Raw genomic sequence first — 144,179 nt, 5'->3', positions numbered from 1 at the left:
GAAGAAGTAAAAGTTTGAGACAAATAGATTTTTTGACGTTCCGTTAAGTTGTTGATAATAATTGGTGGACTAACCCTTACATTTTTTTAATCATCAGGGTATCTTGGAAAAAAGTCCTCCATATTCAGACTGAGAATCGCTCTTCGAACGGATGAAAGAATTCGCCTGATGAATGAAATCATAAATGGTATTCAAGTAATAAAGATGTATACGTGGGAAAAGCCATTTTCTTATCTCGTAGAGATCGCAAGACGGTAAGGGTAATTCATTGTTGTGAAAAGAATCATTGAGCGAGATAAATTGCAGCGAAGTAAATCTATGTATATCACGGAATCATACATAATGATTTTTAACTTTCAGGAAAGAGGTTAACGCCATAAAGAAAAATTCAATCGTCTTAGGAATATCATCATCGTTTGACATGTATACACCGAGACTCTGCGTCTTCGTCACGATACTGGCTTACGTTCTTATGGGTTACAAAATTACCACGGAACAAGTATTCATGATGACAGCCTTTTACAACGTCCTTCGCACAGCAATGACAATTGCCTTCCCAATCAGTAAGAGCAGAAACCATTCCAAACGTCCTTGTATCCTTTTAATCGGTGACTCAATTGTACTTTTTTCATTTTTTTAGGTATGACCCAAATTGCCGAAGCGTTGGTGTCCGTCAGGCGTTTGCAAAAATTCATGCTACACGAGGAGAGAGAAAAACCAGCAATTAAAGCTAATGGACAAGCCAATTCAGAGAAAATCAGCAACAGCCAGTACTCCGTTATGTTGAAAAATGCTACGGCAAAATGGGTGCCAGATAACAAAGAGGACACCCTTTCACAGTTGAACATCGAGATAAAACCTGGTCAACTTGTGGCAGTTATCGGTCACGTGGGATCCGGAAAAACAAGTCTTCATCACCTAATATTACGTGAACTTCCCATCGTTAGTGGCAGTATTGAAGTGAACGGTAAAGTCGCTTACGCGAGTCAAGAACCGTGGCTTTTCGCCTCTTCTATTAGACAAAACATCCTTTTTGGTCGACCTATGGATAAGGCGCGCTACGAGAGTGTCGTCAGTGTTTGTCAATTAAAGAGGGATTTCACCCTATTTCCCTATGGCGATAAAACGATTGTTGGCGAACGGGGAATCAGTTTGAGCGGAGGACAGCGTGCGAGAATAAATTTAGCGAGGGCCGTTTACTCGGAGGCGGATATTTACCTCTTCGACGATCCTCTGTCGGCGGTAGACGCTCACGTGGGAAGACACTTGTTCGACGAATGCATCAAGGGTTACCTCCAGGGTAAAACCAGGATAGTCGCGACACACCAGCACCAGTATCTTAAGTATGTCGATCGGATAATCGTGATGAACAATGGCGAAGTGGAAGCTGAGGGTACTTTCGAAGAACTTGAAACTGCTGGACTCGATTTTGTCAAGCTCCTGCAGGAGCAAGCTAACGTGCCAGACGATAACGAAAGCACGCGGAAAAGCTTGAGTCGAAAATCTTCAATTCAGAGCATGAGATCCGAAGAGATAAACGACGTGGATCCCGTCGAGGAAGCGGAACTGAGATCAACTGGTCGAATATCGGCCAAAATCTATCTGTCCTACTTCAAAGCAGCTGGCAGCGTTTGTTTCGTCGTCTGTATGTTCTTGGTGTGCATCCTAAACCAAGTTTTCGCTAGTGGCGGCGACTACTTCATCACATACTGGGTAAACACGGAGGAGACCTCAGTAAACATAATCAACGACACATTGGTATTTAATTGGACGGCGCCATTGACCAGAGACATGTGTATTTACACATACAGCGGAATTACGGTTGCCACCGTCATCTTCACTTTCCTGCGGACGTATATGTTTGTCAGCGTTTGCATGCGGGCGTCGAAAACCTTGCACGGCAACATGTTCAGATGCATAACTAGGACCACAATGCGTTTCTTTAATACGAATACATCCGGACGTATTTTGAACAGGTACGAAATATACGTTACCAGTTTGTTACACTCAGTGATCAATAATGACAACCAATCTTAGGGTGATAACCGGTGTCTTTGTATACATTCTACGTCAGGTTCTCGAAAGACATGGGTGCCATTGATGAGCTTCTGCCGATGAGTATGTCTGACGTTGTGCAGATTGGTCTTTCGCTACTTGGTGTGATTGTGCTAGTTACAATGATCAGACCTTTGCTCCTGATACCGACCGTGATTATCCTCATCCTGCTGTATCTTATGCGAGTTATCTACATCAGTACCAGCCGTAGTGTCAAACGATTAGAAGGAATAAGTAAGCATAACTTTTGTTCTTATTTCGTCTAGCATACAAAATTCAAAATTAATACGAATAGAAGTACTTTTCATTTCCGACTTAACTGTAATATCCATACTATTGACCTGAAAAACGGGATAACACTAGCATACGATTCCCTCTTATACTTTTTGCCGAAATTGCGAGAGAAAAGTTCTTATTTCCCGCTATTGGGATAACCACTTTTTTAGTCAATAGAGAGCAACAGTCATGTCGGGACTAAGATCCTGTATACAATACGAGAATAAAACCAATTATTCTCTTATTACATAATGTACAATTTCCCAACATCTGCAAGGAAAGTTCGATTTTTGAAACCCGTGGAGTGTGCGTAAAGTATCCCATTTCTGGACGGTGGGGAAAAACGATGTTGGTGCATGCGCAGAGCTGAAATAATAAATTTTACACACTAGGGCTTTCTTTAGCGTATGTGCATTTCAGAATAACTCAATCTTACACTGTGTGTCATTCAGCATTACTCAACAGTTACTTAACCTCGATTTCACGCACTGTAAGTCGCACTTTCGTTGCATCTCAAATCAAACTTTCCTTTACAGGTGTAGGAAAAAATAGCCTGCGTCACACATGCGGATGCGCAATATCTGACTCGTGTGATTATAGTTTATAGCTCTCGCCTTGGCAGCATACAGTGCAAAACTTCACACGCATCGGAAATAGCCTACTTTCCGCACTTTTAATACAATATTACCTATATTGTTTCAGTCATAATATAGTTAATGCCGAAAACAAGTTGACTCTCAACGTTGTCTTTCAACGTTTCAACTTTCAATCATCTTGGTTCTTACCCATCAGGAATATAATTAGAAAAAAAAAAAAAGAAAGCAGAAAGATAAGACCGCTTTGGATTAATACAAGCCAATGCCTAGACGAATTGGAGCTCACGAAATGTAGCAGTGACATTTCAATTTTTCATAATCTGCATTGTGTTTCCTCAGCTCGTTCTCCGGTATTCGGACATCTAAGTGCAACTTTGAACGGATTGACTACGATTCGAGCATTCGACGCCGAAGCGAATCTCGCGAAAGAATTTGATAACCACCAAGACTTACACTCTTCAGCCTGGTACATATTCATATCGTGTTCGCGAACGTTTGGATATTACCTGGACTTCACTTGCGTGATCTACACTGGTCTCGTGACATTTAGTTTCCTTGTTCTGAGCCAAGAGACTTTCGGAGGAAACGTGGGTCTGGCAATTACTCAGTGCATCGGACTGACCGGGATGCTCCAATGGGGCGTCCGGCAGACTGCGGAAATGGAGAACCATATGACATCCGTCGAGAGGGTTCTTGAGTACAGCAATCTTGAACAGGAACCGCCGCTTGAGAGTAAACCGGAACATAAACCGCCACAAGAATGGCCAACAGAAGGTAGAATACAATTCTGGAACATGTTTCTGAGGTACGATAGATCCGAACCCCCGGTTCTGAAGAACCTCAACTTCGTAATCATGCCAAGGGAGAAAATTGGCATCGTCGGACGAACCGGTGCCGGAAAGTCTTCGTTGATATCTGCATTGTTCCGACTTGCGTACATTGACGGTGAAATATACATTGACGACGTACCATCGAGTAGCTTGGGGGTGCATGATCTGCGGTCCAAGGTCAGCATAATTCCGCAGGAACCGGTTCTGTTCTCTGGACGTCTGCGTGAAAATCTTGATCCGTTTGACGAGTATTCGGACGATGTGCTTTGGCAAGCGCTGGAGGAAGTGGAGCTTAAGGAAGCCGTAAACGAGTTGGCGGGTGGCTTAAATTCCAAAATGTCCGAGGGTGGCACTAACTTCAGTGTCGGGCAACGACAATTGGTCTGTCTTGCTCGTGCCATTGTTAGAAACAATCAAATATTGGTGCTTGATGAAGCTACAGCCAATGTAGACCCTCATACTGATGTCTTGATTCAAAAAACTATTAGAAAGAAGTTTGCTGGCTGCACCGTTCTCACCATAGCGCACCGACTCAACACCGTTATGGACAGCAGCAAAGTGCTTGTTATGGATGCCGGTACCATGGTGGTGAGTTACATTTGCATTCAAACATTTTCTTTAATATGTCGGTTTGGCCCGTCGCGTTTTATCCGCGAAGAACAAACATCGTCGTGAAACAAAATTCCGAGTGCTTTCACTGAATTTTATAGCACAATTCATTCTAATGCAGAGCGGCATTAGTGTTGGGAATTTATACCTCGATAACCAATCATTTTATTTAATTGAGGTTCATTTTATTCAAAACTATGTAGATCAAGCTTCATTTATATATCTTTCATTAGTATCAGTAGGAAACTTGTTTGAACAGGCATTTTCAAATTTAACTATCTCTGCATGTAGGGCAGTCTGAATTAGGATTATTTGCATAGATAGACGTGGAAATAAATCAGTAATTCTAAATTGTATTTTTTAGTCAACGCTGATGCATATACTCAGGCAGGTATGATTTCGCTAGGCTTTGATCATGGTTATAAATTTTAACATTTTTTTAGCGAAATCATTATGTTGCCTCTCCCTGAATAATCGACACACAAAACAATTCATACCGTTTTTGTATCATTGATTTTATTGAATTTTTTTCGCAAAAACTTGCGAATTTTTCTTTTCTGGTTTAATGAAAAATTTTTACATCCACTTAAAGTAAATGAGGTCAATAAATTTCAATGGCATCCATTTGTGTTTTCCACAGACGTAAACTCCTACATACACATACATGTAGGTATATTATACATATAAATGTATATATAGATCAGTGAATTCGAATTGTAGCAAAGAATATTGACTGTATAAGCATACTGTCTCCAGATTTGAAGTAACTCGGTTAAGCTGTTTTTGCCATATCGCGGACACAGCCAAACATCACGTCACCCAAGGAAACGGTTGACGTGATTGTTAATAACAATGCGTAATATTAATTAGTCCCGATTTGGAAAAAAATTAAATGAAGCTCCATCTTTTACAAAGTTTTGAATTAATTGAACCCCGATCGAACTGAATAATTTGTTTTCGGGCTATAAATTCTCAAACTTCACCCATTTCTACAGTCGTCTACTCGTTTACACCCCTTTGGGCAATATGTCCCTGGCGGTTGGCTACTACGGACTGAATCTGCGTTACCAACGTAATCAACTCTGCCGAAAAACTAGCAATTTATGAATTATTGTCCACATGTGAACACCTGAAATAACAACGATTATACGATTGTGCTTCCAGGAGTTTGATCATCCTCATTTATTGCTTCAAAATCGACAAGGGTACTTGTACGACATGGTGCAGCAGACCGGACATTCAATGGCGGATAATCTCACAAAAATAGCAGAAAAGGTAAAGTGTTATTTTTGCACATGTTATAACTGTGGGTTTTCCATCCTATATCTATCCTCCATTTTCTCTAGCAGACAACACGAATACTATTAGCTTGGTAAAAGCTAGAGAACGTAATGAAAATCAGGATAAATGTGAATAAGATTAACGGTGTTGTTTCAGAATTACACTAGCCAAACATCAACTTGAAGAAATACATGAAGGAAACTAGGATTCTAAACTTGCCAAGAACGTACGAGTATGAATCATCAATCATCCATTAACAAGTCTGCACATAATACGTTAATCAAAATCTCTTTCACGAAGCCTTCCATCTCTCATTCTTAACATGTCGTACATTATATTTAAAAGTAATTCATGCGAAAATCAAATATTTTTATATAGTCTTTTTTAATGTGTCTTAAAACATAGTTATTATCTACCATTTTCAAACTTTGTATACTTTTCCATTAATTTTTAAGGACCTTATAGGTGCGAATACTGATATCGAATCAGAGCGGACCATAGCTGACCTTAATCTTATAGGTACTTATTATACTGGCAAGTTTTATTCACAGCCAGAACAAGTTTATAAGCTTTATATAAGTATACAACATACAAGCTCAGTATATGGGCTTACACTAGGTTTCAATTACTAGATTTAATAGAATAATAATCAATATTGCAGTATTCGTTTGTTGTGGCAAATCGCATATAAAAACGATCTCAGTAATCAATGTGCCTAAAACAATTAAGATAGAAAGATGTTGTTGTTATTATTATTATTATTATTATTATTATTATTATTATTCAATATTATTACTATGATTATATTGATTAAAGAACAATTATTATACGTTATTATAGGATATTTATTTAAAAAAAAAAAGTTTTCCAAATAGCTGTATAAGAATATCACATTACTTGAAACTCTCCTAGCTTAAACTATCGATATAAAATGGAGGAAGAACAGAAACTCCGACTGTACGCATTAAGTGATGGACACGGGAATGTATTTTTAATTTCCTTTTTCCAATTAAATGGCAATGTAATTTATAAAAATTTCTGTAGATATAAGATAGGCACAAGAATACACGTTGCGATTGCATCGCGACTACCGGAGCCTTACCAAATTATGCATCATGAGCCTATTGTAGTAGTTTCGCGCATAGTGTGCCAGACTATGAAACGAGACCACTTGAATTCAAATCCAACGTTCGTCGTTGAGGACATAAACTGCCACTCGTAAAGAAATTTTAAAACGTGTTACGTCGTTTGAGCGCCAAATCGGGAAGTGAGATTTCAACTCTTTCTGTTGAACATTGGATACCTAATCCCATAAGCCATAAACAGAATGCAGAAGCTGTAACAAAGTGGGACTACAATCTCTGCAATCTGGTTACGCCATCTAAGAATTCAATGTACACAAAATTCATAGGCATAACTCCCTACTGAAAGTCAAAGAAAGTTTAGCCTTAAGATAGCGATTGTGACATTTTAGTCAATTCATTGCATCCCTCTCCCATTCCGCACAAGCTATCCGCTTATGGGGCATACCCGAAAAGGTATGGTGGGACTGGTAGTGATCATTATTATGAGTGTTAATTATTCGTGGATTGACAAATCGCAAAATTGATTATAAAGTTCATAAAAACTATCCTCACAAAGGATATCCCTGGTTAAGAGGGGCCAAATGCCTCTGTTTCGTGATTTTCAAACGATCCGTTCAGAAATGTTTCTTAGGTCAGGAGAACATGTGCCCGGCAGTTCATAGCTTAATAACCCTGTCCACCATCTGCGGGGGGTGAAAAATGGCGTATTATGCATTCGAGTTGTTATCGACTCGAAATAGAACGATTTTTCATTTATGTAAATTTTTTTTGGAACCTTGGGATTGGCTCCTCCTACTTAAATTGATTCACGTATGAGGTCTTTTGGTAATGGTTACCCATAATTTTTTTCATAAGGATCCGTCAATCGAGTTTTGAGAAAAAAAATCGAGTGCATAAAATGTCATTTTTAACCCCCGGAGAGGGTGGACAGGGTTATTGAGCTACGAATAGCTGGGCACATGTTCTTCTGACCTAAGAAATGTTTTTACACGGATAGTTTGAAAATCACGAGACAAAGGCATTTGGCCTCTCTTAACCAGGATACCCAATGCAACCGAATGTTATCCAAACAAATAAGCTCCTCAATTGTTGCTTGATAAGAGCTTTGTAATATTAAATAAGACGAACTGAAGCCAATTTAATGGGAACTTGGTTGCACGTGTGTGAGGGTAGTTCACCCCCTATGTGACATTATTTCGAAAAACGCAAAAACGTATATCTCCTACTTTTCCTGCTCTTTCAAATGCCATTGAGCGCATTCAAATAGGAGCAATAGTTTTTCAGTTATACCTAATTCAATTGTGATTTTCAACCCCTATAATTTTTCAGAATTTAACCCCAGTGTAATCGAACAAAATGGATTTTCAATGATTCGCCATGAAAATTATCCTCCAATTGGTTTCATTCAGATATCTCAACTGGTAGCCTGCGAAACAGCGAAACTACCGCTGGAGTGCTCAACTTTGAAGGTTGATTTCACATCTTCAAACCGTTTTTCTACCGATAAAAAAAATACTCTTCGCTTAGATTTCGATCTAGAATAACATATCTCAAGATGAACGAAATCGGGGGGTACACCTCGGGGCCTTTCCTTGTAAGTCTATTGTTTTTCGTCCCCACTACTCTACTTTTCACTCGAGTGATAACCTTAAATCTGGGTCTATTGTACTTTATACGGATAATATACAGATTATACACATACATATACAGGGTGTAACAAAATTGCCAATTACGGGAAATAGTTTTAAGTTCGTGTCAATGAGGAAAACCCGGAGAATGCAATAAAAAGTTTGTGGAAGGTCCGTTTTCGCAAAAAACGGAGTAACATTCGAGCCGAGAACCCGGTCATGTCGCACGAACTTCGAAGGGCGAGTTGCGCGCGCAAGATTCGAGAAACAGTGGATCAGGCGGTTGCCAGCGCCCGCGCTGCGCATGCGCGGCGGCGAGTGAGTGCGCAGCGCCAGGCTAGTTGGACGGGCGAAAATCGAGCGGAGAGGCAGTCCGCGACTAAATTCGGAGAGAGCGAGACAAAGAGAAAACGAGTCCTTCGATACAGAGACAAGGCTTTCCTTCAAATTGGTTACAGTGTTTGAAACATCGACGATGATAATGGTTGACGCTAATTAAAATACTTACCATTTAATCAGCTTTGAACATTTATTTGTCAAGTAACACAGCATAGCTGAAGCTCAGGTCAATCGTTCTCCATTTTGACGTGAAAATTTATCTCTCACGGTTTTTTACAAACATAATCAATTCGATTTTTAGATAGTTATATGAGCAAACTTCAGACGACCAGATCCTTCCAGTCGCGTATTTAATATCAAAGGAAATTAATTGCTAGATTTAATCGTAAAACAAGTGATGAATTTGGCTAACCTTAATGGAGGATGAGTTTTGAGCCTGTACAATATTAATAAATACAATTTATTAAATTTTTCTCCCGCCTTAGTACTCAAATAACTCAAAACCTACGTCACTGATATTACCGACAATTTCGTAGGTTTTAAGTTAAAAAAAAAGCTACGTCGATGCGACCAAAATCATCAAAACCTGTTGATTCAGTCTCCAGAAGTCATTTTATCTTTTCCTTTTTTTCGATGATAATAATAGAACAACTCGTAAACTACTTAACCCATCATATTCAAAATCTAATCAGTTCTAAAATAAGAAACGACCCGTCGATTTTTTTGCTATAAAGAAATACTTTAATCTCAGTGAAAGACACAAAATTATGGGGGGGGGGGGGGGGGGATAATTTTTAAATAAATTTTTAAATATAAGGCTTATAGCGGAAATTTATTTTATCTTTACATATATCTGGTATTTACTTTATTATTTATAATGTTACAGACCTATATTATAATACTGTACAAACTATATTATTCAGTTAACGTACAGAGCTTCAACGATAAGTGACAGAGAGGGTAAGAGAGAGAGTGCATAATTCAGTAGTAGTTTAATTCTAGTGATGCATTTTTCCTTTTTTCCCTGATCGATGATTAACGAGCCGACTGATTGTAAGCAATATTATTTCTACATTGAAAGCTATCACTTATGACTTTTCCAAATTTACATAAATTAATTTTTCTTTTTTTTTCGATACACACTTTACTCAAAATCTATTCGATATATATTTGAAGTATATTGTGAAAATATTGCCTAATCACAATATGTTCCTGCAACCTCGCCAGAACCTCGGTCTGCGGGGTGGGGGTCAAAATCCCGAGAGATCAAAAATTTGACTGATCGAAATACCGAAATTTTCGAGATACGAATTTTAAAACAACGAATGATCAGCGATCTGAAGTTAGGATTTACGATAAATCACTCCGTAAAATAACTGTTCCCCAAAGTTTATTTAACCGAACGCTCTCTTATCCAAAAAAGTATTTTCAGAACAGTCGGCATTCCGAATAACCAAAGCATAGAATGTGGAGATAGGGGAAAATGCAAGTCCCAAAATAAAAAAATTGAAAGTGGCTAATACTTCAAACAGCTGCAAAACCGAAAAAATTACTTTTCAAACGGTCAAGTTCAGAAAAGGCAAAATGACGTAGATTTTTGACAATGGCACGAGTCTGATATGTGAAAGTTGACTTTTTGACTGTCCGATATTTTCGAAATTCAATATTTTGCCATTCGTAATCTTAGCCATTCTCAAAAAAAAAAATTAAAAAAAAAATAATAATGTAGATATAGATTTATTTCTACATTTTTACGTTCTCAATCGTCTTTCTACGTTTTTAATTGTCGGTAATTTGATTTTCGGGATTTCGTCCCGTCGACTTTTTGGTATTTCGTATTTTTGTACCCCACCCCGGTTTGAGATTTCTAAGGGGACGTAACAATCTCAACATTGCCACAATATTGCTGCAACATAATTGCAGTATTGTTGATTTTACAGAAAAATGTTTCTGCATTCCTGACGGAATATTTGTCGTAAAACAATTTACTAAGAGAAAGTCAGCCTGCAGGGTTGAACATTTGTTTCTCCATGTCTTCCGAGAGATTTTTTTGTGGAATCGTAAAATTCTTCATATTTTTTTCTGGGAGATCGATCAGATGTTTTGGTAAATATATTCCAAGGATTCCACCACCTGACAAACATTGTTAATAATTAATATTTGAAAAATTGTATAAATTACTGTTTATAAGTAATTATTATTCAATTAATTTGGATATTGTTTTTGTGGGTCAGCTAAAACAAGCTCCTCTACAAAGTGAGACCGTTTGTTTGTACACGTATGAATACTATACGTAAGTGAATTTCTGGCAAAATGATACTCACATGTAACGAGACTTCCTATCAGAAAAATAGGAACTTCACAGCTAGTCTTAAATAGCAAGCCGAACAACAAATTGCTGATAATTGCGCCAAATCGTCCGGCTAATGTTGCAGCGCACATAGCCATTGAACTGCAGAAAAAATGTACATACCATGTCCAAAAAGATCTTTACTTGTACATTTACATGTAGAACTCGATAATCGAACACTTACTTTACATTCGTTGGAAAGACGTCAACTATGACGCTACAAATGACAACATTTGCCGTTGATATCAGAGAAGAAAATAAACAGGCAACAATCAGATTCTGTGTTGAAGATCGAAGAAAGTAGATCAGGAATCCAGCTATTCCAGAAATCACTCCCGTGGCAACTAAAACCAGGAGTTAAGATGGGTTTACTATCAAAAGTACATGCTTTTTTCTGGCTGATCACTCGCTCTTCGAGAAGAGAAAAAAAAAATTATATGACGATAATATGTATTATTGCATTATTGCATTATAGGTGGATAGTAATAGCTATTTATGTGGCATGCCCGTAAACCGCCTGTTTTTTTTTTGGCAAGGATAAAGATTTCAGAACGAGCTGAAGGCGAGCCGGAAGCGAGTACTGAAATTATCCGAGCCAAAAAACGGTTTACGGGCATGCCACGTGCAATATTTTTTCGGTATGAGCATTGAAAAGCAAAACGAAGAGTGAGGTTATGTCGCGATCTGTTCGACGAAGCTACTTTATTCGGCAGTTTGGGATGCGCACTTCGAACTGCGCATCAAAACTGCGGAATAAAGACTTTATTCCCCAACTTTGTTCGCTGCCGTATAAAGCGTCACTTTACGGAACGAAAACTGCCACAAAAAGTGGACTTTTCAATGCCCATGCCGTAAAAAATAGATTTTCATTACCCGGCATCACTCTGCGCTCCAAACGTCCAGCTAAGAGAATAGAAGCGAAATTTCCAAGTAGACAGCTAAGTCCCATTATAATCGTGTTAATGAAAACTTTATTATCGACGAAACTGTCGCATTCTGCAAACGTATCATCATCGGATATTGTTGTCAAATTCGAGGCAATGGAAATAATTTTAGACGTGAAGTTTGAACCCATGTGAACGTGTCCCAAATTTTCTTCTCGGAGATATGCCAGCTCGCATACCGTTATGGTTTGGTTAGGATGCGACTTGTAGTAAGCTTCGAATCGATTAAATAATTCCGGAAACCACAAACCCAGCCCGAGGCCTCTGTAAAGTTAGTTTCTGCTATTATCTTTGTCATAAAGGTACCAGGAGTTTTCGGAAAAATCTCACGCTCAACGTCAGCAGATAGATAATCAAAGTTACAAGTTAGGTCTGTACAGTTGGCTGCAGAATGTAACGTCAGTTAGAATAAATTCTTCTTTGAAATCATTGGATTTACTACTAATTATTGGAGAATTAACCGAATGGACACTGGGGTGGTCCTTACAAAGTTCGTTTTTGAATTGCGACTGTCCTACCCCCCAAATCTTCTCCAAATAATGCAAAAATAATCCCCTACTTTTCTGAAAATCTGAAAAAATGAGGTCACTATTTTTGTATTATTTTGAGCCGATTTAAGGGGTAAGACAGTTGAAATTCAAAAATGACCTTTTTAACGACCACCCTAATGGACACAATGTACTTCCATTTTCGAACAGATACCCTATCCGACGAACCCCTAGCATTCCAATCAAATATCTTCAGAAATGGGAATGTGAACCTCAATCCTAATGTAGTTTCAGTTGCCTATTTGCTACCACCCAGCAACGAGATTCGCCGAAAACTCCTAACATAGGTATACATATATTGTTGACTTGCACTTAAATAAGGCCTTTATGGAAGAAAGAAAATGAAAACTGCATTACTGCAAGTGGTAATTCTAACCATTTTTATATTTTGTATTTTTTTGCAATGCGTGTTTACATGATGAATAAAATTTTTCTTCAAATGGAGTAAATTTAACTTCATAATTATTGAATGGCCCGATTCACTTGATATCAATTTGTCTCAAATATTTGGGCGAGTGAGTCAATAATACTCATTACAAAAACCGAAATATATGCCATCTGAATGGAACGTTGGAAATGTAAATACTAGGACGTCCTAATACTTGAACACCCGTGTAGACTAATTGTAAGTCATTTTTAATAATAACTGCGCAAAAACCGGGGCGAATAAATCCTGATGCGGATATTGTCATGTCAAATAATATGTTTGTGTTCAAAGTGATGGTGAGGAGAATCGAAATGAGGCAAAAACTTACCCTTTAGATTTTCATGATTTTGATATGCAGTTTGGTATAGAATTTTTTTTTCGTATAGATAATAAGTTTTTTACCTACCCGAACATATTCGTGAACATGATAAACGCAATCAAAGCTGTGTACTTCAGTAACGGAGGAGCAAACACGTAATGCAGCTGCTCCAACATTTTGCTTGCAGTCGCTTTTATAGAATTACATTCATCATTAGATTTATGATGATCGTAAGTAAGTACTGCAACCTTAAAAATGAAAACCGACTATTAATAACTGATAAAACTTAATACAGGTTAGATGATATTTTACCACGCTTCGATTTTCGACTAAATTTCAGTAAATCTAATAATAAAATATTCAATAACTGGACGCAAATTTTTAAACTTGATCAATTATAGCAAAGAAAGCAAAAAGCTAAAATAGTGCCAATTTTTTCGGATAACAAATAATTCTGACAGTCACGGGTTGAAGACTACAAATATAGGTATACAAAGTTTATGATAATACTAACCGGATATTGATGTGCTTGCATTCGAGTATTTGAAACGAAAACCTCCCGCAAGATCTGCAAAGCTTTTTTGTGCTTCCCTTGGGAAATTAAGAACTTTGGACTTTCGGGATACTTTGATATGAGAAATGCGGAGACCAAACTGGGAATGGCGAAAATCCCAACAAATAATCGCCACGAGTTAAACACGAATCCGTACACGATAACGTTAAATTCAAGGGGAATAATAATCCACGCCAAACCTGTAATATAATATTCAATTTAAAAAAAAATATTCACTATGTCCAGAAATAATAGAATAATTTTGATATTTTTTATTTTTATACTCACCAGGTAAAAGTATACTTGAAATAGTCCAGAACATACCGAGGTAACAAATAGCCGTAGCTCTCGTTTTTTCAGGATGAAATTCTCCAAGGAATGAAACTGTTACTGTTGAAGGTCCCCCGATCCTATATTGTTATTTCATGTATACGATCGTGTTAGTATATGTTATTAAAATTATAATGATTTTTTTTTTTAAGTAACTCTGCAAAAGAGCAAACCATGTATAATTAATACAAATTTTAATTTTAAATGATCGTATAAAGATTCACGTATTTATTAAAACTTTCTTTAGGTGCTGAGCAAAATTTGCGGCATCTGTATGCGACAGTTCAAATAAAAATGAACAAGGTTCTGTAAATCTCTTGTAATTACATTATCGGTTGCAATTTTTTTTTTCCTGTTCGTGACGAAAAATAACTAGTCATAATTTTTTAGATAGCAAAAATAAAAAAAAAATAACAAATGGTATCCAGTAACTTGAAAAAGTTTATACGTTTCTACATTACGTTACAGTCTGCAAATTTTTTTTTCAAAAAGTCACGATTTTTGCATTATTCTAGTTCAAAACAACTAAGCAAAAGTTACCAAAGTATGATTCAACATAATTTTATCTTCAGATGAAGAGAAGAAAATTTTTTTTTTTCGTGGTGACCAACTTTGTCTTCGAATGTAAAGCTTGATATCTCGAGTTACGACAGTTCAAAATATTTGATCCGAAAAACTGGCAGGGTAGAATTTTCAGATATTTACTTTCGATTGGATTGTCCTATGACATTTCTAGAGCAGAGTACTTCATATAGTAAAACGATAAGTATAAATTGCTTACATACACGAATCCATTGATAAACCGAAGTATAAAGAGTATAGAAAAATTTTGGGATAAGCTGGAGAATAACGTGACGATGCCGTCGATCAAGAGGCACCATATCATGATATGCCTCCGACCGGTTGCATCCGCGAGGACGCCCCATAACATCGCACTTAATGTACCCCCTGAAAATTAAAGTGAAACGTAAAGTGAAAATTCGACCATAAATCTCTGTTGAATCGGTACAAGTATGTATGTCTGATTTTTGTAATTGAATGAAAGTACACAAAAGATTTCTCGATGAAGTATAAGGATTACCAAAAAATTTATATTTATTAGAAAAAAAGTACGAGTTCTTTGTACGACGTTAATAGCTCAAGAGTAGATATATAAATGGAAGAAAAAAAATTGCTTCTTGCAATAAATGACGTTTACTTGACTTCTCTGATTTTTTTCATTGGATTAATCATTTTTTGGATTCAAATAAAACGTACAAAATTTAATGAATTTAATAAGATCAATGCAATAATTGTTTGTTTCAATTATTCTTTTCTGACAAAAGGTAATTATTAACTAAGGATCATTTAAATAGTTAAGGCGTTTTGAATTTCTAGAATTTCCCAAGTTGCGTATATAGCCAAACCTAACTTGGACAATTACTCCGAGTTCATGTGTTTTAAATATTATAATATATACTTCGATAAAAAAATATATTGCTTAATCATCACTAACCAATTGGAATTGCAGCGTTGAGTAATCCCATTTCAGTAGGTGTTAGATTAAGATCACACTGCGCAGCTGGTAATATATACGCGCTTAAACTATTTTGAAAACCAGTTGCTATCGAAATTAGCCCACATACAAGCATAAGTGACAGGTGATATCGACCATGGCCTAAAATTACATAGGATAATTGACTTCATTGCGAATTATTAATTATATATAAATATTTTCAGCTACCTTGTGTACATGCAAGTTATAATAGAAATTTTGCTACCTGCCAAATGCATAGCCCGTTCAAAGCTAGCCGATTCATCCGAACCAGACTTTTCAATGGTCTCTGAAAAGACAACAGCAGATTTGTTTCACATCATGGGTACAAGTTTACCAGTAATTAAGGATCGATGTATCACCCGGATCGCCTGAATCCAAAAACTAGGAAAAGTAATAACAACGTTTAAAAAAAGTCTCTAGCAATGTCATAATTTCGCCAACGATAGTGAACACGAATGAAACAACATCCCTATTTTGTAATAGATACGAAATAGGTAGATGCAAAATTCAAATTACTCAAGCCAAGATTTCAACAATTTGAGGAAAGGTTGCATAATTAGAAATGTTCAAAATGATTAGATTGTAGTATTATTGAACCAATTCTAATCGGTCGGGGATTATTTTCTTCTCTATAGAGATTTCCCGAGAATGCCTGAAAAAATGTATCAAAAATTCATCTTCGGAGTGAATGAAAAAAGATTTTTGTAAGTATTGTACAACAGATGTTTGTCAGCAGTTACATTTGCGCGTTACAACTTCACTGCGTGTAAAAACTCATGAATATTTTTCATGAAGATAAAAATTTATGGGCATCTAGTCAGCGGGATAAAGGAGTTGAAAATATTTTTCTCATATCGATGAAAACTTACAGGTTTAACGTTATTCATGCAAATGACCTCACTGGAAATTTTTTTAGGCAGTTTATCCTTTCTTCCTAACTTCAGATTCTGACGGTCCGGCCGATTCCTCTTTAGTTTCCAGAAGATCATAATGTTGCATTATTTGATTATGAATGTCACAAGAATTATGAGGAATCGGTGAAAATAGTCATTTTTACGTTGTCACAAAAATTTATTCTATCGTGCCTTAATTAACTACCAACAATTAATTTACGCATACGGCACGATACTGCACTCACGTAATTGCTGTTCTTCTTCCTGCAGCTTTTTCATTATTCTGAAGCTCTTTTGTTATTTATGGAGCAAAGCACGCACTCTTTCCGGCAGCTACTTTATTAATTAATGCTGTAAGCATGTTATACTCTCACCTTATATCAGGAAGATACAGTCGAATGAGTTACTACGCAGACTTTCCATAAAGCATGCAATAAATCTGTTCGTTATCGCAGTGCAAGAAAAGAATGAAAATATTACGGACAATATAATCGTAATGTATGTATATATTTCATGCAAAGACAATGATCGGAGTGGAGGGGGGTTCAAATATCACGCTGGCATATTTTTAGTCCCATTGTCAATACGACGCGTCCTTGTTTTTCGCTTCATGTCAACATGTAAACGTGTCATTCGATGTCTTATGATGAATTCTCAAAAATTGCATCTGCGGATAACGCCGGTAAATTAGATACCGAATTGAATTCATTCCCATTATATCGATTGAGAAGGAGGCGTTAACGTTTTGAGTACGATTTTTTGTGACTGTAATTTTGTTGCCAAATTAAAATGTAATTCTATAACCGCTAGGTGATGTCAGTAAAAGTGAGGACCAGAATATGAGAGATTTGAAGACTTCTTTTCCAATCACCCAGGCAAGTCTACACCAAAAATGCAAATTACTACAAATGGTACTTGACCATGCCATTTTTTGGGCTTAATTTAAAGGACCCCAAGAGAGTAACGACTACTGAAATTAGGTATACACCGTAAAAAAATTCTGCGAACTCTGAACCTAAAGTCTTGTAAAGTCAGTCAAAGCTATGAAGTTTTTCAAAGTATTAAAGTCTAAGAGATCTCTTCTGCGGGGAGACCCGTTTGCGGTAAAAACTTCGCAAAAAAGCATGTATCACGAGTAGGTACACGAAAAAGGTACATTGAAGAACTTTGCTAAGCGAATGATGCAAACGAGGTAATAGAAGCTTAGACTTATCATGGCACTCGGAGCAACTAACAAAACTAGTCGATATAAAATTTCTCATAATTATGTTAAGAAAAAAAATATAGAACTACGCAAACTGGCGTGTTCCTTAAACTTTTGCCTGCAAAATATCCATTAGGTCTCTATTGAAAATCAAATTTGTATCGTTTTGCAGCTAAAAGTATTATTATCATGACAGTTGCGTAGTGTTTTTTTTTTGTTTTTTTTTCTTATTTGTTCAACATAAATATGCAGAGTTTTAAGTGGAATAGTAGTCCACCAATAAACAATTTCAAATAGCAGTTTTCAATAGTTTTACATAGAAGTTTTTACACCAGGGATGGCAAGCTCTTCGGACTAAATGGATTGCCGGCAGAACTATAATCAGACACGAAAAAATATAAAGAAAAGAAGACATACCTAAGAACTGGAAGGGAAGAGTCATATTACATAGATATGACCCATTTTCAAAAAAGGCCAGAAGCTAGACTGAATAGAAATTGGAATCATCTCGTTCCTCAGCATATCTTGCAAGGGGCTATACGTATGCAATAGATTGGTATATTGCAGCATATGCCGAAGAGATCATCGGAAAGTATCAGTATGAATTTACTATTTAGTAACCATAATACTATCCTTTAAGTAATTAATATTTTGTAATTCAAATGTAATTTACATTTATTTTCATTTCACTCTATCCACAAAATAGTAGTGCAATTTATAATTAAAATTAGGCGGTTTCCAATAATTATAAATATAAACAATTACCTAAACAGGAAGTCCATCCAACTGTGCGCAAGCAAAAAGTGAAAAAAAAAAGTTTACGACCCAGTTAAATGCCGGTAGGTATCTACACTGGGACCTTACTCTGAAATTCATACCAGTAAGGTAATAGAACTCATTGTCGGTATCATAACCTCGATATATAATGAAAAAGCGAAACGAACAAATAATGAAACATGTGTCAAACTGATTTATCAGTGTATACTATGGACTGATAAAAAAATTGTCGATAGGCTATTATTATTGCTGAAATCTGACGTAATGATACATTCGATCGTAGAATGAAAAATATCGAGTGTCTACCAAGGAATATTCTACATGGATTGCTAAAAAAAATTAGTTCGTTTTTGCAGGGCCACTGGGGCCTTATACGCAAGTTTAATAGTCACGTTACCGTGAAACAATAATATATAAGTAATACGAGCTCAATGTTTTCGGGTTATGTAGTATTTTCACTTTCCATTGTGACATCTGGTGGAAAAAAATCAAACTAATACAACCAGGCTGTCAGCATCTGACCCTTGACCGTTTCTTTCGCGTTTGAATAACAGAACAGGTATATTATTGATTATGATTAATTAATTTACGTGACATAATTGATTTGAAAGCTCAAGAATTACGATTTGCCTCCATTAAAATTGAAAACTTAGGTTATGGATGGTAAAACGGCGCCGACAAACAGTCTCTGACGTCATGAAGACATTTTCCAATAGGAGACGACATAATTTCGAAATTAAGTTTTAACCCTTTCAAAGACAAAAACTCAACAGTCATTATTTTTGGAGTGCGAAAATGGATCCTCAAACATGTAAGAGCTTTTTTTGGTAATTTCTATAAAATAATCCGTCGTTGCCACTTGGAACTCGTGTGACCCTATGAATGTTTTGTTTAGTCAATTTTCAGCAATCACTTTGTGGTATGGAAGATTATACATCAGTCCACAAAACAGACGGATTTTATTATTTGGTTATGCCATAATTGCGCTTTTTGATTCTCAGCGTTACGTCACGCCGAAAATTAATCCAAAAATATTATCTGACCCAAAAACACGGAGTTGTAGGTATTATACTATATCACCATTATATGAAAACAAAGGTGATCGAATTTCAAAATAAGGGCTATAACGTAGGTGCTTACGTGAAACACGCAAGAAATAGGAATTCGGAAGAAATATTGGGTGTTGGAAATTACGATTCCCAGAGCGTATCTAATACAATTCGCTTATCTTGGGTCGCGATGATAAACAGGAACAACGGTGCATAAGCTGGGAGATAGAAGGTCGATTAATTGTAGAGGAAATCTGTGCTGTTATGAATGCAGCAACCTGATAAAGAGCAGTGTCCTCAAAGTTATCAAACTAAAAATTTACAGAACACCGATAAGACCTTGTGACGTATTACTCTGAGGCATAAACTCTAAACGCCTCTGCAGCACCGATGAGACTGCAACTCTTTCCAATCTTTGAACAGAGAATGGGAGGAAATTAAGAGGGAGTACTGAGAATTAAAATAAATCAGCAACTGCACAATCTCACAAAGTGTGATGACATTTTCGGTTAAAAGATTCGATAAAAAATAAGAAAGGACAGCGCGGAATGGATAAAAACCGTAAATGATAGGCAACCCCCCACGCAGGGTTTTAAGGCCAATGATGGAAAAAAAGCATTCTACGTGGAAATTTTCTGTGCGAATGAGCATCTTAAAAGGGGTTACGAATTTCTCAAAATCATACATTTTCGTTATCATTTTGTAGCTTATTTTCTGCTGTAAATTATTTACTTTATGATAAGGTGTGTGTACGAGGAAACGGTAAGAAGTAATGCATTTTTAAACTGAGATTTACACGTATTTACCTAAACGTAAATAACCCAACTTGTCGGTAATCAACATTTCAGTTATAAATAAGCTGGAAAAACTGTTTTTCGCAAAACTTTCCATCATTATTAAAAGGGAAGAGTCTGTTGGTGGTCTGTCCGATAAACGTCCGCGATGATCTCGAAAGCGGCCGAGTGAAAAATGTGAAACCGATAGAACTTGGCCGTCAAACGAAAAAGTATCAAAAGAAATATTAGAAAAAAAATTTCTGACTGACAAAAAAATTTATAAATTAAAGATTCGTTGGAAAAGTGATTTTCGACCGAAACTAATACTTTTCTTATATCAAAGGTGATGAAAAATAAAAAATGTTTCATTTCATCATTTGAATTATCTGAAGAAAACTAGATCCAAAAATATTCGAGACATATTTTACTTGTATTAAAATCTTAACGCCATTAAAGCTCATACTTTTTTTTCCACAGCTGCAAAAAATTTTAGTCAATTTTAGGTACGGATTCAGCTCGTCACAAATTGATTTCATGAGTTTCGTGCATTCCCATCACGCCGTTCAAGTTTCATTAACACGCTATATAATTGCAAGTTTTCAATTGCGACAAGGCAAAGTTTTATAGAAATATCCGCGAAAACGTTAAGTAAACTTGACAGAACTTTCCAAAATTTTTGGCTGAAACTAAGAACTGGAATTAAGGTTTACACCTGAGTTGTAAGATTTTTAAAGGAAGTAAAATATGTCAGTATTCTTGAATTTAGTGTCATGTTGTTCGATGTAGTATTCATCACGGTTTAATTGAGATACTGACTATTCAAAATAATTATAATTACTATTAATTTATAATTCAAAATAGTACATTGTGTTACGAATGTAGAAAAACAATTGGGAATCTGAAAACACAACAAGTGTCATTTAATTACAAAATGGAATTCAGATTGCTGACAGTCATTAAACGCTGCAATTAAGCCAATTTACAATATTTGATTCGGTTGAATCCCCTTTATGATTGTTTGCAATACTTATAATGGGGTAGGCCAATAGATGACATTGTCGTTACGTTCCATGTTCTGCGCGATATAATGGACTGACGTCTGTATATATATACACACACACACACATATATATATATATATATATGTATATTGAACGTCTACATTTCGTATACACCAGATTCCAAAATTACACGCGATCTCAAAAGATTTCACATGATCTCAAACATTTCAGAGTATTCAAATGATTTCATCATATTTCAAAGAGGTTTAAAAGATTTCAGAAATTTCAGAGATTTCATATAAAAGTCGAAACAGTAAACGGTAAGAAGGAACGCTTGGTGAGACTGATTTTGAAAGCGTTGATAGATACCGGTGTGGTTTGGAAAACAATTAAATGTCCGCAACCCTGTTATCAGTCACATTTCGGTCAACAAGCTTTATTATTACCTTCGAATTTGATCGTGCAATCATATCTGTACATTTTACATGCAATAACTGTCGGTCATACCGATTTTCAAGTGGAACATCAGAATACATGAATAGTTGAATACCCTGGTGAAAATGATTTCTACGATTTTTAAAGAATTTTTACGGCAATTGGGACATTTCTTACAGTTTATCACAAATAATTGTTATCGCCTGAAATCGTAAACATACATAGTTTCTCATAAAAACTTGTAGATTTTCATGAAAATTTTTTTTTTTTTTTCACCAACAATTTAAAAATCTGATACTATTTTTAAAGCGAATTAACAGTTCTTTACGAAAAACACGAAATGTTCTAATTTCTGTAAAAATTCGTTGTAGTAGAAATTTTCACTAGGGTATAGCACATACGCCCTTGCATACGTGGCGATCCGCGTGATCGTTGATAGAACTACTAATTGGGCTTCAAAATGGGGGTCTCAGTACCATCGAAAAATTAAGATGTTTTCAGGCCTGTATGCAAGGCCTTGCCTTCGGTCCCAAGGGGCTTCCACTCGAATAATCATGGTGTTAATATCATTGGAAATGATTCCGTAATCTTCGAAATCACATTGAAACCAGTAATATTAAAATAAAATTCTGCGTTAGTAACCATTGGTAGTCATAATGAGGAGATTATTTAGAAATACAGAAATCTTTTTGTGATCCTAAGCATTTACTGAAGATATAACGATCTAAGAAATCATATGAAGTCTTAAGAAATCACGTAATCCAAGTAAAGTTTATTTGTCGAGTTATCTCTCGTAATCACTCTATAAAATATAAGTAATCGTGAAGTATTGTAATCATAATGTCTTTTTTTCTCACAACGAGTGAAACACCCCTTGTTCGGTTTCGTCTTCGCAACTGTATGCGTTGACTGAAGATTTCATTGGATCCTACCTGATTCGAGGCCACAGGTGGCGTCTGCTGTCCTCTATTACATCATGGTAATAATCACGGCCATTGTTGTCTACAATTCTCATTAGAGTATATTCGTACATACATTTCTTTGAACAGAAGAGGGTAGCCGGAAAGGCAGACGAAAAAATTTTTATTGTAAATTTTTGAATACAAATATTTTTGGCGCGAGTTTTTAAAAATGTTGGTATTCAACGTTGCATTTGGATTGACTCAATATTTGGACAAATTCACGAACCTTCGATCAGCTCTTTGGGGTAGAAATTTCGATTTGGCTGAAATTTATATATTCTCCCACACAGTACATTCATGTGACAAAAAGATTTAGAAATATTACTCAGTCTGTAATTTATTACTTTTCGGTAACTATTTTAGTCAGGTTTATTGTAACGTTATAAAAATATCATAATTTCGACATAGAACATTTATGTTTTCTTGCAACTTAACAAATACTTTTGTTGATTTAAGTGTATGTATCAGTCAAAACAACAACAGAATTGTTTCCATACAAATAGTCCAATGAATCTATCTACATTTTAATGTCTAATTTCGACATCGAACATTTATGTTTTCTTGCAACTTAACAAATACTTATTGTTGATTTAGGTGTATGTATCAGTCAAAACAACAACAGAATTGATTCCATACAAATGGTTCGATGAATCTATCTACAATTACAAATAGGCTAATAAATTTAGGTACTTTTGAATATCTTGTTGGTAGAAAAAAACCAAAAAAGTTCAACATGTAAACTAGCTGGGAAAACTTAAAGGTAATAAATTCCAAGTTTTCAGTGTGTTGGACCAATGGCATATACGAAATATTTGTGTCGAATAAATATTTTCTTGATTGGGAGAATTTCATTCGTTAACTGAACTATTTTAACGGTTTTTTCACTGGTTTCAGATTGTTGAAATACCGATTCAATCCTTGCAGTTTTGTACAAAATCTCTCCATGTCACCCGGGAAAAACTTTGTGGAAAAACTTTGTGTCACTGAAATAAATATATCTCGTGATCTAAGTAAGCAAAAGTTAATCCGAAGTATGTGCGATAGTTTGGCTTTGTGAATTAATCGCAGAACTTCCTTTCGTTCCATTCGGTCTCGTCAATCGGAATTTTCAGTAGTTCTAATAAAACATTACCTTACTTTATAACCTAAGCATTTGTTTATTCGAACGATATAAGACTATAATCTACAAATAAGTCGTTTCTATTGTTGATTGAAACGCTGCACTGAACTTCGTGTTTAGTTTCTTATGTGAACTACGATTTTTTCAACTAGATATTCAGTTCCATTAACTGAGATTTTTTTTATCAAACAAAACATTATCTTGCATTCATCAAACATTTGTTAGATCATAAAGTAGAATATTCGGATTAACAAAATAATTTTCATATTAAATAGGTCGTTAAACTTAGTATTTCGTTGACTGTACGTGCTCATCATATTTGTGTTAAATAATAATTTAGTCAAAAGAAGTATTTTTCATTTATTTCGTGCAACTTATAAATTGTTGTAATAACCAAATGTTCGTTTCGCCACCCGTGATCGCCGCATTTTGTTGATCGAAACAATTTTTTTTAATAATAATTATTTAGTAATAGATTCGAAAAGATGAAACTTTTTTGTACCAAATAAATACATTAGCTGTAATAACCATTTTACGACGACAGGAAGTGCTAAAAATTCGTAAGGAAAGATCCCATACATACTGTACACATCCAATAATGGAAAATGTCCTCATGACGTCAGAGCCTCGTTCTCGGCGCCATTTTATCACCACATAACCTAAGTTCTTAAATTTAATCGCAGCAAATCGTAATTATTAGGGTTTCAAATTACTCACCTCACACAAATTAATTACAAATAATCTATAAATTCTATAATTTCTATAATATATCTGTTCTACCATCCCCACTCTGAAAAAATACGGTCAACGTTCACATGTCAGCCTGGTTGCATTAGTTACATTTTTTTCCACCAGGTGACGATATGATCCGTTCCCCATTTTGTCCAGAGTATTTTGACGATTGTTATACACATACGACACATACTTATGAACACTTGATCTTCCTACCACAGTCGTCGCCACCGTCACAACCACAAGTGCATACAAACGTAAACGGTAAAAAATGTTTTGCTTGGGTTTAGTTCGGTAGCATCCTAATTTTGAACGCCTAATATTAGAATTAGCAGTTAGTTTGTAAAATATCTTCATCGTTTTCGGTGTGTTCTCCGAAATTTAACAAATGGAGGCTCTACTGCCATCGGAAATTGCAAGACTGGTTTTCGGTAAGAATTTATTTGGCTTCTTAGTCGTCGTTAACCTTTATTTGTGGCGGGAATATCAACAGCCTTTGTTGTGAACAATACTTTGTGCACGTATAATATAATATAATTTCTTTTTATTCTGCGACTTTCATTTCTACTGATATCATTCAACTTTCCGTTGTCAATAGGTTTTCCAAAAAATGAAGTGGCCAGTTTAAAACATATATGATGTTTGTGCTGTTTACATTCAACTATACTACCCACTTCACTCACTTTAAGTGCATAATCGTAGTTTATTGTGTATCTGCGTTTTATGATTCTGTACTAAGTAGCTTGTGGTAACCAAAATTCTTACTCCGCATACTTTACCTGCGTACCTGATGTTGCAAGCGATTAAGCATTATCGAAAAGCTAAATCTTTGTTAATTCTGAATTGAAAATCTTAGACTTGAATAAAAATATTGTCATTTTTTGTTCTATTTTGACTGATCGAAACCTTAGCTACATCGGGCTTTGACGCTGGAAAGTACAGCATGGAAAAAATCAAGCCACACTTACTGAATTGGCATGCTTTTTAAGACTCGATGAGTCTATTTTACCGACACTTGTTGCTTTTTTCCATACATAAGATTAGAAAAATTAATTATGAATAATAAGTGCTCAATTTGATCAGCAAGCATAGGATTCAAATAATATACCAGTTCGGTAGTAATTGTGGGACATCTAATTAACAATCCAGCGTATAGTGTAAAATAAATAACATCATAGACTGCTCTAATTTCTTTGAACTGGTTATCAATTCTGTTAAGCATGTTTCATTTGATAGTCTTCAAAAACAGAAAGCTTGAAAGATAAAGTACCTCAGATGATTTGAAACAACTTCAATTTTATTAAAACTGAGCTTGTTATATTACGAAACCTACAGATATTACAAAACAATGTACACAGCAGCCTAGCATTAAATTTAATTACTAAACTCAAGTCTTGACGACAAAACTCGCAAGAAGTGACTATTCAAGTCGTTATATTCATGAAGTAATTACGAACGATAATGGATTCACATTTAAAATAAAGAAAATATATAGCTGTAGTAACAAACTTTCACAGCTATTCAACTTTGAAAAACTAAAATAGATACTGCAGTTTAGACAGCAACAATATAAAACTTGTTAACATTAGAATTTAAAGTTACGTTTTCTTCAACGTCATCTCATAAGGCACTCGACTTGAAACGCATTGTACATAAGTAAAGTACCAAATTAAATGATCTTTTAAGGTATCAGAGATTATGGGTACCTAAAAAGAATGCATGTTTCTTTTTCTACAGGCAGTAACTACACTTCAATGCGGCTCTCCTCTTATCTGATGTGCTTTCTAAATTTAAAATAGTTTTTTTACGTTAGCTACCAAGCGCTGAACACAAGTTACTATATATGTACATATGTATGCAATTAAAAATGAAAGGGTCACAATATCTGAAGAAAACGTTAGGAAAAGGGAAAAACTGTTTAGTAAAGCTCTAGCAGTGTTATTTGTGTGTACTGTGTAACAGAAATGGATCTGAACAAATTCGAATAACACAGGCTAAGGTGTGAAGAATTTGCCTCAAAGTTTTATAATTTATTTATTTATTTATATTATACGGGATGAGAAGGTTCAGTATTATTAAACTCTGGTATCTTTGATCCAATTCTAAAGTTTTTGATCTCATTTTGTACGCTGAACAGATCCCCACAAATTGTATTGAAAACATTCAAAAAATTCTACATTCCATTGCAGCCACCACATGCAAGTGTAATTGTTGACGAATACCTGTTGTGCCATGCACAAGTAAATTTTCATCAACTCTAGAAATAACCACTTGAAAACAAAATTTCAGGTGTTTATGAAGATCTCTGTGGTGAACAAAATAAGCCTGAAATGTTAGAATCGAATGAAAAATATCTGAGCTTGTGTTATTCGAATTTGCTTAGACTCCGTTTTGTTAAGTTAAGTAGTCGGCATGTTGTTTTATTTGTGTTTACTGTTATTTATACAAATAACACCTCTGAAAATTTTTTAAATAATTTTTTCCTCTTCCTCGCTTTAGATTAACGTATTCCTATTTGATACTTACGTTTTTTCTTTAACATGAAGTTTTCTTTCGAATTTCAGGATACCTTGAAGACCAAAAATGCAATGAGGCTGCCAGATCGTTTTTGGAAGCCTCGCCACACCTGCATGAATGTCGCACTGCTGTATTAAATGGCAGGCGTTTCAACACCCGTGTCAACGGATATACACTTATTGATATATTTGATAAATTTTCGGCCGCTCACTTACTAGGTAGACATTTTAATCTCCTAAACTCGTTATATTAATAACCCACATTAATTTTCATAGACAAACCGATAGCTTGAGTAAAATTCGTTTAAAACAATGTATTTGTGTAATCAATATTTATTACTGCAGGGATTAAAAATAAAAATCGTTGCTTTCTATACTAGTAGTCACGTAACGATGAGGCATCAGAGTACAAAAAAAAGTATTGTTTACATTTTTTTTTAATCCACAATACGAAATGGTTTTGAAAATCACCAGCAATTATCATTATTTTTCAAAAGTCTTTTTTTACTAAGTAGTATTGTTACATGAGAGTGATTTTTGGTTTCTAAAAGATCTGAAATATGTGTATGTAATATATATGGATGAATCTAGAAAAATAAGCTTCTATGTTCGTTTCGATTCTTTCAAATCAAACTAGTTTGTTTTCTATTGAAGTACTGGCAGTAGCAAGTTATTTGGTCTTGTTGCATAGTTTTTGATTTAATCCAAAACATTGATTTTCTTATTTTCCATAAAGCATCACCTTTTTCAATAATAACTTTGAAGTGGTGGATTACCCCTTAAGTTTAGCTTCAATCCATATTTTAAAGTACACCTACTTTTGTCCCTAAAATTTCAATGATCAAGCTTGATTGCAAATTCAAATTTTCAATAATACTGGGTTACGCTTATACATGAACATAGATCAATATGATATTTGTTTAAAATAGCAGTTCACTGCGCTCTTTATATTTTTCTTCTCTAAATTTCATGTTAGTAATAAGATGAATTTTTTGAGATTGTACAGCTACGTAATCAGATACGTGATATCGTCTGACTTTTATATCAGAACCTCCTAAATTAACTAAATTAAAAGTTATAAGCCAGCTGTTCTTGAGGTTGTATATTTTGATTGCAGTGCAGGAGAGATTGACTAAAGTTGCGGATTGTGAGCAGGTTAAACAATGTGGTGATTTGTTGGACCAGTTGCGATTTCTGATTGGAGGATCTCGAGGACAACGTTTTGTAGTAAACATCAATGTTCCATCACAAGTATTAGCTCCTTTCTTTCAAGTTATTGCAACCTTAAAAAAATTTATATTTCATGCGAATATAAATAAATTAGAAATGAGTATCTACCTATTACTTTGTTTTTAAAATCAAAATTATCACTTATATCGTTTTCGCTAATACCGCGCTATAATATTCTGCTTTAAAACATAACACAAAAAAAAATTTCAAATATATTGTTAACACAAATATTCAAGCCACCATATTTGCCTGCACAAACGTAGATATATCTACGTATTTTTTATATTATTCAACATTATTTTGTTCTTCGTAACGTTTATCAAAATTGGATGGGTCAAGATTAAAGTATTGTAGAAGCACATGTAGAAGCAAACTTGAAATGGTACAAATATATCATATTCAAGATTACAGAGCACAAAAGATTTTCTAAATATTTTCATAGCATGATCTTACTTGCCTCAAAATCATATTACACATCTAATTTATAACTTGGCGCACTTTTGGCAATTCTAAAGTTTTCTGAAAAACTGTTCCGTTGTATCATACAAAGTTCATCCTTGTTAATTTCATGTAGTTAAAAATTACTTAGGATGTTTTACTGAGAATTAGTCGATTCCTCATGTACTATAACCAAATTTTTATCTCCATTCCTTATCTCTGAAAAATGAGGCATGTCGATTCAAACACAAATTATTTGCAGGCGAGTTCTCCAACGTGTGGCGCATCTCCATTAATAACTAGTAGTGTACGTAAAAGGTATCACAGTGCCAGTGATAGAGACCGTTCAAGGCGTTATCCAAAACCGCTGCACCAACTAAGTGAAAAACAGACTGAGCCAGTGACCAGTCAGTGTGAGTAGCATCTTTGTAATTGATTAACCACAAGTTGTTGATGTAATAAAATGCGACTTAATTCAATATTGTCATCACTTCAAGTAAATCGTACAATAAATTAATTCAATAGGTTTCGAAACAGTAGAAGCTACTCCACTGGAAAGCTTACCTGGTCACACATATTTGAGCAGCATACCCCATCAGCCTGAGCCATCTACTAGCCATGACAGTGATGGTGTTTACTGCACCTCAACAAAAAATGATTACACTGATCGCTCCCCTTTGGGCGATTTTTCATCTCTTACCAAACAGATATGTCACGATACGAGATTATCTGACCAGGGAATGGAGCAGGAAAATTCGAGTATGGTGTTTACATGTCAAACAATAATATTTACAAATATTGTACCTTAAATAAATTCATGGTGAAATTTTGTACAAACTACAGGTGGAAAATCGGAGAAATGCAATACAGTTCTGGTAGACGCGACAGATAAAACGGAGTTAAAGCAGACAGACAATGAGGAAAACAAGAACTTAATGCTCGGAGGAAAAACAATGGCTACTAGTACTGATGAATTGACCACATACTCCAGCATCGAAGTACAAACCACTCCGTACGCACTCTCCGAATCAGAGTCGAATGAGCTGGATGATGAGCCAATTGAAAATTTAAGCGTAAGTTTTTAGTGGTTCTGATTGCGCACAGATATGTAGCATGCAATAATCTCACTATATCAAATCAAATACGACACATTGATTAAGGGGATGTATGCAAATGGACGGCTGAAAAAACGGATGAATTTTGAGATTTTTCAAGTCCTTAAAATTCGTTCATTTTTTCAGCTGCCTACTCGTATGGCAATACCTCGTTAAGGTCGATAACTCACTTGTGTAGCATGTCCAATTTGAATCTATCCGTACAAATGTACGAAAGAACGATCAAAAAACTTCAGTAACTTTACTTATTCCAAATGCTGTGTGTTCATAAAAAATTAGTTTGACATTGTCTTCTGTATGGTATTATTTGGGAATTGGGAAGGATATTCTCATCCAACGCGCATACTGGCTGTAGACCATAGGACGAAGTCTGAATGCAGAACTCGATGCAATAGAAAATAAGGCCAAAAAGCATGGCTATTCGGAAAGAATTATTTGGACAAACGAAAAAAATTAAGAAGCAATAGACGTAGAATTGATCATCCTCACCCAGCACTCCCCAACTCCTAAACACTACCATGCATGATACATTACTACAAAATTTCAGCCAAACTTTCCTTTTGTTCAAACTAAATGCCGTGCACATTTTACACAAATCGAACTCATGACCTTTTTGTCTGTTCACGTTCTCACACGGACTAGTCTCCTGTTATTACGTATCAAAGAAAATAATTTTTCATAATAGAATCTCTTTTACGTTAGACAAAATGAATATTTTTTGGTAGTAGTGCTCAACCTTTGAACACTTAAGTGAATGAATGAATCTTTCAGAATGTACAATCCCTTGAAAACTACGCATTAGCTTGGTAGGAAGTCATTTTTCACTATCAATGACATGAGTCATTTTTACAGAGAGATTCAAACTATGTATCATACTTACAAGTATATATTATTTATTCTTTTAATTATTAAATCTTGTGAACTCATAGTTACTGACCAAAGAACTACTTAATCGGACGGAATTGCAAGAAAGAATAGCTGAAAATATAAACAAAGCAATACTTCCCATAGAAATGCCTTCTAAGGATGAAAGCATTTGTGAGTCTATGGGCGGCGAGCTGAACACCTCGATCATGGCTGAGCTGAATAATGCAATTAAATCCATAGTCGCAGCGACAGAAACGGATCCAGTATTTGAAAATTTTTTGGACGAGATCATAGGACCAAATATGGATACCGATACCAGTCCAGACGAAGAGCACGACGTCAGAGTTAGTTTGGAACCTGCCACAAATTCTAGGTGATTGAATTTTCCGTGCATTGCCACTTATTATATACATAAAATTCACTTTCATTTTTGAATTGGGAATGGATTTATCTAATTTTTTTTTGTTCTCAGAATTCAAACAGAACCATCTAATACCGCTGTAGTTGATATGGAACTGGAAGAAGTCACTTCAGTAGTATCCACTAAAAGTATGAGTTCAAATGGCACAACAGACTTACCACTGAAGCACAGGTTACGTAGTTCATCTCGACAACAGAATAGTAAACTGGAGGATGAAAGAGACAGACCAAAAGATGTTGAAAGAGTTGATAATGCTCTTGAAGATCATAATGCTGAAGCTATTTGGAGTATTATTAATGCAAACATTGTTGGAAATAAACAGATATTGGACAAAAGTCCTGCGATCGGAAATGCTGCAGCAGCAAAGCCTGCTGTGGCTATCCAATCCACTGAATTGTCGCAAGCTGTATCAATTCCTCCTGCAAATCAGATCGCAGACAGTACTGAAGTAATGGAAAATGATGTTACCAGCGACAAAAGTAGTGAGAAACCAGCTGTTGAAAAGCTCGTTTGTCTAAATTCTAATTCTGAGCCAAAAAGCAATCAGAGTGATCTCATTAGTGAACAAGAAATGATGGCTATGCCTACATTAATCGTTTGTTCTGCAGAAGAAATGCGCGATAGTATCAAAGCAGATAATCTGTGTAAGTTTCAAATATTAGAGAAAACATCTTTAAACGAGTTACTTACCTTTATTGGATAGACGCAACACTCGTGACCTAGTTCATTTTCTTTCTCATTTATTCGTGTAACAAATATTAATTTGTAAAAAAAATATTTTTCATGACTCATTTTACTTGCAGTCTTTAGATAATCGCAAGCTTTTGAGCTCTGTGATATAGGTGGTTTTGTGCCACAAATAGGATTGATTTATTTAATACGAATTTTTTACTGCTGAGACATACCTAACTCAAGGAGTTGACCACCTTTCACATCTGGTGTACATCGCTCATGAAATTTTATAAAATGATCTCTAAAATACTCTGAAATTTGACGTAATCTATTGAAATCCTGTGAAGTTTTGTAAAACCTCATGTGACGAAATGTATAATCTTTAAACTCCCATGAAATATCGAAATTTTTCTAAATCCTCTGGATGCTTTGAAATCTACTGAAATAAATTGAAATCTCTACAACCACATAATACGTGATATCTTTCGGAATCATGTAATCTTGAAATCTGGTGTACACAAACTGATGAGTGGTTAACCTAACTGTAAAGTAAAGAGTTATGGGATGTGTACAACTAATATCGAAAACTGAGAACCTGAGTTTGAATAAATGAAATCTTTAACATTTCAGCCTCATCTCGATCAAGTGTGTCTTACCCTGAACCTCGATTTGTTCCCATTGCCCCAAAAGGTAAGCAAGTAAATTATGATTTTTGAATCAATTAAATTAAACCATTAAATTGTATTCATGTCCAAATATTATTAAATTAGGTGTCAAAGTTCGATTAAAAAATAGGCATATTTTATCTAGGACCTGATTGTTTGGCGCCAATGCAGCCATTGTATCTCAGAGCTGTACAAGTTCCAGTAAAAGTTCAATCAAAAATTCAACCGCAAGTCGCTACCAAAGTAGAGAAAATGAAAACGAAATCTCCATCATCACCACAGGTATCAAGAGCCAATACAAAGTTCAATCGCAAGATGATGAAAAAAAGGAAAAATCCTAAGTCCGCTATTGTACCGACAAATACCGCTGTAGAGTCTGAAACTTCGTCAGTTACAAACACAGAACAGGCTGGTCCTGCAGAAGTTGAATCTATAACACTTTATGCAAATGACAATAGCTTTGGTACGCTAATCGAAAATGCAGGGAATATGCCAATCATAAATCTTGATGATACGGCTTTAACCAGTACCGGTTTCTCGCCTTATCTGAAATTTCATGATAGCAAAAATATCGCACCAAAGTCCAACATATCATCCGTAAAACTGTCCAGTGATATTCCGATTGAACAATTAGATGCAGATACCAAGGTTGACGAATCCAAAGTATTGCCTCATACAGAGAATATTTTATTCGCTCGAAGAACTCCAAAGTCGTTGTTAAGAAGTAGGTCCAAAAATAACAGATTAAGCATGTCGACCCCTCGAAGGCGAAGCAATCACATCAGAGCACTGGATTTTAACACCCCAACGAAATCATCAAATTCAGAGCAGAAGATAGGCAGCAGCAAGAGTGTACAATTTTCTCCAAAATCGTCTAAACGCATAAAATCAGCTTGTAGAACAAGTCTCTTCAAGTCTCCACCTTTTTCTGGTTCGGTAACGATGTCACAGAAAATAAGAACACCAGCGAAAGATCGACAGTTATACAAAGTACCAATTGCTACCAGAAGCCCAGCTCCAAAGTTACTCGGAGGCTGGGATAAGTACACTGGCGTCGGAATGATCCTTGGTGGCACATCACCACATCCCAGTTCCTCATCGACATCCCTCGAACATGATGAACCACCGCCCTGTTCTCAAGCAAAATCCTCTTCATGCACCGTGAAAAAAAGTTGGGATGCCGATCTCAGACAAGCTTTACAAGAATATCAACAACCTTCGTGTTCAACATCGGTAGTGAAAAAGGCACCTACAAAAGTGAAAAGTAGAGTTGGAAAAAGCTGTAGCACAGATAGAGTAGAAAATGCTTCAAAATCTGAAGGAAGTGAAAATGACGAACAGTCGAAGTATGGCAAAATAATAGACCAGAATAAATCTAAGTTGATTATAAAACAGGGTGAAAAATGTTTTGACAAAGTTATATCTGATGAAGTTGCGGGTGTTATTCCTACAGTAGGAAACAACTTAGAGATATCACTGCAAGAAAATAACTCTGCTTTGAATATCAATGTCGAATTAGTGATGCAAAACGATGCGCAGATCGTTACCTCGGAATCGCGGGATAAACACGCTCAAAAAGATCAGACGGAATCCTGTGAAGGCCAAATTAAAGTCAAAGAAACAGTAAAATCTGCAACTGATCTAAGTAAAACGAAAGAAAAGCCAAGTGTTAAAAAATATGCTAAATTAAAAACATTGGAAACAAAAATTTCAAAACACAAGTATGATCATCAAATCGAAAGCACAACTGTATGCCCTGTTGATTCCAGCCAAAGGAAAAGTGAATGTTTAAAAGTTTCTCCTGAAACTCGTAGTCAAACAGCTCGCATATCGCAAATGGTTGATTTAGAAACTCCAAGAAAAGTTATTATTTCTTCTGATATCCCTCCCACTCCAAGAATGCTCAGTCCAAGTAGCGCTACTATAACTCCATTTACGAAAATGACCCTGGAATTAAGTAAAGTTCCAGGTTTCATAAGTACGCCGGATTTTCCGCCGACTCCGAACATAGCGTTAACGCCAAAAACAATGGAAGAAAATACGATTGATGCGATCAAAAAAGGAGAATTTGGAACATGTTCGCCGTATTATCAACCAAGTACAGAACAGCCGAATATTTTAGAAAATGTGTTCAGTAGACCAAATAACTCGAAAGAAAGTGAACCCGAACTTGTACCCGTTGCATCATCCATGATAACGGACCCTGATGTTATGCTCAATAGTAGAGTGGACAATGATTTTATAAGAAGTACGTCAACGCGTAAACCAGAGATAGAAATAACACAGTTTGAAGTAATAAAGGAAAATTTATCAAAAGAAGAAGCTGACAAGGAATTAAAGATATCAACAAATTCTATTATGAGTACTGAAGTACTATTACCTGAATTGATAAATATGAGGCCTACGGATATTCAAGAACAGATTGGAGTGGAAAATGTTTTTGAACGATCCCCACAAAATCAGAGTAATAATTCCACAAGTGAAAATGAATCAAGCGACTCGTCATCATCTGACACTAGTTCATCTTCATCATCTTCGTCATCATGTAGCTGCTCCAGTTTTGCAACTACATCTACGCCGTTCAAGTCGGTAACAAAATGTAAAACGAAATCTAATGTGTGCGATACCAGCATTGACTCTAGCGCCAAAACTCAATTGCATGTACCAAATACTCACGATTTAATAAGTAAACTTTCTCCCATAACTGCAAATGACGGCATTGGTGCAGTAGAAAGTAACAAAAATCTCATTCAAATGCAAAAAACTTCGTCATTAGAAAGAGGAGAAACATCACCTCTAAAAGTACTTCCACTGATTAAGACTCAGGAGGAGGTGGACGCTTCAACAAAGGAAACACCAGCTAAAGATGAGGCACTACTGTCAGAGGCTAATATTTCGGAAACCCCTAGTAGCTCTAAATCTGGAGTAGAAAGTTTAACGAATTTAAATTCGAAACTTTCTGCATTGGACAACTCTGGCTGTGAAGATAGTTCAAGACAGAATCAAGTAGTTAATAAGACTCATATTCATCCTTCGACAAGACTGAAACCGAAGATTATAAGCGTGCAACACTTTTTGCCAGATGTATCGCTTGCTCTCAAGCCACCATTGTTATCTGAAATCGTAAGCAGTACAACACAACCTTCGAATAGCCAAGTCTCCTTAACATCCGTTACATTAGATGGTAAGCTTGGTATGCATTTAGAAGAAAAAAGATTGCGTCTTATGGCCAAGCTAAAAAGTAATCCTCAGACAAAGATAGCTCCACATAAAGTTAAAATCAAACAAGTAAATTTAAATGCGAAAATCAATGCTAAAGAAAAACTTAATACAGCAAAATTTTCCACCCATGGACAGAGAAAGCGTTTGACTCAAACCAAATCAAAAAACCAAGTTATTCAGAGTTCACCAAAAAAAAATCTCAATGCGAAAAACAGTAGCAAAGCACCTAACAAACGGATTTCGGAAAATGAAAGTGTTGAGGGAGTTCAGCTTACGCAATCCAAAGATGCCTCGGTGAAATTCAATTCTAAAGACTGCAAACAGGAGAAATGTGACGCAGCTAAAAGCGGAATAAAGAATTCATCTAATATTAATATACAGAAAAGTTCTACGATAAAAAAGAAAGATGGTAATGCACCTCTGAAAAGTAAAAAATCGGTCACGAGCGTACGAAATCGGCAAGTGCTTCAAGAGACTGCCAAAGTTGAGTGTCCTTCCAAAATTCATGATGCGATGAGGAGTGAAGATCCGTTAACAGTGGGTTTGACTACATTAGATTGCGACACCTCACAACCAACAAATTACACGGAATTGAACGAAGACCTTAGAGCTACTAGCAGAATGATTGATCCAGGACATTCAACCAAACTTGTAGCAATTGCATCTCAAAATTGTGAAACGATCTTTGAAAAAGATTCCAATGAGAAAGATAACATAATCGGAGTTAGAACAACAAAATTTTCATCCAGCTCCAAAGAAGATGAGGAAGGTGCTGTAGAAAATATCACTATTCCAGTGAAAAAAAGTCAGACAGTTCAGTTGTCTAAGGTGGATCAGATCAAAAGGGATCTTTTTAGTGACGAGGAAAATAGCGATCAGAGAACTACTCGTTCGAAAACCCGTCAATTATCAGATGCGCAAAAAAGTGAACATTTACCTTCTATGCCTGTTTCTAGCGCTCAATCCGAACCAAAGACTTGTGAGATTGTGGCAAAGAAACCAAAAGAAGAATTAACAAATGTTTTAGAATGTTTGAAATTAGTTCCAGCGAATAAAACTGAAACAATTGAGAAAACAAGCAACAGTTCTCAATTACATATTAACGAGTTAGGTGAATATCAGTTTTTCCATACTGATTCCGTATCAATAAAGAAAAAGAGAACAAAGTTTGGTAGCAGTAGTTTAGAGTATGTAATATCTCAGAATCTTGACAATGGAGCAATATGTCGGCAGGCAATGACACCCACCGCCTATGAAGAAATTTTTAATCATTCTCCAAGACCCAAGAAAAGAGTAATGGCTAAGAAGCTGAAGATGAAAAGTTCGAAATCCATAAAAGAAGAGACTCTGAATCCCACGAGTACATTTGGAACAAAATTTGAAAACGACATAATGGAGCCATCACTTACTTCGTCTTTGAGCGTAAAATTAAAAACTGCATCATCCAATGTTAATAAGAATGATACAAAAACACAAACCAAGGGCCTCAAGTTAATTAAAAAAGATGATGAAACAAAGCATGAAGGTAAGACTCACAATACATTAAATAAATTGCCTTTACTGATCTTCACCAAATTTTGCAGTACAATATTACCCGGAAAATAATTCACCTCGTACATTTTATTTTTCAATAGGATTGATAATAGTTTTTCGTAATATTTGAAATTCAATTCTTTCCAAGTAAATTGACACAATATCAACATTCACGAAAAAGTTGAATTCAAATGTCAGAATTATTTCGGAATTGCTCTTGATCACACATATTTTGGAGGAATCATCAGCGATAAGGAGATAAAAACTAAGTAGATGCTAATTTGATGTTGTAGATGGCAATCCAGTTTCGGAGAAACGGACAACCTTAGACTCAGTAGAAGATCAACCGGTAGGGTGCAAACATTTATTACAATTTATTCGCTTAGCATAGAATGAATCGAAGGAAAAATGAAAAATGAGAAATATAAAATGTAGGAATACGTTCATCTCCTTTGTAGTACAGAACTTTGTTACAAAAATTCATGGTTTAACAAAAATTATTATCTCTACCCCAGATATGTTGCAGGTACACCTTATATTAGGATGAGAAATAGGATTGACTATTCGTATTTTATAACAACTATTTGTTCATTTTTCCTTACTACTTAAAATTATTTACAGTTTAGTGTTTTCATACTAACAGAAATATCAATAATATAATTATATCTAAGCGTATGAGATACTGGATTGATTTTATACTTTTTAGGTTGAAAAGAAACGACGTATTGCTGACCCGCAATCATTATTGAAGAAATTAGACCTGGACCTCTTTCTAACGTCTGTTCATGGACCTGTCGGACAATAATACATTTTGTTTGAACATATAACTAAGTGTACATAGGAAGATGATATTGTTCAATTTTGTACATATATTTATACGTGGATATTGTTATTTATTTTTAACTACTATTATTACTATTAATGACATTATTTTTATTCAAAAACTTTCGCTCAGAATTTAACTTGTTAAACTACATAAACGGCATTACCGAAAAACTTCCTACATATTTCCAAGACTAGAAAAAGCGATAATGTTAAGTATTTCTACTAGTATATAAAAAACCCTAACTTGGGTGTAAATTTGCACCCCCAACTCATAGATAATGCTAAATTCACAAAGAAAAAAACTGAAGGATTTTTCCGTGAGGATTAACTTACCACTTTTGTCACTGGAGAGACTGTTCATTGTCATCAATTATATAGATTAATGACTTCGTTGGGCAAAGTTAGAAAATAATTAAATACCCTGCCATATCAAGTGTTCATCTTGATCATGAAATCATTCTCGGAAAACATAAAATCGGTGTTATTAGCTACATAATTTGTTTTTATTCAGAAGATAGAGCTGTTTGAATATCCTTTTTAGCTGTTTCTCTTTCTTCTTTTTTTGTATAGAAGGTAAATATGGTACTTATTCTAAGCTTTGGATTATGATAGACAAGTTCAGTAATATTTATTACTTGAGTAATAAACGTATCCAAACCAGTATAAAGCCTTTGACTGTTCGAAATAATGTCCGATTTTTCGGACAACTAAACGGACATTTAAACTATACAGTGTGGTCTTAACTTTGCATTCGAAATTGATTATCCAATAAGTTCAGTAATTGTATGTTCTCTATGTTAAATGATATGTGTCTTTTGAATACTAATAGACGAGACTTATATGAATGGATTAGTGACCTTAATGTGATAATCAAGTATCTACAATATCAACACATATTTATTTAATAATCGAGTTTAACTTACAATATGAGGTAATACAAATTTTTTTTCCCAGAAGTAAAACATATGTTATTAATATTAGATATCACTGGTTATTTCAACACCCAGATTTAACAGCTTCATCAACGTCTGCAACTACATCCACAAATTTTCGCCACTGGGTCGTGTTCAAACTGATTCCTGTAAAATAAAAGTCCAGAGTAGAGTAATTAATACGTACCATAATAACAACCCAAAAAATATAGATCTACACATGTCATTAAAAAATGAACTTTCAAAATAAGCAAATAACTTATAGCAATTTTACCTTTTTTACCGGGCCTCAATTCTCCTTCTTTATCGTAATACATTTCTCGTATATCAATCAATATCTTTCCTTTGAATTCTCTAACCGTAACTTGCCGGTTATTTCCTAAATCCCATACATTGTCTTCTTCCTTTTTGTTTTCTTTCTTTGGCTTTTTGCTCTGGGTTGCCTCCGCATCTGAAGTTTTTCTTTTTGAGTTGTTCGATACTTTTTTCTCTGATTTTGGCTACAAGGTAACAAAATTACATTTCAAATTAAGATATTTTTGTACTATTTTCGTACCCAAATTTAGATAATTATCGAATATTTTTACCTAATTGTTGAGGTCTGAAATCGAATAGAAATGTGAAAAATGAAATTTTATATACCTCCGAGTCGCTGCTGTCATCACTTGACTCCACAAACTTTTTTGACTTCGGCATTATCGGAGTACTGAAGGATAGATCTGTGTATACTTGGACAAGTATTAACTGTAACAATAAAAATATACTCTTCAGTTGATTAATTCGATGTGAGCATGGAAGAACGTGACATCTCAAATTGTAAAAGAAAAATATAAAATCTCTAACAAGGACTAATTTTCTACTGATGCGGTACTAGAATTTTGGGTGCATGAATTATACATACACAGCATTTTTTCCAACAGACTTATTAGATTCAATAATTGTGTGAATCATTTTCTCATTCATTTAGCCTTCATAATGGGGAACCAGAAACTTTCACATAAAATCCAGGATGGACGCTCAATTTTGATTTGAAAAATTCCTGATTTTTCCCTGATTCCCTGATCCAATTTTAAGTTTTTCCCTTTTTCAAATCGAAATTGAATGGCCATTCTGGATTTTATGTGAAAGTTTCTGATTGCTTACTATGAACGCTAAATAAATGAGAAAATGATTGACTCAATTATTGAATCTATTGGAAACAAATGCTTTGTATAATTCATGCAACCAAAATGCCAGTGCCGTCTCAATAAAAAATTTGTCCTCGGTTGAGATGTCACGTGTGTCCTTCACAATTTGAGATTTCACGTTCTTCCACACTGCCATCAAATTGATGAGAAAGTCTTGCAATTACCGGTTAAAAAAGAATTTTATTAGTCATGGCCCTGAACCAACAATAGTATGACAATTTAAAAAACAGTGAAATATTTTTTTTCAGATTACTAGGCAAAGAAAAGTTGTAGGTTGTAAATAGTTATACATGTGCTTTCGCTAGAACTGGAATAATACTCCTTGTTAAACGCTGTTAATTTCAGAAAACGCTAAGTGGCCATACATTTTTTATTCAGTGCATATAAAGATATATATATAATTGATTCTGGATAAAATTCGGAAGATACGTGGGGTGGTTAGTAAATTTTTCAAAAGGTAAAGACCGGTTAGGGAAAAGTCTGATATTACATATGAGTAGTCAAAAATATATCTGCATTTTGAAGATCATATAAACGGCGATATGTATCAACTGATTATTTTATTTATCGATAATTTGTTAGGTATACGTACCGAGTTGAAAATGCGGCAATTCCTGGAGTTAAGCAGGTGTACAAACATTCCAGTGTTCTGCACATGGAGGGTACTTCCACGGAGCATATTATTCCTCCATGGTACTTCTGCAGATTGCCCCAACAAGTAGACCATTAACTATGGATTGCTAAATATAGTAACTTTTTGAATCTGTTCAGTTCCCCAAGACACGAAGCAAAAAACGGAGCTCCATATACTTAGCCCCTCGTGAACAACCGAATGAGTTGATTCTATTTTTAATCGTTTGTAAGAGTTTTTCAAGTGATTTCCCGTCGTTTGTAATACAATTGTTCAGTTGTTATTAATAAAACAAATTCGTCTAGGGAGTTCGAGTAACATCAGCCCCTGCCAACACCTGCAATTCGTGATCGAATTGAGTTCTGCTTGCGTGGAATCGTTTGTAGTATTAATAATGTATGAATACGATAACTATCAAGTCTTCAAGATGAACAGAACTTATACCAGCTTTAAAAGGTAGAACTCAAAAGAACATATCCCTAGCTCTTTCACCTATTCCAACATCTACAAACCTTGCTACAAACTATCCAATTCATAAATGTTTCAACTCTGTTAAAATAGTTACAATATGAACACCTAAGAATATCTACAGTATGGCAATCTAAATATTAATGTTAATATTAAACAAATAATAATTATATCCCGTAAAAAACACTATTTTATTCCAAGTTAATATTGATAGTATTTACATTAATAACATGTGCGTATACCTATACATAAAAATTTCAAAATTAAACAAATATATAACTGATATTGTATTTCCAATATATCGACCTTGACAATGAATAGGTAGATAACCTCGAGGGTGCATACAGCACTTATACGTTCGCGACATGTGATACCGTCGTGAAACACCGGTCACCTCGAGCACACGTACTGCGATCGCCATATTAGGAAATAGCTGATGAAGCACCCGACACCAAAGCTCACACGGATAGGAAGTTAATGCGCACATCTCGACATTTACCTACCACACCAACATGGTGTTATACCAAATATAAAAAGCTCGCAATATAGTAAAAGAGCAAAGATCACGGGTGAACATGTACCGAGGGTGTCGTGCCTTAGCTTTAATTCTTAGAATAAGGGCGAACGCGCGCTGATGTTGAGAGTAAATTAAAGAAGGGGATTGTTTTGGGCAGCTACTGATTCCCACAAAAACAGCAACCGAGCAACAGATTGTCTTCTTGGTTTTTGCGTCTAGATTTGTTATCTTGTTTTCGATACAATCTTGCGGTAAAATCCTTTTACCTTTTGCATTTAAACCCCTTCTACGAAGTTACTACAGCGAGCTTCCCTGCTCCATTTTATTCTATTAACTTAAAATCTAACGCTAGAACACTGTTGTTCGTGACTTAAAATCTGAACTATATAATAAATCCAAGTTAATCAAAATATCAAAATGTATTCAAATCAGTTATTCCATTAAATCCTCTCTCCAATCTACGCAGCACTCATCAGATCGACTCATCCACCACAAAGGTGAGCCAATTTAAATATTATCGAATAATTACTCCTTTCCGGGTTCTATCTGATTAGGGCAATCAAACAAACATTGTATGTACAGTGTAATTCAATACTTTAGATGCATTCCAAAATTACCTAGTAGCACTAAAAATTCCATAAGACAGAGGCAGAGCTACTCGCGAACTTGATGTAGCAAAAGAGATAAAAGGTTGTTGTCAGCACTGGAAGTTAATATCGGAATGTAGCCTTTATCGGTATTGGTAACCCAAAGTACTGATGTGCGTCCAACTGTACCTTCGAGATCAATTCCAGTCTTAATATCTGGAAATCTTCATGAAGTGCCTTACTGACGTCACAGTTGTTTCCCTTTTACATCAATTTTCTGATACAACTTCATTCTGCTCGATTTCATTGGCCGGGTCTAACAGAATAGGCCAATGAAATCACAGTATCGTGTGATATCAGAAAATTGACGTAAAAGGATCATTATGGGTGCGTTCCGAAACTAGCTGGCAGCGCAAAAAATTCCCTAGGGCAGAGACAGAACTAGTCACAAAGTCAGCAGCGTAAAAGAGATAAAAGATTATTAACAGCTCTGGGAACTAATTTCGGAATGCACTCTATATCTCTATGTAAAGGATAGCGACCGTTACGAAAATGCAAGTACGATTTGTAGAGAGCCAGCCTTTGGGATTTGTCTGCCCCAAAAATTGAATGGTAACTTACCGACATCAACGATCATAGTAGATTAGTACGCGATCTGTAGTCCCCGTGTGGCTAACTCTCATACCAACATTAATGCTCTTCTCTTTTCCTTCTGAACGTTCTGAACTAGCAGTAATGAGGAGTTTGGTGCGTTGGTGGTCAAGAATAGGTTATATGAGTTGAACACTAGTTCGGCGCCAAGATGTTTGTACTTGCCGAATTTGAAGACAATGTTCGAATTCGTCCGTGGATGTTCAAGCGAAAATTAAACGATGCTATTGCTGACGAGCTGAACAGAAAACTAGCTAATAAGGTAGGTGAATGTTTAGAAAATTACAATTCTAATCGATCTTCCATTGGAGTTAAATTCGTAAAGTAGGTGAACAAATTCCCGATATTTTCTAGGCTTTATATTCTCCTCTTACCACGATCATTTTACTGAATTATTTTACACTGAATAGTGAACAGACTATTAGGTTAATAAAACTGAAAGAACCAAACTGACTGTAGATTCCACAGCCTAATAACTGCAAAATAATATGGTATCGTCAATTTCAGGTATATCACAACGTGGGGCTGTGTATTGCCTTACACGATATGACTCATATTGAAGATTCTTACATTTTTCCTGGAGATGGTTCTTCTCACACAAAAGTAACCTTTCGCTTTATCGTGTTCAGACCATTCGTTGAAGAGATTCTTGTTGGAAAGATTCGGAGCTGCAGTGCTGATGGTGTACATGGTAAATATTTTCATTTATCTTAGCGTAGGAAATGTCCCGAAATTCCTTAGTTTCCAATAATTGCATATTTTGGCTTATAGTGTGATAGTTTTGTGAAAATATAAGTGACTAAATCTTGACAAAAATGAACTGAGTATAGTATACGATGTTAGTCATAATTGAAGACAAAGCCTCGTACTTGGAAATTAAGATGTCAATTAAGTAAAATCATTTAAATGAAATGAACAAAGTCATTAGTACATTTGTAATTACAATAGCTGTGCTGAGGTTGCTTAGAATGAAATTTATCTGTAGAATTAGAAAATGTAAAGAGTCCTTTTATAAGTCCCAGAAGTATTTTAAACCGTATCTCTAGACAGAAACAGTATTCCTTTTGATACTTGTTCTTGAACGTTTCGATGATTTTTAGAGGCTATATCAATGAAAAATCAGTCACTCTGAAGCTACATTGAAATCAATAGTTCTAGTTGTAAAATATCACAGAAAACTGCACCAGTTTTTTTCACTTGTTTCGAAATGAATTTTATTAATATATTGTTAAATAAATATTTTTATCATCTAGTCACTTTGGGATTTTTTGAAGACATAATTATCCCCCCTCATAAGCTACAACATCCTTCAAGATTTGACCAAACTGAGCAAGCATGGGTTTGGGAATACGATACCGGAGATGGAGAGAAGCATGACCTATTTATGGATGCTGGTAAGGTTTATGTCAATCTATATAACATCTAGTATAGTCTAAATAGTATTGAAACTTGCACAGCAAAATTTTATGAATCAGTTTCACCTTTTTGATATCGATCTTCCTCTCTAACCCTAGGTCTGAAGAAAAAAAATATGTTCCAACAAAACTGGAATATTGGTAGTGTTGTAAAGTACCTAAAAAGAGTACCATGTACTTGAACCTGGGTACATTTTAGGAGTACATATACCTATTTATAGGTACAATTTAACGCTCTTGATTTGCGTAACAATTTCCCAGTAGAGCGTGCGTTCAGGGTTGGAGGATGAATATAAACTCCACCAGGAAATAAACTATATGATGACATTTTCGACTGCTTTTTCTTGAATATGATAAATTTCAGAATTGACAACTCGCATGAGAGCTATAAGTGCGGTACTTTAGTAGTGTGTATAACCTCTTCATATCACTCTTACACACAAAGAGAATAAAAGAGCAGATTCGACTCGAAACTGCAGGAAAAGAGGGACACGTAAAGTTTTTTAGTACGATACACTTCGTAAAATACAGAATTTACATTAAAAGCACCAAACACCACTATGTGTGGATTTCAATTTGTTATTTTTTATCACAAACCGTCATGTGTCCCTTATTTCGTGCGGTTTTAAGTAAAACCTATTATTGTATTCTCACCCTGCTCTCAACATGAATGAAGTATCTGAGTACCTATGTATGAATACGTTTTGAGTTTCTGGACCTGAATCTGGCTAGGAACTAGTTTTAAAGTACCTTTTACAACACTGAATATGGATGTTGTGGAATCAGTAGTATCAAAAAAAAATTGCAACTAAAAACACTACTAGATAGAAACTGAAGGAGCTGAAAACAAGGAATGTTTCGATTGATGGGTGTCAAACATTCCGGCATCCGTTTCATTCAAATGCATTAAACGCTTATATCTGAAACTGAGAACCACCCCTTTGAGGCCCCTCTTTAGGTGTCATTTTCAACCCTTTGATCGTTTGTGTTCCCGTAGAAAAAATAAATGTTACTTGTTTTTCGAAGCACTGACACATACATTAACTACATCAGAATCGACGAAGTTGACCTGACTAGGGTTCCGTGTTGAGTGAATGGTACAAGTCACTTCTAAGAAACAGAACATTGCCTCAAAGAAGTAAAATGAAACAAAAGCCCACCCTTTCGTATTTTTTTCTGTAAAGATACGGTGGATAGTTGAAAATTGTGAGGTATTGCTTCGACGCGCTATGTCAACGTGATTTTGTAAAAGAAATCGATTGCAGGCAATCTGGAGTGGCTGTGAGCAACGGTTCAAAAGTTACAGTCAAAAAACTGCAGATTTTCATCGTCATTTCTGTGCTGTTGGTCCTACGCTTTTTTGAATGTGTTTTTTGAGTTCCTTGGGTTCCACTTAGCCAAGAAACGGTCATACAAATCGATTCGAAGACCAGAAATTTTCGGCTCCAAAAATCGCAAAAAAAAGTAAGGCTAACCCCTTTGGATTTTTGGCGAAAATTTCGACGACTTCGAAAAGTGCTGCAATGAATTCTTTAGGGCACTATTCCGACGTAATTTTGCAAGAGGAATCGATTGAGCGCAGTCCCAATACGCTGCGAGCAACGGATCAAAAGTTACAGCCGAAAAACTGCAGATTTTCATCGTCATTTCTGTGCTGTTGGTCCTACGCTTTTTCTAATGTGTTTTTTGAGTTCCTTGGGTTCCAATTAGCCAAGAAACGTTCATACAAATCAAATCGAAGACCAGAAATTTTTGGCTCCAAAAATCGCAAAAAAAGTAAGGCTAACCCCTTTGGATTTTTGGCGAAAATTTCGACTACTTCGAAAAGTGCTGCAATTAATTCTTTAGGGCGCTATTCCGACGTAATTTTGCGAAAGGAATCGATTGAGCGCAGTCCCAAGACGCTGCGAGCAACGGATCAAAAGTTACAGCCAAAAAACTGCAGATTTTCATCGTCATTTCTGTGCTGTTGGTCCTACGCTTTTTCTAATGTGTTTTTTGAGTTCCTTGGGTTCCAATTAGCCAAGAAACGGTCATACAAATCAAATCAAAGACCAGAAATTTTTGGCTCCAAAAATCGCAAAAAAAGTAAGGCTAACCCCTTTGGATTTTCGGCGAAAATTTCGACGACTTCGAAAAAAGCTGCAATTAGTTCTTTAGGGCGCTATTCCGACGTAATTTTGTGAGAGGAATCGATTGTGCGCAGTCCCAATACGCTGCGAGCAACGGATCAAAAGTTACAGCCAAAAAACTGCAGATTTTCATCGTCATTTCTCTGCTGTTGGTCCTACGCTTCTTTTAATGTGTTTTTTGAGTTCCTTGGGTTCCAATTAGCCAAGAAACGGTCATACAAATCGATTCGAAGACCAGAAATTTTCGGCTCTAAAAATCGCAAAAAAAGTAAGGCTAACCCCTTTGGATTTTCGGCGAAAATTTCGACGACTTCGAAAAAAGCTGCAATTAGTTCTTTAGGGCGCTATTCCGACGTAATTTTGTGAGAGGAATCGATTGTGCGCAGTCCCAATACGCTGCGAGCAACGGATCAAAAGTTACAGCCAAAAAACTGCAGATTTTCATCGTCATTTCTCTGCTGTTGGTCCTACGCTTTTTTTAATGTGTTTTTTGTGTTCCTTGGGTTCCAATTAGCCAGGAAACGGTCATACAAATCGATTCGAAGACCAGAAATTTTCGGCTCCAAAAATCGCAAAAAAAAGTAAGGCTAACCCCTTTGGATTTTTGGCGAAAATTTCGACGACTTCGAAAAGTGCTGCAATTAATTCTTTAGGGCACTATTCCGACGTAATTTTGTGAGAGGAATCGATTGTGCGCAGTCCCAATACGCTGCGAGCAACGGATCAAAAGTTACAGCCAAAAAACTGCAGATTTTCATCGTCATTTCTCTGCTGTTGGTCCTACGCTTTTTTTAATGTGTTTTTTGAGTTCCTCGGGTTCCAATTAGCCAAGAAACAGTCATACAAATCGATTTGAAGACCAGAAATTTTCGGCTCCAAAAATCGCAAAAAAAGTAAGGCTAACCCCTTTGGATTTTTGGCGAAAATTTCGACGACTCCGAAAAGTGCTGCAATTAATTCTTTAGGGCGCTATTCCGACGTAATTTTGCGAGAGGAATCGAATGAGCGCAGCCCCAATACGCTGCGAGCAACGGATCAAAAGTTACAGCCAAAAAACTGCAGATTTTCATCGTCATTTCTCTGCTGTTGGTCCTACGCTTTTTTTAATGTGTTTTTTGTGTTCCTTGGGTTCCAATTAGCCAGGAAACGGTCATACAAATCGATTCGAAGACCAGAAATTTTCGGCTCCAAAAATCGCAAAAAAAAGTAAGGCTAACCCCTTTGGATTTTTGGCGAAAATTTCGACGACTTCGAAAAGTGCTGCAATTAATTCTTTAGGGCACTATTTCGACGTAATTTTGCGAAAGGAATCGAATGATCGCAGCTCCAATACGCTGCGAGCAACGGATCAGAAGTTACAGCAAAAAAACTGCAGATTTTTATCGTCATTTCTCTGCTGTTGATCCTACGCTTTTTTTAATGTGTTTTTTGAGTTCCTTGGGTTCCAATTAGCCAAGAAACGGTCATACAAATCGATTCAAAGACCAGAAATTTTCGGCTCCAAAAATCGCAAAAAAAGTAAGGCTAACCCCTTTGGATTTTTGGCGAAAATTTCGACGACTTCGAAAAGTGCTGCAATTAATTCTTTAGGGCACTATTCCGACGTGATTTTGTGAGAGGAATCGATTGTGCGCAGTCCCAATACGCTGCGAGCGACGGATCAAAAGTTACAGCCAAAAAACTGCAGATTTTCGACGTCATTTCTCTGCTGTTGGTCCTACGCTTTTTTTAATGTGTTTTTTGAGTTCCTTGGGTTCCAATTAGCCAAGAAACGGTCATACAAATCGATTCGAAGACCAGAAATTTTCGGCCCCGAAAATCGCAAAAAAAGTAAGGCTAACCCCTTTGGATTTTTGGCGAAAATTTCGACGACTTCGAAAAGTGCTGCAATTAATTCTTTAGGGCACTATTCCGACGTAATTTTGTGAGAGGAATCGATTGTGCGCAGTCCCAATACGCTGCGAGCAACGGATCAAAAGTTACAGCCAAAAAACTGCAGATTTTCATCGTCATTTCTCTGCTGTTGGTCCTACGCTTTTTTTAATGTGTTTTTTGAGTTCCTTGGGTTCCAATTAGCCAAGAAACGGTCATACAAATCGATTCGAAGACCAGAAATTTTCGGCTTCAAAAATCGCAAAAAAAGTAAGGCTAACCCCTTTGGATTTTTGGCGAAAATTTCGACGACTCCGAAAAGTGCTGCAATTAATTCTTTAGGGCGCTATTCCGACGTAATTTTGCGAGAGGAATCGAATGAGCGCAGCCCCAATACGCTGCGAGCAACGGATCAAAAGTTACAGCCAAAAAACTGCAGATTTTCATCGTCATTTCTCTGCTGTTGGTCCTACGCTTTTTTTAATGTGTTTTTTGAGTTCCTTGGGTTCCAATTAGCCAAGAAACGGTCATACAAATCGATTCGAAGACCAGAAATTTTCGGCTCCAAAAATCGCAAAAAAAGTAAGGCTAACCCCTTTGGATTTTTGGCGAAAATTTCGACGACTTCGCAAAGTGCTGCAATTAATTCTTTAGGGCACTATTCTGACGTAATTTTGCGAGAGGAATCGAATGAGCGCAGCCCCAATACGCTGCGAGCAACGGATCAAAAGTTACAGCCAAAAAACTGCAGATTTTCATCGTCATTTCTCTGCTGTTGGTCCTACGCTTTTTTTAATGTGTTTTTTGAGTTCCTCGGGTTCCAATTAGCCAAGAAACGGTCATACAAATCGATTCGAAGACCAGAAATTTTCGGCCCCAAAAATCGCAAAAAAAGTAAGGCTAACCCCTTTGGATTTTTGGCGAAAATTTCGACGACTTCGCAAAGTGCTGCAATTAATTCTTTAGGGCACTATTCCGACGTAATTTTGCGAGAGGAATCGAATGAGCGCAGCCCCAATACGCTGCGAGCAACGGATCAAAAGTTACAGCCAAAAAACTGGAGATTTTTATCGTCATTTCTCTGCTGTTGGTCCTACGCTTGTTTTAATGTGTTTTTTGAGTTCCTCGGGTTCCAATTAGCCAAGAAACGGTCATACAAATCGATTCGAAGACCAGAAATTTTCGGCCCCAAAAATCGCCAAAAAAGTAAGGCTAACCCCTTTGGATTTTTGGCGAAAATTTCGACGACTTCGAAAAGTGCTGCAATTAATTCTTTAGGGCACTATTCCGACGTGATTTTGTGAGAGGAATCGATTGTGCGCAGTCCCAATACGCTGCGAGCAACGGATCAAAAGTTACAGCCAAAAAACTGCAGATTTTCATCGTCATTTCTCTGCTGTTGGTCCTACGCTTTTTTTAATGTGTTTTTTGTGTTCCTTGGGTTCCAATTAGCCAAGAAACGGTCATACAAATCGATTCGAAGACCAGAAATTTTCGGCTTCAAAAATCGCAAAAAAAGTAAGGCTAACCCCTTTGGATTTTTGGCGAAAATTTCGACGACTTCGAAAAGTGCTGCAATTAATTCTTTAGGGCACTATTTCGACGTAATTTTGCGAGAGGAATCGAATGAGCGCAGCCCCAATACGCTGCGAGCAACGGATCAAAAGTTACAGCAAAAAAACTGCAGATTTTTATCGTCATTTCTCTGCTGTTGGTCCTACGCTTTTTTTAATGTGTTTTTTGAGTTCCTCGGGTTCCAATTAGCCAAGAAACGGTCATACAAATCGATTCGAAGACCAGAAATTTTCGGCCCCAAAAATCGCAAAAAAAGTAAGGCTAACCCCTTTGGATTTTTGGCGAAAATTTCGACGACTTCGCAAAGTGCTGCAATTAATTCTTTAGGGCACTATTCCGACGTAATTTTGCGAGAGGAATCGAATGAGCGCAGCCCCAATACGCTGCGAGCAACGGATCAAAAGTTACAGCCAAAAAACTGCAGATTTTTATCGTCATTTCTCTGCTGTTGGTCCTACGCTTGTTTTAATGTGTTTTTTGAGTTCCTCGGGTTCCAATTAGCCAAGAAACGGTCATACAAATCGATTCGAAGACCAGAAATTTTCGGCCCTAAAAATCGCCAAAAAAGTAAGGCTAACCCCTTTGGATTTTTGGCGAAAATTTCGACGACTTCGAAAAGTGCTGCAATTAATTCTTTAGGGCACTATTCCGACGTGATTTTGTGAGAGGAATCGATTGTGCGCAGTCCCAATACGCTGCGAGCAACGGATCAAAAGTTACAGCCAAAAAACTGCAGATTTTCATCGTCATTTCTCTGCTGTTGGTCCTACGCTTTTTTTAATGTGTTTTTTGTGTTCCTTGGGTTCCAATTAGCCAAGAAACGGTCATACAAATCGATTCGAAGACCAGAAATTTTCGGCTTCAAAAATCGCAAAAAAAGTAAGGCTAACCCCTTTGGATTTTTGGCGAAAATTTCGACGACTTCGAAAAGTGCTGCAATTAATTCTTTAGGGCACTATTTCGACGTAATTTTGCGAGAGGAATCGAATGAGCGCAGCCCCAATACGCTGCGAGCAACGGATCAAAAGTTACAGCAAAAAAACTGCAGATTTTTATCGTCATTTCTCTGCTGTTGGTCCTACGCTTTTTTTAATGTGTTTTTTGAGTTCCTTGGGTTCCAATTAGCCAAGAAACGGTCATACAAATCGATTCAAAGACCAGAAATTTTCGGCTCCAAAAATCGCAAAAAAAAGTAAGGCTAACCCCTTTGGATTTTTGGCGAAAATTTCGACGACTTCGAAAAGTGCTGCAATCAATTCTTTAGGGCACTATTCCGACGTGATTTTGTGAGAGGAATCGATTGTGCGCAGTCCCAATACGCTGCGAGCGACGGATCAAAAGTTACAGCCAAAAAACTGCAGATTTTCATCGTCATTTCTCTGCTGTTGGTCCTACGCTTTTTTTAATGTGTTTTTTGAGTTCCTCGGGTTCCAATTAGCCAAGAAACGGTCATACAAATCGATTCGAAGACCAGAAATTTTCGGCTCCAAAAATCGCAAAAAAAGTAAGGCTAACCCCTTTGGATTTTTGGCGAAAATTTCGACGACTCCGAAAAGTGCTGCAATTAATTCTTTAGGGCGCTATTCCGACGTAATTTTGCGAGAGGAATCGAATGAGCGCAGCCCCAATACGCTGCGAGCAACGGATCAAAAGTTACAGCCAAAAAACTGCAGATTTTCATCGTCATTTCTCTGCTGTTGGTCCTACGCTTTTTTTAATGTGTTTTTTGAGTTCCTTGGGTTCCAATTAGCCAAGAAACGGTCATACAAATCGATTCGAAGACCAGAAATTTTCGGCTCCAAAAATCGCAAAAAAAGTAAGGCTAACCCCTTTGGATTTTTGGCGAAAATTTCGACGACTTCGAAAAGTGCTGCAATTAATTCTTTAGGGCACTATTCCGACGTAATTTCGCGAGAGGAATCGAATGAGCGCATTCCCAATACGCTGCGAGCAACGGATCAAAAGTTACAGCCAAAAAACTGCAGATTTTCGACGTCATTTCTCTGCTGTTGGTCCTACGCTTTTTTTAATGTGTTTTTTGAGTTCCTTGGGTTCCAATTAGCCAAGAAACGGTCATACAAATCGATTCGAAGACCAGAAATTTTCGGCCCCAAAAATCGCAAAAAAAGTAAGGCTAACCCCTTTGGATTTTTGGCGAAAATTTCGACGACTTCGAAAAGTGCTGCAATTAATTCTTTAGGGCACTATTCCGACGTAATTTTGTGAGAGGAATCGATTGTGCGCAGTCCCAATACGCTGCGAGCAACGGATCAAAAGTTACAGCCAAAAAACTGCAGATTTTCATCGTCATTTCTCTGCTGTTGGTCCTACGCTTTTTTTAATGTGTTTTTTGAGTTTCTTGGGTTCCAATTAGCCAAGAAACGGTCATACAAATCGATTCGAAGACCAGAAATTTTCGGCTTCAAAAATCGCAAAAAAAGTAAGGCTAACCCCTTTGGATTTTTGGCGAAAATTTCGACGACTCCGAAAAGTGCTGCAATTAATTCTTTAGGGCGCTATTCCGACGTAATTTTGCGAGAGGAATCGAATGAGCGCAGCCCCAATACGCTGCGAGCAACGGATCAAAAGTTACAGCCAAAAAACTGCAGATTTTCATCGTCATTTCTCTGCTGTTGGTCCTACGCTTTTTTTAATGTGTTTTTTGAGTTCCTTGGGTTCCGATTAGCCAAGAAACGGTCATACAAATCGATTCGAAGACCAGAAATTTTCGGCTCCAAAAATCGCAAAAAAAGTAAGGCTAACCCCTTTGGATTTTTGGCGAAAATTTCGACGACTTCGCAAAGTGCTGCAATTAATTCTTTAGGGCACTATTCCGACGTAATTTTGCGAGAGGAATCGAATGAGCGCAGCCCCAATACGCTGCGAGCAACGGATCAAAAGTTACAGCCAAAAAACTGCAGATTTTCATCGTCATTTCTCTGCTGTTGGTCCTACGCTTTTTTTAATGTGTTTTTTGAGTTCCTCGGGTTCCACTTAGCCAAGAAACGGTCATACAAATCGATTCGAAGACCAGAAATTTTCGGCCCCAAAAATCGCAAAAAAAGTAAGGCTAACCCCTTTGGATTTTTGGCGAAAATTTCGACGACTTCGAAAAGTGCTGCAATTAATTCTTTAGGGCACTATTCCGACGTAATTTTGTGAGAGGAATCGATTGTGCGCAGTCCCAATACGCTGCGAGCAACGGATCAAAAGTTACAGCCAAAAAACTGCAGATTTTCATCGTCATTTCTCTGCTGTTGGTCCTACGCTTTTTTTAATGTGTTTTTTGAGTTCCTTGGGTTCCAATTAGCCAAGAAACGGTCATACAAATCGATTCGAAGACCAGAAATTTTCGGCCCCAAAAATCGCAAAAAAAGTAAGGCTAACCCCTTTGGATTTTTGGCGAAAATTTCAACGACTTCGAAAAGTGCTGCAATTAATTCTTTAGGGCACTATTCCGACGTAATTTTGTGAGAGGAATCGATTGTGCGCAGTCCCAATACGCTGCGAGCAACGGATCAAAAGTTACAGCCAAAAAACTGCAGATTTTCATCGTCATTTCTCTGCTGTTGGTCCTACGCTTTTTTTAATGTGTTTTTTGAGTTCCTTGGGTTCCAATTAGCCAAGAAACGGTCATACAAATCGATTCGAAGACCAGAAATTTTCGGCCCCAAAAATCGCAAAAAAAGTAAGGCTAACCCCTTTGGATTTTTGGCGAAAATTTCGACGACTTCGAAAAGTGCTGCAATTAATTCTTTAGGGCACTATTCCGACGTAATTTTGTGAGAGGAATCGATTGTGCGCAGTCCCAATACGCTGCGAGCAACGGATCAAAAGTTACAGCCAAAAAACTGCAGATTTTCATCGTCATTTCTCTGCTGTTGGTCCTACGCTTTTTTTAATGTGTTTTTTGAGTTCCTTGGGTTCCAATTAGCCAAGAAACGGTCATACAAATCGATTCGAAGACCAGAAATTTTCGGCTCCAAAAATCGCAAAAAAAGTAAGGCTAACCCCTTTGGATTTTTGGCGAAAATTTCGACGACTTCGAAAAGTGCTGCAATTAATTCTTCAGGGCACTATTCCGACGTAATTTTGCGAGAGGAATCGAATGAGCGCAGCCCCAATACGCTGCGAGCAACGGATCAAAAGTTACAGCCAAAAAACTGCAGATTTTCATCGTCATTTCTCTGCTGTTGGTCCTACCCTTTTTTTAATGTGTTTTTTGAGTTCCTTGGGTTCCAATTAGCCAAGAAACGGTCATACAAATCGATTCGAAGACCAGAAATTTTCGGCCCCAAAAATCGCAAAAAAAGTAAGGCTAACCCCTTTGGATTTTTGGCGAAAATTTCGACGACTTCAAAAAGTGCTGCAATTAATTCCTTAGGGCACTATTTCGACGTAATTTTGCGAGAGGAATCGAATGAGCGCAGCCCCAATACGCTGCGAGCAACGGATCAAAAGTTACAGCAAAAAAACTGCAGATTTTTATCGTCATTTCTCTGCTGTTGGTCCTACGCTTTTTTTAATGTGTTTTTTGAGTTCCTTGGGTTCCAATTAGCCAAGAAACGGTCATACAAATCGATTCGAAGACCAGAAATTTTCGGCTTCAAAAATCGCAAAAAAAGTAAGGCTAACCCCTTTGGATTTTTGGCGAAAATTTCGACGACTTCGAAAAGTGCTGCAATTAATTCTTTAGGGCACTATTCCGACGTAATTTTGTGAGAGGAATCGATTGTGCGCAGTCCCAATACGCTGCGAGCGACGGATCAAAAGTTACAGCCAAAAAACTGCAGATTTTCATCGTCATTTCTCTGCTGTTGGTCCTACGCTTTTTTTAATGTGTTTTTTGAGTTCCTTGGGTTCCAATTAGCCAAGAAACGGTCATACAAATCGATTCGAAGACCAGAAATTTTAGGCTCCAAAAATCGCAAAAAAGTGAGGCTAACCCCTTTGGATTTTTGGCGAAAATTTCGACGACTTCGAAAAGTGCTGCAATTAATTCTTTAGGGCGCTATTCCGACGTAATTTTGCGAGAGGAATCGAATGAGCGCAGCCCCAATACGCTGCGAGCAACGGATCAAAAGTTACAGCCAAAAAACTGCAGATTTTCATCGTCATTTCTCTGCTGTTGGTCCTACGCTTTTTTTGATGTGTTTTTTGAGTTCCTTGGGTTCCAATTAGCCAAGAAACGGTCATACAAATCGATTCGAAGACCAGAAATTTTCGGCTCCAAAAATCGCAAAAAAAGTAAGGCTAACCCCTTTGGATTTTTGGCGAAAATTTCGACGACTTCGAAAAGTGCTGCAATTAATTCTTCAGGGCACAATTCCGACGTAATTTTGCGAGAGGAATCGAATGAGCGCAGCCCCAATACGCTGCGAGCAACGGATCAAAAGTTACAGCCAAAAAACTGCAGATTTTCATCGTCATTTCTCTGCTGTTGGTCCTACGCTTTTTTTAATGTGTTTTTTGAGTTCCTTGGGTTCCAATTAGCCACGAAACGGTCATACAAATCGATTCGAAGACCAGAAATTTTCGGCCCCAAAAATCGCAAAAAAAGTAAGGCTAACCCCTTTGGATTTTTGGCGAAAATTTCGACGACTTCGAAAAGTGCTGCAATTAATTCCTTAGGGCACTATTTCGACGTAATTTTGCGAGAGGAATCGAATGAGCGCAGCCCCAATACGCTGCGAGCAACGGATCAAAAGTTACAGCCAAAAAACTGCAGATTTTCATCGTCATTTCTCTGCTGTTGGTCCTACGCTTTTTTTAATGTGTTTTTTGAGTTCCTTGGGTTCCAATTAGCCAAGAAACGGTCATACAAATCGATTCGAAGACCAGAAATTTTCGGCTCCAAAAATCGCAAAAAAAGTAAGGCTAACCCCTTTGGATTTTTGGCGAAAATTTCGACGACTTCGCAAAGTGCTGCAATTAATTCTTTAGGGCACTATTCCGACGTAATTTTGCGAGAGGAATCGATTGTGCGCAGCCCCAATACGCTGCGAGCGACGGATCAAAAGTTACAGCCAAAAAACTGCAGATTTTCATCGTCATTTCTCTGCTGTTGGTCCTACGCTTTTTTTAATGTGTTTTTTGAGTTCCTTGGGTTCCAATTAGCCAAGAAACGGTCATACAAATCGATTCGAAGACCAGAAATTTTCGGCTCCAAAAATCGCAAAAAAAGTAAGGCTAACCCCTTTGGATTTTTGGCGAAAATTTCGACGACTCCGAAAAGTGCTGCAATTAATTCTTTAGGGCGTTATTCCGACGTAATTTTGCGAGAGGAATCGAATGAGCGCAGCCCCAATACGCTGCGAGCAACGGATCAAAAGTTACAGCCAAAAAACTGCAGATTTTTATCGTCATTTCTCTGCTGTTGGTCCTACGCTTTTTTTAATGTGTTTTTTGAGTTCCTTGGGTTCCAATTAGCCAAGAAACGGTCATACAAATCGATTCGAAGACCAGAAATTTTCGGCTTCAAAAATCGCAAAAAAAGTAAGGCTAACCCCTTTGGATTTTTGGCGAAAATTTCGACGACTTCGAAAAGTGCTGCAATTAATTCTTTAGGGCACTATTCCGACGTAATTTTGTGAGAGGAATCGATTGTGCGCAGTCCCAATACGCTGCGAGCGACGGATCAAAAGTTACAGCCAAAAAACTGCAGATTTTCATCGTCATTTCTCTGCTGTTGGTCCTACGCTTTTTTTAATGTGTTTTTTGAGTTCCTTGGGTTCCAATTAGCCAAGAAACGGTCATACAAATCGATTCGAAGACCAGAAATTTTAGGCTCCAAAAATCGCAAAAAAGTGAGGCTAACCCCTTTGGATTTTTGGCGAAAATTTCGACGACTTCGAAAAGTGCTGCAATTAATTCTTTAGGGCGCTATTCCGACGTAATTTTGCGAGAGGAATCGAATGAGCGCAGCCCCAATACGCTGCGAGCAACGGATCAAAAGTTACAGCCAAAAAACTGCAGATTTTCATCGTCATTTCTCTGCTGTTGGTCCTACGCTTTTTTTGATGTGTTTTTTGAGTTCCTTGGGTTCCAATTAGCCAAGAAACGGTCATACAAATCGATTCGAAGACCAGAAATTTTCGGCTCCAAAAATCGCAAAAAAAGTAAGGCTAACCCCTTTGGATTTTTGGCGAAAATTTCGACGACTTCGAAAAGTGCTGCAATTAATTCTTCAGGGCACAATTCCGACGTAATTTTGCGAGAGGAATCGAATGAGCGCAGCCCCAATACGCTGCGAGCAACGGATCAAAAGTTACAGCCAAAAAACTGCAGATTTTCATCGTCATTTCTCTGCTGTTGGTCCTACGCTTTTTTTAATGTGTTTTTTGAGTTCCTTGGGTTCCAATTAGCCACGAAACGGTCATACAAATCGATTCGAAGACCAGAAATTTTCGGCCCCAAAAATCGCAAAAAAAGTAAGGCTAACCCCTTTGGATTTTTGGCGAAAATTTCGACGACTTCGAAAAGTGCTGCAATTAATTCCTTAGGGCACTATTTCGACGTAATTTTGCGAGAGGAATCGAATGAGCGCAGCCCCAATACGCTGCGAGCAACGGATCAAAAGTTACAGCCAAAAAACTGCAGATTTTCATCGTCATTTCTCTGCTGTTGGTCCTACGCTTTTTTTAATGTGTTTTTTGAGTTCCTTGGGTTCCAATTAGCCAAGAAACGGTCATACAAATCGATTCGAAGACCAGAAATTTTCGGCTCCAAAAATCGCAAAAAAAGTAAGGCTAACCCCTTTGGATTTTTGGCGAAAATTTCGACGACTTCGCAAAGTGCTGCAATTAATTCTTTAGGGCACTATTCCGACGTAATTTTGCGAGAGGAATCGATTGTGCGCAGCCCCAATACGCTGCGAGCGACGGATCAAAAGTTACAGCCAAAAAACTGCAGATTTTCATCGTCATTTCTCTGCTGTTGGTCCTACGCTTTTTTTAATGTGTTTTTTGAGTTCCTTGGGTTCCAATTAGCCAAGAAACGGTCATACAAATCGATTCGAAGACCAGAAATTTTCGGCTCCAAAAATCGCAAAAAAAGTAAGGCTAACCCCTTTGGATTTTTGGCGAAAATTTCGACGACTCCGAAAAGTGCTGCAATTAATTCTTTAGGGCGTTATTCCGACGTAATTTTGCGAGAGGAATCGAATGAGCGCAGCCCCAATACGCTGCGAGCAACGGATCAAAAGTTACAGCCAAAAAACTGCAGATTTTCATCGTCATTTCTCTGCTGTTGGTCCTACGCTTTTTTTAATGTGTTTTTTGAGTTCCTTGGGTTCCAATTAGCCAAGAAACGGTCATACAAATCGATTCGAAGACCAGAAATTTTCGGCTCCAAAAATCGCAAAAAAAGTAAGGCTAACCCCTTTGGATTTTTGGCGAAAATTTCGACGACTTCGAAAAGTGCTGCAATTAATTCTTTAGGGCACTATTTCGACGTAATTTTGCGAGAGGAATCGAATGAGCGCAGCCCCAATACGCTGCGAGCAACGGATCAAAAGTTACAGCAAAAAAACTGCAGATTTTTATCGTCATTTCTGTGCTGTTGGTCCTACGCTTTTTTCAATGTGTTTTTTGAGTTCCTTGGGTTCCAATTAGCCAAGAAACGGTCATACAAATCGATTCGAAGACCAGAAATTTTCGGCCCCAAAAATCGCAAAAAAAGTAAGGCTAACCCCTTTGGATTTTTGGCGAAAATTTCGACGACTTCGAAAAGTGCTGCAATTAATTCTTTAGGGCACTATTCCGACGTAATTTTGTGAGAGGAATCGATTGTGCGCAGTCCCAATACGCTGCGAGCAACGGATCAAAAGTTACAGCCAAAAAACTGCAGATTTTCATCGTCATTTCTCTGCTGTTGGTCCTACGCTTTTTTTAATGTGTTTTTTGAGTTCCTTGGGTTCCAATTAGCCAAGAAACGGTCATACAAATCGATTCGAAGACCAGAAATTTTCGGCTTCAAAAATCGCAAAAAAAGTAAGGCTAACCCCTTTGGATTTTTGGCGAAAATTTCGACGACTCCGAAAAGTGCTGCAATTATCTCTTTAGGGCGCTATTCCGACGTAATTTTGCGAGAGGAATCGAATGAGCGCAGCCCCAATACGCTGCGAGCAACGGATCAAAAGTTACAGCCAAAAAACTGCAGATTTTCATCGTCATTTCTCTGCTGTTGGTCCTACGCTTTTTTTAATGTGTTTTTTGAGTTTCTTGAGTTCCAATTAGCCAAGAAACGGTCATACAAATCGATTCGAAGACCAGAAATTTTCGGCTCCAAAAATCGCAAAAAAAGTAAGGCTAACCCCTTTGGATTTTTGGCGAAAATTTCGACGACTTCGCAAAGTGCTGCAATTAATTCTTTAGGTCACTATTCCGACGTAATTTTGCGAGAGGAATCGAATGAGCGCAGCCCCAATACGCTGCGAGCAACGGATCAAAAGTTACAGCCAAAAAACTGCAGATTTTCATCGTCATTTCTCTGCTGTTGGTCCTACGCTTTTTTTAATGTGTTTTTTGAGTTCCTCGGGTTCCAATTAGCCAAGAAACGGTCATACAAATCGATTCGAGGACCAGAAATTTTCGTCCCCAAAAATCGCAAAAAAAGTAAGGCTAACCCCTTTGGATTTTTGGCGAAAATTTCGACGACTTCGAAAAGTGCTGCAATTAATTCTTTAGGGCACTATTTCGACGTAATTTTGTGAGAGGAATCGATTGTGCGCAGTCCCAATACGCTGCGAGCAACGGATCAAAAGTTACAGCCAAAAAACTGCAGATTTTCATCGTCATTTCTCTGCTGTTGGTCCCACGCTTTTTTAATGTGTTTTTTGTGTTCCTTGGGTTCCAATTAGCCAAGTAACGGTCATACAAATCGATTCGAAGACCAGAAATTTTCGGCTCCAAAAATCGCAAAAAAAGTAAGGCTAACCCCTTTGGATTTTTGGCGAAAATTTCGACGACTTCGAAAAGTGCTGCAATTAATTCTTCAGGGCACTATTTCGACGTAATTTTGCGAGAGGAATCGAATGAGCGCAGCCCCAATACGCTGCGAGCAACGGATCAAAAGTTACAGCCAAAAAACTGCAGATTTTTATCGTCATTTCTCTGCTGTTGGTCCTACGCTTTTTTGAATGTGTTTTTTGAGTTCCTTGGGTTCCAATTAGCCAAGAAACGGTCATACAAATCGATTCGAAGACCAGAAATTTTCGGCCCCAAAAATCGCAAAAAAAGTAAGGCTAACCCCTTTGGATTTTTGGCGAAAATTTCGACGACTTCGAAAAGTGCTGCAATTAATTCTTTAGGGCACTATTCCGACGTAATTTTGTGAGAGGAATCGATTGTGCGCAGTCCCAATACGCTGCGAGCAACGGATCAAAAGTTACAGCCAAAAAACTGCAGATTTTCATCGTCATTTCTCTGCTGTTGGTCCTACGCTTTTTTTAATGTGTTTTTTGAGTTCCTTGGGTTCCAATTAGCCAAGAAACGGTCATACAAATCGATTCGAAGACCAGAAATTTTCGGCCCCAAAAATCGCAAAAAAAGTAAGGCTAACCCCTTTGGATTTTTGGCGAAAATTTCGACGACTTCGAAAAGTGCTGCAATTAATTCCTTAGGGCACTATTTCGACGTAATTTTGCGAGAGGAATCGTATGAGCGCAGCCCCAATACGCTGCGAGCAACGGATCAAAAGTTACAGCAAAAAAACTGCAGATTTTTATCGTCATTTCTCTGCTGTTGGTCCTACGCTTTTTTTAATGTGTTTTTTGAGTTCCTTGGGTTCCAATTAGCCAAGAAACGGTCATACAAATCGATTCAAAGACCAGAAATTTTCGGCTCCAAAAATCGCAAAAAAAGTAAGGCTAACCCCTTTGGATTTTTGACGAAAATTTCGACGACTTCGAAAAGTGCTGCAATTAATTCTTTAGGGCACTATTCCGACGTGATTTTGTGAGAGGAATCGATTGTGCGCAGTCCCAATACGCTGCGAGCGACGGATCAAAAGTGACAGCTAAAAAACTGCAGATTTTCATCGTCATTTCTCTGCTGTTGGTCCTACGCTTTTTTTAATGTGTTTTTTGAGTTCCTCGGGTTCCAATTAGCCAAGAAACGGTCATACAAATCGATTCGAAGACCAGAAATTTTCGGCTCCAAAAATCGCAAAAAAAGTAAGGCTAACCCCTTTGGATTTTTGGCAAAAATTTCGACGACTTCGAAAAGTGCTGCAATTAATTCTTGAGGGCACTATTTCGACGTAATTTTGCGAGAGGAATCGAATGAGCGCAGCCCCAATACGCTGCGAGCAACGGATCAAAAGTTACAGCCAAAAAACTGCAGATTTTCATCGTCATTTCTCTGCTGTTGGTCCTACGCTTTTTTTCATGTGTTTTTTGTGTTCCTTGGGTTCCAATTAGCCAAGAAACGGTCATACAAATCGATTCGAAGACCAGAAATTTTCGGCTCCAAAAATCGCAAAAAAAGTGAGGCTAACCCCTTTGGATTTTTGGCGAAAATTTCGACGACTTCGAAAAGTGCTGCAATTAATTCTTGAGGGCACTATTTCGACGTAATTTTGCGAGAGGAATCGAATGAGCGCAGCCCCAATACGCTGCGAGCAACGGATCAAAAGTTACAGCCAAAAAACTGCAGATTTTCATCGTCATTTCTCTGCTGTTGGTCCTACGCTTTTTTTAATGTGTTTTTTGAGTTCCTTGGGTTCCAATTAGCCAAGAAACGGTCATACAAATCGATTCGAAGACCAGAAATTTTCGGCTCCAAAAATCGCAAAAAAAGTAAGGCTAACCCCTTTGGATTTTTGGCGAAAATTTCGACGACTTCGAAAAGTGCTGCAATTAATTCTTCAGGGCACAATTCCGACGTAATTTTGCGAGAGGAATCGAATGAGCGCAGCCCCAATACGCTGCGAGCAACGGATCAAAAGTTACAGCCAAAAAACTGCAGATTTTCATCGTCATTTCTCTGCTGTTGGTCCTACGCTTTTTTTAATGTGTTTTTTGAGTTCCTTGGGTTCCAATTAGCCACGAAACGGTCATACAAATCGATTCGAAGACCAGAAATTTTCGGCCCCAAAAATCGCAAAAAAAGTAAGGCTAACCCCTTTGGATTTTTGGCGAAAATTTCGACGACTTCGAAAAGTGCTGCAATTAATTCCTTAGGGCACTATTTCGACGTAATTTTGCGAGAGGAATCGAATGAGCGCAGCCCCAATACGCTGCGAGCAACGGATCAAAAGTTACAGCCAAAAAACTGCAGATTTTCATCGTCATTTCTCTGCTGTTGGTCCTACGCTTTTTTTAATGTGTTTTTTGAGTTCCTTGGGTTCCAATTAGCCAAGAAACGGTCATACAAATCGATTCGAAGACCAGAAATTTTCGGCTCCAAAAATCGCAAAAAAAGTAAGGCTAACCCCTTTGGATTTTTGGCGAAAATTTCGACGACTTCGCAAAGTGCTGCAATTAATTCTTTAGGGCACTATTCCGACGTAATTTTGCGAGAGGAATCGATTGTGCGCAGCCCCAATACGCTGCGAGCGACGGATCAAAAGTTACAGCCAAAAAACTGCAGATTTTCATCGTCATTTCTCTGCTGTTGGTCCTACGCTTTTTTTAATGTGTTTTCTGAGTTCCTTGGGTTCCAATTAGCCAAGAAACGGTCATACAAATCGATTCGAAGACCAGAAATTTTCGGCTCCAAAAATCGCAAAAAAAGTAAGGCTAACCCCTTTGGATTTTTGGCGAAAATTTCGACGACTCCGAAAAGTGCTGCAATTAATTCTTTAGGGCGTTATTCCGACGTAATTTTGCGAGAGGAATCGAATGAGCGCAGCCCCAATACGCTGCGAGCAACGGATCAAAAGTTACAGCCAAAAAACTGCAGATTTTCATCGTCATTTCTCTGCTGTTGGTCCTACGCTTTTTTTAATGTGTTTTTTGAGTTCCATGGGTTCCAATTAGCCAAGAAACGGTCATACAAATCGATTCGAAGACCAGAAATTTTCGGCTCCAAAAATCGCAAAAAAAGTAAGGCTAACCCCTTTGGATTTTTGGCGAAAATTTCGACGACTTCGAAAAGTGCTGCAATTAATTCTTTAGGGCACTATTCCGACGTAATTTCGCGAGAGGAATCGAATGAGCGCATTCCCAATACGCTGCGAGCAACGGATCAAAAGTTACAGCCAAAAAACTGCAGATTTTCGACGTCATTTCTCTGCTGTTGGTCCTACGCTTTTTTTAATGTGTTTTTTGAGTTCTTCGGGTTCCAATTAGCCAAGAAACGGTCATACAAATCGATTCGAAGACCAGAAATTTTCGGCCCCAAAAATCGCAAAAAAAGTAAGGCTAACCCCTTTGGATTTTTGGCGAAAATTTCGACGACTTCGAAAAGTGCTGCAATTAATTCTTTAGGGCACTATTCCGACGTAATTTTGTGAGAGGAATCGATTGTGCGCAGTCCCAATACGCTGCGAGCAACGGATCAAAAGTTACAGCCAAAAAACTGCAGATTTTCATCGTCATTTCTCTGCTGTTGGTCCTACGCTTTTTTTAATGTGTTTTTTGAGTTCCTTGGGTTCCAATTAGCCAAGAAACGGTCATACAAATCGATTCGAAGACCAGAAATTTTCGGCTTCAAAAATCGCAAAAAAAGTAAGGCTAACCCCTTTGGATTTTTGGCGAAAATTTCGACGACTCCGAAAAGTGCTGCAATTATCTCTTTAGGGCGCTATTCCGACGTAATTTTGCGAGAGGAATCGAATGAGCGCAGCCCCAATACGCTGCGAGCAACGGATCAAAAGTTACAGCCAAAAAACTGCAGATTTTCATCGTCATTTCTCTGCTGTTGGTCCTACGCTTTTTTTAATGTGTTTTTTGAGTTTCTTGGGTTTCAATTAGCCAAGAAACGGTCATACAAATCGATTCGAAGACCAGAAATTTTCGGCTCCAAAAATCGCAAAAAAAGTAAGGCTAACCCCTTTGGATTTTTGGCGAAAATTTCGACGACTTCGCAAAGTGCTGCAATTAATTCTTTAGGGCACTATTCCGACGTAATTTTGCGAGAGGAATCGAATGAGCGCAGCCCCAATACGCTGCGAGCAACGGATCAAAAGTTACAGCCAAAAAACTGCAGATTTTCATCGTCATTTCTCTGCTGTTGGTCCTACGCTTTTTTTAATGTGTTTTTTGAGTTCCATGGGTTCCAATTAGCCAAGAAACGGTCATACAAATCGATTCGAAGACCAGAAATTTTCGGCTTCAAAAATCGCAAAAAAAGTAAGGCTAACCCCTTTGGATTTTTGGCGAAAATTTCGACGACTTCGAAAAGTGCTGCAATTAATTCTTTAGGGCACTATTCCGACGTAATTTTGTGAGAGGAATCGATTGTGCGCAGTCCCAATACGCTGCGAGCGACGGATCAAAAGTTACAGCCAAAAAACTGCAGATTTTCATCGTCATTTCTCTGCTGTTGGTCCTACGCTTTTTTTAATGTGTTTTTTGAGTTCCTTGGGTTCCAATTAGCCAAGAAACGGTCATACAAATCGATTCGAAGACCAGAAATTTTCGGCCCCAAAAATCGCAAAAAAAGTAAGGCTAACCCCTTTGGATTTTTGGCGAAAATTTCGACGACTTCGAAAAGTGCTGCAATTAATTCCTTAGGGCACTATTTCGACGTAATTTTGCGAGAGGAATCGAATGAGCGCAGCCCCAATACGCTGCGAGCAACGGATCAAAAGTTACAGCCAAAAAACTGCAGATTTTCATCGTCATTTCTCTGCTGTTGGTCCTACGCTTTTTTTAATGTGTTTTTTGAGTTCCTTGGGTTCCAATTAGCCAAGAAACGGTCATACAAATCGATTCGAAGACCAGAAATTTTCGGCTCCAAAAATCGCAAAAAAAGTAAGGCTAACCCCTTTGGATTTTTGGCGAAAATTTCGACGACTTCGCAAAGTGCTGCAATTAATTCTTTAGGGCACTATTCCGACGTAATTTTGCGAGAGGAATCGATTGTGCGCAGCCCCAATACGCTGCGAGCGACGGATCAAAAGTTACAGCCAAAAAACTGCAGATTTTCATCGTCATTTCTCTGCTGTTGGTCCTACGCTTTTTTTAATGTGTTTTTTGAGTTCCTTGGGTTCCAATTAGCCAAGAAACGGTCATACAAATCGATTCGAAGACCAGAAATTTTCGGCTCCAAAAATCGCAAAAAAAGTAAGGCTAACCCCTTTGGATTTTTGGCGAAAATTTCGACGACTCCGAAAAGTGCTGCAATTAATTCTTTAGGGCGTTATTCCGACGTAATTTTGCGAGAGGAATCGAATGAGCGCAGCCCCAATACGCTGCGAGCAACGGATCAAAAGTTACAGCCAAAAAACTGCAGATTTTCATCGTCATTTCTCTGCTGTTGGTCCTACGCTTTTTTTAATGTGTTTTTTGAGTTCCATGGGTTCCAATTAGCCAAGAAACGGTCATACAAATCGATTCGAAGACCAGAAATTTTCGGCTCCAAAAATCGCAAAAAAAGTAAGGCTAACCCCTTTGGATTTTTGGCGAAAATTTCGACGACTTCGAAAAGTGCTGCAATTAATTCTTTAGGGCACTATTCCGACGTAATTTCGCGAGAGGAATCGAATGAGCGCATTCCCAATACGCTGCGAGCAACGGATCAAAAGTTACAGCCAAAAAACTGCAGATTTTCGACGTCATTTCTCTGCTGTTGGTCCTACGCTTTTTTTAATGTGTTTTTTGAGTTCTTCGGGTTCCAATTAGCCAAGAAACGGTCATACAAATCGATTCGAAGACCAGAAATTTTCGGCCCCAAAAATCGCAAAAAAAGTAAGGCTAACCCCTTTGGATTTTTGGCGAAAATTTCGACGACTTCGAAAAGTGCTGCAATTAATTCTTTAGGGCACTATTCCGACGTAATTTTGTGAGAGGAATCGATTGTGCGCAGTCCCAATACGCTGCGAGCAACGGATCAAAAGTTACAGCCAAAAAACTGCAGATTTTCATCGTCATTTCTCTGCTGTTGGTCCTACGCTTTTTTTAATGTGTTTTTTGAGTTCCTTGGGTTCCAATTAGCCAAGAAACGGTCATACAAATCGATTCGAAGACCAGAAATTTTCGGCTTCAAAAATCGCAAAAAAAGTAAGGCTAACCCCTTTGGATTTTTGGCGAAAATTTCGACGACTCCGAAAAGTGCTGCAATTATCTCTTTAGGGCGCTATTCCGACGTAATTTTGCGAGAGGAATCGAATGAGCGCAGCCCCAATACGCTGCGAGCAACGGATCAAAAGTTACAGCCAAAAAACTGCAGATTTTCATCGTCATTTCTCTGCTGTTGGTCCTACGCTTTTTTTAATGTGTTTTTTGAGTTTCTTGGGTTTCAATTAGCCAAGAAACGGTCATACAAATCGATTCGAAGACCAGAAATTTTCGGCTCCAAAAATCGCAAAAAAAGTAAGGCTAACCCCTTTGGATTTTTGGCGAAAATTTCGACGACTTCGCAAAGTGCTGCAATTAATTCTTTAGGGCACTATTCCGACGTAATTTTGCGAGAGGAATCGAATGAGCGCAGCCCCAATACGCTGCGAGCAACGGATCAAAAGTTACAGCCAAAAAACTGCAGATTTTCATCGTCATTTCTCTGCTGTTGGTCCTACGCTTTTTTTAATGTGTTTTTTGAGTTCCTCGGGTTCCAATTAGCCAAGAAACGGTCATACAAATCGATTCGAGGACCAGAAATTTTCGGCCCCAAAAATCGCAAAAAAAGTAAGGCTAACCCCTTTGGATTTTTGGCGAAAATTTCGACGACTTCGAAAAGTGCTGCAATTAATTCTTTAGGGCACTATTCCGACGTAATTTTGTGAGAGGAATCGATTGTGCGCAGTCCCAATACGCTGCGAGCAACGGATCAAAAGTTACAGCCAAAAAACTGCAGATTTTTATCGTCATTTCTCTGCTGTTGGTCCCACGCTTTTTTAATGTGTTTTTTGTGTTCCTAGGGTTTCAATTAGCCAAGAAACGGTCATACAAATCGATTCGAAGACCAGAAATTTTCGGCTCCAAAAATCGCAAAAAAAGTAAGGCTAACCCCTTTGGATTTTTGGCGAAAATTTCGACGACTTCGAAAAGTGCTGCAATTAATTTTTCAGGGCACTATTCCGACGTAATTTTGCGAGAGGAATCGAATGAGCGCAGCCCCAATACGCTGTGAGCAACGGATCAAAAGTTACAGCAAAAAAACTGCAGATTTTTATCGTCATTTCTCTGCTGTTGGTCCTACGCTTTTTTTAATGTGTTTTTTGAGTTCCTTGGGTTCCAATTAGCCAAGAAACGGTCATACAAATCGATTCAAAGACCAGAAATTTTCGGCTCCAAAAATCGCAAAAAAAGTAAGGCTAACCCCTTTGGATTTTTGGCGAAAATTTCGACGACTTCGAAAAGTGCTGCAATTAATTCTTTAGGGCACTATTCCGACGTGATTTTGTGAGAGGAATCGATTGTGCGCAGTCCCAATACGCTGCGAGCGACGGATCAAAAGTGACAGCCAAAAAACTGCAGATTTTCATCGTCATTTCTCTGCTGTTGGTCCTACGCTTTTTTTAATGTGTTTTTTGAGTTCCTCGGGTTCCAATTAGCCAAGAAACGGTCATACAAATCGATTCGAAGACCAGAAATTTTCGGCTCCAAAAATCGCAAAAAAAGTAAGGCTAACCCCTTTGGATTTTTGGCGAAAATTTCGACGACTCCGAAAAGTGCTGCAATTAATTCTTTAGGGCGCTATTCCGACGTAATTTTGCGAGAGGAATCGAATGAGCGCAGCCCCAATACGCTGCGAGCAACGGATCAAAAGTTACAGCCAAAAAACTGCAGATTTTCATCGTCATTTCTCTGCTGTTGGTCCTACGCTTTTTTTAATGTGTTTTTTGAGTTCCTTGGGTTCCAATGAGCCAAGAAACGGTCATACAAATCGATTCGAAGACCAGAAATTTTCGGCTCCAAAAATCGCAAAAAAAGTAAGGCTAACCCCTTTGGATTTTTGGCGAAAATTTCGACGACTTCGCAAAGTGCTGCAATTAATTCTTTAGGGCACTATTCCGACGTAATTTTGCGAGAGGAATCGAATGAGCGCAGCCCCAATACGCTGCGAGCAACGGATCAAAAGTTACAGCCAAAAAACTGCAGATTTTCATCGTCATTTCTCTGCTGTTGGTCCTACGCTTTTTTTAATGTGTTTTTTGAGTTCCTTGGGTTCCAATGAGCCAAGAAACGGTCATACAAATCGATTCGAAGACCAGAAATTTTCGGCTCCAAAAATCGCAAAAAAAGTAAGGCTAACCCCTTTGGATTTTTGGCGAAAATTTCGACGACTTCGCAAAGTGCTGCAATTAATTCTTTAGGGCACTATTCCGACGTAATTTTGCGAGAGGAATCGAATGAGCGCAGCCCCAATACGCTGCGAGCAACGGATCAAAAGTTACAGCAAAAAAACTGCAGATTTTTATCGTCATTTCTCTGCTGTTGGTCCTACGCTTTTTTTAATGTGTTTTTTGAGTTCCTTGGGTTCCAATTAGCCAAGAAACGGTCATACAAATCGATTCAAAGACCAGAAATTTTCGGCCCCAAAAATCGCAAAAAAAGTAAGGCTAACCCCTTTGGATTTTTGGCGAAAATTTCGACGACTTCGCAAAGTGCTGCAATTAATTCTTTAGGGCACTATTCCGACGTAATTTTGCGAGAGGAATCGAATGAGCGCAGCCCCAATACGCTGCGAGCAACGGATCAAAAGTTACAGCCAAAAAACTGCAGATTTTCATCGTCATTTCTCTGCTGTTGGTCCTACGCTTTTTTTAATGTGTTTTTTGAGTTCCTCGGGTTCCACTTAGCCAAGAAACGGTCATACAAATCGATTCGAAGACCAGAAATTTTCGGCCCCAAAAATCGCAAAAAAAGTAAGGCTAACCCCTTTGGATTTTTGGCGAAAATTTCGACGACTTCGCAAAGTGCTGCAATTAATTCTTTAGGGCACTATTCCGACGTAATTTTGCGAGAGGAATCGAATGAGCGCAGCCCCAATACGCTGCGAGCAACGGATCAAAAGTTACAGCCAAAAAACTGCAGATTTTCATCGTCATTTCTCTGCTGTTGGTCCTACGCTTTTTTTAATGTGTTTTTTGAGTTCCTCGGGTTCCACTTAGCCAAGAAACGGTCATACAAATCGATTCGAAGACCAGAAATTTTCGGCTCCAAAAATCGCAAAAAAAGTAAGGCCCTTTGGATTTTTGGCGAAAATTTCGACGACTTCGAAAAGTGCTGCAATTAATTCTTTAGGGCACTATTCCGACGTAATTTTGTGAGAGGAATCGATTGTGCGCAGTCCCAATACGCTGCGAGCAACGGATCAAAAGTTACAGCCAAAAAACTGCAGATTTTCATCGTCATTTCTCTGCTGTTGGTCCTACGCTTTTTTTAATGTGTTTTTCGAGTTCCTCGGGTTCCAATTAGCCAAGAAACGGTCATACAAATCGATTCGAAGACCAGAAATTTTCGGCCCCAAAAATCGCAAAAAAAGTAAGGCTAACCCCTTTGGATTTTTGGCGAAAATTTCGACGACTTCGAAAAGTGCTGCAATTAATTCCTTAGGGCACTATTTCGACGTAATTTTGCGAGAGGAATCGAATGAGCGCAGCCCCAATACGCTGCGAGCAACGGATCAAAAGTTACAGCAAAAAAACTGCAGATTTTTATCGTCATTTCTCTGCTGTTGGTCCTACGCTTTTTTTAATGTGTTTTTTGAGTTCCTTGGGTTCCAATTAGCCAAGAAACGGTCATACAAATCGATTCGAAGACCAGAAATTTTCGGCTCCAAAAATCGCAAAAAAAGTAAGGCTAACCCCTTTGGATTTTTGGCGAAAATTTCGACGACTTCGAAAAGTGCTGCAATTAATTCTTTAGGGCACTATTCCGACGTGATTTTGTGAGAGGAATCGATTGTGCGCAGTCCCAATACGCTGCGAGCGACGGATCAAAAGTGACAGCCAAAAAACTGCAGATTTTCATCGTCATTTCTCTGCTGTTGGTCCTACGCTTTTTTTAATGTGTTTTTTGAGTTCCTCGGGTTCCAATTAGCCAAGAAACGGTCATACAAATCGATTCGAAGACCAGAAATTTTCGGCTCCAAAAATCGCAAAAAAAGTAAGGCTAACCCCTTTGGATTTTTGGCGAAAATTTCGACCACTCCGAAAAGTGCTGCAATTAATTCTTTAGGGCGCTATTCCGACGTAATTTTGCGAGAGGAATCGAATGAGCGCAGCCCCAATACGCTGCGAGCAACGGATCAAAAGTTCCAGCCAAAAAACTGCAGATTTTCATCGTCATTTCTCTGCTGTTGGTCCGACGCTTTTTTTAATGTGTTTTTTGAGTTCCTTGGGTTCCAATTAGCCAAGAAACGGTCATACAAATCGATTCGAAGACCAGAAATTTTCGGCCCCAAAAATCGCAAAAAAAGTAAGGCTAACCCCTTTGGATTTTTGGCGAAAATTTCGACGACTTCGAAAAGTGCTGCAATTAATTCTTTAGGGCACTATTCCGACGTAATTTTGTGAGAGGAATCGATTGTGCGCAGTCCCAATACGCTGCGAGCGACGGATCAAAAGTTACAGCCAAAAAACTGCAGATTTTCATCGTCATTTCTCTGCTGTTGGTCCTACGCTTTTTTTAATGTGTTTTTTGAGTTCCTTGGGTTCCAATTAGCCAAGAAACGGTCATACAAATCGATTCGAAGACCAGAAATTTTCGGCTCCAAAAATCGCAAAAAAAGTGAGGCTAACCCCTTTGGATTTTTGGCGAAAATTTCGACGACTTCGAAAAGTGCTGCAATTAATTCTTTAGGGCGCTATTCCGACGTAATTTTGCGAGAGGAATCGAATGAGCGCAGCCCCAATACGCTGCGAGCAACGGATCAAAAGTTACAGCCAAAAAACTGCAGATTTTCATCGTCATTTCTCTGCTGTTGGTCCTACGCTTTTTTTAATGTGTTTTTTGAGTTCCTTGGGTTCCAATTAGCCAAGAAACGGTCATACAAATCGATTCGAAGACCAGAATCTTTCGGCTCCAAAAATCGCAAAAAAAGTAAGGCTAACCCCTTTGGATTTTTGGCGAAAATTTCGACGACCTCGAAAAGTGCTGCAATTAATTCTTTAGGGCACTATCCCGACGTAATTTTGCGAGAGGAATCGAATGAGCGCAGCCCCAATACGCTGCGAGCAACGGATCAAAAGTTACAGCCAAAAAACTGCAGATTTTCATCGTCATTTCTCTGCTGTTGGTCCTACGCTTTTTTTAATGTGTTTTTTGAGTTCCTTGGGTTCCAATTAGCCTAGAAACGGTCATACAAATCGATTCGAAGACCAGAAATTTTCGGCCCCAAAAATCGCAAAAAAAGTAAGGCTAACCCCTTCGGATTTTTGGCGAAAATTTCGACGACTTCGAAAAGTGCTGCAATCAATTCCTTAGGGCACTATTTCGACGTAATTTTGCGAGAGGAATCGAATGAGCGCAGCCCCAATACGCTGCGAGCAACGGATCAAAAGTTACAGCAAAAAAACTGCAGATTTTTATCGTCATTTCTCTGCTGTTGGTCCTACGCTTTTTTTAATGTGTTTTTTGAGTTCCTTGGGTTCCAATTAGCCAAGAAACGGTCATACAAATCGATTCAAAGACCAGAAATTTTCGGCTCCAAAAATCGCAAAAAAAGTAAGGCTAACCCCTTTGGATTTTTGGCGAAAATTTCGACGACTTCGAAAAGTGCTGCAATTAATTCTTTAGGGCACTATTCCGACGTGATTTTGTGAGAGGAATCGATTGTGCGCAGTCCCAATACGCTGCGAGCGACGGATCAAAAGTGACAGCCAAAAAACTGCAGATTTTCATCGTCATTTCTCTGCTGTTGGTCCTACGCTTTTTTTAATGTGTTTTTTGAGTTCCTCGGGTTCCAATCAGCCAAGAAACGGTCATACAAATCGATTCGAAGACCAGAAATTTTCGGCTCCAAAAATCGCAAAAAAAGTAAGGCTAACCCCTTTGGATTTTTGGCGAAAATTTCGACGACTCCGAAAAGTGCTGCAATTAATTCTTTAGGGCGCTATTCCGACGTAATTTTGCGAGAGGAATCGAATGAGCACAGCCCCAATACGCTGCGAGCAACGGATCAAAAGTTACAGCCAAAAAACTGCAGATTTTTATCGTCATTTCTCTGCTGTTGGTCCTACGCTTTTTTTAATGTGTTTTTTGAGTTCCTTGGGTTCCAATTAGCCAAGAAACGGTCATACAAATCGATTCGAAGACCAGAAATTTTCGGCCCCAAAAATCGCAAAAAAAGTAAGGCTAACCCCTTTGGATTTTTGGCGAAAATTTCGACGACTTCGAAAAGTGCTGCAATTAATTCTTTAGGGCACTATTCCGACGTAATTTTGTGAGAGGAATCGATTGTGCGCAGTCCCAATACGCTGCGAGCGACGGATCAAAAGTTACAGCCAAAAAACTGCAGATTTTCATCGTCATTTCTCTGCTGTTGGTCCTACGCTTTTTTTCATGTGTTTTTTGTGTTCCTTGGGTTCCAATTAGCCAAGAAACGGTCATACAAATCGATTCGAAGACCAGAAATTTTCGGCTCCAAAAATCGCAAAAAAAGTAAGGCTAACCCCTTTGGATTTTTGGCGAAAATTTCGACGCCTTCGAAAAGTGCTGCAATTTTTCCTTTGATTCCCTACATAGGCGTAACCTTGCGAAACGAACCGAATGCGCACAGTCACGGTTTGCTGAGAACACCAAAATAAAATAAACAGCCGATGAACATGAAACACGCACCATATTTCATGAAGATATGGAGAAATAAAATAACAATCCAACAACTAAAACGTTTTGGTTCATTTTTTTTACAGAATTTTTTTCCCCTCAATTCAGGATTAAGTTGTTAAATAATATTAAAGTGAACAAAAAAAAAATGCAGAGTAATAATTGAACACACCAGAAGATATTCAAATATTCTAACAGTTCAAAGCAGTGCATTATATATTACTTTCAGCAGCGTATGGAATATTAGACAGTCATTAATGTAGTTTTTAAATATCTGTCAAGTTACAGTCTGCGCACAGTTGCAATGTACCTCCGCATGATACGATATGTATAACGCTGTATTGTTTTATGTAACCTGAATCAAAATGAATAAATAACTAAATAAATTCCTGGGTATTTTTTTTGTAACTTCTCAGCTGTAGAGCCTCCTATCCTCCAAATGCTTTATCTGCAATCCTTCGAGTCCAATTATTTGCGAATGAATCGTTTGAGTCAATTCAACTCTTTTCGAATAACTGATCAAAAATGACGGCTGAAAACCATAAAATTTCGCTATACTTTCTACATCATCATGTAGCATTTAGTCCTAATATGTTATGAATACATTTTATCTCAATTTCCGGGGTACAATCGATCTAGAAACATTGGTTCGAATTGATTCTGAAATGAAAACTTTTTGACATGAAAAATCACAAATTTAAGAATCAACCCCGTCAAATATTCGCAGTTCTTTCCTATCAGACTTGGAAAAGTGCTCCAAACAATTCTTACATGCACTATTCCGACGTAATTTTGATAGAGAAATCGATTGAACGCAATCTTAATGCGCTGCGAGTAACGCATGAAAAGTTACAGACTTAGAGTTCAAGTTTTGTCCAAGGTCATACAAGTCAATTCTGAGACAAAATTTTTTGAAAATGTTGACGATCCTGAATAATAATAGAATCAATTCTTTGATGCACCATTCCGACGTAGTTTCGCCAGGGGAATTCATTGCGCGTAGTCTACACGGAGAAAAAATTTGACATGTTTCACATCGATACACTTTGACTGTATTTACTACAATCACATTGACGCGTCAGACCTTGATGATCGACATGTGATACTTCAACAGATTGAAGTAAATTTTATACCAGCTCAAACTCGACGAAATACTCCGCCTTTATAATTCACCTATTTTCCGTTGATCATCTCCTCCTATTACCTCGACAACGTGTTGACGTTGTTTATTTCAAAGTACATGACGTGGAACGCCTCAAATTTTCTCTCCGTGTAGAGTTTTATCACTTGTTAGTAACCTACCTTGTTCTAGTTGTCTTTTTCGCATTCCTAAGGGTTCAGTCAGTCGAGAAAAAATCCTACAAGTCCAGTAGAACAAGGAACCCTTGGTATACATATATGTATTAGGGTGGTCCTTCAAATAGTGTCTCTTGAACTTCCTCTGGGAAAGGAAATAAATTCTAATAACTTTAAGAAAATAAAAAATAATTCGTGCGAAACCTGGGTTTTGTAACTCAAGTAGATGGGGTGCCACTAAGCATAAAGCCAAGCTAAGATTCGGATTTGGGCATAAACTATCAGTTATCACTGACGATGAAAAATTGATGTGAAAAATGAAATATTACATCAGCAATTTGAACATTACTTTTATTCTAGTAGGCAAATGGAGAAAAAATTAGAGCTTTATACGTTGATACTCCTAAAATAATTCAAAACTTGGCAGAAAAACTCTCCGAACATTGGAGTTAAAAAAGCGATTTTAATGGCGTGAAACTACCCAACATTGGAGGTGACAAGCATCAATTTCGTTGTTGCGCCCATAACAACATAATATTTTTCAATTAAACCAGCGGGAAAAAATTTTTCATATCAAGAAATAGAAAATGTAATATTCTCAAATATAGATAAAGTCCATAATCTTACTTTATACTTCAATAAAACAGTGCATGGTTAGTGATAATCTTAAAATGTTACTTTCTAATTCTGAAATCGGGCTGTTGTGAATGACTTTTTTATAGAATCAAAATCAAAGTTAGTTTAATGAGTGTTGTATTCAGAGCATTCTAGAAATACCGTAGTCTATGACATTATTTTTTTACTATCTACGCCGAACCTCAGAAGAAGAAAAATACCATCAATTATTTCATGGTGCGCGACTGTAGTAAATATAATTTACGACGTTCACTAATATGACTCATAACATACATTATATGTACCTTCAACTGCTTGACTTATAATGTCTCTCATCGCAATGTCAACTGCTATACTGATTGTTGTAATTGCGATTTCAAAATTTCTATCCTGTTTCCGAAAACTGATTTCAGTCAGTTTGAATATCTAGATTTGGTAGAAGAAATCAACAATTTCTCCAGAAAAATTCTTATTGGACGTAATGTCATATTCACGCTTTGAATCCAGACTTTATGATGAACAAAAATGCTACATCATAACACGAAATGCAACTTTACGTAGAATATTTACTATTTATTGTCGAAATACAAAATAAAAATAATGCCTGTATTGATGTTTTTAGGTGAAAGTATACGGTTTCGAGTCGTGAATGAAACTTTTGTTGAAACATCACCCGTTGGTCCGTCTGTTAGCACCGAAGCTGTTGAAAAATCTGAAGTGAATCTGACTTCGCCATACACCCTCAGCGTACGTATATTTTATTTATATAAATGAGTTAAAAAATGCTTGCCGCTATGTAGAAAATTGCTGCTCGTAAAAGAACTGGGGGGAACCATGTAATTATGTGGCCACGGGCGATTCTAAAACCGCATGACCATCGTTACAACTATGCTGAAAAGGGAAAACCTGCTGAGACTTTTTTCTGTACCGTAAACTTTCCACAACTTCTTACCCTCGGTCTGTTTTAAGGGGGACAATATTACGAAGGTACTTTCCATCCTTATTAGTCCACTGTAATCACGGTGTAGGCAATGCATTTAGAGAAAGTCAAAAGATAAAGTGAAAATGAGGTGAAACGAACGGGATCTTCACGCAAAAAAAACTATGTTCTAGAAATCAGTCGAAATTCATCAGAAAATAATCCCATAAAATGGAAGTTTTAATAGGAAAAAATTGAAAAACATAAAGTGAGTGATACTTTCTTTTGGTTATTAATTTCTCTTACATTTTGAGCTCGAAAAATGTCGAAACTATAAAAAGAAAATTGCTACAAAATCATCATTCTTAGCAATGGTGTTCATTTTGCACCGGTTTCCTCTATACTGTGTTTCCATGAGGAAAGTGCGCGTCTTATGCGCATGTGTCAAGTCGTTTGAATTTTATTGGCTCACAGTTACCACCTGATTTAGCAGCCGCCGTAATACTAATCGCAATTGTCAGAACATCACCCTAGGAACCAACAGTTAACGGTGGGCTCCTAGGGACATTTTCTAACAGTCGCGATTGGTATTGCTTCGGCTGCTCATGGACTTTCCTCGTGGACACACGGTATATAATTATATCGAAATGTGGAGCGCGTGTAGAGAGCAGACAGTTTAACGATAACTGGAAAATTACCGCGAAAGAAGTTATCGAGAGTCGGAAAGGCCGTGCAATTATTTATGATATTGTGATTTGTTTCTTCATAAAATTTTACTAGAATTAGAAGACCCGTACATTTATCAAAGTGCTTCTACCATAGCGTAGTAAAATGAGTCGTGTGATTGTACTATGATTTTACACTCGAATGGAATGGCTCGAATATGTAATTTTTTTCGCATACCAACATAAAAAATACTATACATATACCGAAAGTTTCATAATAAGTTATTTTATTGTGCATTTAAAACATTTTTCATGAAGAAACACAGCATTTATCGTGTATTAATTCGATGATTACAGGCTGCCATAGATGAGCCAGGCCTTGGGCTTCTCTCTTGGTGGGAAAATAGTTGAAAGTTCAAAGAGGTATCATAGGATGGACTGTTAAGAATTGTGATGTAAAATGAAGCTTTGTATACGATGAGACGAGGCAATTTGTACGATACTTTTATTTCACCTAAATCTCCTTCTACTTTTCTTTGTGTCTTCTTTATTATCTTTACAACTAATTATTTCATCAGCAAAACATCACGAAGTAACACAACACACATCGGTTTCGTTAGATTCATAACGAAATTGCAAATTTAATTAATTTCCTTTTCTCTTCGGTATTTACAATTATTACGTTCTTTGTTGTCTTAAATGTATATTTTCACGCGTAAAATATTTTCATTATTCAAATACTATTACTTTCCCAGTAGCTAACTGTCATTCACTTCTTATGTTGTCACCAAATTACCTTCATTTACTCCAGATAAGTCCTCCAGTAAAATTATTCACTTATAATTACTGTTTTAATAGCAGTTCATTTAGTATTTACCTAACTTGGTGCGTACATAACATGCCAATGCGACAGAAGACTTGGAGTAGAGTAAATTTGTCAAAATAAATAATTTTACAAATACGGTTTACCAATTGTTTTAAAATATATAGGTTGTAATAACATAGCTAAAATTATATGTCAATATACTTAAATACAGGTATATAATTATAAATAAAAAAAAAATCTCCACAGTTTCTGAGTATTATTTGTTGCCTTACTATCACTATTGACTGAGCACATCCCAAATGATTTAACTGAAACCACAATCAACATGAAATTCATTGGTTCAATAATTGGATATATTTGATCATTATCAATTTTTATTACATAGAATATTTTTAAGTTATTATCTCGCGTGGAAAATTTTGAGGACACGGGTTATCTGATACCAAACTAAAATTTGGAAAACCCAAAGGACAAAGTAAGTGGACTCATACCAAGATTCTAGATTCGTGGCTGCAATCATAAAAGCAACGTAGCTAATATTTACCACGGCACAATCTTACTAGTCAACAGTGTTCGATTATTGTGGCAGTAGGCCAGTCAACCTGCTACTGCCAATAGTTATTCCCATGGCAGAAAGTATCCGTAAAACACTGCTGAACTCTTTGTTGAAAACGGAAGCTACTAAGAAGAAGCGCGCAGCTGCGTTCCTACCGTGTAGTGCGGTTCTTAGAATTGTTATAACGTCACCAATTTTGCCAATTTTGAACAAATTATTCACCCACTTATTCTTTAGATTTCCCACTATAGGATGATGGGCAAAAAAAAGTTGTAGACTAGAATATCCCCTTAAATTTGGGCGTTTCGTGTCGGCAGATACTATGGATTTTGCTAATGATCTACGTGGGGAAATTTGGCTATGCATAAATTGCGTTTTGAAAATGCATGACCTTTGTCTTTCTCACGTGGGTAAGTCGAGTGATGATGGTTGACCCATGTCCTCAAGCACAGATTTTAATCATACCAGGAAAAAGTCGTACAATTAAAAGATATACAGTCACGAATAAAATAGTTTCTTTTTTGTATAAAAAGTAATTACGTAATAATTTATAATTATGACGAACAATTATTCGACATTTTACTTTTCGCATGAAAGACCAAGTGCAACAACGAAATATCAGTAAAAATTGTTTCGGACCAATGTGAATCCGTTAGCGTATTAATAGGTGTTAGGATTTCTTTGCAATACTTTCAGGAATTTGAATAAGTCAATCAATTGCTCATTTACTGTCAAGCAACTGTAAGTAATAACAACTATTGTCTCTATGCAAGCTAAACGAAAAATGACGATTGACTTAAATTCTTATTTGCATTATTAAGATTTTTTGTCCCTTGAGTACGTTATCAGATATTTTTTGTTAACACTCTTTATCCTCATAAATGTTTATGTATTGCTTTGAAAAAAGTCTTAAGTCAAATACTGTCTCCCCTAATCGTAGCTGACAATCTTAAATATGTTCATATAAGTAGAGTGTCATGCCTACATGCGACATTCAGAATTACTTATATTATGACCAAATTATTATTCAAATTAAGTCATTGCAATCAATTTTCCATTTCTGGATTCAATATATACAACGACGACGATTATACCGCAGGTGAAACGTGGTAGGGAAAGCCAGAGCAAAGCGAATACCTTCGATATCTCATATTCGAGGAGCAGATCACTTTTCGCCACAATGCCAGTTATAGAGACGCAGAATACACGCAAGAAAGTGAAATACACGAAATTATTACGAGTTCTCAGCAATAAATATTTTGATGTACATACTGAGTAAAAGCGTATACAAATTTCATTGGCATATATTTTTTTCAACTTACAATATACTCTAACCAACGAAGCACCATCAAAACAATTATGTTACGTCAACAATTGATTTTATTTCAATTAAATAATTATATTTCTTTTGCAAGTATTGCAGCGAAAAGTGTGGTAATATAAATTGAAGTCAATCTATAATGTGAAAATGAGATTGCAGCTCATTTGAGTATGCAATATTGTTCAAAGTGGTCTCAGAATCATAATAAACACGATGAGATCAGATCGAAACCCATATTCACAAAAAGTGATAGCTGCCCACTTAAAGAAATTGGGAATCTTGTAACAAAACAGGTTCACGATTGCTCACACGAATTACAGGCAAATAAGGTGACAAAAGTGACGCTGCTATCTCACGTGTAAAAACCGATCAGAGGCCTCTCTTTGAAATTTTATTACCACTTATAATGAATCGATGTCACAAGTGATAGAATGCAATATTCTTGGGTTGGATCATATTCTTCCGTCCATTTTCAAACGAATAATGAAACGAGTGACAAACTAATTTATATCTCTGAGTTTGGAAACGACTCAGTAATAGAATGCAAAGATTCCAACAAACAAGGCTTGGGGCATGGTTGAGAGGATGTAAAGTGGAACGACTGTTTACGATGTCTGATTTTCAATTTTTCTTTCAATGGGTGACCTGAGTCGTAGATGTTACCTCTACCTGTTTCACCTTCGGTGTAAACGTTTCAATTTTACCTTACCTTTACCTCTAGTTTACCTTCGGTGTGAACATATTCGGCGTCAGGCGTTTATTCAATGATCAGGCAATGTGGGAGATGCTCTCGTAGATAATCAAAGAGCTCGCGTGATGTTCCAGGGCAGTTGGTTAGTTCTAGTTCGTGGAGGTGCCGCAATTGTATCAAGCTCGATAGGCCGCTGCTGGTCAAGAGTGGACAACCTGTTTATAAATATACATTTCAATGTTTCACATTCAAAGTTTTTATTAAAAGTTACAGAAAAATATTAACCCTTAACTTTACGTTTTGGCAAATTCGTATGCCACAATTTTTGAATTTGATAACCTTTCTATGGCTCTCTTGTGTCTTTAATAGATGCACTGAAATAACGCCCTGAAGAGACAATATCCATAAGGGATCACCTTGATAAGAATTCCGTTCATTTTTATTCTTAGTCGGAGTTATCAATACGAGTTGCGTGTAACCTAGCCAACTCGTACTACATTTTCTTGTAATTACTGCGAAAATTTGATTTCGGCACAACAACGAATTGATTTTAAGGTCATATTTAACAAAAAAAAAAAAAAAAAAAAAGAAGTAGACTAAACAAATATATTTAATATTGCAGAAACCAGAAAATGGCATTGACAACTATAATTAAATTATAAATAGTTATATGCTGTTACCGCGTTTTTCCGTGATCGTGAACAACGATCGTTATTGTCACGATTTACCTACTTATGTTACTAGAATTTTCTAGTTACTAAGATGAATTCAATTTTTCTCAATGCCAAGACAGTCTCGAGGATATTATGTGGATTGAAAAGTTTTGCGGAGAAACCGCTCCGTATATTTCTGCGAGTGACAAAACTGTGGAGAATCTATCTCTTGCATGATTTTGATGAAATTCTGTTTTTTCCGAGAAAAATACGTAGCATTCTACGTATGCCATGATTACAGTATTTTTTTTTTTACCGCAATTCAGTTTGGCTATGAATCTCATCAAGGATTTAAGAAACTTGTAATTTTTACTAAAATCATACCTGCAACAGAAAGCACTTGTAAAGATCGCATGCTGCATAGATGCTGGAGTCCAAAATCTCTCAACTGCAGACACCATCTTAAAAAGAGTGCACTCAATGAACCCATCGTAGAAATGTAACCGACGCCAATATCCGTGACATTAACGCATCTGAAAGAAAAAATATATATCACTCACAGCTATATACCTTATATGATAGCTTTAAAAATTTCTCAAAATTTTCCTTATTCGAAGTCCTCATCACAATAAAAAAATTATACATCCTTGTACGTATTTCGGTAACCGATACATATTCAAATTTTTTCAATGTAATAACTCTTATAAATGCAGAGGGAAAAATGAAAGCTAAAAACACAAGATTTTACACTCAATGTTGGATCAAAGCCGCAGGAGGTTAAACTTGGCGTGAAACTTGTTCTCTTAATAACCAACATTTTGTTCGAACTGCGTGTCAAAAAGTTTCTGGTCTATTTTTCACATCTATATCCGGCGAGTCTACTAGGGAAGTGATCGGTGACTCGACAGAGTTTCACACTGTTATTATTTGGGGGGGGGGGGGTCCAATAAATCCAAAAATCGTCTTACGTAATATATGGGCAGTCTGTAAGTATGTGGAACGGTGTAATAATTTTTTTGGTACCCAGAGTAACTGATAGTGTGCGTGAAATATGCATACAAGTATCATCAGTTGCGCTGCGCACCTTTTTCACAAGGCTATTAGGTATGTATTGTATCACTCTGAGAAACAGGAATTATTATCAACAAATACAATTTTTTGAAGTTTGACTGTTATTTCTATTTCTCAGAGTGATTCGAAAGCTGACCAATAATTTCTGAAAAGTTACTGAGATGGCCAAAAACATTAGTTTCCATCTATTTGTGTTGCAAGTATCACCAACTCATAGTAATTAATACTTTGATAAACAGGTTTTTATTTATCTCTACTTACCTATCCAACGTAAGCTCTTCTAAGTGATTCAAATCGCACGCGATGCACTCCAGAGACGCATCAGTTATCCTAGGACACCAACTTAGATCCAACGAACGAAGCCTGGGCAAATTCTCCGCTATTAATTCAACGCCATCGTCCGTAACTTTGCTGCATCCAGACAGCGAAAGTACAGTGAGGTTGGGCAAGGAATGTACTGGAATAATAGATATTTTCTCAGAATACAATTTTGTCTGCGGAGTATAAACTAATATTCGATATTCCATTTGAAGTTAAAATCCACTACAAATGACCCGAATGCACATATGGCAACAATTTAGAGTGCGTAAATTCTTTTGATTAAAAGTAATTGAACTTATGGACGACGAATACAAATGCATTAAGCGCATCAAGAAATCACTACGTTGGGTACCGATGTTTGGGAATCATTTTCACCCCTTTAAACTGTTTTTCCGCCAATAAAAAAAATACTCGTTTTTTAGTTGTCAATGTTCTACGACACATATAAGTTGCAACGAATTCGAAGAGGGACACCAAACTGGTACATGAGAAAAAATGTATCCACCATTGCAGATTTTTCAAAGTATGTTGCGGTAGAAAAGCTATTATTGTATTTTAATATTATTTTTATATAAATTTTGCTGACACGCGTACCAGCGTTTTTTGAAACTAACTTTGAACATTGGAGATCATTTTCTCAATTGTAGTCAGATATTGGTATTTATAATTGCAGATGTAAGAATGTATGTAATATCACTTACCAATATTAACAACGCCGTGATTCGTCAGCTCCCAACAAGACTGAAGTCTAAGTATGCTCAACGATCCGCTTTGTTTTGGACTGAAATATCCAAGTGCAGCGTCAGTTACGTGATAAGCTTGAAGAGAAAACTCGTAGAGGCTTGGTAAAAGCTGAGCTACGGCACCGACAGCTTCATCCGCAACGTTAATGCAATCTGATAACGACAGTGAAACTATTCTTGGGGTTAAACAAGCCCAAAGACCAGCTTCTGTTATCTCGTTGCAACCAGCTAATTCAAGTTCGAACAAGGCCTGAAATAATTCGAAAAACTATTTAAGAGTATATTAACTACTCATAAACTCTTCTAATGAGCGTTGAATGCATATAACAACTGACCCAAGTAAAATGTCACTTATTTGGATTATCATTAAAGGACTTCTATCGCAAAATGACTTGACGGTTGACAAAAGATGAAAATTGAAACATGGGTTGCTGAACGTGTAAAGATAAGTCAGTTTCATTTTTGTGATAGTTGAATAGCGCTTGTTTGAGATAAAGTATAATGCAGCTGTTGGGGATTTACCTATATTGGCAGCTTATCGACAGGACTTTATAGTTCCATTGAATTCAAAATCGTTAAAAAAAATCTAAGATTTTCATTTAATTCAACATAAAGTGTAAACTTTAATCCACAAAATAGGTAAAACATGGTTTCACCTGCAAATGATCCAGCATGGCTTCCAAACCTCTATCAGTCACAGCGCAGCACCTCAATGACAAGGAGTGCACGTGCCTTTGTGCCAGAGGAAAGCTATGCGTTAATTCCAAGGCGTCTTCGTCGGCTGCGCCCAACAAAACTAAAGAATGGAATCCTCTTCTTACTAAAGATGCATAAAGACGAGTTCGTGAACTAGAAGCCATAACTCGGGCCTCCCGACATCGTACTACTGGAACCAACCCGGCCCAAAGCCTTGGTCTGGCGTAAAGAACGTCTCTCCATCTCGAACAAACCTGAAGTTTTAAGGATGTTAGGGTATTTTGAATAGCTTTCTACACATCGACATCTCACTAACATTAAAATGTATTTTCCGAAAATGTGTTCTCGATTTTCGCGTATTCGTTGTGATATTACTCTAGGGCAGCACGTATCATTTGATTGGATAATTACACGAGAACAAATAATAGTGGAACTTGAAATATTGCTTTGACGATCATATAATCTTTCAAGAACATTCATAAGGTGATTCAGTAACATTCGAGGAGAAACCGTGAAACTTAGCAGGTAAGCGAGTTTTTTTAGTTTCAGTAGATCTTAAATAATTAATGTAGTCAATTTTGGAGGACTCATCATGGCAATATAATTTCAATTGGTCGCTTGGTACGCGATAGTTTGACATCTTATGCCCCGTTCCGTGTAAGTTGGTTCCCCAGGTACCTTGTAGATGAAAATTTTATCACGGTACGATTTCGCTGACCAATAGTGTTCAATTATTCTGCGTATGTGCAGTCGATCGTTCGGCCTGATAAGCTTCTCCGTTTTCTCTTGGTACATCAATTAGTGCATCCGTAAAATTCTTGAGATAAAATAGATTTTACATTTTGTAACTTATTTCAAACGTCTATCTTATATTCTGCATTTGAAACAGAATTAAAAAAACCCGTTCTATACTTCCAATTCGCTAAAATTTGTAGAATCATTTTGCGATTTCCATTTTAAATGTACTTAGTTATGTATTTTACCCTACAACCCTGCAGTTATTATAAGTAAAGGTATGTATAATTGAACGTGTTTTCCAACGGCGTATACATAATTATTAAAAATATCGCATACCTGTGCCAAGACCCTTCTTTCACCGGCGGTGAAGTACAAAAAGAAGCGACCTAGGAAATGGTCATCCTGGATTAGCTGTTCCCAAGTAGCTGGAGTTGCGTACCCTCCTGTACCGCCACTGACTAGAGGTACGTTTTTTGCTCTATTTCGAAGTGTGCGGCCTCGATTTGTCGTTCCATTGTTCAAGCCCTTGATATTGCCGCTGGTGGGTGTGCCACCAGGCATAGGTCCACCTCTGCTCGGTTTATCAGGGGTGACATTCACGTTCGACGTTTGCAAGTTTGTATTTGTGCCTCCTCCGCCTCCGCAAAATACGTTTGTGACGCGTTCCATGACGCTGGTCTTCCCCCCGCCTGTTAACATTTATAAACAAATGTGAAAATTTTCACGCTAACATCAAATCCTTCAAGAAATTAACTCTTTGATATAAATTTTGTTCTAGTATATAACGAAATGAGGAACCTTCAAAATCTCTGTACAACGAAGATGCCACACACTATGGCATTATATAGTAGAACTGAAGAGTCGAAGGATAATTTAGAACAGTCTTGATGTTTAAGTTAATTAGAGTATCAAATCTGATTATGTCAAATTTGTCTCATAGTCGGGGTGTGTTACAATCGTATAGGTATCACTTTTAACGACTCGTGGAAATTCTAATCGTTCCAATATATCAATTACAAATAATTCATAACGCTGCAAGTCATAGTTTCATGATGATTGACATTGACCGCTCATCAGCCTAACTTCCATTCAAATCCATAAAAATCTAGTCTAACATCTAACAGACACTTCTATTTAAAATCTTAACTTAGACTGAAGAAATATGAAGAAATGAAGGAATTGAAACAGAAAATAAGAGAAGCAATAAATAGAAAGGACATAGAAAAGAGAAGAAAGAATCAGGCAGAAAATGATTGACGATTGACGATTCTATAAGATTATAAATAAGAAAAATGTAAATAAGGTAAACCTCTTCTGGCCGTGGGGTCAAATATGGAACAAATCGGGTTAGTAAATGCTGCATCATTGCATTGTGGTAAAGATATGTCATCTGGCTGTATCTACTCTATCGGAATCCCGTGAGACCGAAAAGACAGTACAGTGCCACCTCGTTATATCGCAGTCTTCGGGGCTGTAGAGGAGGAGAATCGTGATATAAATGGTTCCCCCACTTCGCGCTGCGGAGCTTAATGCGCACGAGCGATTGGTGGGGGTATGAGTTTCGAGGAGAAATTCACCAACCGCGATATAACGATAGCGCCATCTAGGGAGATATTTCTATACTATTTGTTACAAATGAAAATATTTGGATTTTTGAAGTGAAACTTTTTTAGCGGGGGTAACTATAGAATGTTGTGAAACGCTCTGTTATGCGGATCTTCGTACCCCCTACGCTTTTTTTTTTGCTCCAACACGAAAATTTATTTCGATATTTCAAATAAGAACCGGAAATTGCTAGTTCTCTCCGTTCTTCTTTGTCTCAATGTAACTCTCAGAAGAACTTGAGGCAACATCGAGAAGAGGAATGGAGTTCCCTGAAAAAATTTAAAACCAATAAAGCTCAGGCCCTGACTAGCTCGGGGCAATGCATCTAACAATGATGCATGAGAGCTGCTGGCAGAGATTTCAAGAAATATTTAATTTCTGTCTAAAAATAACTTCTTTCAACGGCAATCAACCTGTGTCAAAAATTAGTCTAAAACTCAGCGATTAAAAAAACTTACGTCATTACGGTGGGTAAATTTGTCATCGTACTACACTCTCTTAACGTCATTGAAAATTTGATCGACCAAGCTTGATCGACCAAGCTTGATCGACCAAGCTTGATCGAAAATTCTAGTAATAAGGGCACGAGGAATAAATCGAACTTGGTAAGCTATCGAAAGTGACGAAATGGTGAACTTGAGCTTACGCGGTACACCAATTTCATCACTCGGATCGTTTATTAAATATGATAAATGAAAATAAGCAATTGATCGATCGAAACTTCAAATACATGGCATACTAGGATATAAGTGCGTGAAAATATGCCTTACGTGTTGGGCGTTCATTTTTAGGTAAAGCTGATTCCCGCATCGAACAGTTAGAGGTTTGAATGCGCAATACCTAGCTCGTAGGTTGAAAACTCGACTCTTTTGTTTTTCCTTTCTTCATGAAAATTTTCTTCCTATTACAAGGGGAGTGCATCAGTGAATCTCTAAACTTTTCAGATGGGCATGAAATTTCAACTATGAAAAAAGTTTCATTGAACAATATGTTCTCGATGCTAGTTTGGATAGATTGTATTGAGTTAGTTCCTTATAGGTAGATCATATTGATTCCATTATTGAATTATTTTGATTTCTTCCAAGTGAGTAATGAAAGAAAAAAATTTTATAATAGATAAAATTTGCTTTTGTAAAACCAGAACGATATTTCTGATTCTAAGAAAAATTGCCTATTTTTTCAAACATTTAATGTAAATAAAAATTGAACAAACTTTAGTTTCACATTTAAATCACTTTGACTCAGAAATAATATAATTAATAATAAACTGCAAATGTAAAAGAATTGATAAACAAAGTTCAGAAATGAATATTTTTCGTACTTCTTCCGTGTTTGCTTGGACTTTCTCATATCGAACCCCAAACGCAATCTCCCATCATACTGTCATTATACTGCACCTGATAACGTGGTTCAAAGTCCATTACATTTCGGGAAAAAATTTTTCCTGTTCTTCGGAATAGGCACCCGTATTATAGCTATCAACCAAAAACTTAAGGACTTATTTATCAACGTAAGTAGACAAAAGCAAACTTCATAAGTAATCAATGAAGATTTTGGTTATTATTCAATGTCTAGAATCAAAATTTATTTTTTCAAATATAAACTTAAAGAAAAAGACATTTTTTTGATGGCCTATGAAATAGCTGATCCATCGAAAAAGTTTAGTCTCAATGACGTATGCCCTTAAACACCATCGAATCAATTACCATTTGAAAAATAATTCCATGAACTACACATTATATTTTGTAGACAAAACTTTCACCAGTCGTAAGATATTTTCGCCTGCATATGGTAATACTTTCCAACGTTCAATGTACCTGGAATCATTAAAGAGATGTCGAACCTCCGTCAAATACGGCAAATCGCTTATGATTCTTATCCTAAGTAATTAAATCTCTTCAAATTTTGGGAAATGACAGGGCTTGTAGAATAGGGATTGTGCTTGTAGGTTGACCAAGAAACGTTCGTTAAATTGCCGAAAACGCTGAAGTATTTGCGGCTAGTTTTCATTCGACGACTTGAGGTTATGGTACGCTACTGCAGCTGAATCAGATATTTATTTTATTTTACCATCAATTTTTCGAATTTTTCTTAGTCAACTCACAAGCACAATCATACGTCCACCGTTTACTAAAGTTTGAAGAAATTTCAGTACTCCGAAAACGTAAGAATTATGAAGTACGATTTTCCATATGTCACGGAGTTGCGACATCCCCTTAACATTGGATTATAAATCATCATTGACTTCTACCGCACCAAAAATCAGCTTCACTTTTTGCATAACATTTTTGTTGTGACTGTGTTATGGCCATATACTACCAGAAACGAGACAGGCTTTCGAATAAATCATAAATAATATTAAGAGAGCTTATAATAAGATGACAAATTTTCTTACAGGCACAAGGGAAGTTTTTTGATGGCTAGCTCTCGCTTAGACATAAATGCATATGTGCATATTGCAACTTCACGCTGAAACGATCTTAATTTCTGCAATATGTTCAAAATGTATTTTCTAGTAAAAATCACCTAGACCCTCAGACTAATTGTTGACACAGATTGATAGTGTGCTTCTGTGACACTCGTTACACTGCAATGAGAATAACGTTGACTTTTTGCGTCAGCGTATAGTATCGTGTGCACGATCGGCCAGTTCGAATCAGTCACAAAGCATGTGTATAAAATTAGAATGATAACCAACCATGGTGCTTCGATGCGCGCAGACCCAAACCGTTGATTCTTTTGGTTAATTCAGCACTCGCCCTTTCAACAACACCTTGTGCCGATATAGAAGACATTCTTCGACAGAGTCGAGTCACTCTTTTTCCACGGCTGCTTATGATCAAGAGTAACTGGTATTTGTTATGATTGAGTGTGTCTTAAGCATATTTATTTTAGATATCCTGATATCAGCAACCTTTTAAGTATGAAAATTACGAAAGCTTTAAACGATTCTTTGTTAGTTACCAATTTTTTTTATGCTACCTTTTTAAATTTTTTGCGTCCAATTTGGAATTTTTAGAGCAAGATTATTGATCTACCTTGAATTGACCGCACGTATTTAGATTATAAATTAGTTAATATTACAACACTTCATTTTTGAACATCATAAAAATATTATACCGAAAATATTTTTTGAACACGTTAATTTAAAATTTCACCCACTGGTATTCTAACTTTCAAGTTGGAATCGATTTTCGCAACATATATACAGAAAATGTTCAACAAATCACCTTTCACCCTTCACTCTTTTGAATATAAAATTACGATTTACTTTATTATACAATATTAACAACAGCAGTGACAATGATAAAAATAACTGTGACATTAATAACAATAGGAAAATTATTTTTTATAGTATTTCACGTTAATAAGTGCCCAGCGTTGAATCGAGATATCAAAGTACGTTACTGTTGAAAGACCACAAAACTTAACAAAAATACAAACAAAACCACTGAGTAAGCAAATCAATACTGTGATGAAACTCTGACTACGATTCAAATTGTTACATAACAATAACAATTTCACGGATTACTACAGAATTAAACTTGAATTGAAGGAACATTAGTTTGTTTGATTTTTACATGGTTTTTTTTCTCTCGAAATTGACGTTATCAACTTGTAAATAACACTTCAAGCTCAGCCATTGACGGGGGTGGTTTAACTTATACTGAATCGATATCGTTGCTGAACTTGTCAGGCCTCTCCCCACTTTCATACTCAGCTATTCTAGCGCGCAGCAGTGCTGGCGCTGCGCCTAACGATGGGCAATCCGTGTGAGCCACAGACCTTTTCGATAACAGTATTTATACCAGCTCAAAACGCCTGCAGAGCACTCTGGGGCTGGTTTATATGACCAATCGCGACGGTTTTATCAGCAGAAAGTACAATAAAAATTTGTTGGATGGATGGCTTACTAGGGAAGCTTTGTTCCTTACTTCCTTTGATCGCGCGGCAATCTTGCAATTTCTTGTTATGTCATAACTTACTTAACTTACCCTTCGGAGGAATTTTTTAAGTAGAGATTTTCTCTTCTGACCTTATTTCTCATTTTTACTTTTCTTGAGTTCAGCAATGCGTTCTTCGGCTTCTAATTGGGGCTGCGTTTTATTTTTGTATATTCAACTAAATTCTCTGTCTTTTTTATTTTTAGCAGTAATTGTTTCTTCTTCAAGGGCTCGCCAAGTAATTGTACACCGTGCATCTTTGAACAGTGTCGGTTCTATTTGGTCAATGTTAAAATTACGTAGAGATCTCAGATTTATTTTTTACAATTCTCAATAAAAGCATCTACAATAAGACTGCAGAATGTTAGTCCAATGATTCAAAATGTAGATCCTTAGATTCATTCCTTGTTTTGACCATAAGACAGCCAATGATGGCGTCATTATCTAACGCGTGTAAACCGATCTGGAACTCGCTCTTTCAAATGTGTAATCAGCGCACGTTATTTGAAATTCTCAATATCATGCAGAAAACATTAGGCTTGTATAATTAGGCTTAAATAAGCAGTAAGTCCAATATTCTTTTCATCATACGTGCATAAAAAGTGGTGCTTTGCGTAGCAGTTTAGCGGGACGAAAGTAGCAAATTTCATCTTAGTGTTGTAAAGATAGGTTCGCGCCTGCGCAGTCCACAATTGCTTCACTTTCATCCCTATGGAGAAGAAATTGACCATTCGCATCCCGCATAACTACCACGCAAAGCCCCACCACTCTTCATTTAATTGTTATAAAAACCAACATGTGTGACTTGGGCCCTTAGAGCACATACTACTGGAGGAAGTTGCTTATCCCATAGACTTCGCTAAAAATGCAGCTGAAATGATCAGAGAAAGAAAAATATATATTAGAGTTACTCTGTCTCCCTCACTCGGCATTTGATTGGCTGAGAGCAAACGTACCGGCCAATCAGGTGTATAACGAGAGAGACAGATTATAACCAACATATACCTTTCTCTCTCTCTCTCTCTCTCACTCTCTCACGACTCCGCTACACTTTCTGTACACGCGAAACTACCCCAAAAGTTGGAGAGTGGAACTCACGTAATTGCCGTCCTCGCTTCGCTCAGGCGCAATCTTGATACACGTCGCAATGGCCAAATTTCATCCCTTGTCACACAATACTCTATAGTTCTCTCATATATTGTAAATTTGTACATTGATTACCTCCTCGTGAACCCGTAGATAGGACCATAATGTATGATACCTGGACAAATTGATATACGTGTCGTAAGCCTCGGGAAAAGAATTTGTATGAGGATATAAATAAATCTTTGAGTAATAAAACTGGGTTACATGAAATATTTCATTACTCTTTATTTTGAAAAAATACATGCATTACAATAGATCTGTATCAAAAGTTTTAAGAAGATATGCAATAAATTATGGGCAAAGAACAAATTATGCAAAGACGGAAGAAAAAATTCGTAGTGCTGACTCAGTTTCCCGAAGTCAGAGACGAAAGTGCCATCCTGCTCCTTTTCGGAAAACGCATTTATAGTAGTTTTAAACCCTTTCCTTACTCCGGATGCCTGGGGCTTGATTCTGATTTTCTTTTTACCGGTGAAAAGAAGATTTTCTCTTTAAAGCTGCCTTCTGATTGGTCTAGATCGCGATTATCAGTTTTCACGAGTCAAAAGAGAATCAGAATTAGGCCCCGGCGATTTACTCTTTCTACTTCTCTTTTAGAAAAACGGTGGAATTTTCGGCATCAAGTCTTCAAGTACATTTTTTACATTTAGTTCTAGGAATCGGCGACTTGCTACATTAATTGCCTATGCTTTATACTTAACACTTCTCCAAGTACTCGGAAAAAAACATGTGTGGCAATCACATGTGTATGAAATTTATGAGGGATTTACCGTGACTTCAACTACTCAAAAAGTGTCTCACTCTGAATAGCGTATATTCAAACAATGAGGCTGTGATAATGAGAAGCAGAGGGAGAGAGTGAGTGAAAAAAGTTAGCGAGAATTAGCAGTTTCCGGTTTTTATTTGAAATATTAAATACGTTTTTGTGTTCGGGCATAGAGAAGTGAGAGCAGGAAGATCCGCGGAAAAAAAACCGACGATAGGAGTCATTTGGGGTTTCATAACATTGCGGTTCATACAGAGTAATTCAAAACATTGCGTTTTCCAACATTCTGTAGTTACCTCCGTTGAAGACGTTTCACTCCAATTACTGTTACATACCTATACCACTTTGAGGATTGGCGCGCCTTTGTTGTTGATGTTGCTGCAATTTTTGTAGCTGCAACTTTTCTCCGTTGTAAATTGGGTTGTTAGTATAGTAACTCGGAGCATTTCTGCAGTAACTCGAATTTAACAGAACATCATTGTAACCTTAACGGAAAACTACGGTCGTTCCTTATTAAGCCAGAGTATAGTAAATCCAACAGTAATTTCGATTGATTGTTCCCCTTTATCACCAACGATTAATTTTACCTTGGAAATGAAGGGTTTTCGAAAATCTAGAGTCATTCCTCAAATCTAGGTAGACCCTAATAACCCGGAGAAATTCTTAGATCTGGTGGATCCTACTTGAAGAATATGCTAAAAGCACTTGTGCGTTTTCCAAAATAAAAACGGTAGGTGAAAATATTTCAGCACTCACTCTTTAAATACGTATTTTCAAGAGTAAGCTACAAAATTGTACACTTTAGGTTGTACGCATCAGCCCGATCGCGATATTCGCGTGAGAAGCACGCGTACATCTTTCTTTTCTGAAATCAATAAAATTAGTATTGAACAAATCATTTTCATGCACGTTTAATTACACCTATATTATAGAGCATTACTGGAATTTCTATTGCACAGTAGATAGGAAAGGTGCACTATTTGTGATCACTTTTATAAAATAATGCAATTAATAATTTGACTTGCAATCTCTTCAATTGCTCGATTCATCACTGAAATCCGACTCAAAGCAAGCTTTAACGTTAGTTTTTTATATTTAATACACATTTATCGAAATTTAGGGTTAACAGTTCGTCTATTCAGTTGTTAGGAACTCTTGGCGATCGCTCCACATCGCGAAATACGATGTCCCAATGATGCTCAACAAACCATTCTACGTTAGTTCCAACTTTCACCACTACCTAAACGGAATAGACACATCTGTACGTAGATAAAAAAAAGTCCCTCTATACCATTCGTGGCCATAACCTGAACTTACTCGTAATAAATATGGTCATAAATCATAATTCATTCAAACAATTGCCACAGCTGGTACCTTGTAGCATGAAGAACTTTATACACAGATTACATAAACCCATAAGCATACAGCGTCTTAGTTAAGATCGACAAAGATTATGTCGTGTATTGGTTATGATGTGTACTTCTGATTCGGCCAAATATAAAAATTATAGAAATTCAGAGATCGCGGTCGCTTTTTGGTCAACTCATCAGAGCAAGAAAGATCACTGAATCTTCTGTGCATCTGCGGTGTTAGAACTAATCGAAAAAAATTGCAGAATAATACTTATTTCTTACTTTCATTTCTACTACGATTTCATAGAAAAATTACTATTTTGTAACACCTGCATAGGAAGTTCGACTTTGCGCACCAAAAACTACGTGCGAAGTGCCCGATTCTCCTACACTTCAAAAACCGTTAAGTAATGTTGAAAACTGTTAGGTAATGTTCATTACGATACAGTTGTCTATTAAGTAATGTTCATTACCTAACAATTTGGGAATTGTTGAAGAATCGGCCGCCTTGCACACCCTCTTTAGTGTGCCGGGTTGAACTTCCGATTACGGATGTTACGAAAAATAGAATACGATACGCTTGCGCGTACGTGACACTCGTGCAAGAATCACGTACTTTGCGCACTTGCAGCCTAACATACGATTTTGCGACATTAGAACAATTTTTAAAGAGTCAAATTTGCAAAATATACAAATATGGCGATGCTGTGTCATCGTTTACTGAATTTCAGAACAATCTTTGCTTTTCAAAAAATGCATCGTTCCATCAAGAGTTAATCATACCCATTTTTTTTTTGCAATACATATACACATGTAAAAGTGATTTACGTAGGCGAAATTTTTGGAAATGAAAAGGTTTTTATCAAATATTTGTAAAAAAAAATCATCTCCTCGTTATAACTGTTTGGCTTGAAATAATTTCTGAGTGATCACTTGCACGTGTGTACGTATAATGTATATAATATATTAGGGCGTTTCGGAAAAAAATAATTTGCGATTTTTCACCGTGGCACCCCCTGAAAAATTTATTTGGGTTAAAGATTCTATCAAAAGATGGGCGTTCTACGTTATGTGGAAGATCGCGCTCATTAAATTTTTAATATTTTTCAAACTTTTTTTCTGAATTAGTGGAGAATAATATTGAGGTTTTTTTTCTTTGCCTACATCAATCAATATATCAATTTCCGACGTGAAGAAGATCCACACTTGCAATATTATGTCTTCAGTTTTTTTTTTTTTTTTTGCGTTATTAAATTGATCTCGTAAAATCGTTACAATTTAATATGGATCGTGATCTTGAGGTTGAATATAAATTTCGGAAGGGTGATAATAGTTGAAATGCTATGACCTGTTTCTCCATAGTTTAAAATGAATATAAAAAAAAGCGAAAAATCAAATGAGCGCGGTCTTCCACATAAGGTTGAATGCTCATATTTTGAAAGAATCTTTCGTTTGACCTAAACAAACTTTCTAGGGGATGCCATTGTGGAAAATCGTAATTATTTTTTTTATGAAACACCCTAATTTACATATATTGCAACCGAAACAAATATGGTTGGTTCTTTACGTTACGAACTTCGATCTCGCAAACAAATAACTGCTGTCACAAAAGTTCATTAGAAATAAGCAATTCAACCACATCCTGCTTTCATGAGAATTGGAAAAAACATTTACATATTTTTGTACATACATTGTCTGTATACTTGTTGCAACTAATCGGAGCATTTAATAGATCCTTAGAATCAGGCAAGATCACTTGAATGTGTGTCAAATTCCTGCCGAGGCATATGCTTGTAAAAACAACCAAATGTACAAGTAAAATTCCATAAGGCGTCCTATAAAAAAAATTCCCTTTCGAGGGATACCGAAATAGGAGAAAAAGATCATTCTTCAATTAGTAACAAATATTGAGATTACTTCTGTGGCTCACGATTACTAAATATGCAATGAATGGAAAACAGATGAACAATCCCGTTTTAATAATGTGACGAATATAAATTCGTATTGTATTGTAGTAATTGCATTTTGGTCGCTTTTACTAACTTTTGATAAAATCACTACCAATATTTGTAATAATATAACTTGCAAAAGAAATTACTGCTTCTAATTAATTTATAACATAAAAATTTGTATAGATTAAGTATAAAGATATTAGGCACTATGCAGCGGCCGTGGAAAAAAATCGAACATACGTATTGTAATTTGTTCGAATAACAACACAGCTGACTAATTCTATGGGGAACTTTAGGGATAAAATTACCTTTATTAGGGTTTTTCCAACTTCTACTGAATGGGGACGTGAAGTTGATGTTTCTGCTAGCACTGACTTGATCTTAAAGAGCAGAGTTGCGAAACGTCGAAATATTCAGTGAAGTCAAGAGAATATCGTTTATTTTGATAAAAATGTGCGAGTAACTTCATTTTTTCCGATGATAACGGTGATCAAATATCAAGAAGCCATATTAGTTCCGCAACTCTGCTCGTTGTAAACGACGTGGTGCCGAAAAGAGAGTAAATTTTTTCCGACACCTGCTTCAACGTTTTATTTCCGAAACCTGTGGAGCGTGCGTAGTGTGTTCCATTTCCGAAAAGTGCGGTAAAACGATATTACCGTACGCGCACAAGTGAGATTCTTTATTTTACACATTAGGGCTTTCTTTGGAGTACGCGCACTTTCGAAAAACTCAATTTTACCGTTTACGCTCTGTGTCATTGAGCGTAGATTACCTGACAATAGAATTGTGTCACAAATACGAAAAGTGAGAGATTTCCAACGAGTGTGAAGTTTACAGCTTCAACTGCAAAGAGCAAGTGCCGTGTTCCCACGAATACGAGTGCGCAGTTGGCAACAGAAACCGATTATGAGCGCTGCGATCGCACGAATACCTACTAGTGTGAATGCTCTGAAATATAGTAATACTGAGAAAGTTTGATTTGAGAGGCGGCGAAGGTGCCACTAACGGCGCGTAAAACTGGTGTGAGGTAACGTTACACTCCATGACACGCGCGTGAAATTGAGTTCTTCGAACGTGCGCATGCGCCAAAGAAAGCCCTAGCGTTTAAAATTTTGATTGTGCGCATGCGCTAACGTAGTTTTACTGCACTATTCGGAAATGGGACACTTTGGACACATTCTAAAAATATACTATCATTATTTAGTATAATATTATTAGATTTAAGGGAAGTACGAATTCTTCGCCACTTCTCTAATGTTGGGCTTCGAAAATTTTGAAGTGAGAAACACTGTATTGATAGTAATTCCAGTCAGTCAAGTAGGAGTTTAGCATGATCTGAAAATGATGTTCAATGTACAAGGACACCCTATACATATCTGGTACAATATGTAGTAGGACATAATATGTATTCTTACATGTAAGTGTAATGCATTGTAATTCATATTTATATTAATTTTTAAATTTTTTATTATTATTTCTTATATACTCGTGCGAATAAGGAACATTTATTTATTTCGACAATATTAATTTTTGTTTTGCATACTCCCACTGCACTGTTTCACTGTGAAAAATATTTGATATATTTAAAGCATGGTACATAAATATTTATAATCTGAAAATACTGGTAAAATAATCAATATAATAATTAAAAAATAAAACAAGTTTTTCACAAAGTATATTCACCTCAATGATAGATGAAATGTATAAATGGAATGTGAAAACCTAAAAAGAAAGAAAAATTTGAATAAATTGATCAATCATCTGTAAAATTCAAAAAGTAGTGACATTAGTACATGAATCAAATGAAAATAACGTTTGCAGATATCAGATAACAACGTAACATCAAAAACTGTAATATAATTGAAACAATCAGTTATTCAGATCCAAGTTTTTGTCTCAATTACGATTAGAAACAACTTTTGTGCAAAAATCAATTATGAACAAGTTTTGAAATATGGATATTGTCCGTTGCTATAATTTTTGATTATAATATGCCATTTCTGGCTCAGAAGCGATACTGCGATTATCAAACCAAATATTTCAAAACAATGGCAATAACATAGCTGCTTACCGTATACGTATGCAGTGAAAAGGTTTTGCTATATCTCCTTTTCGTAGGCAGAGATTTAATTTCATTATTAAAGTAACATAGCTAATAGTTCAATACCATCATCTCGTTGGTGATAACAAACAAATGCGATTAATAATGGTTATCTTTAACATTATTTACCTCGTTTTCGTATTTTATACATACAAAATCAGCCGCTGCAAGTCATAATTGGCTGAATAGATTTATAAGGTTGTTTCTTTCACGCACATTATAACACAAAGTCGTTGAGTCGATAACGAAAAATCATGGATGACAAATCTTTCAGGAATTTATAAAACATATATATTATCATACATGTACTTTACGATCAAAACAACCTTCGTCAGTGTGACTTCATCAATTTTGAAATCAGTTCTATTATTTGTAACTGGAAAGAAAACCGTAATAAACTATGTATAATATGGTCCCTTGCAGCAGCCCAGTATCGTTGAAAAAACAAATTATACAGTGCCGGTGGTACAACTAATTAGATCACATGTTTAAATACTATTTTTTAAAGCAAGTCATATTAATAAATAAATGTACACAAGTCATATTAGAATAAAAATATAGGCTGTGCAGTTTTCCATGTTTTTATGAACGGACTTCTCGTACAAAGAAAAGATACCATTATATGTATAAATTATACATCTGTCATATTGACTTGAAAGCAAACTCAAATTTGTATTTAAATTGGCATTTTGATAGATATTTAATACTTTATGATATAATTTTGTGTAATGATGGTATATTCTGAAAAAACTCGATATTTCAGTTTTCCAAAAATTTTAACATTTTACCATTTATTTTTGTCTTCCACGTTTTTTAAGAATTAAAAGTAAGCACATTCAGCTTCTCCAAAACATCAATTCACACACGATTAAGCCATTACCACCATTGCTATGTGTTGTTGTTTTTTATTTTTTAAATCTTTTTTTCAACGTCCTCTCCCTGACCAAAACTAAAATTCTTCGCCACTTCTTTGACTTTGGTTTATATTCGATATCGATGTGAAAATTTATAACGTGAAGATGAAGAATACCAAACAAACTTTCTTGTAGTGTTTGAGGCTCTGTAGGAGTCTTCCAACACGTACGTACAAATTACATAGTATTGCAACATCAGACACAAAGAGATTTATTTTAAGAAATTCTGGTTAGGCAACTGTATTGAACCAGAAAATATAGACAATTCTTCAGTATACCAATGCCAGAAAAGTGGCATAAACTTCCACTTTTGCTTAGTTAACAATGAGTTAAATTTATTCTTTTTTCATATGACGGTTCAAATGAGGTTTGGAAACGTATAATTACAATGACTCTGCAGCTGTCGTAAGCCCACTGAGGCTTGTAGAATTATATTTCGTGTGTGCGTGTTGAATGAACCAGTGACAATCTCTCTATTAAATACAATGTAATGATCGTTAATGGTTGGCAAAAAAATAATGATAATAATAATAATTTCTAATTATTGAGGAACCACTGAATAGAAATGCAATAAATTTCAATGGATTCCCAATAATTCTGAATGTTACTTTAAAGTTTATCAATTTAAATATATTTACTATAAATGTAGTATATCCTTGGTGTGGGTGAGGCGAAATATGAGCAAAAAGCTTTAAATCTGAATACAAATTGATCTCCAACTCAATTGTTAAAATTGAATCCTTTAAGAAGATTTCCACGATTAAGTTTAAGAAAAATTTTAAGTGGAAAACGATCGCTAAGCGTAATATATAGCATTAGTAATTGAAATATGATCAAATTCCATATCAGTCACCAATGTGTAACTATAATTGTTTTTCTCTAACGAAGCAGTCGATAATTTAATAAATTCAATTACGTTTCGATTACAGCGACGGTCGGTCTTCTTAGGATCTACAAAAATTAAGTTACTTATATACCAATCAGGCTATTCATGTATACGAAGTTTTGCTTGGTTATCTTGAATAATACTGTATACTATATTTTTAAGCATGTTATTTCAATCTTGAATTTATGCACTGCGTTTTAATGCTATGTTATTAATTAATTCATAGAAATATAGTATTAAATTATAACATTTGGCAAGCACGAAGGTGAAATAGGGTTAATTCAGAGAATCAAGTCATAATAATATGCTGATTCAGAAATTATCAATTAAATTTCTATGAATTGATTAATAACATAGTGTAAAAACGGAGTGTATAAATTGACCATAGCGATAGAATAAGCTTAATATTTATTACATCCACAATAATATCTATACCTAAAAACAGAGCACGCCAAATAAAATTTTGTAAACATAACTAACCTGATTAGTAAACAATTAAAAATTTTATAGGTCCGAAAATGAGCGAACGTTGTTTCGGTCTAAACGTAATTAAATTTGATAAATAATCGAGCGCTGCATTGGAGAAAAACCACTTCCCTACAATCACGGTCAAGAACTCCTCACTTATAATATGTCACTACATAATCAGGCACAATGAGTGAAATAATGATTGGCTATGGATTGTTAAATGATAATTTGATTGTATGAAATGCGAATACGCTTTCCTGATGCAGACTATCTCTCCCTAAGCATTTTCCTTTTTTTTTTTTGTTGTATTATTAAAAGTAGAAATACATATACGTTTTATTGTTACTACATTTACGTTATTATATTATATCCGGTAGTCAGTCCAAGGCAAACATTATCCGCAATTATAATATAGCTACTTTTCGTATCGTAGAATTTCATCTACCTATATATTACTTTCTTTTAAAAAATGTATACTTAACATTTAATATAATATAATACATCTCTTTAAAATATTTACATTCAATACTATGGTACAGGTATCATTAGTTGTTTTTTGTATTAATTTTTTTTTTTGTAAAGGCAATTATCAATATAACTAGTTACCATTAATCGTATATAATTATAATAATATTTCACGTAATAATTCTTTACAGTATTCATTTCCATGATGTATAAATATATAATACATATTGGGATATTACCACAGGTCAACACAGCTTGCTCAGAAATGAAAATGTAACACTGTGTTCTACACTAGGAACCTAAATTATTTACTATCGACTCTTCGAATCTGATAAATGAAAATTTAAAAAATGCATTATTGCCCAGTTTACCAAATCAACTTTGCCAACATTCGCGTGTGCATACAGTAAGCAACGTCTTGACATTCGTTCCCAGTGCATAGTAAATGTGACAAAAAAGTTTATTTATATATATTACAGTGTTACATGGCCATCGGTAGCAAGAGTCGATTGTATTAGCCTATGACATTATCGTGAGAACTTGATAGTTCTATATTTTACAGACCTCTCTCAAAAACTCAAAAAATAGAAACACTACATCATCGAAACTAAACAAAGTATAACAAAGAAAATACTTATTTCTCACAGCAACTACCGAGAGTGATTCTCATCACTGACCGTGCTCTACGTTGCTTTTGTAAATTACTTATCCAGAACTCTTTTCAGTGCAGTTTCAACTATGGTGTACATTATCTATGCTCGATAGCCTTCGACAAAAGTCTAAATAAAATTTGTGGAATCATGCACTCTGGTGTGGTGAAATATCATTTATTTTTTATCCAAATAAGTCCAGTCCGTATTGACAAAGTCAATACATAGATAGTCAGTTTTTCGGAATTTTCGACTAACTTCATCCAGCTTTCATAAAGATATTGAATTTTACAAATTGAGAAAAAAAAAATATATGAAATAACAGAAGCTATTCATACGCTGTAAAAAAATAATCAATTCAAAGTACTGAGCCACATATTACAGATTTGCAATTTATGTTGCATGCATATAACTGGATTGGTATAAGATCTAGGTGGACATAATAGAGTAATGTAAAGACACTTAAGCAAGGTAAAAATAAGTAGAATGCTAACATCAAGAGTATGAGGGGTGATTCATTAATTACGCATGGACGATTTTAGCCATTTTTACCCCCTACTCCCATGTAAGAACACATAAGATTTCTTGAACTTCCCCTCACGCTTCTTACGTAAGATATTACCTACAGTTTTCATTCATAAGCTTCATAGTGTGTAAATGTGAACACATTAACGATTTTAAAAACTTATTATGAAATAAAAATTTTTACAATAACAATATATCAATGAAATTGTAAAAAATAAAAATGAAAAAATAGATCTCACAGTTTGTGAAACGTCTAAATAGAATTTTTTTGTAGTTTTTGAAACTGCCCTTTAATTTTCTGTGCATTTTTTGTTTCCTGAGACATTGCTGTACGGACATTTAGTCCCAATGGAAAATGTCTATTATGCACATTCCAGCTCGTAAAATATTACGTAAGAATGACTTTTACCCCAAACCGTTCCCCGAGATAAGGACACGCATACATTTTTTTACCCCCTCCTCCTTGGGATTCTTACGTAATTAATGAATGGCCTCCAACAAAAACATTAAATGAACGAACGTGAAGGGAAAAATAAGGTCCAAAAAGATGAACACGATATAAACATAGTAAAGGTTTCAATAGCAGTTAAGTATTAGGTAGATAACACAGGATGGGATTCTATTATTAGATTCGATAATTAGAGGTACAATGTTTTCAAGCAGCTAGCAGAACAATCTTGATACATGTACTCCATGCAAACATACACAGTATACGTGAATTTGGTGCGGCCCCCCTTATGTGTGTTTCGGATAAGTTCTCAGTACATATTTTATTGCAAGAGTAATAATGTTCAAAAAAATTTGTAACTGCGAGGTTTTAGTGGGCATCAGTGCTACTATCTGAGAAATAATTCACATCACCATACCATGCAATCTCGACGAATTGCACACCCTGAAAATCGGACGTTTTTTTATCTAGAGGCAGTTCCATCCGTCTAGATTGCCCGGTATGATCATGTGTATTTTTTCTCAGATAGTAGCACTAATGCCCACTAAAACCTCTCAGTTAGAGTTTTTGAAACATTATTACTTTCACAATTAAATTTACACTGAGAATGTGTTCGAAACACGTGTATTTTAAATGGAGAAACTAACCCTGTTGGCAGGAAGAGTTAGAGTTCACATAAAAATCTGAAATAATTAGGCAATTGTTTTTGAATTATACAAGGTTGATTCGGGGGGCGATTAGGAAAAAATTCGTCAACGCCCTAAATGAGGACTACCGTAGCGACTATACTACGCTGTGAATAGCGTGGCTCAGCATACGTAATCAAAATCTTCAATCACTCTTCGAAATCAAAGTATGGATGTATCAAATGAAAATTAACGAATTATCATTTTGTCGTTGTTAACATGATTGTTAGATCAATATTACCACATGAAACTAATTATTTTTCTAACTACATTTTAGTAGCAAACAAGCATTATAATAACAAAGTGTAGATTAATCAAATAGAAACTATAATGCAAGAACCACAATAAAAGTAGCTTCACAGAAATATCAACAATTTAATATCTTTGCAATCGCCTCATGAAATCGTTTGATAATTCGTGTAGAACTAATTTCAAACATTATAGACAAACATTGTGTGGATTTGGTAGAAATTTCATGAAATTTTACGAATTTTCTTTCGGATCTTGTCTATTAGGTAATAATAAAATTAATATTGGGAAGAAATTTATAATTCGATCTCATGTAATAACAGTGATGCAGGCAAATCTTAAAGTTTGTCATATTTAATATCCATTGGACAATATGCTCTTTGGATCATATAAGATCATATAAAGCATGTGGGCCAGTTATTATAAAAGGTACAATCTTTTCCTAAGTTGATATATTATAACGTAATATCATTCAGCACCAGAAAATCAATGAGGTACACAATTTCCTTAAGTTTGGACCGGATTGTCAGACTCATGAGTTGAAAAATCGTTAAAGTACGAAAAATAAAAAATTATTGTTGAAATTTTCGAACCTTCTTCAGATTGGAACTATTATTCGATTTCAGTTTTTTCAGGCTTAACGGCCCTTCTTGAAATTTTGAAATAAATGTAAACAATCAGATTGTGCATGCGCATTAAATTGTAGCAGACAATGGACCATTCGTCGTTAAAAATTCACTCTAGATTAATTGTAAGAAAGAGTTTTCACTGAATTTAGGTGACGAATGACGAAGATTGAGTTCATTACTGAAAATTTATAAATCACGAATCCGCCCTACGATTTGTAGGCTACAGCACTGGATGTTCTAAATTTTAAAGAAATATGTAGTGAAATTCGTAGGAAAAAATCTTTTGAAAACTCCATGGAGAGACTACATTTGAAATGTGTGTTGCGCCTGAGATTTCACCGCAAAAGACTTTTTCAGAACACCTTTTTTTTAGAAATTTTCCACTGTATCCCGGTTCAGTTACACCTTCTGTAATATTAAGTAATGCTTGAAACAAAAGCAAAAACCGACAAAACTGTTCGTTGACAATTCGTGTGCGTTACAAAAATTGTGCCACCCATCAATATCACCTCTCAATAAGTGGGATTACCCAAAACCTGTTGTACGAAGGGAGGAAAAATTATATCCCACTTTGAAAATTCTTCAAAATGGTCATCAATGCAATCCATAACTTTTGCAGTGTTATAATACAACTTGGCTTCCTTCTAGCTTACGGAAATCATAGCCGAGGACTTCTGTCATGGCAGAAAATTAATGTAACCAACTCAAATATGCTGTGTGCACAAAATCAACTTCACGTTCTAGTTCATTTATTGCAGTGGCAGGGCAAGAAGAAAGAACCATGGAAAGCAAATTTAGGAGTGAGCTACAGCTACTAATCGACAATTTCATTTCAGGGTAAAAAAAAGTAACAAATAAATTTCCCAGATGAAAATTGATAAAATTGAAGTTTGTAACGTTAATGTAACGACACATTTTCCGGAAAAATCGGTATTTTGCAACTTAAGAATTGGTTGAAATTCGGTAAATCGTAATTAAAGCAAAACATATTCGTATTTTGAACACTCAACTACCTCAAAGTAATTCTGGAGTTTCAAAATAGTAAGTTTTTCTCTATCCATATTTCGCTACACTAATTTTACTAACATCAATCTGGTGAAAATTATCTGTATAAAATTCTGCTTATTGTACTGATATCTATATAATTGAAATACCATTCAGGAAAAAAAGGAGCGAAAATAATCAAACTTTATAAATTAAGTCCAACTAATTGAAAAGTGTAAACAAATTTGTAATTTAGTAGTAACGTATTGTCTGTTGTGAAAAATAGATTAGTTTATACTTAATGCAATATTTCCACTAAAAGAAATAATCTTCTTTCAAAAATGTCATGAATTTCGTGCAATTACTCCTTCAACACCTATATTAGTGGAAAATATTTCCTCTATTAGTTTTTGATAAATACTGCTGCCATATGTTTGAACACATGATTAAATGAGAAAATACCAGATAATAATATTTCGGTTACCTTTGAGATCTCACAGTATTTTATAAAAAAAATTATGTTGAAACGAGAATAAATTTGGAACTGAAAGAATCAAGTTTTCAAGCACACATTTGCAATATATCTGTATCCACACAAACTCAGATGTAGTTCCAATTCGAAAATCATCTGACCATCCCCTCAATAAACTTTTCTAAGTGTAGGCATACTTGAATATTGCCTAAAAAGAGTATTGGACAATTAGAAACAGAAAATTAACTCACAGATTAATAGTGTCTATAGTATTCGAATTTCTAGACGAATTATCTTTAGGTGAAGTGGTCGCGACATTAACTTGTTTTGATACATTATTTGTAAACGGCATAGCGAATCTGAAGTCAGAGCTATTCGGCAGCTTTCGCATTATTTTCCCGGATGTAATGAGACGGCCGAAGCCTTCTTGATGTGCAAACGCGTATCCAGAACGTAGAGATCTTCGCGTACGTCGTGTAGACGGCGTTCGCATAATGTCCTGACTTTGACGCGAGCGCAATTGGGCTAATCTTTGTTTCAGTCTGACCTTGTCTGAAAGAGTTGGCCTCACATCGATGAAGAAAAACCTCCACGATAACACTGGTATCACCAGGATGATACACGTTATCACAGTTGTGAACCAAAATGTTGCTTCTGACATCGCCTGGAATAATAATTTCAGTGGGTTAGGTGGTTTGAAAAAAAATTTGTGTATGATGTTTAGTTCATCTCAATCGTTACAGTTTCCTTTCGATTAGAGTATGACATAACATATGTGCACATCTTTGTTTCCGAAATAAATTCTAACCGATTCAAGTAAAAGTCTGACGTCCGAATTTTAAGAGATGTGTTAATGTATGTACAAGTTAAGTCGCTTCAAGTACCGAGAATGGGAGAAGCTTAGTAGTCGCGAAGGCACATCCCTTCAGCCAATTAACGGTCACAACAATTGTGTCAGACGGGGAAAGGGTACTCAATTTCTTATTATAGAGAAAAAATATCAATAACGATTAATCTAGCCAACGTGTTTATTATTAACAGATCTCGGAATAAACGGTTTGAAGGTCCCTCAGCTAATCACAACAGCCTTCGATCAGATACATCGAAGTGTAGTAAGGGATACATACCATAGTGAGACTACCCACGTAACTGCCGCCGACAACGAAGTTGTAGAAGTAATCGAGTATAAAATACCAAATAAGAGAGCCCCAAACCATGATGTGGTTAAACACTGTCCAGTAAGACGTATCGAGAGCTATCTGCACTGTTACAACTATGACTAATATCGTTGCTACCACACTGCCCAGCAGCATGTGATCAGAGAGTACGTAACCCTTTGGCGATACTCCATCCTTGTACGTTCCTGGGAAGTAATACAAATGCTTCAGATAATAATGCTTGATGTGTGAGGTTCAACTTTTATTTTTTATGCATAACGATCTAACACAGTATTTGAGGTGAGACTTTAGTTTGTCATTTCTTCTAAATAAAAGTGCGATGACAATGTCATGTTTGAGGTAATATTGGAATCGATCAGAGTGATTTAAAGTATGCGGGCATTAAGGCTGAAAGTACATCAATAGCTGGTACATTTTCATTGTTGCTTGCATGCAATTTTTTTTTTTTTATAAGCCTCCAAAGGGACAATAATGATCAGTTATTATCTTGGTTTTAGAATCGATATTGTTATATTACATTCCAAATTTTGATCCCAATATGGTCAAGTAATTTCTCAAATAAAATGTGTGCCTATTTGCGCTCTAAGCCAAAAACTTTCATCCTTTTGGAAAAGATCGCGCGATTACTAAAAACCTCATATATGTAAGATCAAAGACATCGTTATTTATAATTTTTAGCTATGTCTTACATCTGCAATATACCGACAAGAAAATGAAATTAAGTATGGTAAGGATCACGATCATGTTAGAAATGGCTTGGAACATCACTTATACTTTTAAACCACACAATGAACAAGCAAACTCAATGTCGTCATGTATTAATGAGTCTTAATAAGGCAATCATCAAATAAAAACTTGGGATAAAAATCTTTTCAACACTCACGAGGATTTAATTTGCAATCATAAAAAGAGTGCTTGATAATGTTAAGTAGGTATAGAGCATTGTACTGCAATTTTATTACTATTGATAGCTGTTTCAAGGTTTGAAAAAAAAAAATAGATGAAAAAATGAGAAGATTAATATGTAAACATAATTACCATAGGGCACTAGAAACAATACACAGCTAGCGAAGAATCCATGTAGTGCACTCCAACAGAATTCTTTTTTGTTGAATAGTAAATTTTGGTGCCCAGGTGTGTACAGTTTCGGATAGAGCAAACTGTTTTTATCATTGACATCTTGGTCGAATATGCCGATTGCCAGGACGGGCAATGATGTGTAAAATAAATTATAGACGGAGATGTACATCGGGTCGAAAACAGTCTGTAAATAAAGCTATGTGTAAGTATTGATTAAAGTAGTATCATCTGAATCACACAATACTCAATCAAAAAGTATCAGATTAATGTTGGATTCAGTCCCGAATGCTCAACTTAGGGAACAATTGCTCAACCGAAGGAGCATACAGGGTATCATATTCGCCTTACTATCATCATTTCAAAACTTAAACAAAAGCCTTGGTAAAATTACACTATGTTCAGCAGAAAAGGTCGCAATTCATATAAGTATATAGAGAGCATTTGTGAGGAAAATTTGTGCGTTTCTTATAGCAAAATTATTAGGGATCGAGACCTTGAAAACTCTTGAACGTGATCGTCTACTATCTATAAAAGTTTAGTCAGCATTGACATAAGTGTGTGATCCCGTTGAGAATTGTCTTACAAATATTGTTTATACCCAAAACTATTGATCTGGGTGTAGAAAAATATAGCCTAAGATCTGGCCAGACGTAGCTATACATAGAAAAAAAAAAAAATCAAAACCGGTTCAGTAGTTCTGGAGTTATAAGCGTACATATGGACGGATAGACAGAGAGATGTTGAGTCTTATATATGTAGAGATGATTCAATGGATTATATAAAACTAAGTTCTGTTGGATATATCTTACCTGAGCACTGAAGCCGCAGAAGAAAGCAAACCAAATGTGGCAGAGAGTGAAGGCAAAATTCTTGTAAAAAAAGTACCTAAGGAATTTGCACATTCTGTAATATGACCATCGGCCATGGACAAGTAATAATCTCTCTAAGAACCGAAATTGTCCAATAGAATAATCTGAGGCCAAAACAGCCTGCATTCCTTCTTGCCCGCTGATCCCAACGCCGATATGAGCAGCTTTGATCATTGAAACATCATTTGCTCCATCACCGATCGCCAGGGTTACTGCTTTTTTACTTTTCTTTATCAATTCAACCACCATCGCTTTCTGAAGAGGCGTTACTCGGCAACATATAACAGACTTACCTATGTTGGAAAAAACGTTTTTTAATTAAATTAATTCACAATTAGTAATACCTAGATTATATATTTCGTTCCCCCTCAAATATTTCTATGCTTTCAAAATTTGAATATTTGTGCTTGCCGGTGTGATACGAAAATTAGGGTTTACTGTAATTCAATAAAACTACGCCATTATTGCTACATATTGCTTAGGATATACATTAATTAAACTCACAGTGTTTTGAAACATCCAAAAAGAGTTGCTCCAGCTGCGGGTGTAAAGCATGCACCAGTGAATGCCCATTGATAACAATCGCGAAACCTGAATTTTCCGCTTGGTCGAGCTCCTCATCTCTGTTGGCATTGTACTCGGTCTCACTGCTGCATGTCGAAAACACAGATTTCAGAGTGCAAAGAACCTTGCAGAAAATCTCCTTGCTTGATGGTCTTTCAAGTTTCAAGTGAAATCAAAATTCATAATATTTCATTTTGAACACTAACTTTACTTTACTTTACTCGTTCTACTGGTTACAAAACTAACTAATATGCTGGGTAAATATTGATTTACATCTAACAATAATGTATACCAATTTCTTTGACTATCGCAGAAGTAAACTCTGATTTAAAATATAAACTTTTCATAGATTATGAACTCTGTAATATTTGAAATATAATTTCAAATGCAAAGTCTGAGATCATTTTCATGTCCGTCTGCACATGGTGCCCAATTTAATTGAGAAAAAAAAAGAAATGGTAAACCAAGATATATATTGAAACATATAGAAATGCGTAATTTTGGTCCTTTATTCCGCAGTTTGAGATAATGTTACGGTCAGTCTTTACCGATAAAGTAAAAGTTCACTTATTTCAACTATTATCAGAGCCTGCGCATGGTTAACGTAAAAAATCGTAGCTAGCACAATTCTGCACGCAATGCCGAATGCGAATATCCAAAAAAAATATTGAATTGATGCAACAAAAGTGCCAAAAAAGGTATTGCTGTAATTAAATACTCACCACTAATTGTAGGAATACATTTTCTGGCATTATTCTGGCATGAAGTAATAGTACATTGTGTTACAAGTGCAGTAAGTGGGCGATTTCCAATGAGTGTGAACGCAGCGTAAACCAAGACAAGAGCTGTAATCACACGAGTCAGATATCGCCCATCCGCACGTATGACACATGCTACTTTTTCCAACACCTGTGAAGGAAAGTTTGATTTGAGACGCACCAAAGGTGCCTCTGACGGCGTGTATAATTGTGTTCAAGTATTTTACGTCTAATGAGAGTGCGTAAAATTGAGTTATTTGAAAGCCTCAGTGTGTAAAATCGATCATTTCAGTTGTGCGCACACGCCAAAGTCGTTTACCGCACTGTTCGGGAATGGATTACACTATGCAAGCTCTACAGGCTCTGAAAATCGAACTTTCCAAACAGGTGCCGGAAGAAAAAATTCTGAATAGTCTTGCCTGGCATTGCATGTAGGGTGCACTATTACGTCAGTGATGTGTAGGCTCTAATAAATAGTAAAAATAAGTGATATTTCACTCGGTCGGAGATTTTCTTTACGGCATTCAACAACTTATGGCTCTTAATGTCACGGTGTTACCGATTTGTTTCAACAATACTTATAGATACGTATACGTGATTTCTTCGTTGAAAAAAGTAAAAATCATGCCCAAGAAAACTATCAAGTAATTAGAAAATTCCAGATTGATGGAAAAAACTTTAAAAGAGTAGAAAATTTTTTTTATCATTCCGTAGATTTGAAATAGAAAGAAATTTACGAACGCATTCCATGTCCAAAATGTCAGATGATAATCTAGATTCCAAAAATTCACATTCTACTATAACAGGATAAATTGTGTATACAGAGATAAATAAACTTGTGTGTTTCACTACAACTTTTGGTCAGAACAAGTAGGGATATGATAATAGCATTTAAAAAACACTATGCAGCAAACACTGACAAATTATTCCTCAGTATTGCACTTTCAATAAACTACGTGATTATGTTCAAACGGAATTCTGAACTATTGCTGCATATGTAGTGACAGCCAAGAACTGTTGATAGTTTGTATAAAAAAAAGCAAAATGAAACTCTAATGCACGTTGATACATCAGTTCTTCAGTTATCCATGTGCAAGCCGACATTGAGATACATGTATACTTTAGTGTGAAGTCTCTAATCAGCATTATGAACAGAAAAGTAAAATTATGCCATCATGAACAAAATATACCAAAGTTCAGGACGGTTTGAAAAATTAAAATTGGAACTGAAAGTTTGTGTAAGAAATACATAATGTAAATTTCATTACGTAGATCTCAAAGTGCTCTGAAACATTGACGGAAGAACTTGTATTGTCAAGTAAGAAAGGGAAGGCAAGAGAAAAATTGCGATTTTTTATGATTGTCGACTAATTTACATAAAGAAATTTCATAAAAGTGTTGGTAAATATAGGAAAATGCAAATATTCCCAAGCATACCTGACCGTTTTTTTTCGTATCTTCCGTCAACATGTAGAACAATGTTTATGAGCATATCAAAACTTGAATTGCGCATTAGCATAATTATATATTCTTACTAGTAATAACGATTAATTTGAAGTAGACAGAAAGAGAAGGAGGGAGTATCAAGTATCAAGCATTCCAATAATTAACTCAACATTTTCATCAAAATGAAATTCATTCGCTAGGACGAAATTTTACGAGCTGTGAATGTGTTTGTCATGACACGCATAAGACTCAATCTACATTGGGAGAATTCATGGAACCTGCATATGGTTTCTCGCCACAAAGTCAAGTACATATAAATCTGCAACCAGCACTTATTACCTAATTCGACTTTAGAATACAACTGAACTATATTTTTCATTTGCTATGCAAATCTGTACTTTACAACATTGCTAAATGCTGATTGGAAATCAGTAGTAAACTGATGGAAAGTTTGATCTCTGTAGATTTATTTCGTCCATAGAATGCAAATAGAAAACACCTGATTACTTTTTTCGTATACGTTCATAAGAAAAGAAAAAAATCCCAATCATCGGGCTGTGCTATTGGTCGATTAATTCTAAACTTGAATTAATTGTTTTTTCAATTAACCGAATGATTGTATAAACGATCCATTGAACGGCTCGATTAATCGATGAATCGTTATTTTTTAGTAATCTTTGTTCCGATTAATCGTTAATTAGCCCGTTCAATGATTCTTGTTTTGTCAATTAATCGATTAGTTCGAACAACAATTATTCGAGGTTTATAATGAACCAAATCGCCCTAGTTTTGACATTAACATTGTGCAAAAAAGAAAAAATACCGTCTCACATAAAATAAAATGAGGCACGAGCTAAGATAAATATCAGAAAATAAGTTGTGACACCAGGATATTTTTAAAAAAAGATTCGAATAAATTACAAAAACTTCAAATACTAATAACAGATAACTCGTTATAACTTTTTGCTCGTTTAGACCGTATCCTTGTGACATGCAGTACTATGCACAGGTGTAACTGACATTGCTATAGAAGAAAAGAGTAACCAGGACACAGTAAGATCTTTTCTGCACCCGATTTGTAGAAAAGCCTGACCCAGAAAGCACCGAGAGCAATAAATTATGGAGTATACTGTATATCAATCATCATGGGACCAACAGCAGAAATTATTGATACAACCAAAATACAACACAATCAATAACACTAAGATTCTAACAGCAAAAAAAATTTGGAGAGCATTTAAAGTATGTAAATTCCACGTTACATTTGTTATTGCCATTATCAGAAATGTACATATTTGATTATGATTTATAATAATAATTAGAAGAGAAATGATTGAGAAAGTAATTGGTTTGTACTCAGCAGTCAAGTTATATAGAAGGTGATCGGTGTTACACACCTTAGATGAATATTTCAGAAACGAAAGAGATATAAGAAATATTGTTTCACAAAATTTGTTTTATGGGCAAAAGATGATGCTGATATGAGTCGACTTGTAGATTGTTACATTTTTCAGATTTTGTAAGTGACGTCTGAATATAAATACGTAACTCACATTTTCGATACCAGTAGCTAGTAGTGAGGACAAATACAAATTCGAAGATGTAAAGAGAAAAAAATGTGAACTTTTTTTCATACTTTTTCATTTACTTTAGATTCTACACGTATCTATTGTCCATCACCTTCACTGAAAAGTTTTTATGTGGATACTAATATTGACGAGTTTCAAATGATATAATATTCTTGATGATTTTGATTTACATCATGAATTGTGATCACAAACTTTTTAGCAAAGATGAGAAACAATGAGTAAATGCGGGAGTTGAGGTAGAAGAAGAAAGAAAAACAGAAAAATTTTCAACAAATATTGTTTCCCTGAAATCGCCTTTGATTTTCAGTTTTATAAAACACTTTTTCTTGTATTCCTCGTAGTTTCTGAGATGTTTGCATGGAATGATTAAACCCAATTACCCTCTACAATAATATTTAGATAAACATTTTCAGTTGGTCCCATGATACTACCTTGCTGAAGGAAGCCTACATCTGGATTCTAATTTGGAAACACCTCTGAAAGATATAGATATAAATCTGATCAGGGCAAAATACGGTCTTCAAATAATTTGAATGGCAATAAAAATAAAGCAGCAAGACGATGTTGCTTCATGGAATATTTTGCAGTAGTTATGTCATAGACCCTTATAATTCATAAATTCGTATTAAACTTGTTATATTCTATCGCTAGTGTGGCTTTTTATGTGAAAGTATTGTCCGCTAATCTTATTCTGCAAAATTTAGAATAGTCTGGGTAAAGTGTCGAGTTGTCGTCGAGTTGTCAATATCTGTCAGACAAGGTAAGGAGATGAATCTATAAGATAGCTCTTTTGCACCAAAAATGAAGCGAGCTCAATTTTGAAGATTAATCTTATTCAGGTAGTGAAGACAGTTCTGTCAATACGATTATGCGGCTCATTGATCTTTCTTACTCTTTCTTTTTGAATTTAGAATTCAATGTGAAGGAAACTGTGAGTAGTTAGGAAATTCCGTAATGCAAGACGCCCGGCAGTTGACAGGTAATTGAATGATTCTATCAGAGTTCGCGAACCCACTGATTGATGACAATCATGAGAAGCGTTCTTAAAGTACAACTGATGTAACCCTGGTAGACCAATTTAGAAAAAAGCATCGCATAAATATTTTAACCGGATATTGAGATTATGTAATATTCATAAATGAAATTCCTAAGCGTGTGCTGAGAAAATAATGAGGAAGATGAATTTAATATAACTGCGTTAGTGACACGTTGTATTAGAAACATCTTGAAATATACAGCAGAGACAGTGTCAAGCCAGTTTTTCGAAAATTTAATCAATAAGTCAAATTTATTTTTTCAATGAATTTAATCACCCTCAACACGTTCAAGAAGAATAATGTTAACTTTGGTGAACCGTATTTTACAACTGTCTTGTCGTTCTTACTTTCCTTAACTTTTTCTGGATTTGCTTTTCGTATTTCTTGGTAAGTACAGGAATATTCAAATACGAAATGAATTTGGTATACGAAAAATATATTTTTTAGGTAAAACAAATGCCATGTATCCTCTAATTGCAAATGTAAACGGGCTTATTCAGCATTACCAATTGATTCTGAAACTTTTTCACTGTATTCGACAGTTTGGTGGTATATTACTATATGGAATGATGAATTTATAATTTAATTTGTGGAGAAATTTGTCGAAAACTCGTATGGCACAAGTTGCTTGAATTTTCGTTCGCATTAACGTTTGGAACTCCAGAGAACTACTTGAATGACCCTACTTGAAGAACTCATATCTGGCACGAGATAGATTTACTTTTCTTTCAGAGTGTATGGAAGCGAAATTCGTAGATTGTGACTTCCTCTTGTTAGATAACAACACAGAGAAAGCATTACACAAACAAAACACAGTGCAACATTCAACGTGAATCATATGAATCTTTAACAAAAGTGTTAATCGGTATTAGAACTGTAAATAATACGTAATAAAAATCATCAAAATTATGCTCCGTCTCTTTCATTTGCCTGACCTTTCCTTGTCCCACCTGAATGTGACAATGGAGAGTGCTGGCCTGCTTTGCTGGTTTGATGCAGTCTTAATTGCTTCTTGGAATCTTGTTAACTGAGCTTCAACGCCATCAAACGTAGTCGCATCTACTATGAATACGTCTGTCAATTCATCCGTTAGCAGCTGACAAGAATAACCAATGTTGATCGCAGTCTCTGTAAAAGTACACATCATTTACATTAAGGAGGTTCATCAACCATGAAATATGTTTGCTCGTAAAATCCAGTTGATTTGAAAGAAAAATTCAATATTAACATGTCAGCAAATTTCTTCAACCCGGAAGTTCAACATTTTTGAGCCGAGAGAATTAATAAAATTCATGGGGTAGACAGAAAAAAAATAACCATTGGAAAATGGCAATAAAATTATCTAAAAATTCAAAACAAGTATAATGAGTGACTATAAAATCACTGCAAAAGTTTCGAAACATGTTGGTAACTTGTGTAAAAAATGTGAAACTTTCTAAAATACTGCATGTATTCTTATGTAGGAGGCGCTTCTTCGACTGCTGTACAATAAGGTTTGCATTGGATTTACTTGCAAATGAACTACTGCCTTTTTATGATGATTTTGTTTTCATCCTTGCGCAAGATGTAGAATAAGATGCCTCAAAAAAAATTCATTTTTATTCTCGATCTTCCACTTCATGAAACCATAGTCCATAACATAATATTAAACCTTGTGAAACGACAACACTGCGATTTTTTTAAGTGGTAATAATAAAATATCTCAATGCTACACCGCTTAAGAACTTCGCACAGCGTTTTCCTTTCACGAAGTTCAATATGATGTTATGAATTGCGGTTTCATGAAGTGGGAGATTGAAAAAAAATTTTTTTTTCAGGTATCCTAATGTGGAACCTCCAACAGCTTTTTTTTACTTTTCTATCATGTCTAATTTCTTCAAAGTAATGATCGTTTATTACATTTGAATAATGTAATGACGAATACTAATAAAAATTGTTGTTGTTGATGAACAAATTCGTCGTAATTGGCTGGTTAAGTATTTCATTTAAACGTTAAATAGAATCAATATTATTTCACAGCCTCTAAATGATTGAGTTCGCCATCGTCCACCAATTCATAACTATACGAATCACGTTGATTTTGTACTTAATTAATACTAAACTAATTTTTCAGTAAACACAGACTAATTACACATTACTAACTACAACTATGCGATTGATGTATCAATGAAAAGAACTATTAATCGGAAATTATTGCTTCTTTGGGAGTATTGGGAACTGTGATACGGTACTGCGCCAAACTGTGGACGATGCTCGAAATATTGGTAATAGAGTTTTTCCGCTAGATCTTGCCAATAAAATGCAGTGCAAACCCTACTACCGTTAGTTTTAGTTTTCTCCACCAGATCGCAATATTTTTTAATAAAATCATTGTTATATCAATCAAAAAGGAGTGGTTTTAGTGCGAAATGTTCTAAGAATAATAGTTTATTTTTTTTACTTTGGGTTCACTACCTTGTTTGTCTCCAGTCAAAACCCATATCTTAATCCCAGCTAAGGCCAAATTTGCGATAGTCTGTGGAACGCCATCTTGCAGCTTATCCTCAATGGCGGTGACGCCTAATAAAGTCATGCCCTTTTCTATCTCTTCATAAATGGCATCTAATTTGTCATCCCTGTTCTCGAGACTTAAAGCAGCTTCTTGATGTCTCTGTTTCCAGTTGTTGAAAAACCGTTCATCCAAGTCTCTTACAGATAAACACAATGTTCTTAATCCTTCGCCAGCAAACTTGTTCAAATGTTCCTGTGTCTTGGCCTTGATATCCTCGCTGCCTTTTTTTAATCTTTCATAAATCACATTGTCCGCTCCCTTGCAATACAGCCTCAGTTGGCCATCTTTCCTCAAAATGACGGACATTCTTTTTCTCACATTGTTGAAGTCGAGAATACACAACAGCTCATACACTTCACGATTTCCCATCACTTCAATTGTAATACTATTAGGTGATCGTTCTTTGAAAACAAATCCAAAGTTTCTTGCCGCGGAAACAAGCGCAGCTTCATCAGGCGATTGTGCCTGATACTCTAACTTGCCACTTTTCTCTTCAGGCATTACCGTATGACATAGCGCTAGAAGCCTGAAGAAACTATGCACATCTTGATTATTTCGCTGCACAGCTTCCAACAATGTACCATCGTAAAACTTGAATTCCGGCTCATAGTTTTCATTGAATGAAAAATCCAATGGCGGCGAAGTCTGTAAGATTGTAAGTCATTGCAATTCAAATAGTTAGTTTTCCATTGGATATTTAAGAAACACAATGAGTTAGAGAAACACATAGCCTTTGAAAGAATTTACATGAAAATTAAGAAACCCTTCGATACTGAAATTGTCCATTTCCAAACTGAAAGCATTTTATTAAAAAATTTATTTTTTGTGCAACGAGAATTAGTGGAAATTCAGAGGCACTGTAACTTCAGGTATATTAAATTCTAAGGCAGTAAGTTTGTGTTTTTTCTCTGAGATGCTTTGAAAGCATTCAAGTTTGATGTAATGCAGGATCTTAAAATTTGATTTTCAACTCAATATCGTTTGAGTAATCACTACTTGCACAAGGAAGATCGATGAAGGAAAACCGAGATTGAATGTGAAGAGAAAGAAATTGCTAATAAGGCTAATTACGATTCATACATTGGGGTGGTTTATGACTTTATAACGTCGAGCATCCTGATAAGGATTATATAATAAAATTACTTCGGTAAAAGTACTAACGCAGTTTCGAAAATGTGCATGCTGTAATTTTATAAAGAACAGAACAGGCCTGAAACTTACGAACCTACGTCAGATGAGGACAACAACAAACAAATAACATGCACCACTGAAGCATTTCAACATAGGCTTGGACATGTAAAAAATAACACAGAACTAGGTGAATGAGTAATGCACAAATATTACAATTCTAAAAAAAGCAAAGGGAGAAAGAGAAGTACAGTAAGAATTATTACATATGAGAATATGTTGGGATTGATGATGTACTGATTTGTCACAGGGCAGATTGAAAATCATGTCTATAATGGAAATTGCTACTGCGCAATCGAAGAAGTATTTAACACTAGTGAAGTAACTACTAGTGAATAGAGTTCGAATATCAGCAACGCTGGGTAAAAGGCTTTCATGACTGTATTTAAGACAGAATATGGAAAGGGCAGTCTTGGGAGACTCTTGCTAGTTGTATCTAGTTGTCGTCATCGTAAAGACATGGCAAGAACTGTGATCACACGCTATTTATTATCGAAATATTATCAATACGCTCTGATATCTCTGGAAATAGAAACTGCAAGCAGACATGCTAGAATGCGCAACTCAGTCAAGATATTTATCGCATCATTATTTTATCTGAGCAAAAGGGCTGCATTGGTGAATACACTCGCTTTACAATAAAAATTAAGTGAAGGCTGGGAAATTCTGATATAACGAATTCCAAATGGAAAAAATTATTATGGAACATTGGCCATGGCTTTTGGAAAAAGTGTAAAATCCATTTTAACGGAGACATTTTACAAATAGCTAAGTGCATACATTTGAAATACATTTTTCATTTAAAATAAAAAGTAAAAAATGTAGGTTCGAATCGATGTGAAATAACGAATGCAAAATGGCATTTTACATTTTAAATACATCATTACAATGACAAATATTACCCAGCCGTGGGTATCAGTTAGTACTGATAGTTCCAGTACCGTGCAGTTTGCATTATTAGACTTTATAGAGTTTGCTGATGATTCATTGATTGTTAAAATCAGTAGTGTTGACATATTGGGTATATTTTATAGGCCCTCGTATTCCACGACACTGATGAAATCAGTAGCAATTTTTCGTAAGGATGTTGCATATATATAGCTACTATATTTGACATAAGCATGCATACTGAAGTAGAAGGTGCAGTTCTAGGTTGACCGTTGATAACGGGTTCCGGGGTTGTGCTCGATATTCTGTCAGCTTGATCCAGAAGTCGTGCGTTAACGCCATTAAGAGGCGAATAAATTGGCCGAACGAGTTCTTGTCCATTGCTCCATTGCAGTCTTGGGGTCTGCACAGCTCTATCTGTCTACATGCAGCACACACATGCTAAATAATATGCACAAAATGCAAAGTCAATTGGAGACCTCGGCAGCCAAAACACTTCTAGGGATACTCTAATTTACTTTATCTCACATATATTAATAAAAACATCAACACACTAATGGTTTTTTTCTTTCCTTACGGTTATTTGATTAGAAAGTTGGTCTTGAATATGAAGTTCCAATGGATATGAGGTATTATTTGATTGGATTTGAAATACTTGAACCAGACTTCAAAGGTAAGTAAGAGAGCTCTTTTAGTGCCGAGTTCTTCAATGAAACTACCAAGATATGTGCATGTTTGTATATTATATACCGGCTATTCCATGTTGGAAGAATCAGTTGGATCTCAGGTATTTTTTTTCGATTAACCAGACGGTAGTTCCCCTCTTAAAAACTAACGACTTGAATTATTTTTCAAAACGTCTAGGACTCTACTAATTCATCTTATATGGAACGGCCCATGTATGTTAAGTGTAGACATGACACTAGCTTTGTTGCCATGCAATACCGAGCAGTTTCGAATTGTCTGTGATGCAAATGTGCAAAGTAACTTTGACTTCAAAACTTTACTGGCATTCAGCTCGATTTGTACATAGTGCCAATTTGAAAACATCATAATAAATTAATTGGTATAGTTATTTCATAAATTAAGATTGTGTACAACTTTCTACATTCGCGACATGTAGATAGTCTAAATATTGTCTGCAGTTTTGAAATAATCTTTTTTACACCGATCAAATAAAGACCTTTACGAAGCATGTAAATATTCCGCATTAACTTTTATTTTTATCGGTAGCTTTCTAGCATAAAAACCGTCAAGAAAGTGTAAATGTTTTTCTATCAATCAGATTCGTGGTAGAAGAATCATGTAAAAGTTTAATATTATTTCCGTACCTATGAAACGTGTTTGTTTTTATTCTAAACTGTACAATGAGGGAAAATATTCAAAAGCAACAAAAATGCGAACGTAAGCAAGGTGTCTATCGACTAATGGAATGATGCGAAACTGCGACTTGTACAAAAGGTGAAAAGAGAAAAATAACTCACTTCACTCAGCTCGATAATTTCTCCAGTTGTCTCGTCGACAATATCCCCATAGCACTTGCCAGCTACTGAACACTTGTTAAAAGTCATTATGTTTTGCGTTAACGTACCCGTTTTGTCTGAAAATATATATTCTATCTGACCAAGCTCTTCATTTAGGGTTGTGGTCCTAGCTTTGGCGTGCGTATTTGTTGGCTCGTAGTACATTTCTTCATCCCAATTAATTAAGAACGATTGAACAAATCTAATCACTTCAACACTAACGTATAAGCTGATGGGTACCACTGTGTTCAAGACTATCGCGTATGAGAAGAAAACTAGCAACGCGATTACTGTTGCACCACCCAAAGGCTCACTGGGCACAAGCGAGTCCCAAGGCAGGTAAACTTGAAAATGGCGTCCTACTAGGCTTTCCCAAATTCCACAACCAATCATACAAAATAGACACAACGATAACAAAAAAAACACTATTCCAATGATCAGAAGATTCAGCAGTCTATCTATCGAGGTTCTCTTGAACTTGGTCTTCCCTGAGTTCTGCATGAGTTTCGTATCTTTGCCAGCAAAGATTACAACCCCGTAACACCACTGGGTGTTACGCAATACGCAACCCCTTAGGATCACTTTGTCATTGTCCAGTGAGTATCTAGAAGCAAAAATCTCAGTTTAACAATATATTCATTATTTCATTGATATTCAAAGTCATAACTTAAGTTAAATAATTTTTATTTTCTTTTTGTACGATTTACAATCGAGAAATCACAGGTCTGAATGTTCAAGATGTAATTGTGTTTCGTTTGAAAGTAACATTTCTATTTCGCTTGTATTTTCATTTCATTTACTCAATTCTTACCTAATAGAATATTCTATCGAAGTTTATGAGATCTCTAGGACTAAATTAGCTTATCGTGTATTTTTATTACAATTAGATTGTCACAAATGTCTTAGAGGCCGTCTGGGTACAGTTATTCTCTAATCATCACTATTATTGGAAAAAGAAGATATGAGGCGCGATTGATTCTATTACGGTAATTTTTAAGTTTTATAACTAGAAATCTTGGTTCAAAAAATCCAATCACTATACCTTTTGCCTCTCCAAAGAAGCGTGCCTTCAAACTTATTTAGCAGATTGTTTGGAGTTTCACATACAATCTCACCATCAAACTGGCCAATTAAGTCGTTGTTGTCCATCATTTCAGCAGTTTCTATTAAGCACTGCCGGCACTTCAGGTTTGTTTCTCTAGGCAAAAGATATCAGAAGAAATAAAACATTTTCAATGAAAAACATTACCCGAATACATTTTACTAATTACGTCATTAAACAGTGTGCAAGCGACTGACAGGCTAATTATTTAGTGATTTAACAGTTGAATATTTACGCAACTAACCCATCTAATTCTGCAGTCTCTATGTAACACAGGCCGTTTGGTTCACTGGTCGATAGCAGCAGGACATCGGCAGCAACAAATTGATCGTTTTCCATCCTAATTACGTCTCCGACCTGGACCTGGGCCCATTTCTCTTCTCGTAAACTTCTGTCCCTTAAAGCCTGTGACCGCCTGTTATTGACTTGTGAATCACTTGTATGTCGTTGCTGTGAGAAAATATATCATAAAATTCATTAAGGTGTCAGGATTCATTACAAATGATTTATTTTGAGAATGCAGGAAAGCTTTCGCACCCAGCTGATCATATTCTACATTTAACACTTTCTTTTATACAATGCACAAATTAATACTCACAAAGTCATCGTAGGCATCCTTCACGGCGGTGAGCATAAGCACTCCAATCAAAGGTATGGCTGTGGTGATAGGGGTAAGTGAAGATATAGCAGGAATCACTTGAAGCACCAGCAAGCACAGGAAGTAAAAATTAGCTAGCCGCTGGAACTGCTCTAACAGATTCAGCGGGAGAAACGTCAGAACTGAATACTTGGACGTCTTAATGTAGTTGTTCTGTTGAAAATAAAGTTGCTATTATTTGTCTGAAGATCAAGAAGTTTATCGAATTATAATTTATTGAGATTGTTATCTCTCATTTTTAAACTGAGAACAAACGGTGAAACTTAGCGGACAGGATGGAACTTGCACAAAACAGGGCATGAGATGTCACACTCTCCCGAGACACGTTGAGAAATAAAATTATGTTGTTATGATTACTTGTCGCAGTTATCAGTCATCCGTTAGTTAATAATAAAGGTTTGCCAAGTTTTTCCAAATCACTACAACAGCAACTTGAAATATACTTGGCCTGAAAAAAAACCACGTCATGTATATAACATCCGTAAGCTGTGTTTGACCGGTGAAGACTTGAGATGGACAGCCTGCATGAAAATTCGACAAAGCTCGTGCATGCACAATTGCATGTTTAAACTGCTAAGTTTCACCGTTTCCTTTCGACATGCTCTCATGTCCAATTTAACTCCATAGTGAGAATAAATACTGACACTAGATAGTGGTAAGACGTTACAGGATAATACTACAGGAAGAAGGTATGTTATTGTTAATAATGTTGGCACGATTTTTTTTTTTTTATCGTTATTCCACAATTTTCAATTTTGTAGAAACATAGTATGCGGTCATTTTTTCTTCACTTTGAATGAAGCAAAGCTTACACTTATCCTGTAACCGTAACGCCTTATATAAATTCATTATAAAATTGTGAAATAATGATTGGCTTTATTGCTCGGTTATGCTACAATTACAAATTTCAAATTCGTATTACACAGTATTTTTTATTCTCATTCAATTGATTTCTCCATTGCATACTATTTTTCTAGGATCATGATAAGAGCCTCTGATATCTTATCGAAAATTCCAATCAGAAAAATACTGCTAGTATCCAGTAATGCAGAATGCGGAAATCGAATAGTGCGTAGATAGCTACTACCCTTGTGAAGTATTACTAGCGAATTATTGGAGTACCAAAAAGTGTATTCTCTGAAATTTCGAGTGAAAAAACGTAAGGTTTCCGCGAGATCTAAGAAACCAGAGTTTCTTTTACCAAGTTCTTCTAGGGGCCTCTATGTTTTGTTACATGTTACAATTTCAAAATTTATTCAAAGCCGAAACTTTTTCGTTCCTGACCTTTTTTTTTGATAGTATTTATTTTTCAGATTATACTTTGAAACACGAACATTTTTGATATTCGCATGTATCATATATTCTATCATCTGTTAATATTTCGTCGTTTTCGAATAAAAATCAACAAAAAAAATCACGTATACTCATATCAACCGACAAAAATATTTCATAAAATTTGAATCGGTTTTGAAAAACTTAGGGTTTCGGTCAAGTCACTTACAAGTGGAATGTAACGTACATACATTTAATAAGTTGTACATGACGATAGAATATTTGATTGTATGTAAACGGCAAGCAAGTGCTTATATACAGGGTGGGCTACAAAAGAACGGGACCGATTGAAATCGTGATAAAAATCCAAACTTCCGGACCAATATTCAGAAAATTTTTTTGCTTCAAACTAAAATATTATTCTCAATTCAATATGAAAATTAAGTTGAATATTCTTTAATATCAATTTCTTTCATCCTTTCAGCGACTCTTTCAACACCCGTTTTTTAAGAGTGCGTATTGTAGCAAAGAATAAAGATTTTTCGGATTTTTAAATATGCGAAAGGAAAGGTTCAATCTTCTAGTTTCGAGAAAAAAAATTTTTAAATCGGTAGACGAGCTCGGATTTTATTCACGTTTTAAATGGTCCGTTTTTTTTTTTGGCCCACCCTGTATAGTGACGTAAAGGGTGCGTCAAAAATTTTTTTTAATGTTTTTCTTTCGCTCTTACCCTCTCAAATGTTTCTATTTAATATGAAAAAAATCCTTACCAAAGATGGGCGCTGTGGCTCAACTCTAAGAGGTCGCTCTTTTAATTTTAGTTTCCCATTTAATTAACATGGGAAATTTTCTTTTTTTTTTCTAATAAAATTGAATTAACATGTAGTTTATGCATTTTTTTCAATTCTAAAATTCAAATCTAGAAAGAATTCCATAAATTAGAATCTGTAGAATATCAAAGAAATCATATTGTAAGTACCCGTGCAATCGTTATTTGGTTCTTCACTTAAATCTGAATTCACTAGAGTCTCTGTCGAAACTTCTAAATTTACAGAGGTCAAAAAAATACTATGTGGACTTGACGTTTTTTGAAGACATGTATTAAAAGTATACTGACGATTTGACAACCGTACCAGGTGATCTAGATATCATAAGTGCTGCCAGCTACACTGCGTACTGACAACCATTTTTAAAACTTGTAATGCATAAAAATACACTAATTACAATTAGTTACGGTAAAACTTTTGAGAAATTATGCAAGTAAAAAATTGTTACAACCAATTTCTCTATATTCCGAAATTTAGTAATTTTATATGGCTGTAACTGGCCTTTTAGTTACGAAAACCACACTTTGATATAGAATTTTGGAAAGCTCAAAGATTCAACTTTACGAATATACAATGGTTTGTCGTAAAAAAAAATTGCGTAAATTATATGTAAATTCAATTTTAATAAAGTGAAAAAAAATTTCTCATGTTAATTAAATGGGACACTAAAATTAAAGCCATCTTGAATTTCGAAAATCTGATTCCAGATTCGTTTTTAGTGACCCCAAAAACTCCACACACTAATCAAGATTTCTCTTTTCGACGTGTACTATCACCTGATAAGATGGCGATTTTGACCGCTGGTCCCACGGTACAAATTTGTTCAGTAATAACGAAAGGACCCATTTACCAAATCCTATCTGCAAGGGTAAAAGAATCTAATCGAATTTTGTATAGTACTCCAATAGTAAAGTAATACTCCAGCAATGACGAGATCGATCGAAATTTCAGGCACATGAATTTTAGAGTTGAACTCTAGTACTCCAATACTCCGACAGTACAGTCGAAATTTTCTGTGGGGAATGTCACGAAATGAATATCTGTAGGAAATTCGATAAATTCTTACCGCGTAGTGGAATTGTGAGTTATACTCCCGATTGTTCGCGCGAATTCTCCTCTCCGTCTCTGAAACATTGAAAAACGCAACTTAGATACCAATAAGCACATTATAAAGTTGAAAAAACACAGTACATCTGAAGCCTGTTGTTTTCATTTCAATTTCAATTTCAATGAGATAAAGATCAATCATCTTATCGTGCATTTGACTGTCTGCATGCACATAGTATGGGGGTAAAAAATCCAAATAAGGTATCAAATTCGTCGCAGATTTTATTGTATAATCATCTATTTCGATAGGTTTTATTTGTTTTTTCCTTTTTCACATATACTTTAAAAATTGTGGAATATACGAAAATTCCTATTTTACCAAATTATAATATCACAACAGTAACCTCTTCATTTTTCATATGATTCACAGATGTAAAGAAGAAAATTGCAATTCAATTCTATTATGGGCTATTCAATTTATTGAACTATACGCTGAATGGAATTCGATTCTATTAAGAAATTCTTTGTTATTTATGGTCAATTATTCATAAGAATTCATTACGTCGAGTCTAACAGTAAACTTGGAATCTCTCAATACGAAGCCTGGACGTTGAGAGTCAATTTTAAACAATTCCTGAATATAGTTTTTATTATACCGTATAAACAATTTGTTTTAAATTCGTTATGTTGAGATTACATTAAAGTCTTTTTGAAGTTACAGCTCCATACAACACACGCAAAACCTGCAACTTTTATTTGTATTAATTATTTTGAAAATGAGACTTTTTTAACCGATACTTGGGATAGATGTTAAATTTGTTTTCGGTAAAAATCATGTCCATTTTTAAGCACGATCTTTAGTAAACGGAGTGCCTTATACATGACCCACCGAAAAAACGTCTCGATTAAGTAAAAAATTCTAAAATCACGTAGGAAGCACGTTTTGGCCCTCAAAAAAAGAAAAAAGAGAAAAGTTGATTATAGTAAAACCTCAGTTATACGTTTCGCACTTGTACATTTTTCTCGTTTATGCGTTAAATTTTCTTGGTCGTGGAAATTTCTGCTTACAAAACTGGGTCAAAACCATAAAACCACTAAAAATCGTAAGATGTTAATTTTTCAATGATGAAGGGTTAAAATATTTAAGGTTTTTATTTCAACGTTATTCTCACTTATACGTCAATATTTTCATATCCCTTGAAAACCGTTTAACTCAGTTTCACTGTATTCGATATTTCGGTTTATTACATCGCCCAATGGATAATAAATAACAAACATACGTAGGCACGGGAAAAAATATTAGCTATGAAGAAATATATATATACGAAGAAGAAAAAAGTAGAAATAGAAAGTGATAACCGCAACTTATATACAATTGCAGAGCATTGTCGTTCAGTTAGTATACATATATATAGTAAAAGATTGAATAAATAACACGGGCAAAGGAAAGCTTTCGTGTTACTGACTTAAAGGCACTTCTTATAACAAAGACAGAGCCGTGAAATATGCAGGAAGGACATTCAAGAACCACGTAGCGTTGTTAGATTCGTGGAAATGGATATCGGAAAATGATATTGCTCAGGTATAATATACGGACGCACGGAGCGTATCGTTATAATTGATATATCTATATGATTATAATTACAAGCTATGTTACATTTAATTTAAGTAATATCGTTAAAGTTCTATTCCACATTCAAAAAGTTTTCGATTTTCTTACAGGTGGATGCAAAAAATGCTTGCCTCTGGTCCAAAAAAAAAAAAAAAAAAAAAAAAAAAAACGAGCACTGTAGCACTAGTTTTGGGCTGTGCGAAACGATTTCTCTAGAAAAGTGAAAAAAGGAAATTAGCACCAGTGTGACACGTATTATCTCTTTTGTATATTACAAAAAAAAATTGATATTGTGCGAAAAGGTTTATCGAAAGCGCGTTACAGAGAAATACTGATATAGAATTTTTTGGCATTCAGCTAACTTTCTTTACACTATTTTTCAAAAATGTTCGTAAAACTATCAGAGTTTTAAAAATTGAGTTCTCTACGTAGAGTTTTCATAATTGAAATCGGAGCAAAGATCGCGTTTTCAGAAATATATTTTTTGTGAAAACACAAGTTTCTAATTCAGAATAATTTTTTTTTTTTTTTGATCGATTCTCAAAGTATAAACTATACTTATTGTTCAAATTTTTCATCACCGTTTCGCACAAGTGCGACTGAATTTCGTTGATAAAGGAATCAATTTCCTCCTTGAAGACATGGGTGGTCGTGATCTTGTTGGCATAAACTTTAGACCTCAAGACCCCCTTCCCCAAAAAGTCCAACCGCGTTAAATCGCATGATTTTGGCGGCCAATTCTGATTACCAAAACGGGAAATTACACGACCAGGAAATGACTCATCGAGTAATTGAATTGTTTGTCGGGCTGCATGGCATGTGGCATTGTCTGTCATGTTGGAACCACGTATCATCCAAATCCATATTTAGAAATTTAGGCACAACAAACTGGTTTGTCATATCCCGAAATTCAGGCACATTTGTGCAAAACGGTCATAGAAAATTTGCCCGATATGCTATTGCATATACATGACCCCATACTGTATACTTTATGAATGAATAAAAAGTTTACAGTTTTCTAATTATAATTTTAAGCCTGTGTTTTCCATCAAATTTACTTCCTGCGTGAAATTTGAGACACCCGTTATTGTACTGAATTCCCTGACTTTTCCATGCCAAATAGAATTTCCTTAGAATTCCAGGTTTTCCAGAAGAATGGCAATCCTGATATCGGAATTTCTCTGTAACGCGTTTTAGACGATCTTTGTGGGCCGCAATGCTTTTTTTTTTTTTTTTTTTGTAAAATAGAAAAGGAAAAATATTATACGTGTTAAAGTCAAGTTTTCTAGAAAAATCGTTTTCGCAACTAGTGCTACAATGTTCAGTTTCTCACGAGGATTCTTTCCACACGAGGCAGCCAGCATTTATTGCACGCACTCGTAGAAAGATCGACAAATTTTCAAATGAAAAACACCGTAGTATAGATAGATCCGAACTTTTGTCTTACCGATCGATTTTTATTTACAACCAAAGAGTTATATCATACGCAACGGTCTCAGAGGCAATGGCTAAAAAACAGCTTTCGTCAATTACACACTACAAGAGCAGTCTGTTGAAAAAAAAGAAGAAAAAAGAAACGTATTGATTCGCAACCTGCATCGCTCTTTCATTCACCGTGTCTAGAAGCCACGGGACTGTGTACGCAAGCATTACGTGTATCATTAAGCACCTTCGTGTTTTTTAAACGATAATCGTAATACTTGTATACTTTTGTTCAAATTGACAAATAAATACACTCAATACAACGATCAGCCGATGAAGCTTACCTGTAAAATTTTTTTGCTCTCACCTGTTAAATGGACTTGAAAAATTAAAAAATGATTTTTGAACGTGAAATCCGATCTTAATTTTAATATTAATCCGTGCCCCAAAGGCCCTTTCAAGGAGTTTTAGTTTCGCTAAACAAAAAAGAGAGACGGCAATAAAAGATTTTTGATATTCTTCTTTTATTTTGAATAAATCTTTTGTTACGTCAATAAGAATCCTTAAAAAATTTATTGCAATTAATTGACAATATTCAATATAAAATAATCGTTTTTAATTTAAATTAGATAAAATGAGAGATTATTTGATTAGAATTTAAGAAGCAGAAATAAAGAATGTTTTAAGGAAAGTTTTTAATGAGATAAAAAGGTGAAACTTCTACAAAAATAAGCTAGAAATTAATGTAACATCTCCGAACATAACTATTGCCAATATAGCGTTGTGGTTTTTTGATCCGATTATTTTTCTATCTATTCGTATACTATCGAAATACGGATAATTGCATTAATTTTCGCAGGAAAAACTAGGTGAAACTAATTTTTTTCAAATTTTTCACCTTGATAATCGCTCCTAACCTATTTTAACACCTTGAAAGAGCCTTTGAGGTACGGTTTAATATTAAAAGTAAGAGCGGATTTCACGTTTAAAAATCATTTCTTAGTATATCGAATCAATTTAAGGAATGCGAGAATATTTTTTTTTTTTTTTACTAATATTAAGGGCTACCGTAATTAGATACGTAGGGCACAAATTCAAGGCAGGACAGCAGAAATTCTCAAGGCGTTTGGTCGGCGAGGAAAATCCGGATGAAAGATTGGCAATATTCAAGGAATTGCGCGTCTTTTGAAAAAACAGGCAGAACAACAAAGGAAGACGAATTATACACATGTCGTATGAATGTCGAAAAACATGGGCGCCGGTCAAAATTCCAACTGCTTAAAAAAAAGACGAACGATTTACTATAACCTCCGCGTAATATGTCGTGAAGCGTTTATTGAATACGTGGAGGTTGGTAACGTTCGGAGTCTTGATCATTCAGAATCTTGAACGCATTTTGTATATTGACCATTCAGTGTAGAATGATCTGTCTGAACTTTGACAATTGACAACCAGCGAGCGTTGTCATCACGTTTACTATTGGATAATGTCTTCATGACGTCATAGGCTGGTTGTCGGCGCCATTTTATCACCACATAACCTAAGTTTTTAGTTTTAATGAAGACAAATCCTAATTCTTAGGGTTACACATTACTGTCGTTTCACATGAGTTAATGAAACCAAAACAGTAATATAAGTACCTATGCTACTACCAACCAAACGCGAAAAAACATGCTACCAACGTACGTATAGGTTAGCTGTCAGTCTGGTTACATTATTTTCATCATTTTCCACCAGATGACGCATTGCAAAGTAACAGTCCGAAAACAGGGTGTAAGTAATGGATGTGGCAAGACGGAAGTTACTCGGACAGGTTAGGTTGGCTTCCGACAACCGGTTATCGACTCTTCCTGACTCACCGCTAGAAAAAAATGCGGAACTTCGGCCGATGCACTCGGTGGCAGGCGGCGTGTTTGGGGGCACTGAAGAAGACGTTGGCGTTTGGCGATACCTGGCCGTTCCTCTCCAGACGGCGAGCTTCCCGAGAACAGTAAGGAGAGACTCTCTTAAGGATGTGTGCTTGGTGCCTCCCAGACTGCTCGAGCTATCTCTCTTTGAACATTCACCGGCTGGTTCGACCTCGTCGGATGACGAGGGGAGATTCACGATAATGTGGGGCGTTGGGGTCTGCTGTTTACCCTTCGTTCGTCGCCGTCTTCTCTTCTTCCTTCGTTCGCAGCCCCGTTCATCGTCAGGATCCGGCGTCCCGACGTCGTTGCCCGTTTTCGCGTCACCGCAGTCACCGACACTGACATCCCTCACCTTCGACGAGGGAGGTAAGAACGACAAAGAATAATGCGATTCGAGGACTGATATCATGACCGAGACGTGCGACCGACGTCGTCTCGGCTGAAAGGATGTGCTCGGAAAATTATAACGATGGTTTGATACCCTGATGTGTACAGCTATATCTGGATCGAGGAGGGACTAAACCAATCTTCACTTTAAATACATATCAGATTTTAATATTACACGATTTGCAAGTAATTTACGTTATTTCATTCGATTTCAGAGGTTTCAAGTCATTCGAAAGATGCCAGATGTTTCGAATGATTTTACAAAATTTCACGGAATGTTAATAAATTTCAAAGCATTTTATGGGTTTCAAGTGTTTTCAAATATTTTACAGATAGATATCTGATAGGTTTTGATGGATGATTTCCATTTATCAGTTCAGAGGATTTAAGAGGTTTGCAAAGATTTCGAAGGATTTGATGGATTTCATATTATCTCAAAGATTTCAACGATTTCACATAATATTACATGAATTTTAATGGCAGAAAATTTCATCCGTGGTTTATACTAGATTTCAAGTGTGGTCAATCCCTCGACCATCACACGTAAACGCATCAGAGGCATATTATACTATATCGTTATCTCAAAAAGCTGAATCTGAAAATGCGACTAAAAAAGACGCGATCTCAAATTTTGACCGGAAAAGACGATATCTCAAGTATCCATTTATTTCCTCCGAAATCAGGTTAGCGACGCTCTTTTTCGTTCAATATTTATCAAGAAAACTAACACATGTATAATAAAAAATTGCCGATTCTAACCTTACACGAAAATTAGAAATAATTTGAATCCTTTGTAGTTCAAATAATCTTTTCGGTTGAAACTAAATTTCTCTTACGTACTTCTAATGCTGGTGGTTGCAAGGTGATGCAAAGCGTTACTTATATTCGCTTTGACTTTCAATGTTCGAATTTAAGACAGATGTATTGCTTGAAATTTATTTTCTACACATTTTAGTTTGAAAACATACATTTCTAAATTGATATTCAACGCCGTATTTACAAAATAGAAAAGATAAGAAACTTAACTTATTATTTCAAACATCTAAATTCTTTATGAAGAAGGTCGAAATTAAAACATGGTTCGATGATTTGCATTTCGCGAAAAAACATGAAGAAATGAAACCTAGAGCAGGAAATACTTTCAACATTAGAAGTATTTAAATGCATTTCAATTTAAACCATAGAACCTTAGTCCCTTGTTCTATAAATAATTCTAAACATCGTAGACTCGAATAATCAAGTTCAATTACTGCATTTGCCCGTTTTTTAAATCAGCAATACTAAGCGTGTGAGTGTTGCCAACCTGATTTCGAAGAAAATAAATGCATGGTCGAGAGGGTATATCTTCCAATCACATTTTGGATTAACATGTCATGCCTTTGATACGTCCAAATATATATGTGCACAATGCTCAAAACGTTTAGGATATTGTACTCGAGCTTGGAGAAACTCAGCTACAATTTTCCTACTTCAATCAAAGACCCAGTAGTTAATTATACACTCACGACCTCCTCTTCCCTCCCTTTGGCTGCTCAATTTTGTATACGGATAGTAAACGTTGGTGAAGATTTGAGATTTAACGCAGGCGCAAGACAGTTGATAGATCGTAAAATTTCGCGAACAAGCTGTTAATTCTCGATAAAAATTATCAGGACATTGAGGAAAATCCCAAAATTGGGTTAAAAATATTCCATCGTCTTGGATTGGGTCGTTGCATAATTCTGCGAATTCTTTTTCGGCACGATTATTATTAGGGCTATGAAAAAATGGAATTAATTAGTACTGAAGCGGAATTCAGTAACGCTGATGTAACGAGATATTAAAAAAAAGAATAGCAGTTTCGTGGCTTCAGAAAAATTTTAAAAAGTATTACAAACTACGTATCTTTTCCTTTACGACGATTTTATTTTTTCCTAAATTTCAGATAATCTCAGATAGTAATTCAGATTGAAGTTTATGTTCAAGTATTAAAACTCAAATATTTTGGAACGTTTAGCGTAGTTCGAAATGGCACCTTGATCAAGGACGAAAGGCAACAAACATGTAATTCAGTTATGTGCAAGCAGCACTGGCAAATGAAATTCGCGAATACAAAGAAATCTCGGCTGTCTACAAAATTGCAAATTTTCAAGGAAATTTTATTATTTTTAGACTATCACAACAGCTGTAAATTGAAATCAAATTTTTATGGGAGAATAAAAAAACAAACTTTCTTAATAACGTTAATTTTCAACGTAACTGAATACCAACTTACTAAACATTACAACCAATCTAGGCAAATAAAAAAATAATTGTTTTATGAAACTTAATTGAAAGTATAAATTTCACGTAAATCGAAAAAGTTTCGAGTTTCACTCGCATCGTGTCTCCTCAAGTGGAAGTATATCAAATTGAATATTTTAAATTTAGGTTAAAAAAATCGAGTGTGCAGTTAGTATATAAATCTCAAGTCGAAAAAGCAGTGAAACAAAAACATGATAGAACAAAAACTCACAAATTGTCACTGAAACTGATCTAGTAACATACGTAACTGAAGAAAAGAAATAATATTTAAATTTTGAACTTTAATTGTAAACCCTTCATTATGTTAACAACATGAGATAGTTGTACATAAATTGTTTATCAAATTATTATAACCGTATAAGGCTGTAGATATCTTAAAGAATTTAAAAACGGGAAATACTGGAACTGTAAACAAAAGCTTAGAAGACGATGCATCAATTCAATTCGTTTCAAAGTAATGAAGAATCTGGTAAATTCGTCTGATTTCACACTCCGATAGCTTGCTTCGTTAAGAAGACTATTTTTTAGAAATTTATTGAAACCCTGTTTTTCAACATGTTATAGCATCGTTGAATATTCAATTCTACAACATTGCACCGATATAGAATGTGATCAACAAATGGCAATATTAAATTGACTACTTAATAAAATGAAGTGATTTTATGACAAACATTATTCTCAATGAAAAATGAGCTTAGATTATAGAGTCTAAATCAGATAAATCTATTATAACACCAGATTTTGAACAATTTGAAAGCGATTTGGAATAAAGCCTCAGTATCCAAACTTCTGCTTATAATTCCAATATTATGTTCTATTTTTGTATCTTTAAAGAAAAAATAATTCGGTAAGTACTTGTTTTACGAATATCTGGTAATAAAATTAGTAACAAGTATCGATTGTTGGCCAATCAACCTTCTTAATTCACCACTTCGGTGAGACGTAAAATTTACGCGCCATTCTGTCACCGCAACCAACGTTCAACGAGGAGAAAGAAAAGTATCGGAGATGAATTCAAAGGGAATTATTGTCCATGATGTGACCTCAAAAACATTAATGTTATAACTGATTGTAAGAGAATGATTTCTCAGTATTGTTCTACAAAAGTCAGCTGAAAAAATTATCATACTAGAGAGGTGATGTTACTCCAAAATGATCCTACGACACCATGCATAACATACAATCCATAAAATTTTCATTTCAATGTCGTGATAATTTACTGTATTAGAAAAAAGTGCATCTTTCCTTATTCAATGAAGGGCGAAGGTACCTTACAGACAATCTGAACCGATATCCCATTTTGAAAAGTAAATTTTCTTAGATTGAAGCAGCCTATCAAAAGGGAAGTAAAAGGTCTCTGGGTCTCGAGAATGAATGACAACATGAATCCTGACTCGTGTCATTTTGTACCAACCTCGAAAACCTCGAGTTCCAAGGTATCCGTCTCTCCACTCATCGCTACCCTAAGCTAACGTTTTCTTCAGAGCCAACCTCTTCCGCGCAGCACTTTACCCGTGAAGACGGGGTTCAACCAGGCATTACATAGTCCCCGGTTAGTTCTCTGATGAGAGATCATTGCACACGCGGTAACGGATTCATCTCAGCCGACGGTTTGTCGCGATGTCGATGAGGAAGATAGTCTGGTAAAATCCATGATTTCGGCACAGTTTATTTTTACTTTATTTATTTTACTTGACTTATTAATACGCTCTGACGTTGCCGTTGTAACGATGGGCGCAGGTTACAGCTTCGTCCAAATATACGATCATCATTTCACTCTGCATCGTTCATCCTACGCGAAGACATGTTTAAATTGAAATTAACTGCCTTTGCCAGCGTATGCCTCGATTAATTTTTGTACGACTGTAATGATTCAGAATAAAGTTCCTTAAAGTTTGAATTCAAATCTGTCATCAGAAAATTTACATCTGCAATTTCAAATTCACATGATTACATCCATTATAGTAAAACCTATTATAACTGGTTTGAGACAGTATGGAAGAAAGAAGTGTTCAAAGAAAACTGAACAACAGTTTTACAACACGAGATGGTTTCCATTTACAAAATATTAACGTATCAAAAAAGTATGGTTTGGGAGAAAAAAAATTAAAAAAAAGTCTTAAGATAGAAGGTTTACAAAGTTATACATCGAATGTTAAAAAGCGCGAAAGTCCATTTCATGGAAATACGGAAATGTATAATGTATGGAAAATCAAAATACAGAATCGATTTTTGCAGATTGTCGAAATTCGATATTGCACCCCTTCTATTTCATAATCTTTCCTCATTTCAACCTGATCCAGAATAATATTTGCATCCAGTGTGATAGCAAAGAGCAAGTTTTACGTTGTAAAAATAAGTTGGTCTTCTATTTGATTTCATTTGAAACAATCTCCCCAAGTATTACTTATTTACCATACAATTAATCAAAGGGTATATAATCTGACGTTAGCCTAAATCATTTGTATAAAGTATTGAGAGCAGCTCCCTGAGGTTTATATTTTATTTATTTCCTTCGACACGAAATGGAATTCAGTTAACTGACAAGAGGATCGAGTGGCGCAATAAGAGAAGGAAGCCAGTTTAAACGAAATTCTCACGACAAACTCCTGGGTGCGAATAAAAGGACCCCCGTTTCGGCATGTTATGGAATAGGAAATTGTGGTTAAGAGGATGCTATAGTCAGTCTTTACCGACAGAGTAAGATGTCACTGTTTTTACTATCATCGAAGCTTACGCAGCACTGACATAAGAATGGCGTAGTCAGCGCAATTCTACATGCAGTGCTGAGTAAAAATATTATAAAATTTTTTTCTTTCATGCGAAAATAAGTCCAGGAAAATACATTCCTACAGTAAACAATAATTCAATTACACAGGAATACATTTCTTGGCGTCATTGTTACTTGATTCAAAACTTGTTTTTGGGTATAAGAAGAATTGAAAACTCTCAAATTTTTCAGGTTATAGTCATGGCGGTTGGTCACCCTGGCAAACAACTGCGCTCGAATTGTAGCGCATGCGCATTAAATTGTAGCAGACGACGGACCATTCAATCGTTAGAAATTCACCCTGTATAAGTGAAGTTATTTTATCACCCCAGACACAAAAAGTTTTCAATACAGATCTCCACGTTTAAAAATCTGTAGAATCATCCTCTATCGGTTTGTGACGAGGATGAAGTTATCAAGATTATCGGAGAAGAATCCGAGAAAAAAAAATTTCTTCAGTTTGTGACAAATACGCGATTAGACGGCAGAAAATGGTTAAGTTGCCATAAAAAATTCACAATATACACCGATAATGCGTTTACTACCCCTGAAAACCACCCATTTCAAATTAATTGAAAAAAGTTACCGCACCATTTGGACGTTGGATGTGTGTATTATGAATTTTTGTCCGACGATACTTTGAGAATGAATCAACAGATTTTAATGGACTAAACTCTCTTAGCACAGAAATGACTGGATTTTGAATTCGATCGGTCGAGTAGTTTCCTAATTACTCAAGAATTGAAATAAATGACAAAAAAATTGATTTAATAATATTCTTTCCGAGCGGGAAGTTCGTAGGTTCGCCATGAATGTCAGTCGCATATATTAACCACCGATTCATTGAATGTCAAGATTGCCTTCCCGCACAATTTTGACGTAGCCACGCGGTCGTCTTAGCAAGAATGGCTCCGTAAGGAAGGAACACTTCGGTACAAAAATATTGATTCGCACCGGTGTCTGTGCCGTGGCAGGAGAGTTTTTACACCCGGTATAACGCCGTCGGTACGACATTTATCGCTCACGGTGTACACTGGTGTGTGTAATACGCTCCCGGCCGTGTGAATTCCCTAACCTGCAAATTTTTAACGCATAATTCAGCGTAAAATCGATGTCGAGAAACGTTACAAACAAGGACGAATACAACGCTTGTATTGTGCCACATTCTCTATGAAAGACGCGTCGCGTCGGCTGCACGCCTGATTCGTAACGATCTTACTTTATTACAAAGTTCATATATCTATTTTCGCCCGTCTGGCATTAGCATGAGGAAACGTTTCTGTTTCACGATGCAGGTGACGCGCCCAAAAAATAATAAGCAAAAATATTTATCAACTTATGTAATTTATTTTGCCTATTATTATAGGCTATGCATCGTTGATTGCCAAAATTTGTATTAGCTGTATAGTGTAATTGTACACTCAATTTCGAACGATAATTTTTATTGTACGCAATAACAATGCCATTAAATGTATTCCTATTTATCGTATTACCATTTATTGAAGAAATGAAATTTTCTTCCGTTATTCTTGGGTGAAAAAGAAAAGTTTTACATATTTTTTTTTTTTCTTTCGAAATTGCAGTGGTGCGTAGGCTACACAGATCATAATAACTGACAACAGCAAAAACAAGTGAAGTTTTACTCGGTCGGTAAAAATTGACTAGAGCGTCCGTTTATTTTAAATTTGACTATCGAGCCGCATATTTTGCATGCGGAATCCACTCCCCGAATACGAGCGACGAGTACACACTGGACCAACGTGAATCAGCTGGTCACGAGATAATCCGAGTAAAAACGAGTCGTCGTCATATTTTAATGTATACTACAAGAATAAATTCGCGCAAAGCGGAACACCGATCGTATAACCCGTTCCTCCAAAAATGACCCGATAACTATTACTCTGGCTAAAACTATTCATTCATTTTCATGGTCGATAATTAATATATCTATATCTATATGCGACGTGTACCACTCGAATATCAGTCAATAAGTTCAATTAAAGATCGCAGATTAAATCTGCGGTCTGTATTAGGTATATGCTGCAGTAAAACGGCCGCGATATGTAACTTATCAATTAATCTACTCGCAAGATATGGGTAATCAGATAAGAATAGCTTTTTTGGTATCCCTAGTAATGTGGTTACGGGTACGTGAAACGAATGGTTACTTCTACCTAAACCATGTCGGTAAACGTGAAAGTATGATTGCAACCATGAACCATATCCTCTCCTATTTTGGTTCCAAGTAACTTCCGATTCGTTGCTTGGTACTAACTAACCAGTCTTTGGAACTAGCTCATGTACCAGATGTTGTCCACTAACTTAGACAGATTAATCAAACAAGAAACAATCATTAAATAACAACAACGACAACAAGAATACGTTGACAAGTTTATGAAGAGCTGCTGTCAACGTATGGCGGGCGGAGTAAGTAAACGCGTGAAATCGAGTTGATCCCTAGACGTAGTTGATTGCGTAGAATGATTCAATGAAAGTCGGTTGATTCGTGGCGAATTAATTCAGCGGTGAGCGAGACGACGCTATTAGAGACCTTGGCCAAGATAAACGGTCAAGTTGTCTAAAAATACTTGAAACGTGAGAGTATTTCGGCGGACAGAAAGGGTCTTCTACGGTCGAGTAGTGAACGGGTCGAAAAACTCTTGGGTATGGTAAAAGTCCTATGAAGTAAAGACGAATCCTCGGGGTTAAAAATCTGCGGTGTATAAGCCGCAATTAAATACGGACGTCGATGACGGTAGGAAATTCACCGTGACTGCAGCTGCCTAGCCGGGCATTAGGCGTTTTCACAGCAATCGATATACAACACTTCACTAGGAACGCGCTCACGGAAATCGAGACACTGTACACACCGAAATCTATTCCGAACACTGGCTTGATTTCGCCGGCATCCCTTCCCGCAAGCCTCTCTGTCCACTTAACGCACTACAAGTTGCATCACCTGCAGTCAGGCTGACAAGTCACATCGCGATAGGTGCCAACCACAACGTAGAGATCGCATGGAAACCTCCGACTTGCGAGGGCGTCGCGGTGGCTTGTTTCTGGGCGTCGCCGTCTGGCGCCACTAGAAGAAGGAGCCACTTTCAAATGCCGCGAAACGTTCGAACGGGAAATTGAAAACGAAATTTTGAATGCGATCGCTTTGAATCAGGGAATTCTCAGGGACTTTAATATCCCCTAGAAGAAACCTAGAAACCATAAAAATTTAGCATTGTGGTGAGAAAAAAAAGTTTTTTCTTTCAACTTTCAGGCAATGGTCATGAACCAAGTCCTGATTTTTTTAAAATTGTACGTGATAGTGAATTCTTACAAATTTGCCTCACAATGAGCTTTGTTTTAGTCAAATATAGAATTTTGTTGTTCGTATGACTCTTGTATTTTTCATTTATTGTTTACATGAGAACAAACTGGATGAATAGTGATTTTTGTCCGGAAAACCTGGGATTTTCAGGGAATTACGTTTTCACAAATAACTGGACACCCGGTGGGATAAATGGTACGAACAAGTGGTTTGGGATGAACGGGCTGGACCGTCGGAATCGAAAGCTAGGAGAGGAGAGGAAACCGTTTTACAAATCTCCAGCAATTTTATTCGCGCGAATGATAATGAAGACTAATGAAAATGCATCCCTATTGCAGGGCAATAGAAATAAAGCAAAGCAAATTCGGATTTAACAAGCTGATCGTGAGATATTCAAAATTTGAGAGGTTTTATAATCAGGCAGGGTGTGCACCGATATCAGAATTCAAAATTCCCGTATAATTCCCGGTTTTCAAGGAATTCCCGATTGCCGGACACCCTGTCAGAACGTTAAAAATAAATTATTTATAAAACAATCAAATGATAATTATTTAATGAATTATTTATCTCTAAGTTGATAGATAATTAATGGTTAATTATTTGTAATAATAAAATTGAATAATTTATCATTTATATATCTGTATGTTTTCTTTAATTCATTCAGTAAGTCCTAATACCGTGCATAGATGATCTTAATTTAATAACATAAATGTAATTAGATGGGATCTTTTGGATTATTAATCACACTGATTTTAATAAATATTTGGATTAATAATTAATAAATGTATAGTATTTTCTCAAGAATAAGATTTTAAGAATTACATTCTGGTGTAATTTTTTTTTTTTGTATCTAATTGTAATATTTTCAGGCTCATTTCATTCGTCATAGAGATCTTTGATAATCAATGGTTTGAAACAAATTTTACAAATAATTATCTCTAAAGTGGATGAAAAGAGACTTGAGTAAGAATGGTAAAACAGATTTTTGTCGACAATTAGATTTGGTCATTGTAATTATACCGTCATGTTAGAGTTCGTGAAAGGGATCTTTTCAAAGAGCAAAACGATCCCAACAATAGAACCGAATCAAAGACACCAAATTTTGAGCATCTCGAACGTTCTAGTTATGAAACTTCTCCTCAAATTGTTAATACCCGAGCCTGTGCTACTGGAATTTGCTTATTTCTATATTCATTTTCATTTCGACTACATGTACTTTCATTCGTCTCCACCATTTTCGGATTCAATGATTGATTTACTACTAAATCACAAGTTTATGAAAGAGATTTATGAAAAAATCTCTCTTGAGACGATTTATAGTATATTCATTTGGGTATAGGACAAACGGTTGTTTATAAAAATTCGAAAAACTGTATGGATTTTTCGTTGAAAAAAATCATGTGATTTCTTTGATTTTATTGTAATAACAGGGTGCTTATAGCTGAAATTGAGTGTTTGAAATATTTTTTTCTGGACACCAAGTTCACTTTCAATTATTCTCAACTTGATAAGATAGAGGTTACGCTTTTAAACCCTTTTTTTATTGTTAGTCACGTTTTTATTTCGATACATTTCTGAGCTGACTGTACATCCGATGCATCCTCAAATACGAATCTCATACGTAATATACAAGTGAATTTGCGCGAGCTGAATTCTCAGTTTTTACGATACAACTAATTGTGTAAATTATATATCAATTGAAAAGTCGCCTCATATAGTTCATTCTCGACTTGGTTTCTAACCAAATGAGTATGTAACGATTTATAAGACCATAGAATAAGAGGCAGCTGAATTGTTGAACAACGATACATAAAACAATTATAAATAGTATTGGAAACAATTATTTATTTATTTAACCGGATCAAATACCCATATATAAAATTGATAATATAAAGTAAGATTGCTTTGCCTAGTCAGCACAGGCCAACAAACTAGACCCGATGGTCTAATACTACCCCGGAGATACAATACACAGTGTGCAATGAATATAAAAATCAAGTGAAATTATCATAAAAGAAACCGAAAACGATAATATGACATTATATTCTGAAAATGCAAAAAATTATTGGCCTCCATATTGAATCCGTCATCTTGGATAAGGAATTTTGAGAATCTCTCTGTTTGGTTATTTGTCTAGAGTTCGATTCCAAAACACAAACACAAAAACCGTTCAGATTTAGAGGGAAAAGCCGAAGCAAGTACTGTATTTATTCACAAAAAATCAGTTCGGCAGGCTACGAGGTAATAAATTGACTGGCGCGTTCCTTATTAAACAAATTAATCTAAATTGAATGATCATTCAATAATCTTAATCCACCCTGCCAAGTATATACAACTCATCAACACGCCGCACTTCCGACTGTTACGTGACAGTGTGGTAACGAGGAGCGTTCAAAATGGCTCACGGCCGTGCAAAAAGCGGTCTCGACGTCTCGGAGATCCAACGCTGTTGTGCTCGGGCGACAAGTGTGTCGCCGCGTCAACGCTCCTCCTAGGAACGGGCACCTCAGGTCACCAAAAGGTGGACCCCGTTCCCATAACCAACTCTAAAAACGCGATTCTTAAAACTACGTGAGATGGAAAAAAACTCGACACCCGACCAAGTGCGGAAAAAACGCGGTAATCACACGCACGGGAAGAATAGGGAGATTTAGCAGTACGTCCTACCTACGCGAGCGCTCGATTGTAAGTGAATCGCGCGCGCGCGTGAAGCGAGAGCTGTGCGCGCGCACTCTGGACCCCGTTTGCGCACAGCGCGCCGCCATGCGGCTGGGTACCCTCAACGACACGAGGTAAGAATGGGTCCGCGAGGTTCGAGCGCGAACATTATCGTCAGATTCGTTATCCGTGCCCCAAAAACCACATGGTACTAATTTTGAAGAAAAAATTCTGTAAAGTCTGGTTAAAAATAAATTTGTTCGAAAAAATCACTTTTTGTTTGTTTATAAAACAATAACAATAAATATTTGTGTTTGCTGGATATTTTACCAACAAAATCGCATAAGACTAGATAGCAATCCGGTAATTACAGAATAAATCGTCGTCAAAAATACAGAGTTAAATTCAAACTATACTAACAATAAGTTAACGACGGATAATATTGTTTTGAAAAATGATTTAATGATATTTATTTGAAATTGATATTCTATTTGACATTCTATTTGTGCAATAGAATGACACTGCATCATAGTTGTATTTGCACTCAAGATATCGAGACCTTCGAATCAATCCCTTATCAATACATTTTTTTCCGATTTTTAGGAACATGTCATCTTATCTTAAAATCATTCTAGTCTCTCTGTAGTGCTTAAATGTCCGAAGGAAAATCTCATTTGTGTCATGGTTTACTATTTATACTGTCAACAATATACCTACACTGACTCTTTCCGGTTTTTCAGAATTGCAGACATATAGCTTTGATTAACGAACGACTGAAACAACATCTCTATTATGCAATAGAAATAAATCTGAACTAATTTGAATAAGATAGGTTGCAATATCAACAATCCAAGATAGATTTTTATAATTATAATGTCCAAAACGATTAAATTCTAGTATTTTTGATCCAATTTTATCAATTTTTTAGTTCGTTTTACTCGCTGATTCTCACAAAATTGTCTGAAAAATATTAAACAAATCCTACATCAGATTACAGCTATAACTCGCAAATTCAATCGTTAACGACAATCGGTGTACTCTTGTACTGTACTTCAACAAATCTATTGTATCCACTCCGGAGATAACTTTTTGACAAATGTTCTCACCTGATCAAAGATTGTCTATATCCAGAACAAAATAGGCCAAAAAATATCTGAATCGTATAAAAAACAGCAGCATTAAATGATTTTGAACCATCTGATTATAAAACCTATTTTCAAACTGTCGCAACTTGACTTGCGTTACTCGAAGATGCTCAGATGCATTTTTCATTATGTCGTTTGGACGTTGTTTCATTCGTATCGATTATTATCGGTGCAAATAACATCGCTGAAGATTCTTCGAAAGGTTTTTCTATCTGTTATTTCTCGATTCTTGATTAGTACGGTAAGATCGATTCATCCGAAAGTTAATAGCCAGTTCAATAATCAAGGATCAACTCACCTGCCATTGGACGCGTTGCTGCGCTGCGTGACATTGTATTGGCCCCTTCGAAGCGTTGATGTAAATTTCAGTCGACGGTAAGGTATTGCGGTTGTTAATGGACGGATCGATGATATGTTCAGAGTTGAAAATTAACCCTCTCAAGAGTCGAGGGCGATAAGAGAATGTCGTAAAAAGTGCTTCATCAAGTTTCCTCGTCGCTTTGCGCGTAAAAAATGGCATATAAAAATTATTACATTCCAAATCCCTGGTGCAGGCTCGATTATGAAAATAGTTATAACAACGATAACGATAGTAATAACAATGATGATAATTCAAGTCGTGACCGGCACTGCCCGCAGTGCAGATAACAACGCGGGAAGGGATATTATTTTTTTCCTTGTAAAAAAGTTGACCGTCACCGGGACGATCAGGGTTTAGGCACAAATTGGTTGTTCCCGGGTGAATGCCAGGTGACAGTAATTCGCGGCAGTTCCGTTTACGCGAGGATGATTTGCTACGATTAATTAACGTTATTGGGGACGATTCCCGGACTGCAGGGACTCCAACGATTACGTTGGATATTCGGCGGCGATATAATGCACGGGTACACGACGAGGGGGGTTTGGGGGGTGTTTTGGAGGTGTCCATGTGGTGGGGTAGCTGGTCACCTCCCAAGTATCCCTCCTACCCTGACCCTCTTTATTTCGCCGCCCCAGCTCCTGTTTGAGGACTTCCGGAGCTGCAGGTCCGCTTCTTCGGTCGTCAAAACCGTGGCCTCCGCGCTGGAATCAAAAAATGTACACCCGTTAGGTACACGTCGCAAGATTGAAACTGTAACAGCTTCTCCTTGTGATATTTTTTCTTGACACGATAAATTGCTGTTCGGCCATTAATAGTCAGGTTGAAAAATTGGTTATAACAAAAACGTGATGAAACAAAAGCATGGAAGGTCCTGTCTAAGCTGGTTTAGTCACAGTTATATGTAGCTAAAAAAAGTTTGGAACACTGATTTTTCAATGTAGAGACATGATTAAGTCGAAAAATTCATCTTCAAATTGAAATGATTCTATACACCGGGTATATATACATTTTTTTTTTCTTTCTTTTTTTGCATCAAACGATGAACTTTTTTGGTAAAAGAAAAATAAATAGAAGGACGTGTTTCCTGTGAAATTAGTAATAACAGGATGATTGCAGTTGAATTCCTTTTTAATTCCATTTACCTTATGAAATTTAGATAAACTTTTGGAATGTTTGTTCACTCATGTTTTTATTTCGATAGATTTTTAACTGACTGTACCTTCTGTGGATTCTTAAGATGAATGGGCAACAGTGTGTCTGAATAGAAAGTTAGGAACAGAAAATAAAACTGTTTAAAAAAACCTCCAGCAATTTTTTTTACGCCGATGATACGTGAGAAGAATGAAACGATGTGAAAAATAAATAAATCTGAGCATATTCGAGCAACAGATATTCCGATATCAATAATTTAAGAAAAGGTTGATAATTAGACAATTCAGAATGATTAAACATTGGTGTCTCATTCGATTCTATTTCCAATTCTAATGTTCGAAAAAAAATGTCAACCGACGAAAACCATGGCACCTGAGTAACTTGATGTGTAACACCCTTTTACTTTTACATAGCAGGGACACTAGTGAAGAACAAATGGTTTTGTTCAAGTTTTTTTTAATCAGTAAGTAATGATCTTTGCTGAATATTAACATTCCAAGAGGTGTTGTTGGAGAAAGATTATTAAGGTGCATTGTTCGTTAATCTTCAAATATCTTTTAAAGAGCCTGTTACATATATAAATGAACAAAGCCGCCAAGAGCCTCTTAAAGGTCTCTTTTACACTATTGGAACGTGTCGATGAGCCTTCGGTAGAAAACCGCTGCACGTGTGAAAAAAATATGTCAGTAATTGTGGAAAGATCCTCTCGTAGCTGTGATTTTTTTGGCTTGCAAATGACTGGAGTGAAATGCCCGCAAGAGAAAAGGCGTTACTTCATTTTATTGGCCGAAACGAACCACAATTACTGCCTAATCAGAAGGAGCGTGCTTTAGTCACATGACAAATGATATTTGATTAGTGGAAATTTTATTTTGTCGTATAAATCCGAGAGTATCCATTGATTTTCTCAGTTTGGAGGCGAATGCATTTATCAAGTCTTACGCTTGGCACGGAAATTAAGACAGAATTCTGGAAATAATCAACAGAAGTGTTTAAAATTGTGTACTTGCTCGATTATGAAAGGTCAAATCCAATTTTCAACTTTTAGTAAATGGCTCATAACTTCTTTTTCACTTCCTCGAATCGGAACATGAAATTTACTTGCAATATTGTATCACTTTAAGGGGGGAAGTTGACTTGGGAAGTCGAAAACTAAGTGGATTTTGGGGATTTTTTCAACCGAAAAGACTTGATTGAATTTTTTCTAAACTCTGAGGATCCTTT

General features: G+C 36.2%; 7 protein-coding genes and 1 long non-coding RNA gene across 14 annotated transcripts in view; 3 read left to right on the top strand and 5 right to left on the bottom strand.

The window, feature by feature from the left end:
• LOC124406947 (probable multidrug resistance-associated protein lethal(2)03659) overlaps positions 1-6,476 on the top strand; it is a 14,128-nt gene extending 7,652 nt beyond the window's left edge. For both annotated transcript variants that reach the window (XM_046882676.1, XM_046882677.1), the window contains exons 6-12: positions 98-254; positions 361-563; positions 641-1,976; positions 2,075-2,289; positions 3,267-4,345; positions 5,531-5,641; positions 5,804-6,476. In XM_046882676.1, coding sequence (XP_046738632.1) covers positions 98-254; positions 361-563; positions 641-1,976; positions 2,075-2,289; positions 3,267-4,345; positions 5,531-5,641; positions 5,804-5,830 — 3,128 coding nt within the window. In that variant the 3' untranslated portion in view covers positions 5,831-6,476. The remainder of the gene's footprint in view (positions 1-97; positions 255-360; positions 564-640; positions 1,977-2,074; positions 2,290-3,266; positions 4,346-5,530; positions 5,642-5,803) is intronic.
• Positions 6,477-10,460: 3,984 nt separating this feature from the next.
• Positions 10,461-16,951, bottom strand: LOC124406953 (synaptic vesicle glycoprotein 2C-like). Its single transcript, XM_046882694.1, has 11 exons — positions 16,846-16,951; positions 15,931-15,993; positions 15,666-15,827; positions 14,956-15,118; positions 14,129-14,250; positions 13,802-14,040; positions 13,375-13,535; positions 11,923-12,257; positions 11,234-11,393; positions 11,024-11,151; positions 10,461-10,832 (listed from the first exon to the last, which is right to left on the bottom strand). The coding sequence occupies exons 1-11, from the start codon at positions 16,877-16,879 to the stop codon at positions 10,699-10,701; spliced, it is 1,701 nt and encodes a 566-aa protein (XP_046738650.1). The 5' UTR covers positions 16,880-16,951; the 3' UTR covers positions 10,461-10,698.
• A 7,952-nt stretch (positions 16,952-24,903) lies between these two features.
• Positions 24,904-38,181, top strand: LOC124406944. Of its 3 annotated transcripts, none has more exons than XM_046882667.1 (12): positions 24,904-25,087; positions 27,221-27,391; positions 28,290-28,399; positions 29,103-29,253; positions 29,363-29,599; positions 29,684-29,913; positions 30,885-31,195; positions 31,295-31,887; positions 32,546-32,605; positions 32,726-37,327; positions 37,629-37,684; positions 38,042-38,181. In XM_046882667.1, the coding sequence occupies exons 1-12, from the start codon at positions 25,045-25,047 to the stop codon at positions 38,138-38,140; spliced, it is 6,663 nt and encodes a 2,220-aa protein (XP_046738623.1). In that variant the 5' UTR covers positions 24,904-25,044; the 3' UTR covers positions 38,141-38,181. The 3 variants fall into 3 exon arrangements, with proteins under 3 accessions (XP_046738623.1, XP_046738622.1, XP_046738621.1); XM_046882666.1 differs by having other exon boundaries at positions 28,290-28,423; positions 29,366-29,599; XM_046882665.1 differs by having other exon boundaries at positions 28,290-28,423.
• On the bottom strand, positions 31,300-38,047 carry LOC124406971. Its single transcript, XR_006929273.1, has 4 exons — positions 37,810-38,047; positions 32,041-32,047; positions 31,923-31,928; positions 31,300-31,311 (listed from the first exon to the last, which is right to left on the bottom strand). It is a non-coding gene; the product is annotated as an uncharacterized LOC124406971 (long non-coding RNA).
• A 929-nt stretch (positions 38,182-39,110) lies between the features above and the next one.
• On the bottom strand, positions 39,111-40,983 carry LOC124406968 (activated RNA polymerase II transcriptional coactivator p15). Its single transcript, XM_046882715.1, has 4 exons — positions 40,872-40,983; positions 39,735-39,836; positions 39,367-39,592; positions 39,111-39,239 (listed from the first exon to the last, which is right to left on the bottom strand). The coding sequence occupies exons 1-4, from the start codon at positions 40,956-40,958 to the stop codon at positions 39,157-39,159; spliced, it is 498 nt and encodes a 165-aa protein (XP_046738671.1). The 5' UTR covers positions 40,959-40,983; the 3' UTR covers positions 39,111-39,156.
• A 2,248-nt stretch (positions 40,984-43,231) lies between these two features.
• Positions 43,232-77,459, top strand: LOC124406967 (DNA-directed RNA polymerase III subunit RPC8). Its single transcript, XM_046882714.1, has 5 exons — positions 43,232-43,395; positions 43,641-43,824; positions 44,387-44,527; positions 75,537-75,661; positions 76,856-77,459. The coding sequence occupies exons 1-5, from the start codon at positions 43,285-43,287 to the stop codon at positions 76,907-76,909; spliced, it is 615 nt and encodes a 204-aa protein (XP_046738670.1). The 5' UTR covers positions 43,232-43,284; the 3' UTR covers positions 76,910-77,459.
• A 2,349-nt stretch (positions 77,460-79,808) lies between these two features.
• LOC124406955 (F-box/LRR-repeat protein 16) lies at positions 79,809-89,390 on the bottom strand. The gene is made up of 7 exons (XM_046882697.1): positions 88,418-89,390; positions 84,451-84,803; positions 83,337-83,630; positions 82,639-82,930; positions 81,878-82,073; positions 80,930-81,078; positions 79,809-80,107 (listed from the first exon to the last, which is right to left on the bottom strand). The coding sequence occupies exons 1-7, from the start codon at positions 88,512-88,514 to the stop codon at positions 79,959-79,961; spliced, it is 1,530 nt and encodes a 509-aa protein (XP_046738653.1). The 5' UTR covers positions 88,515-89,390; the 3' UTR covers positions 79,809-79,958.
• Positions 89,391-104,191: 14,801 nt separating this feature from the next.
• Positions 104,192-137,334, bottom strand: LOC124406945 (probable phospholipid-transporting ATPase IM). Of its 4 annotated transcripts, none has more exons than XM_046882668.1 (16): positions 137,089-137,334; positions 132,965-133,478; positions 128,830-129,232; positions 123,956-124,014; positions 120,731-120,943; positions 120,377-120,582; positions 120,073-120,228; positions 118,992-119,634; positions 117,749-117,928; positions 115,335-116,076; positions 113,816-114,008; positions 107,991-108,136; positions 107,427-107,779; positions 106,576-106,801; positions 105,487-105,722; positions 104,192-105,023 (listed from the first exon to the last, which is right to left on the bottom strand). In XM_046882668.1, exons 2-16 carry the CDS (start codon positions 133,004-133,006, stop codon positions 104,607-104,609), a joined length of 4,215 nt encoding a protein of 1,404 aa, XP_046738624.1. In that variant the 5' UTR covers positions 133,007-133,478; positions 137,089-137,334; the 3' UTR covers positions 104,192-104,606. The 4 variants fall into 4 exon arrangements, with proteins under 4 accessions (XP_046738624.1, XP_046738627.1, XP_046738628.1 ...); XM_046882671.1 differs by having other exon boundaries at positions 132,965-133,342; XM_046882672.1 differs by lacking the exon at positions 137,089-137,334 and adding an exon at positions 136,872-136,901 and having other exon boundaries at positions 132,965-133,342.
• Between the last annotated feature and the right edge of the window lie 6,845 nt (positions 137,335-144,179).

This window comes from Diprion similis, chromosome 6 (genome assembly GCF_021155765.1).
Source record: "Diprion similis isolate iyDipSimi1 chromosome 6, iyDipSimi1.1, whole genome shotgun sequence".
NCBI classification, from domain to species: domain Eukaryota; kingdom Metazoa; phylum Arthropoda; class Insecta; order Hymenoptera; family Diprionidae; genus Diprion; species Diprion similis.
The sequence above is the reverse complement of the archived record's forward strand: the minus strand, read 5'-3'. Positions and strand labels throughout refer to the sequence as shown.

Coding starts and splice junctions, on each gene's coding strand:
- LOC124406953 (XM_046882694.1), bottom strand. CDS start 16,879: ATGAAAAAGCTGCAGGAAGAAGAACAGCAATTAC. Junction 15,828..15,930: donor ACGGGCTATGCATTTGGCAG/GTAGCAAAATTT, acceptor ATGTAATTTTAG/GCCATGGTCGATATCACCTG. Junction 14,041..14,128: donor TTCAAGTATACTTTTACCTG/GTGAGTATAAAA, acceptor ATTATATTACAG/GTTTGGCGTGGATTATTATT.
- LOC124406944 (XM_046882665.1), top strand. CDS start 25,045: ATGGAGGCTCTACTGCCATCGGAAATTGCAAGACTGGTTTTCG. Junction 29,914..30,884: donor AGCCAATTGAAAATTTAAGC/GTAAGTTTTTAG, acceptor GTGAACTCATAG/TTACTGACCAAAGAACTACT. Junction 37,328..37,628: donor TGATGAAACAAAGCATGAAG/GTAAGACTCACA, acceptor TTGATGTTGTAG/ATGGCAATCCAGTTTCGGAG.
- LOC124406968 (XM_046882715.1), bottom strand. CDS start 40,958: ATGCTCCGTGGAAGTACCCTCCATGTGCAGAACACTGGAATGTTTGTA. Junction 39,593..39,734: donor ATGACAGCAGCGACTCGGAG/GTATATAAAATT, acceptor GTTACCTTGTAG/CCAAAATCAGAGAAAAAAGT. Junction 39,240..39,366: donor ATTGAGGCCCGGTAAAAAAG/GTAAAATTGCTA, acceptor TTTATTTTACAG/GAATCAGTTTGAACACGACC.
- LOC124406967 (XM_046882714.1), top strand. CDS start 43,285: ATGTTTGTACTTGCCGAATTTGAAGACAATGTTCGAATTCGTCCGTGG. Junction 43,396..43,640: donor ACAGAAAACTAGCTAATAAG/GTAGGTGAATGT, acceptor CGTCAATTTCAG/GTATATCACAACGTGGGGCT. Junction 43,825..44,386: donor CAGTGCTGATGGTGTACATG/GTAAATATTTTC, acceptor TTTATCATCTAG/TCACTTTGGGATTTTTTGAA.
- LOC124406955 (XM_046882697.1), bottom strand. CDS start 88,514: ATGTCTTCTATATCGGCACAAGGTGTTGTTGAAAGGGCGAGTGCTGAA. Junction 83,631..84,450: donor AAAGAAGGGTCTTGGCACAG/GTATGCGATATT, acceptor TTAAAACTTCAG/GTTTGTTCGAGATGGAGAGA. Junction 82,074..82,638: donor TCACGGCGTTGTTAATATTG/GTAAGTGATATT, acceptor CTATTATTCCAG/TACATTCCTTGCCCAACCTC.
- LOC124406945 (XM_046882668.1), bottom strand. CDS start 133,006: ATGAGTGGAGAGACGGATACCTTGGAACTCGAGGTTTTCGAG. Junction 120,583..120,730: donor AGGATGCCTACGATGACTTT/GTGAGTATTAAT, acceptor ATTTTCTCACAG/CAACGACATACAAGTGATTC. Junction 106,802..107,426: donor TCTGCGGCTTCAGTGCTCAG/GTAAGATATATC, acceptor CTTTATTTACAG/ACTGTTTTCGACCCGATGTA.